We start from the raw sequence: 128,102 nt of genomic DNA, 5'->3' as shown, positions 1-128,102 counted from the left end.
ACAAGCCGAAGTTTTAATACCCTTGCAGGTCGTTCCTACACCCAGAAAAAAAGAACGAAAAAATCAAGAACGTGGTCAAGTCATGAAAACGTATGTGCATTAACACCGTTCTTAAATTATTAACACCGTTCTTGAAAACATGTATGTAGGTCTAGTGTCCCGATTGTCCGTACTTGAAAAATTCGCTCGGTGGTCCAGCTGCTAGAGCGTCCGCCTTTTACACATGGTAGCACAGTTTCGAGTCCGCATGAAGACGGTTGTGAGTTTGTAAGTTTATTAAATTAATATTTCTAATGGGTATATGTAGTTTAATAATAAATTCTTTGTCAGTAGCTAAATACACAAAATTCTAACAATAACAAAACAAAAGTAAGGAAAAAAATCTTTTTGCCAGGCGTCCAGAAAAACTAGCATTTACACTAACTTGGTTTTTATACCCTTGCAGAGGGAATTAATGATTTCAGTCAGAAGTTTGCAACGCAGTGAAGGAGACGTTTCCGACCCCATAAGGTAAATATTTTCTTGATCAGCATAACTAGACGAGTCGATCCAGCCATATCCGTCTGTCCGTCCGTTTCTACGCAAACTAGTCTCTTAGTTTTAAAGCTATCAGGCTGAAACTTTCACAAAAGTTTTTTTTTTTTTTCAGGTAGTATATAAGTTGGAACTAGCCGGATCGGACAACTATATCTTATAGCTCCCATAGGAATAATTGGAAAAAAATATTTATTTTGTGTTTTTTAACATATAATCTCCTACGCTTGGAAATAACATTTTTCAATTAGTTCTGAATTTCGATATAATTTGATCAAAATCGGACGAATATATCATATCAAAAAAAAACACCTCTTAACGAGGTAAAAAGTAGTGGCGAACGCGCCTTTAACAAAAATTTCTGATATCAACAACTGTGACGAAAAATGATATTACATTCGATAAAATAAATAAACTGCATTAAATTTATGATTTCGGCCCGCAACAGTACATATTTATTTACCTACATGTAAATTTTCTGTCGTAGCGTGCCGAATACATAAATTTAATATAGATTATTTATTTTATCGAATGTAATATCATTTTTTGTCACAATTGTTGATATCAGAAATTTTTGTTAAAGGCGCGTTCGCCACTACTTTTTACCTCGTTAAGAGGTATTTTTGTTTGATATCAAAAGTTTTTTTTGCACAAGAGTTTAAGTACCCCAATACCATTTCTAGGAGTCCTCCCCATATGGCTTGGCTATTGAAAAACCAAACACAGATTCTACCCCTAATCTTAGCTGAGCGCCACCTTAAATTAGGCACAACAAGTTTTATCGCTTCAATTACCTATTTTAATAGCACAAGTTTGGAATCTCAACGGCTGTATAGTTTCAGATTCCAAGAGAAATCTGTCGTTTCTTACATTTCCCACCGAACTAGCGGGTTTTTCCAAAGTGGTAGAACAAATAGATCAAGTTTCCTATTTTGATTAGCTTCTTGCAAGTAAAGCACCCTAAAACCATAACAGATTTTCCGTTTGAAAAAATATAGTTAGAATTTTTTTTTCATCAAATTGGTTTTTTTTTTTGTTTACTCGAATAAGTATGAAATATTACGTATACGGAGCAGAAACGAGTTGCACTTTTTATCGCTTAATATCTTCCAAACGGTAATTTTTAGGGCAAAAAGTGTTATACATCAAAAGTTGAGGAATCTCAAGGGCTGTATAATTTAACATTTAAAAAGAAATCGTTCGACTCAATTTTGAGAAAATAGTCAAAAAGTGGTTTTAAAAAATAAATTTTTATCATAACTCTAACTCTATTATATTCAGACAATTTTACTGTATAAATAGTATTTACCAAATTAAATTATCTTTTCAGAGATATATAGCACGTTTCTGTAGCATTAGTTGTTTAGATTTTTCTATTTCAAGCTACTTTATACACCCATAGGGTTTCTAAAACCCTAAAACTAAGATGGGATGTGTTGGGGCGGTGCGGCTTGATCGATGGAAATAGTTGAAGCCCCAAGACTGAATGGTACCCAAAAAACACGGGAGTACTTTTGGGGTTTTTTCGCGACGAGCGTAGGTGTTTATTAGTACACTTTGAAACATGAACTGCCTAAGCCTAACTTAACTTAAGCGCTCCAGAGCAGAGCGGAGACTTAGGGGAGAGATGGAGAGGGAGAGCGGACGGCAGTGCGAGCGCGCGAGATGTAGACATCTGGATAAAACTGCCGCTCGACACTGCCTCCTGAAATTAAAACGCCCTTTTGACGTGAACATTCTCCCCCCCCTTGCGAGGACACCCGTAGCAAGAACCTCAGGATAGTAGGCTCAGGAACACGTTGGAAGTGTAGATCGGTCGTCCGTATGTAGGAGAGTGTGGTGGTCCTTTCCACACTTGTGGCAGTGATGACCACTACGGCAGGAGTCCTTGGTATGATTGTGAGCCAAGCAATTGGAGCAGTACTTCTGGATATGTACTTCCTGGAGCCGATTCTGGGGGCTTAGCCGTAGAAAGTGGTGGCACTTCCGTAGAGGATGGATCTTTTGGCAGACTCGGCATTGGTAGGATTTAATACCTCGAGTACGTCTGCCATCCAAGGATGGGTATGGAACCCAATACTCGGATGGAGTATTCTTAGGAGGGACTTTTTTTACGGAAACTTGCGCTGAATAGGACGAAATGATGTGTGGAACTGAGGCGGTTACTGGCCTTGGAGGGTCGGATGGAATCGTCGGAGTAGTAGGGCCGCTGCTTCGATGCAGCAATGTGTGATGCCGATCTTGGCAAGTGAGACAGTTGTGAGCGCTTGTGCAATCCCGGAATTGATGGCTACTTGCAAAGCAATTGGAGCACAACTGCTTCCTTTGAATATAGGCTAGGCGATCGTCTACCGTCATCTGTAGGAAGCGTGGACATATACGCACGGGGTGGTTCTTCTTGGAACACAGATCGCAGCCCTTGGGTATCGGAACTAACCTTGTGTTGAAGAAATTTTTTTTTGGAAATTCTGCCACTCGATTTGTGTCTTTGGACTGGACGTGGTGGAAATTGGCAGATCGGAAGCTATCGACGGCCTCAAGAGTTCGATGGCGCTCTGTCAAATATGAATCAAGCTCAAGCCACGTAGGAATTTCGGCTTTATTTTGGATGGATTGCTCCCATAATGAGAGAGTGAGCTTTGGTAGTTTTGTCGAGCACATATAAACCAGGATAGGGTCCCAATTCTCAATATTAACACCGGAAAATTTTAAGGAAGTTAAGCAACCTTGAAAAGTGCGTTGAAGTTCCTTTAAGGCTGCTGCCGACTCCTGTGCTATGGATTGCACATTGAAAAGTGTTTTCAGGTGACTGTTCACCTGCAATCGCTTATTTTCGAAACGCTCAGTTAGGTTATTCCAGGCTGAGCGAAAGCCATCATTGGTGAGTGGGGAATTTAAGTGGAATAATTTTTCAACGGGCGTTAGACTCGGATTGTCTATGTATATTGCCGTGAAAAGGTCCCGGAAAGTCGGCCAGCGAAGATAGTCGCCAGAGAAAACCTCTGTGTCGATAGGAGGGAGCCGACAGCCATAAGACGTGGAATTTCGGGACGGAGTTACTGGAGCTTGAGGTATTTGGGAGGAGCCTTTTTGGATTTGTTCCATCAACTGCGCGGCAAATATTTCGTAAGTGGAGTACGTTTGGTAATACGTGGACTTTAGTATGGATTTTGTGTCTGCGGCGCTCTCGCCTGCAGATATAATGCTGTCGGAGCATATGTCGTATGCTGCCTTTACCGTTTGCCACAAGGAATTGAGGTGATCGCGACGGATGTTACAGGCGGATAACGTTGGTGTAGGAGCACCTGGAGCGTTCACAGTGGCCTCAAAGTGGATCAGACAGTCAGCTGTGGCCATAAATCGGGTTAAAGCGGATTTTACTGATGTTGCCATGACGTTAAATAATTTAGAATTTTAATTCAGATGCAAGGAAACGGATTGGAATCAAATTGGAATTTAGGAACCAATTAAGATTGTAAATATATACGGTCACACTGTCGGATAGGCAATAAATATTTATTGTATCGGATGGTCGGACTTATGTAAGGAATTACGGACTTTAATATTGTTTGTTTGAAAGGAACACTTTTTGTGGGCTCTTGACCCACTGTGCACTGGCGATATACGTATGTATGCACACTGTACACATGTACATATGTGGGTTGCGAATAGCGGAAAAACGTTGCGGGAATTGGAAAGACTTCGCTTATGTTTGTATGTCGGTGCGTTTGTTTGTCACCTGCACAACTAAATTGCAAACGATTTGCTGGAGTAAATTTGTGGATATTGTCACTTTGTTTTTAATTTTAGAAATAGTTTAGCCGTATTTGTAGGTCGAGAAAAGTAGTTGGAGTGGACTGTATTAGAAAAAAGTAGTTCGAGTGGACTGTATTAGATTGTTTTTGTAAATATACACATGCAGCTGGAACACAGTAAAAAATAAAGAGTGCAAATCTTAAGGACAATCTTTATGATCGGGAATTTTTTACTGTGGCTGAGTTATATTTTACACACAATTGGAATTGAAAATATATTTGAGAAATATTTTTGTTGAATAGTAGCACTGAAATATCTTCTGGAATTGTTTCAAGTGTACAATTGTGGGCAAAGGAAACTGGAATATTGTCGGGCACAAGTAACGGAATCGAAATACATATATTAAATGCCGTTGCGTCGGATTAATCACTTTTGGATTTAGACAATATATCATACAGAAAGTTAGTCGAAATAGGGTTCGAAAAACTGGCGTATGACCGGCAATTATAGTAAGTGGAACTTATCTGGAGCGGTTCAAGCCTGCTGGGACAAAATCAAAGAAAACTCCAGGAGAGGAAAATCCAAAGATTTTGAAATCCGGCTTCGACTGGACCAAAATGTTGGGGCGGTGCGGCTTGATCGATGGAAATAGTTGAAGCCCCAAGACTGAATGGTACCCAAAAAACACGGGAGTACTTTTGGGGTTTTTTCGCGACGAGCGTAGGTGTTTATTAGTACACTTTGAAACATGAACTGCCTAAGCCTAACTTAACTTAAGCGCTCCAGAGCAGAGCGGAGACTTAGGGGAGAGATGGAGAGGGAGAGCGGACGGCAGTGCGAGCGCGCGAGATGTAGACATCTGGATAAAACTGCCGCTCGACACTGCCTCCTGAAATTAAAACGCCCTTTTGACGTGAACAGGATGCATACAAACCCACAAACAAAGGGACAAACATTTTCATTTTGGGAAGAAGAAGAAAATCTTGTTTTTTGAATTACTTTCAATTACTTTCAATTACATCGGATTTCAACAAATGAGGTGTCATTCGACGCGTATTCTTAGTAAGAATAAAATTAGCTAAACAGCCGGGGGCTTTTATCCCCACCGTATCCAGCAGCTCCAATTTTCTAAATGTTTACTTTTACACTTTCACCGCTTTTTCTCCCAAACAAATCTATAGTTCGAAAGTCTTGGGATGCAATCTTCTTAGTTTTTGCAATACCTTTCGATTGGTGTATCACACGTTGCGATCGGACCATAATTGCAGATTTTCAATTCTGCGGCTATATACAAGGGTGGTCAAAAGTATTTTCACAAAAAAAAAGTTAAATATACTCATAATTTGAACTTACATCTTGTTAACTTAGGCATCAATGTAATTAATTATCAATGAAAATTATAAAAAATATAAGCAAAATGATTTTTGAAAAAAATTGTTTGCAGTTACTATTATTTTTGTTTGAAGAAACTTTTTGCATCAAAAAATTTAAGTTTTGAAGTCGAGGAAAAAAGTTCTAAAAGGACATTTTTACACAAATTCATCCTTTTCAATAAGTACTGAATGGGTTAAGAAATGTATTGTATCATTCAAACGGCATTTAAATTACCTTTCCATTGATGCCTAAGTTAACAAGATGTAAGTTCAAATTATGAGTATATTTAACTTTTTTTTTTGTGAAAATACTTTTGAACACCCTTGTATAGTAGTTGTCGCCACTACGTGTACTGCCGTCCACAGTGATAGCTGTGAAACAAATTATAGCTTCGGTGTTTTTTGACATATTATCTTATACTATTGGAAATATTTTTTTTGTATTTTTAAGAACTTCGAATTAAATTTAATAATTATAACTGCAAAGGTATACAAACTTCAGCTTGCCGAAGTTAACTTCCTTTCTTGTTATATCTTTATTTTCTCAAGTTAGGCATAAAATGTTCTTAAACTGACCCCATTCAAATGGAACCCAACCCTAAAGTTTCATGAATTGTCAACAAACGGGCTTAAGCACTTTTTGACCCCTGTTTAAACGTTTTAAACGGATTTTTTTTGGGAGTATGGAACCAATATACATATACATACAAAGTTTTCCGGTTTTTAGAAAACTACAAAATAATCACAGAAATATCTAGATAATGTTACATTTCAATTTACCAGTGTAATGTTTTACCAAATCGGAAAGTACAATGAATTCGAGCCATATATTTTTTTTCACACTACTTTTTTCTGACATTGTCACATTCAAAAAATCATTACAGGATTTTTAAAAAAATCCTTTTGCAATTTTGTTTAGAGAAACTTTCACCATAAAAAAATTGTAGTTTTCAAGACGTGAAAAAAAGATTAACAAGGAAGAAAGCTATATTCGAGTACCTCGACTATCAGTTGCCCGTTACTCAGCTAAAGGGACCAAAGGAAAATGTAGATATGCAAGCAGCAAAGCGAGATTGAAATGCGCCACCTACCGGCGGTAGATAGATCTAAGCGTTATGGGCGTTAGAGTGGGCGTGGCAAATTTTTTTTTTGGATCAACCGATAGGTATTTATGAAAACAATATATTTCAGTTCAAATTTTTATTCCAGCATCAAAACTGTAAGAGCCAAAGTTTTGGGCGGTTTGTGGGAGTGGCACAAAGCTGAAACAAACTTGCGATGTGTAAGAGGCTCAGGAATCTGCATGCCAAATTTCAATAGCCTAGCTCCTATAGTTTCCGAGATCTCAGCGTTCATCCGGACGGACGGACATGGCTAGATCGACTCGGTTAGTGACCCTATTCAAGAATAGTATACTTTATGGGGTTTGAAACGCATCCCTCTACCTGTTACATACTTCTCGACGAATCTAGTATACCTTTTTACTCTACGAGTAACGGGTATAACAAGATCGCTTAAGCTTGAACTCGAGACTTAAAGTGGAGACCACTTATGACTGGTTTATAAGCAACAATGTATTTACAAAGGAGTGTTCTTAAGCCAAGAGCACTTCTTATGTTGGTAAAACCGCTCTCGTTGGGCACGGGCAATCCATTACAGAGGTATAACTTCATTGAACAATACCAAATTCTTAACCCTCTTATCGTTTGGAAAAGTAGAATAAACTTCTAAAACAAAAGGCAATGAAAAAATCAAAAGTATTTCTCTACTCCCAGTATTTATTTTGCATACCTTACCAGCTCATCTTTCAAGGGTACTTTGATACCCAAATGTTACCCAAAATAAATTTGAATTAAAAATATTTATTTAGCACTTCCGGCACTTCATTAGCAAACACTCAAGGAATATATTACAAAGGAAGCTACCGAAATCGATTGGCCCGCTGGAAACTACTTTCCTCTTTCATCCTCACTCTATGTTTATATACATATGTACGAGTATAAATGAATAGTACTCCTCCAGTCAATTAGCTGTTTAATTGTTTTTACAGTAAACTCCCCTGGAAACTGGCGGTGAAAGAAAGGCGACATAAATCACGTCAATGTAACGCCCAGAATTTACATAAATAATGGCGGGCGAGCGTGGGCAGTCGAGGGACACGGATAGAATCTCGTCGGGCTTATAGTAAGCGTCTCGCCTAAACATCATTAAAAATAAAACCAATTAAAGGTTTCGAGTGGCTGTCGCCTGACAGCAGCAATAGCAAAAACTACAACCCCAGTGCGTTCCGAAAATAGTTTTAACTTGGCGAAAATATGTGAAAAATGAGTCGGGCAAGACAATGTGCGCGACAGAGAGGGCGAAATGTCATTGCCATTACAGTCATACATAGTCATAATAGTGTTGTTGGTGCTATTGTTGCGGTTGCCACAGAAGCGAATGAGAGGGAGCGAGGGGTTCGAGGGGCTTCGAGTTCAGATTTCGGGTTCAACTCCGGGGGTTGAAGCTGCATCTGCCTGACAATTGTTGCCACTTAAATGCGATTTTTCTGTGCGATAATCCCAAGTACAGAATCCCGAGGAGCAGGGAAAATATAAAAAACGAGTAAGTTGGACCGAACTTTAAATACCCGACACTCGCTTTTTAAAAATGTTGTATACATTTCGATAAGTAAGAGAACTACTTTTAAAGTTGATAATAAGAATCTTATTATCATTAAATTTTAGTAGATGATTAAAATAAATTTATTTCTTTAAATACACTAAGTACCCTTCACTAAGGAATCTATTTTACCCCTGTCTCTTCACATACCGTGTATAAAAAAGCTCCCATAACCAGTACAAATTTCCGCAGAAAATGCAATTTTGTTTGCGTTTCGCCTTGACAGTGACTTGCAACGAAAATGCCAAACCCCAATGACTGAGCTAAAATCTTGGATTTGAAATTAAATTTGCCACGCGTTCAGTTCACATTTCTGTTTGTTCAAGAGTTTATGTTTGTCTATCAATGAACTCTGACCCCAGGAGCGCTTCTTAAACGTTCTTAAAAGCGCAACTAATAAGGCTGCGAAAGTAGCAAGTCATGTGGAAATATGGGAACTACTGCAGGCATTCGATTGAACCGCCCTTCTCCCGAATTCGGGGAAACACCTCAGACAACATCTATCAAAGTTTAATTGCAGCCACAGCTGGCAACCCTGAAATCGCCTAAGAGAGCACCTTCTCTTTCGGTTTTTCCGAGTTTTTCCGCTCTCTGCGCAGTGCATTTTCCAGTGTGCCAAGTGCGGCGTGCCACTTCTCTTTGCGTTCTATTGGACAACAACAGAAAATTCATTCAAAAACCAACAGCCTCAAAGTGCTTGTAGTTAAATAATTTTTATTGTTGTTCTACGGCTTTTGAGGAAAAGTAAATTTCGCAAAATAATTTCCCAAGGAGAGGCGAGTGGCAGAGCGAGAGAAAGAGAGGGAATGCTTCAAGGCAACGAACACAAATCAGGGAAAATATAATTTATTATTTCTTGCCTTATCCTTGAGCCGCAGCCAAGGCGCACCGTCGTCTCTCCTTTTCAGTGATGTGTTTGTCTTTGGCCCCGGTCCGTAGTCCGCACTCCGTATTCCGTGTTCCGCAGTCCGTAGTCTGAAGCCCTCCCCTCCCCGGAGCCATTCATTCCCATTCGCCCGGACCCCACCTTGGGTCCCTTCACCTTGTCCCCGGCAAAATTCTATGCTTAACGCCATTTTTGTGTGCGAGACACGATGACGACAAATTTTCAACGTGCAACCTGACACTGAGCTGAGATTTTCCGAATTCCTTGTCTTCACTTGTGCTCCACCACCCACTCCGCCGTTTTCCCTCCCGCTGCATGCATGCAAAACTGGCAGGACTCCGACTCCGACTCCGTCTCCGGCTCTTAACCCCCTCCCTTTCGCTCCGACTCCAACTGTGACTCCGACATTTGAAAGGATTAGACCAGCTCGTGTGTCGCACGGCGATGGCTGAGGGTGGCTGGGACTCCAACGTAAAAAGTATTTGCTCAACTCTCAAGTGGGTCAAATGATTAGGCGGCATGATGAAGTGCCTTGCCACTTGAGCCGCCTCCTGTCCCCCGGCCCCGCCCACTTTGCCAATGCGCCCATCCAAAAATAAACAGTTTAATGTTTTGAATGAGCAATTGAATTTGATTATGCCGGGGTGTGGGTGTGGGGATGTCTCGAATTCCCTCGAAAGTGAAGACATACCGCCGCCCATCAGCCCCCACCATCGCCCCCTCTCCGCCTCTCCGCTCTGCAAATAACTTCGAATGCATTACCTAATGGGGTCTGAGTCAGGGGGCCTGGAGATTCGCCCATATAGATGGGAAACGGTAAGCGGCTTATGTGAAATAAGACAACACCTTACGTTGGCTTATGCTGCGAACTGAGATTGCCCGAAATTTGACTAGTGATGTAATTATGCTGGAGTATGTTATTGCCGGGGATTACATTTTGAACGCTTCATTATGCTGTTTAAGTCAATTTGACCACCTTGGGGGTTCATTAGCGGGCAATCCATATGAATATAACTAACTAAGTAACCTTCGCTCCGATAACATATTAAAGATTGTCTGTGCAGCGGCTAGCCTCCAAAAATGTAATTTTTTGTTCATATATTCACAAAAAGAGGAAGTCAAAAAAATTCTAATACAGTTTTTACGACTTTTCAATAACAATCAGTCCAAATTTGTATACCGGAATTACTCGTGGGGTAAAAGGGTATATTGTTTTCGTCGGAAAGTAAGTAACATTTGGAAAGAACCGTGTCAGAGCCGGTAAAGTTTAAATATTCTTGATCAGTGATCTTGAAGCGAGAAGATCGAGCATATGATTTTTTATACAAATCAGATAATAAAATCAAATGATGTTCTTCAAGAAAAATATTTTAAACCAACTAAATATCAACATACATAAGTGAAAATCGAACTCCAGTGAAATATTTGAAAGTGAAATCTTGAAAAGGCCTGATAGACTGAAAAGTAATAAGCAAACAATGTACCCGCCGCTAGGTGGAGCTCGGGGGCAATCTCAGAAGCAGTCGCTTTCCTAGTAGCATATCTCCATCTCCCTTGCACATCTTTACATGAGTAACGGATTCCTGGTAATCTAGTCGCTCGACTATAGGGCTCGCTCTTTTTATACCCGTTACTTGTAGAGTAAAAGGGTATACTAGACTCGCCGGGAAGTTTTTAACAGGTAGAAGGAAGGCTTTCCGACCCCATAAAGTATATATATTCTTGATCAGGATCTCTAGCCGAGTCGATCTAGCCATGTTCACCCGTCTGTCTGTCCGTATAAGCGATGCGATTTCGGAAACTAAAAGGTATAGAATGTTGGGAGTTGGCGTGTAGATTTTGGGCTTCCTGCGCAGCGCAAGTTTGTCTCAGCGGGGTGCCACGCCCGAAACGCTAAAACCCGTCTAGCGCCCAAACTTTTTAATATTTTGTAAAAGTTTTAATAAGATTTTGTTTTTATTATCAATGTTGGACCATTCATTAAAAACTTTTCATTAATATTTAGCAAACTCAATAGAATGCGATAGGAATGAACGATAGGTGGCGCTTTTTTGTTAGCTGAGTAACGGGTATCTAGTCGAGGCCGTCGACTAAACAGATAAAATAATTATATAGTTTATCCAAAATGTTCTTTTAAGATAAACAAATTGTTAAACAGAAAATAAATTTTACCCCATTATATTTTATTTCAATAAATTTCATTGCCTTAATCATAATCCCAAATTATCGCCGGTAAACCTGTGCAGGATAATGTCCTTTAAAAACCCCCAGCGCAGTTCCGACATATTTTCACATTCATTACATGACATGAACAACAGGGACAGAAACAAAACAGGAAATTGCTACTTAAATTCAAAGCCAATCTCTGTTGGCAAATGTTCCCAAAATAAGCCAAACAGAAAATAAAAGATAAAAGCCGAAGACAATGGCGGCGAAAATATGGCAGGGCCCGAATGGAAATGGAGTTGGGGAAGGAAGGGACAGGGAGGGAAGGGGAAACTGGGAAAACCGCCCAAGTAGCGACGACATTTAACGTTTTAAATCTGATTATTCCACAACAACTGTCAATAATGCAAAGGGCGAGTGGGCAGGGAAATGGGAAAACCCCGGCGAAAGGGACCTCACCCGCACTAAGCCAGGCCAAATGAGCCAGGCGATTTTCCCAGCCTTTTTCCAACCGCAAAACGAGGCGAGAAAATTGTCACCAAAAACCGACGGCCATCGAATTGTGTAAATCAAAAAAATAATTGCGCCTGATAACAACATCAATAACAATAAGCGACGGTACCCCAGGCAAAACGAAATAAAAAGGTGAAGCCACCACGAATTGCACACAATAACCATAAAGGATAAGGGATATCGTTGAAAGGGGTTGAGCCGCAGGGATGGAGATGGGCGTGGCTGGCTGGGCCCTGTCAAAATACTAGTCTCGAAGCCGGGGTTTCCGCATTTCTCGGTTCTCGGCTCTCGGGCTGGAACGCTATTCCCCCCTCGGCTAATTTATGGCTCGCTCTCTTAAAGTTTTGTTCGAATTCCGGGCTCGTAAATCTTTTCAGCACATACAAGCCACACAGGCACTCCGTAATACACTCGACTCGCAGAGCTTACTTCTCGACCCCACTCCAAACACCCCCTACCTCTGCAGAGCTCTCGACTTCAACACTTGGCGGTGCCTTTATTTACTTCATATTAATATTAAGTTCATTGTGTCAAGTTGGCAGCACCGATTCCTTATCATTTTTCCTTCTTTTTAATTTTAGTCGCGCGCAAGGACAATGGCAGAGCGATGAGAAGGACACTTCTCCGGCTTGTTTGCCGCACCCGGGCCAAAGCTTATCTCCTGGCTGCCTGGCATTTACATTCAACGCTTGACAGCTTCTTTGGGGTTTCCCCAACCTCGTCCTCGTCCTCGTTCTCGTCCTCATCCGCGATCCCATCTCCTTCATCGCCCTCATCCTCATCCTCATCCTCATCCCAATTGCGCGGCTTCCCTGCTCATCCATTCAAGACGAGTGTGAGAAGATTTCCCTTTGTGATCCGATATTTGTGGGGCCTTTGGCGGCGCCTGTTTTAAAGCGTCTTAAAGTTGCCGCGAATAATTATCGGCAAATATTTGCCAAGCACCACCACACCCCGGTTTTCATACTTTTCGGTGTACATTGGATAGCGTTATGTCGCAGGAGAACTGCAGCGCAGGACTTTTGGTTAAGTTATCAAAGGCTCGGTGTGTACACTCACTTCCCCCAGCCTTTTATGTTGTACGAATAATTACGTATTCGCTTTTTGAACTTTTTCTTAAGGACTTTTCTTACTTCTTGGTTTCTTCACACCGCTTTTTTAAAATCTGACTGCAGGAACTTTGCTTTAAGTGGTTTACTGAGTATAAATGACGCAAATCTTCACCCCCTGTAAATCTAGTGTGTACTTCACTTCACCAATAACCTAATTTGCCCACTTATTTTAAATAATGATGTACAATGTATCGTTAATTAAGCTACAAATGTCTTACAAATAAAACACAAGCGGTATGCTGCCTTTGAAACTTGATATCAGTGTGTTTAAATAATGAATTCATGCCGGCACCTCATTCAAACTGCGTTTCTAACCCCTTGACACCGGATCACGCAACAAATGGCCACATTACAAAAGGATTCATTACCCGAAAGAACAAGTACCGAGGCGATTCCAGACCCTTAAAGTTAATTGCAAAGAAGACATTGACCAACCCTTGGCACTCGTTTAGCACCCCCAAGAGCACTTCTCGAGCCTGTCATCGAGAGCTCGCCCATCGATTCAGAACTGGGTACCTGCTATCGCGCCAGATGTGCCCAAACACACCCAGAGTCATCAAGCAAATAGCTATATATCATAGCTCGCTGATAATGCGCCCTGATTAAAGGCTCGCCATGAGCGCCCGCCCCCCGCCGACAGGGGCGGAGGCTAAGCCCCTGCGAATCCGGGGGCGGTGGTTGATCTGCTGACTTTCGCTTCCCATTGTGAAAGTCGGGGGATTGCGGCGTATTTGCATGCCGCGTGTATCGTGCGCGTCATCATCATAATCATCAGCGCCGCAGTCACCATCAAAGTAATTGCAGCCACACTCCGCGACAATCCCCAATTGCTCCATTGGAGCGTGCTTGGAAATTATTTCGCAATTTTTAATAGCTTCAGCTGGCGCCGTGACTGGCTAATTTAAGATTTGCTCCTTGAAATTTAGGGTTTGGGACTGCAGACTGGATACTGGAGACCCGAGACAATCGCACATTTGGGAGCCCTTCATTCCAATGGGGTCCCAGACACTTGTGGTTAACCTTTGAATGTCTGTCGGTTGAGGGGCTTTCTTTTGGGTCGTGTGATTGCTAATGAGGCGGTAGTTTATTACAGGGTAATTTGAATGCAGATAGAAAGTTTCCTAGTTTATGTACGCATTATATGGCTCTAAATTAAATTTAAGGGCATCCAACGAAAGGCTCTTGAATATTTAAAAGTATTACTTTCAGTTGGTATGTAAGCACAAATGGTTTCTAAATGTAATAGAATATGGAATATTACGATACGTATTTCATTTTGGTTCATGTGATTGCTAATGAGGTGGGTGGTTTATAGCAGGATAATTTGTATACAGATAAGAAGATTCTTAGTTTATGAACGCAATATTTGGCTCTAAATGAAATCTAAGGCTATCCAATAAAATGTACTTGTATACTGAAAAGAATTATTTTCAGTTAGTATTTCAGTAAGCTCAAACTTTAGGTTGTAAGCTCCGACAAATATGACCAAAAGTATGTCTATCCCATGGAACATTAATTTATGTAAAAATGTAACAAAACACTTCCAGCTAATGAAATCAAACAAAAGCGTTTCCAAATTGACATTGGCCGCGATATCAGTCAAAGGATTTATACGCCATTGCCTTCGGACCAACGGCATTGGGTATTCAGGCTAAACTCAGCAAAAAAAAGGACCCCGTTTCCACCCGACCACATCGAAGAGCAATTTGGAAACTTCAGCTTCTCTCGGCGGTTTTTATGGCATTTTATGGCCCCCTGAACCCAAGCCTCTTTCGGCGGCTTGCCAACTGTTTTGGGCCATGGCCATTGCACATTGGTAGAGATATTCAGGCATTTGGCCGGCCTTTGTTTCCATTGATGCTCTCTAACTTGCTGCTGTCGCATGACAGAAAATTGAGTTAATTATCGTGTCGCATAATTAGAAAAGTTAAGGCGAATGGCCGAAACAGTACCCAAGTGTACCCAAGTTGGCCATTGCGTGTGGGTGGAAAAGCTTAATTTCACGCTCTTATGCGGAAAACGCATTTCAATTTTCCTAATTCCAGTTAATAACTCAACAAATAAGCCAGAAGGCAAGGAACTTCTAAATGCAAATATTGATAGATACTTTGTTGAGTGTGCCAAGCAACTCAGGCGAACTTCCTCTAAATGATTATTATGGCCGAGATGATGATGAGAAAATGCACGAGCGGGGTGGCAGTGGTGGGGAAAATAAGTAGCACGTCTAAATATGAAAAGCACTTGGCGGGTTCGGGTCCGGGGCGGGTCCAAGGGGGTAAAATGATTCAAGTCGCCTTCACTTTGCTGCCAAGCCAAAGACAAACATTCCAAAGGCACCCAGACAGCGCGAAAGAGACGGGCGGTGTAGAAGGAGGGGGCAGCATCGGTGGGCGGCAAGGGTTAGTAAGTAACTGGGCTGGCTGCCCGGGGGCATAATGACAATTACAGTTACCGCGTGCCACGCAGCCAAAGTGAACTTTTTACTTTGGGTTTAAGCAAATAAATCCGTCCGAAAACGGTTTCCATTCCTCCCACGCCTTGTATCACTGTATCTCCGGCTTCCTCTGCGCTTGTAAGACTTGCCCTACACTGTACGAAATTAAAGATACCATTTAAAAATAGTTGTTCAGATTTTAGTTTACTGCCGTATAAGCCATCAAACAAAGTGTCTAGAAGAATGCTGTGAAAATTACGACTCTAGCTTAATTCGTTGCATACTTTTAGGGCAAGAACTGTAGGGGTTGTTTTCTTGTCCACATGTGAAACTGAAAGTAGCTTTTAAACTCTTAATTTCCCAAAGCTTTCTTGGCTTACAATTGGAAGGATACAAATAATTATCTATCTACACTTTTTTAGAGAATCTCAATTTTCAACCGTTGTGAAAATACCAAATACATTCATTATTTCGGAATAAATCAGATACAAACGGAAACTTGGCAGTCAAGCTCATTTTAAACGATTTAAGATTCACCGGAACCGCCAAAATAAGTTTTTGGATCAGTAAATAGGACCCGAAAGTGATTTCTTTCAGTGCAGCCGGCATCCATGCTCAATGAGACACAAACAAACAAGCGGCAACAGCAGCAGCAACACCATAGAGACCGATGCTGCTCAACCCCTCGAGGGTCGGCTGCCAGAGCCAAGGAATTCAAAAGGGGTGAAAAAGCTAAACATGACCCCCAGCGATCCGCAGATACTGGGATGTGCCATAGTGAAGGCGGTGGAGCTGCGAGAGGATTCCGCTTTCATGTCTCCTGTGGCGGCCATCGACCACGAAAATAAAGCGTGGCAAATACAAATAGAAATAAGTCAAAATGTATCCAAGGGAAACACATTCGCAGCGGAAACGGAAGCGAAAACGGGGAACGCGTCGAGCGAGGAATTCACTATGCTGTATGTGTACCATCTGCTGATGTTTGCTTAATGAATTGAATCTTCTATTTATATACTTCATTTTATTTCAACATTATTATTTTTTACCACAAAAGGAAATACGCACAGACAGACAGCGAAAAAACAAACAAATGAAACAATTAAAATTAAATGCACCCTTGGGAGCCAAAAGAAAAAAATCCTTACTGAGGGAGAGGAAAGTTTACACCAGTTGCCTCAACTTGCCAATGCCCTATGAAAGTTATAAAAAGTACTGCCTATGATAGAATACAGAACTATAGGAATTTGATATTAAATTTCATACTTTATGTTCACACCTAAAGTTTATTTTAAACAAAAACAAATTGAGCTGTGAAAATAAAAACGGTTGAGAAAGTGTTAGGCGAGTCTTTGAAATATATCATAAATTATTTGGCAATAAATAAACTTATCTCTTTGGGCCACGAAACCCGTCTTTTAATGGTCGAAAAAATTGAAATTTTCTGTTTTTTATGGTTTTGGGACACCGTAAACGTTTCGTAGCAATTTGTTTACCGCTTCATGCCTTTGATCCGATTTGCCTATCCGGAAACATTTGCGCTCCCCAATCGGGTAATTCATCAGAGATCCTAACACAAAAGAACTTTTGTACGCGCTCCTAAAACCGCAAAACCAAATCATCATCAGTTTTATCAAGCAACCCATCCATCCCCGACTAAAATAGCATTTCATAACCTCAAACAAAAAACGCGGGAATTAAAAAACCAAAAATGGGGAAAAAACGAGACAAGATTGGACAATTGCATTCGCTTTCGATGGAGATCCTGCGGTCGCACGCATAAATCTGTTGCTGTTTTTGATTTCACTCGCCGCGGATAATGAAATTAATCGTCTGTAATGGTTTATTGTGTGCGGCGATTGCGGAGTTTGTTTCTGGCCGGCCAAAGCGGCCCAAAACGGGCCCGACCGATCCAGCCAACCAAAAATGACCGACGGCCAGATACAAATTCAGTCGGTTTTTCTTCGCCCCAAAATATATTGAATTGCCATTGAATGTCGCGTTGCCATAAATAAGTCGGGCTAATGGGGCGCGGTCCATGCAATTTTTGTGATTTAGTGGGGGCTTTTGGTTCAAACGGCGGCATCTAGACCCGCGTCGCCAAGTCGTATATCAACGGATTACTTTAAAATGTCGAATCGACTGTCACGCTTCTAAACTAATAACATCAGAATAATCAACATAAATCCATAAAAGAAAATCCTATTAATCCGCCCCTGGAGACATGAACATTTTTGATGTTTCCCGTCGAAGTGGGTGAAGAAAAGAAGAAAGGAATATCCTCACAGGACACAGGGCACACGTCGAGCCCCTTTGTCTACTGTCTGCGGCTTATGAGCTTCATTCGCTGCCACACACTTCAAATTCAAATTACTACACATTATATAATATCCTGCAGGCTCTCACCACACCACACGTACTCCTGATGAGAGGAGGAGATCCAGAAAATGGGTGGCAGGACATGTTGGCACAATACGACATAACAACGTGGCCGTAGGGCTCGAACTGGAAGTGGGCTTCAACAAGGACGAGGTAGTTCCTCCATATTGGACCTCAGTTTTTCAACTTTCTCTCCTTCCCTGTATCGACACCTTCGCTTCAACTTGGTGGTTGATTAAGAAGACATTATTTGAGTTTAAATACACAAAATGTGTGAGTTGGGAGAGGTACAGTGGGTGATGAAAGCCCATGCCATTTAGAACATATGGTTTTGAATATATTTTTTCTATTTCTTTTATAAAGAAAGTATATTGCTTTTATGCTTATAAGAAAATCCCACTACTCATTGACGGTCATAATTTGCTTTGATTTCGGGTTTCTACCTTTATTAGTTAACTTGTTTTTTTAGGATTCAGTCTTTATAAAACAATAACATTTACTGGGCATGTAACTCTTATCCTATTTTTTCATCCCTATAGCTGCATTGTTTTATGATACTACCACCTTTGTGCTTATGAAAGTTGCAAGAAAGTATTTTTTTGCAGTTTTTGCAGTAAGAGCGCCACGTAGCATAACTTGCACACACAACTGTACTTTCACACACAATTTCAAGTTATAATCAGCGCTCATTATTATACCAGACACGTTTTCAGATTTCGCGTGATTATGCGCCGCGGCTCGGCAACATCTTCGGAGTTTTGGGGCAAACACGCAGGCGGCCAAGGAGCGGAGTCAAGGAATTAAACTTGAAAATAGCTTAAGAGATACATTCTGTGTATCCAGCAGATAGACGAGCATGTTGCCTAGGTCCTGGCCGAGCTGGATCTTCTCGGGGCTCAGGCCATAATGCTTATTGTTGTCATTTGCTCAGCGGGCGGTGGGCGGTGGCAGACGAAAAGTTGGCGAAAAATATGCAAATTATAATGAAAAACTTGACACTTTACATGCAAAGCAACAGCAAGAACACAAGTGGGGGTCGGATTTTCCGAAATGGTTCCCGGTTCCCGGTTCTGGGTGCTCAGTGCTCAGTTCTCGGCCTTCAAGCCGATTCAAATCTGTGGCGGGCGATTAAGCGGGCCAAATGAAGCGCTCGCACTGCCTGCGCATTTTAATTAAGCAAGCAGCCAAATAGTAGTCGTGTCTCCTTGTTTTTACCCCTCGCCGGTTGGTTGTTCGTTGTTCGTTGTTCGTTTCTGGTTGTCGCCTCCGTGGGAAAATGGCACAAAAGCCACCACCCAATTTGCGGCACCCAGCGCCGTACTCAGCGGCACTTGAGTTCCCGAATTCCCGTAGCATTTGCATAAAGTTTTCCTGCAGCTGCAGCATTGTTTCGCTGGGTTTTTGATTTCACCCACAAAAGTCAACGAATGTCTTCAGAAGTTATCAGAACTCGAGGTGTCAGGAAAATTATCTGGCCTTAAATAAAGGATACGGTATGGAGCAGATTGGAGCTTAATTTTAAATATGAATATGCAGATACAAAGGATTTTAACTATGGGAAATGTTGCCGAATATATTTACATAAACTTGTGTGAAGGTAGCAAAATCTGAAGAGGCTTGAATATCTTTAAAGAGGTACCCAAAACTATTCTCTGCAAAATAAGACGTTCCCTCCTCTTGTTAATGTATGGTGAATTACAGAACTGAAGAACTTTTCATGTTATTTAAAACAACTAGCGATTTATTCTGTCCCGAATAACTTCAGTTTGTTTCGTTAAGAAAACTTAAATATTTTCTTTTATTACGTAGTACTTATAAACATATTACAAACTTTAAGTTCCGTGGCGCTGACACAATGAATTTTCAAAAGTAGAAATGACTTCCGAATTACACAAAAGGCAATATCCTCTGGCGTAAGCCAATTTTAACCAAAAGAATTTCATAATGTTACTCCACTCAACTCCGAAAACGCACTAACCCGGTTCAGCCCCACCAACAATCAGCTTTAACAGCTCTTTTAACTCCAAACCTCCAAAACCGAAAAACTTTCTACGATTTCTTTCGCACACACTGAAAGCGCACACAGGGCATAGAAATTATAGCGGAAAATTACCTTAACGAAAGGGCTTCCGCAGCAGTACGACTTTGGAGCCCGGGTGTAACCTTTGCGACCCAACTGTACTTGTAAGCCACTTGTAGTGCGGCATTGCCGGTCTGGCCCGAAAACAAAAGCAATTAGATGTCGCCAACTGGCTGGCTGGGATTGTGGATGAGGATGTGCCGCAGGAAGTTGGAACGAGTGGGCCCAGAGCTGGGGGCTGGGCAAATGTAATTGCGAGTGTGTGTTTCCAGGCAGAGACCCAGTAAAAGTAAAAAGTTTGCAGCGATTTCTTGGTGAAACTATAAATTTACAAGCCACAATCAGGGACGCCTCCGTTATGTGCGTGGGCTTGAGAGTGTATTAAAAAGCGTTCAGGTGAACCATCTACGTGTTACCTGTCCTTTCCCAGGACCTGACAATTTCCAGCGCTTGAGCGTTTATTTCGCCGGCTCTCCGGCTCGGGTTGTTGTTGATTTTTATTGCCATCGTTGCCGTTGTTGAACGTTAGTTTTAAAAACTTTACCGCCGCCCCGGAGGTCCATTGTGGGGTCCTGATTGTCGGGGGTTAGCTCTCGGGTTGTCGGGGCATTTATCTCCGCCGCTTCGTCCCCTCAAATCCTGAATGGATTTTAAGTGGAATAAGTTTAATGATCGAAATTATTCAACGTGTGCTTTGTGTTTTGGCTTTTGTGTCTGGTTTATGGCTGGCTTAAAGTGGGACAGTCGAATGTTTATGACAGACCCGAGTTTTGGGGCGCGGTAAAATAAACATATTTGGCTTAGTGCTTTTAAGTGGGGCCTAAGTTTGCCTAGCTCTAAGCCAAATAAAGCATTTTGATGACGGAAAATGATTTGTGCTAAACAGTTATTTTCGATTGCCTCAAGCTTATAGAATACTTTTAAACTTTATTATATTAAAAGAACGCACATGTTAAAGGTCAAAAAAAGAGAGTACGCTAATTTCAAAGGCCTCCACTATCAGATACCCGTTATTCAGCTAAAAAACTTCAAAATAAATATACTTTTGATTAGAGGCTAACCCATTTTTAAGCAATGACAAGCGAAATAAAAAATGTATTTTAAATTTAATCACAAACGTTTGCGGTTTGTGGACGTTGGAGTTGCGCTGCGCAAGAATTTCTTGGAACTGAATGTTTAATCCAAACTTCTAGCTTTTATTGTTTCCGAGATCTCTGCGTTCATACGGACAGATGGACAGACGGAGGGACGGACATGGCTAGCTTGACTCGGCTAGTGATTGCGATCACTTCCTCCTAGCTGTTACATACATTTAAGAGAAATTCTGAACCTCAGTGCTCCAAGTAAAATCAAACTGTCAGAAACTAAAAACATCTCTTACCCGGTTATAATTCAACTAAATTGTTCCTACTCTGTATAACTATCACCAAAAGTTAATATTCCCAAAATGATTTGTGGCTTAAAAGCCACGCTTTTATCCCGTTCTTTATGGCGTCTGAGGATCACTCGGAATTGCTCAAAGAATAGCAAAGCGGAAAATGCTCTCAAGCGATTGGGCACCAGCCCCCGAAATGTTCGGGATCATCCCCAGGGATGCACACCCCAGCATTTGAATACAACGGCCTTTGATTCCCCGGATTTCATACCCCCATCCACCTATCGAATTGTTAAGGAAGAGGAGAAGCTTGGTCCTAATGCAGGAAAGGAGGAAACCTACAAGAATCCGGAGTACTACAGCTATTATCGATACTCGTACTACGACCTCAAAACAATAGTCGATACCATTAAAAAGAGACAATCATCTAAAAAGTAATAAATAGCACCAAATTGGAAATACATCGAAGAAAATTCACCTTACAAGCTATAATGAAAATCAAATTGGAGTATGTTTAAAGGCAGCTAAGTAACTACATTTAAAAACCTTCTACGTACAGTTAGTTTTGCTTATTGATAAAGCATATAAATCACGGGAAATGGTCAAACGGATGTAGAAGCAAGAACAGCGAATTCATTATGGTCAAAAAGGTATACAAAACTGTATACTGTGAGTTATTGATATTCATGATGTTAATTTAAATAAAGATTTTGCGTTATCGACCACATTTCAATGGTTAACTTTAAAGTCGATAAACATCAGTTTTAAAGACTTATAATTTTTTGATCAAGAAATAAGAGATATTTTTCGATAAATGTCTTACAAAATTACTATATTCTTACCCAATTTCAAATTTAAGACACAGAAAAATAACTGCATACAGCATAATGTTATTTTTAAGATTTGGAACTCCATTGGAGCTCATAATACAGAATTTTCGTGCAGTGTATGACCTCTTCCGCCTGGCGATACTCCGCCTTATGACACTAATCGTATTAGTTGGCTGGTCGTTAGTTAGGCGGTGCTATCTGCCCCAAATGCGATTTCCGCACAATGAGCTCCTCTCCGTGTCCGTCGTGCAGTTTCCGGATTACGTGCGGCATTTTTCGTACAGGTGACATAATGATCCGGACTCGCCAGCGCCTCGGAGGCGTAATTAGAGGGAAGCGCGGGGAGTCGACTTGTGTTCACCGAACAAAAGATGCCACGCTGCGTTGCCAACTGGGGGACCTTGTAATTTAGCAAATCGGTTTATCAAGTCATCAGGAATAGCCGAGGGGAGTGTGGGGGAAATGTAGCTTTCGCGACAACACGCCTTATTAAATTTACAGACATTAGCCTCTTACTTACACTTGTAGGTGATGTTCATTAGTTGTCGCACCCAGGTGGCTGTAAGATGTGCGGATCTCGATAATGTTACCAAACTAGGGTATACCAAATGTATCTGCAAAGACAGAACTTTTAAGCTATTGATATAAAATCATATTTATATCACCAGTAAAACATCGTTGTTAATTGTTGACCATATTTTTGCTACCGATTTAAGATCACAAGAGATCTCGAAAATGGTAGAAGAATTCCATTCAAAAAGTTCTGAGTGTCACCAGTTTTTTGTGACTTGATATTAGCTTAAACACCGGACCCGACTATAAACAATTATATTAACAACGTATAAAATTTACGCCAATTGAAAATCTGAAACTATTGGCATTCCATTTAAAAAGTTCTGAGTGTTACCACTTTTTTGTAATATGATATTAACTTAAACCCCGGACCCAACTATAATCAAATTGTTTAACTATAGCTTATATAGTTATAGTGTATACACTGGACATATAAGATTGACTCCAATTGATATTAAACTCATAGTTTACCTATGATACTTTACTATACCTTGTTTTCTCTGAGTGCGACTTTTAATTGAAACCTATCGTCGGGTGGTGGAGCGTGTTTGTATGGGGCAGTCGAGCAAACCATTCCCATTCACACATCCTCCTTGGCAATTTATCAATTTTAATCGCATGCAAATTTTATGCAGGCCCGCCATAAGACCCAAGTGACATTTGCTTTCGCTAAAGCTGGGCGCACAATTTCCCAAGAAAGGAGAGGAGGAGGATGTGTGGGCCTGGCTGTTCAGTTTTGTTAACAACTTTGGGCCATTCGAAAGGCTGCTCCAAAGGCTTCTGCTAATCACATGGCACTCTTTATGATTGCGACCTTCCCCTTCCCCTTCCCCCTAAGTTAGCCATCTTGCGCAACATTTGCATTTTGGCAACATAATTTTTGCTGTATTGTTGTGCCTAAGCCTGAAACATGACCAAATCAAAACATTTGCATAATTAATGAGTGGGAATGTTCAGTGACTCGTAAGGGATATTAGTAGTTGGAAGAAATTAACTAAAAGTTAAAGCTAAATATGGAAATCATAATAATAAGAAAATATATATACCTATATTTATATACATAAATTCTATAGAAATTTCTTGCAATTACTTCTATTTTATGAATAAATTAATTAACTAATGGAGATTGGGAAGTATGATTAAAGATAAAGTTAATTTTATTAATTGTTAATCGAACAAAATCACCTCTTAACGAGGTAAGGGGTAGTGACGATCGCACCTTCAACATACAAAAGTTCTGATATACAAATTTCTGACGAAAAATGATTGTACATCCGACTAAATAAATACACTTCTAAAACCTAAACGTATTGCACTCTTTATCGCTCAATATCTTCGAAACGGTAATTTGTATGTAATTAAGTGTTATGGATCAAAAGTTAAGGAATCTCAAGCGCTGTATTGTTTAAAATTTAACAAGGAAGAACGCTATAGTCGAGTACCTCGACTATCAGATACCCGTTACTCAGCAAAAGAGACCAAAGGAAAATGGAGATATGCAAGCAGCAAATGCGCCACCTACCGGCGGTAGACAGATTAAAGCGTTGTGGGCGTTAGAGTGGGCGTGGCAAACGTTTTTTTAAAACAATCTATAGGTATTGACGAGACCAATACATTTCAGTTAAAATTTTTTATCTAGCATGAAAATTGTGGGTGCCACAGATTTGGGAGATTTGTGGGCGTTAGAGTGGGCGAGGCATATTCGCGTAACAAACTTGCGCTGCGCTCTAAATCTGAAATCCCATTTTTCTATCTTTGATATTTTCCGAGATATCCGCGTTCATATTTACGATTTTTTGAAGTTTGTGGGCGGCTTGTGGGCGTTAAATTGGGCGTGGCACTCTTCTGAAACAAACTTGCGCTGCGCAGGAATCTCAGGAATCTATTGTATCACGACAATTTAAGTAAATGTAACTTGATTAGAAATTTATATTACCTTTTCAGCGACACATAGCACGTATCTGTATCATTAGTTGTTTAGAAACTATACGCCCTAATAAAATTTAGCCATTTTTTTTAGATTTCCCGCCAAAATAGCGTGTTTTTCCAAAAGTCGTAGAAAAAAGTTTTGTATTTTGAGCTTCTTAATACATATATATGGTCCCAAGAACCATAAAACCAAAAAGGGATTCATACAAACCCACAAACAATGAGACAAACATTTTCATTTTAAAAAGTCCACCAAAATCTTGTTTTTGGGGATTTCAACATGAGGTGTCATTCGACGCGTATTATCAGTAAAAATACAACTAGGTTAATAGCCGGGAGCATTAATCGCCACCGGAGTCAACAGCTCCAATTATCTAAATTTTTTTTTTAACCCTTAACCGCTCTACCTCCCAAACCAATTAAGATTTCTAAAGTCTTGGTATGCAATCTTCATTGTTTTTGCGACACCTTTTGATTGGTCATTCGTTACCATCAGACCAACACAGCAGTATAGTAGTCGTCTTCGCACACTCTCCTGTTGCGCTTCGTCACTACGTGGACTGCCGTCCAGTGACATCGAGCAATAAGATTGCATTAAATACTGTGCACGGACGGATAGACAATCTTAAACGACTAAGACTTATCACAACTGAGCAAAAATAACAGACTTAAAAATAATGATTTTCGATCATCCTTCCAATACCTACCCCGTAATTAGTGGCGAATCTGACGTGACATTTTTTCCGCATGCCCGAAAATGCTTGGTCTGAAAATGTACGACTAACGCTAATTTCCGTCTTGTGATTGATACTAGTCCCCGGGCCAATGACACACCCATCCATCATGGAAGACAATGGTAACTAGAGGGAAAATAGGTGAAAGGAAACGCTGGGAAATGCGCTTATCATGTAACGGTTAACGGTGAATTGACTCGAAAAGTTCAAAGGCTTGGCTTTGATTTGATGGATGCGATGCGAGGCAAGGACCCAAAGTGCAAGTTAAAGCCACCGAATCGGGTGTTATGTGTATATTGCCCCAGGCCCTGTTTTCCAATTTACACTGGGGAGGAAAGTTTGCGGGGCACGTTCTGCGATGGCAGCTGGTTTGCTTAGCTGGAAAAGTTGGCCAAACAAACACAGGCCAACACGTAAAAACAAAATTGCAAATAAATTTTAATTGTTTTGAGCAATTAAAAATTAAATTTAAAAAATAGTGCAAGGGGCGGGCCAAGCGCTTCGGCTATATGCCACACACAAATTTCCGTGCTTATTCAATTTGCGAAAATGTTTGGCAACTACGTGAGTGCGAGCGAGTGTGCGAGTACTTGTGCGACTCAGTGTCCAATGGCTGCTGCCGCTGCTCCTGCTAAACAAATTAAATTAGACAACTTTTATTCATTCGTTTGACATTTTTATTTGTTTTCAAACTCATTTTCCGAGAGCAAAGGCTGTGGGCTGGACTTTTGCAGGATCGGGGCAGGACAGTTGAACAATTAACAACAAATACAATTTCCAGAGTTTAGTTAAAAATTTTAGCAACTGCTCCCATTTAATTGTTCCGTTTTCCCTGGCGACCCGTCTCGATTGTTTGAATTTAATTAAATGCCATTTGCATAAGTTCGTCATCCTGGCTCGTTTCGGATGACAAAGGAATACGGAATTATATACAATTTATGACACTTTCTTTCCTTATCGAGGAAAAAGAAAACAATGAGATAGGGTGGGAAAAGCGAGATAGCAACGCTTATCAAGTGCTGATTGCAATCGAAGCAATAGGAAATACTCAAAAATTGATAATGTAAAGAGAACCCTACACGCTTGGCTTGACTTAATAACAATATCATTCATAACGACAATGAAGTGAATTTAAAAAGGTACTTAGGCAAAAGAATAAGCAAAATTCATTTTTATAAGCTGTTAAATAAAACGAACTTTTTGCATTACCATTTTTTTAAGATAAGTTTAAAAGATTTACTCGTTATAGTTATATTAATTACAATGACAATTAAATTAGGACCTATTTTGTTTTAATGACCCATCAAAAAACTCACGATAAGAAATCCATCAGTGTGGTTATTCAAAAGAGTTACTGGCTTTTGAAGTTGGTAAGAAGTCCTCTTCAAAGTGAATGACTAGTATTTGTAAGCTTATTGATAAGACCCAGTCTTTCCCCATCGATCGATCGTTTTGATTGCCATCGCCGCATTATCAGTTTGTCTACCACAGTGGCATCATCGAACCTCCCTCCTAAAAATTCGAGAGAATATTCCCAGAAAATAACAATCTTATCGGCAATGCCACTGAAATTTAACCGATTGTGCCTGCCATTGCTCCTGTTTGCTTGTCATCTGCTGGCTGAGAGTAAGTTTTATGGTTTTTGCCACATTTCAATTTGATTTTTATAATTTTCAATTTTCTGCGATCGCAGTTCCACAATGCTTTCACTTCACCTGGGTTGGTGCCTACGATAATCACTCGAACATCCAGACCGAAACCTGCGACTCCAGAGTGGGTGATTTTAACGACATACCCTGTGAGGAACCACTGGTTGTTACACGTGAGTTTTTTAAAAATGTATACCTAAAAATGCACACAGTTCGAAGGCAATCCTTACAAAATTAGGCTTATGCCTAACTTCCTAGGAGAATAGTATTGCTTGGACTGGTCACTGAAAATACTCATCTTTATTTTGTATCCGAAAATCCAACAGCCGACGACACAGTGCCGGATGTGAAGGCTCTGTGGCAAAATACCACGGAGAACCGCGAGAACTTTCTGTGCCAAATGTCGCCCGGTCGGTCATGCGTGAAATACTCCTACATATTCAAAGGCGGAAGTGAGTCTGCTCCCGCCTCTAATGCAGTACACATCTATATAATAAACTTAATACTTCAGTACAGAACATCACGTATATGTGCGCCAATGTGAACAGCAGCAACGGGTGCTACCGACAGCTACATCCAACCGGCATGGTTGTGGAGGCCTGTGTCTGCACCTCCCGAGTGGGTCTGATACCCTGTAATGGCTGCTCGAAAACTCGGCTCGGCGGTGCTACGGGCTGGGCTCTTTGTTTGCTCGGCCTTTATCAATGGCTAAATAAATATCGAATAGTTTGAACTGCAAATACGGTGCCTTTATGTAATGTGACATTTCCGGGCTTTTGATTTTGACAAGCCTCTGCGAAATTTATGTGCACTCTTTGTAGGCCATGCATTTTGGTTTTTTGACGGTATTTTTTACGCCGCCCGATGTGGCTAAATAAACTGCCATAATTTATTTGCTCGGTCATTAATCAATTGCAAGTTGATGATGACAATGACGCTGACTGTCCGCTGGGCAATTTGCATTTCAGTGTAGGAATTTTGTTAAATAAATAAACGAAATGCTATACATAAATCAAGGCACAGCGGTTTTTTACCGGGAGTTTATTTCGATGGTACTTCAGTTTTTTGTTTTGGTTCGTTTAAGCTCACCTAATTTGAAAATATGAAGCGCATGAAGTTTGCATTCGTAATCCTCTTAAAAGATAAGGTTTTGCAAATCCTATCAAGTTGTTTAACATTAAATTTCTCACAATAATTACTCAAAATAAATAACAAACGGCCAGACATGGGGAAAGGGGTAGAGGTTGGTAAACAATGCAGGCGATAAACGGAAAACCAGAAACACAACTGCTGATGGGACACACTGCGTATGAGAAATGCACCGAACAACCAGTGGGCAAATGGGAAACGGGCCGGGCTGCAGAGTGGGCGGAAGGCTGTTCCGATTGGGAATGCCCAGTGGCACAACCGGGCTCAAATAAACTAATTTTAATGCCTTCCATTGTGGCCAGAGCACGCAGTGCGGCTCAATTGGGATGCGACTGGCAGCGCCAGATTGGCGAGGTGGAACGGGCTGGGCGGAGCTGGCTTCATCTCCCGATATGCACAAGCAATTCGCATATTTATTTACTTTTTTCCATTTACAGCGGTATTCAAAATAGTAGCAGTTTTTGAATAGGTATGTATTATGATTGCAAACCTCAGATTTAGCACAAAGGCGTAATCCAAGACCTAGCTTTGGTTAGAATCTAACCATTAGATACAATTCTTTTATAAAGTCACAATTGATTTAAGCTTAGGTTATGAATTTATGAAAAAAATATATTTTAGAAAGAGTTAGTACTGATTTTGTTACTTGAAAATAATTTTCTTATTCCATAAATGTTAGAATTATTTTATAGCTTAAAAAGTTTTATTTCGCAACTACTATTTTGACCGCGACTGTATATTTGCAATGCAATATAAAAATGTGAAAAAATGCAAAAACTTCAACAGCTATTTGTAAATTATGCCTTTATGGGAGTGTGTATTAACACTCGAACGCCAAATATATATTTTATTTATTTTTTCCCCAAAGCTTTTTGACAATTTGAATTGAAATCAGTTTGCTTAAACATAATATTCAGCAACAGATTTTATCTTTAAAAATTCTTAACAAGTTCGTTTCATATGAATTTCATGAAATTAAAAGAAAATTAAATTAAATCATAAGAAACAATTTCTGGGAACACCAAAATATCAAAACTCGCACAATAACCAAAATTGACAAAAATGCAATTGAGCTATGGGGAAACATAGCTCAGTCGCTGGGTAAAGGAGTGGCGCTTCAATTTGAACCCTCTCTTTCAATTTAATTTGGCAGTTTTATTTATAACTAGCAGCCAATATAAAGCCATGCTTTAAGCTGCACGACATTTTTGTAAAAGTTTTCAGAAAACAGGACTTGATAACAATTTGGTATACAATTTAATTATAATTAATAAAAAAGACGTGGGAAATCTAGTTATGATTTGCAAATATATATTTAAACAAAAATAAATCAATTTAGCACTGTATGAACTAAAAACGGGAACGAGTACCAGAACTAAAATGTTATTAAAAAAGCATAAATACAAATATTTTTTTAACTTGATATAGGTTTGACCCTTGGAAAAGTTCTAAATTTAAAGCTGTTTTTTGAGCAAAAGCTATTGTAAAATAAATACCTGGCTATATCGATCATTCTAATGATTCTGAAAAGAGTATATACAGGCGAACATCCATAACATGAACTTCGAAACTTAAGCTCGGGGGAATTCATACCAAAGATCATAAATAGCATATCAGTGCCGTTTTTGAAACTTCGTCTTAACTAAAAAAAGCTTAACGAAATATCGGCAAACGTATTTAAGACTATAAAAACATTTCCCACCGATTTTTTCTCTCTCAAGTCGCTGCAGAGAGAGAATTCTGAAGATCTCATCTGAGTTGATAAAGTCTTAAAATGTGATAATATTATCAATGTGGTTAAATCAATTGACTTGACGGTAGTGTATGCATATCAAAAAGTTGTGAAATAAACTAAATTTAGCTTAATTACATACATTTGTATAAAATGATAATGATGAAAAAATTGAATTTTTGTATGGATGGTTAATAACTAAAAAATAATATTCAAATTTATTTAGCTGTGAGGCGCACAGTTGAGAAACGCACTGTTTTATCTATGGAAAATATACTCGAACTATGCATACATGCATTAGGCGAATCAACCGATTGCCAGCCATTCAGGGCTTATCTTCCAGCGGACTGAAGAGGGGCAGTGTTAAAAATAAATAAATAAACATAATTTGTGCTGTTGCCGTTTATTGGGTGGTAGCAGGACGCCTAATATTATGCCATGTTTATGCACTGTCCAAGTTGTTGTTGGCTATTTGTTTAGCATTTTGCCCAGACAGTTTTATGTACCGATAGATACGGAGGCAGTGGCCAACGCGTCGTATGCGCAATGCACAGTTCGATGGAACGTTAGATGGGCTATAATTTATTTGTCTGTTTCGTTGGTTGTTTAACAAGCAATAACAAAATAAAACTTTTGATAGCCGAAATGTGATAAGCTAAAAGGGGCGATGAGTGATCGATAGAGAGAGATAAGGGGATTTGGGAAATTAATTAGTTTATGATTCGATTTGTCTGCAGCAAATCCTTTGATAAATAGTCCTTTGAAAAGTATTGGAATATTTAATTTAAGCAATTTTAAAGACTCAAGTAAAACAGTTTGAATGCGAATTTAAACCTTAACCGCAGTTATGGACAGAAAGATTTAAAATGCATTCAAAGTTTTTGAATAAAGAGCAGGTAAAGGGAAAAGGCTTTAAAATATATTTATACTATGTTAATACCAAGCGCTTTTTTTCCGCTTAAGAGTCTACATTTTAATTATAACCAGTGTTTGAAAGAAGTGGTATATATTTTTCACTTCACTATAGGCTTACATTCAATACTGTTGAGGACATATGTCTGAAATTTGAATTGGTTTAATAAATATTGCCTTTAAAGTCAGGTTAAACACCAAATCTTTAAGCCGCTATAATATCTTTAGATTCAGATTGGGAATACGCGGAATTCAATTACCATTGCACCAAAAAGAGATGGAACATAAAAGCGAAAACAAATTATGCGATTGTTACGCAATAATTTTAAATATCTTAACAAAAATATATGAAGCCGATTTAAATAAAATGTTCTATGCACTTTTTAAGATTGAATCGTAGAATAAAGGTTATTTCTCGTGTGCCCACTCATTCATATTCACCACACACGGTCTATTATTCATTGGCAATTTTTTTGCAGCTGCGATTGCAATTTGCAAATGAACCGGATTCGGGCCGCTGTCGATTCGCTGTGTATTTATTGTGAGTATTTTGAGGGACAAAAACAACTGGGCAAGAACGAGCCAAGGAAGCCGCAAAAACCGCAACGAATTTAGCACGATGCTTGACCAGAAAAAGCGGGTGATTCTGTGGGGGGGAGGGGTCTGAAGATCGACTGCATTTGAATTCAACGCCGGACGGCCAAGTGAAGCGTGACAGGTCGGGGGTCGCGAGAGAAATCGGGCGGAGTGGCCAGAGGAGTGCGCTTAAAGCGAAGGCGCATTCAAATATCAAGTATACGCAGCGAGGCACATGACATTTCTTTGGTTATTTATACTGTGTGGCATCGGATCGAAATGCAAATGAAATCCACCGCAGAGCAGGACCTGCCGTTAATTGGCAATTTATAGCAGATACCCAACCGCTGCCACGCCCCCACCTCCGCTCCTGTTTTCACGTGCTCGCTCAAGTGAAAATTATCATTTCCAGCGAAACTAAACCGCCACCGCCCCGCCAAAGGAAACAAAGCAAAAGGCATGCTACAAAAATGTACAGACACCCACAAAAAAATGGTAAAAGGAACGGAAGCGAAGTGAAGAACTGAGGGAATGAAAAGCCGCACAAAAGTCGACAAAAGTTTAGACGGGGACAAACCGTCCGAGCCGACCGCAAAAGGCAACAGCCATCCCAACCTCTACCCCTTTAATCGAGCAATGCGATATCCAAGGAATATATAGGCGGAACGCGGTCTAATTTATAAGACAGAAGCAACAATGCCCTAACGGTCCAAATATGTTTTCTAAAACTGAGTCGTGTTGCATTGACTTTTGCAGTTTATTATTTATAAATAATTATATACATTTTGAATACATATATTATATTTTTTCTAGGATATATTAATATATTTGAATATTATTCACTGTATTCTTATATCACCTACCACTGATCAGTGCCCCATAATTTATATTCATTTACGTTCCATGAATTATGCTTGTCTTCGCACTTCCAGTGAGATAATCGACTTGTAGTCGCAAAATTTTTAACAATTTTTAAAAATTAATTTTTTAAAACCACAAACTGAATAAAGCTGAAATATGACATTAAGTTCCACTTTGCTTTTCAAGGGTGGTAAAGTTTCAAAGGCCAAAAAACATTCCTACTTTCGCAATTTTTTTTCGAAAAAGTATTTTGTGTTTATCAAGTTGTTTTTGTAATTTTAAAGTTAAGAAACAACAAAAATTATTCGGCGCCCCTTCGAAAATAAATTTGTTTTGCAATGAACATCTTGGCGCATCACAGGGTTAACTGAATAACGCAACCGATTCTGGTTTAAAAGGTAATAGAATTCCGCTGGTATCCTCGAATTCTTTTTTTAATTTTCAATTTTGTTTTTTTTTTGTAACAATTTTTAGTAAAAAAATTAAATTTGGAAAAAATTGGTTTAACCACTTTAAAATAGTCTATGAGAAATTCATATTTATATGATCTAATAATATTTTCAGCAAAACAGTTCCTTAACCTGCAATCTTCTAGTTTATTTAGAATTTAGGAATATATTAAACTAGTACTAGCTTCTACAAATTTTTAATATTTATAAATCGGACAGTAATTTTTAAATGAGAAGTGTAATTTAATTTCAAAATGAAAGTTATTTCATTTGTGATGAAAATATTTCGCCATCATGCGGTTTAATACAGTCCAAGGACTCTTTTCAAAAGGGTACAAACATGAACCCAACCAGCGATTTATCGCATTTTGCTGTGGTCGGCATTAGTTACGCTGAATTTTATCACAATTGCAATTCTTTCTAGTCGAGGACACCCCCGAAACAGCAGCAGCCAAAAAGGATTTCATTTTCATTTATTTTTTGCGTCCTTTCGCCGCTGGGCTGCAGCCAAACCAGGCCGATGGGATTGCGGATGGAGGACCAGGACCGAAGACCGAACCCACCGCTGCCTTGGCAACTGTCCGAATCTCAAAATGCCCAACGCTAATTTCCACGCTATGCCTTTAAATAATCATAATTTGGGCTTTTGTAGCTGGTGTTGCGGCAACTGATGCTGTAAATGATTAACGCTGCTGCCGGGCTTTCGAGGGTTAATGGCTGGGGGAGACTCTTTAAAGTGCCCTCGGTCGACTTGCATATTTTCAAGCCTGATTGCTCATTAGCAAATTCATTTGGCTGCACTCCAACCCGAGGGGAAGTCCCAGAGTTATCAGTTAGAAGGCGTTAGGCGGAGAGGGCAAGTATTTAACGCTCAAAGAAAAGTCGAACGCGCCAATTCTCTTTTTGATGGCTAGGAGTCACTTATTTGTAGGATTTATATGATATAAAAACTTAGATGTAATTAAGAATTTGAGATTTTAAAAGCCACTTAAATGTTTGAAAGCAAAATATAGTTTGCAAACAAAGAAAACTTATGGAGCTCAAGTACAAGTATTGTCAAGCACAAATCAAAACAAAAGACAACGCTATAGTCGATTGTCTCGACTATCAGATACTTATTACTCAGCTACTTCTAAATTTTAATCTTTGAAAATGTGAGTGTTACAGTTTTGGTCGGTTTGTGGACCTTAGAGTGGGCATGGCACCTTGCTAAAATACACTTGTGATGCGCAAAAGTCTCTAGAATCTACAGTCCAAATCTTAATCTTTCTATCATCAATAGTTTTCGTGATAACCGTGTTTATACAGATGTTCTTTGAAGATTGTGGGTGTATATACTTTATGGGATCAGAAACGCGATCTTTTAAATGATAAATTTTTTCAGACTAGAGTATATTCTTTAACTCTAAAAGTAAGTGGTGTAAATATGGCAGGAAAGCATCATTTGAGAGCTGCATGCAAATATATCCAACCCTTCGTAGTGTATTTCCAAAATTGGAAAATGCAAAAATGCTTCAAAAATTATCATTTAGCAGGGCCTAATGACTTGTGCAAAATGTCGCCGTGTTAAGATACTCGCACTCTCTGGCTTTTTAGCTGGCGAGGGTCCTTTAAGAAGCATCCTCTCTTATCTCCTCCCCCTCCGATGGTGGGTGGGTTGAAGATGGGACCGAAATGTTGGCTTAATTGTCAAAAATTCGAGCCGGAGAACTATGCAAAGGACCCAATGAGTGGGGGAGTGAGCCGGATAGTTGAAGAGCTGAGGGATGAGCATTAACCCAGTTAACCCATTAAAGCCGTGTCATAAATTCAAAGCCACCACAGGACAGCAGCAACAACAGAGGCGGCTTTTGCTTTGTGCCCTTTTGTGGGCCAGGCTCGGCACCGTTTTTCGACTCATTAAAGCCAACTTCACGCAATTAGGCTAATAAGCCGTCCTCGTAACTGTGTTGCAACAACAAGAAAAGGCCAAAAGCAAGATTGGAAAGGGAGTGGCGGAGAGTGAGGGGTAAAACCAGGAATTGCGGGGGCAGTCAAGTTTAAATAAAACACTTTCACTGCTCCCATTTCGCAATCTCGCTCAATTAACTGAAGTAAGTGACATTTGATGTGTGAGGGGTCAGATGTAGACATATTTTAAAAGGCCTGAAAATAAATCACTTTGAAAACGAGGCACCGACGCAATAGATTTTTTTAATTACACATTCCCCTAAATCAGTAAGAAAATGCCAGAATTTCCTGTGTACTTAAAAATTTATTTAAAGCTAACTTCAGATTAAAACCTCAGGTCAAACCATAACCAGCAGATTTGGTCCCCAACACGTGTACATTGTATTGAGATAAAAGTAGAGTGTACGAAGGGTTTTTACCTTAGTTTGCACTTTTGGGATTTTTTTAGGAACTTTAATATTTTCTCAATTATTTTGTTGTGTGGCGAAGGAAGGGAATATACATTAGATGTAGTTAATTGTTCAATAAAAACAAGAAAGGAATTACCAAGTGGAAAAGTAGAAAGGATTTCACCAAGTTCTTTACCGATCTATGTCAATTATATTCAATCGCAACTCCCTCAGTTGATAAAAAAATTCGTCGAATTCAGGACGATCTAAAACTGCTGAACCCATAAGACACAAAACGATCTGCATTTGTAAACAATTTAATTGTGCAGCTGGGAGACGCTCCACAGAGGCCAGTCAATGTCAGTAACATTTTGGTAGTTCCGTCGTTCGTAAAACCCCCAGCTGCACACGCAACACTAAACAATAAATTTGGACAAGCCATGGACAGGAGACAGAAAATAACGAAACCAAAACGGGCACAAAACAGAAGGGAAATGAAACGAGAAGCGTGGAAAGTAGCGTCACAGGTGCGGACGATCCAGACCCGGAGATCCCAGCCGGCGGATCACTTGCTGTCGGGACAGGCCATCTGATACAGGAACTGCACGATGGTGCGGGTGGGTCTGCCGGTCATCCGATCCTTGAGCAGATACGGCAGCGGATTGTAGCGCGTCAGCATGCCCACGTTCCGGATGTCTATATGGGCCCAGTCCGCGCAGGGCACCAGTTCGTGCAGCACGGCGGCGGCAATGCAGCTGGAGGCGGGGCCTATCCCCCTGTTGCTGATGTCGAAGGTGAGGTTCGGGGTCACCAGCTGCTTGAAGTAGCGCCACAGGGGCAGACGCCACAGCCGATCTCCAGTGAGGCCTCCTGCCTTCTCAAACTGCTTGGCTATGAAGTTGGAGTTGGTGAACATTCCGGCGGCGGATTCCCCAAGCCCAGCACAGACGCCGTATCCCACGGTGGCCAGGTCAACCACCAGACGCGGCTTATAGGTGGTCTGGGCAAAGAGCAAGGGATCTGCCATCACAACCGTTCCCGCCTTGCTCACATCCACGATTCCCAGGGTCTTGCCGTTCAGCAGGGTGACCACATCGCCCGGTTTCACCGCCATTCCGGAGGGCATGTTCTCGCAGAGCGGCAGGACGGCCGAGATGTTCACGGGCAGGGAGAGGGCTGCTGCAGCTCGAACGGCGGCCACGCAAACCGCTGCTCCGGCCATGCAACCCCGGTACATGTGCAGGCAATCCTTGGGTCGCAGGCACAGTCCTCCACTGTTGTACGTCAAGCCCTTGCCCAAAAGCAGGATGGGTCTGTCCTCGGGCGCAGTGCCGCAGTAGCTGACCTCCAGAACCACCGGGGGCTCGCAGCTCCCCTTGGCCACCATCAAGAACGAGTTCAGGTTATTCGTTTCTATCCAATCCATAGAGCGCACCTCCACGGACACCCCGCAGGGACATAGCGCATCCACCGCGGACTGCGCGAATATGGTTGGGGTCATCTGGTTCGCGGGGGCATCGCTCAATCTCCTGGCCAAGTTCTGCGATTCAGCCTTGAACAGACCCCTCGTCCAGGCATCCACATCCGGTGAGTCGTAGAGATCTAGTTTGGGCACTTGAGTGCGGTCCTGCTTGCGCTTGTTGCTGTTGTACCGCCAGATGGCCAAAGCACTGCCCTCTGCCGCCTGTTCCGGATACTCCATGGAGTCCACAAACACCTCCGTACATCCCTGGAGCTGCAGGGCCCGAGCACCCACGCCAGCGGCAACGCGGGCGTTCTCCATGCCCTCGTCGATATTCTCCAGGTCATTGAAGCCGGCGCCCTCCTGGCCCAAGCCCACCACGGCAACTGCCCGGAACTCGGCATCCACGTTCATAAACACCTTACCCTTGCCCAAGTCCCCCTTGAGGCCGGTTTCGCGCAGCAACTCCGAGATTTTGCCCTGCGTCCGATCGTCGAACTTCTCGCCGCTGGACGTCATCTTGACCTCCTTGCCGTCGCCCTCCTTGGAGTACACGCCCACCACCACGCCCTTGATCACAGTCTTGCTGTCGCACTTGTCCGTTATTCCTGCCAATCCCCTCAGGACTTGAAAATGATTCGGCTGAAGTCTGTAGTTCAGAAGCGGTCCCCCGAGCACATCATACGTTTTCCAGGTGCCCTGGACCCTTCTGTATAGGCTGCGATTGCGGGTAAAAGCGTTCATCATGCGTGTGGATGCCATCTTTGGGTTGCACGGCCTCTGGTTTTCGGATTAGTCCGCCCTTTTTAGTCTGGTCAGCTTTTTAGTGGAGGAGAAGGAAAGTAGGTTAAATTTTTGATCAAGTTGTTCCTAATAATTTTGGAAAGACAGTAGAAAGTGTGTTCCTCCGTTAGGCTAAAGGGTAGACTAACTAAATCCAAAAAGAAGACAATGTAAGGGACGCCCACTCCGTTCGAGATTTTTATACGCTCGCATCCCAAATTCATATCTGATTTTTAAAGATCAGATAAAGAAAAAACTAAATTTATACAAATTTATATCGAAACAGTTGTAAAACTTTCGACACGCATGTTTTTACTCAAAAATAGAGTCCTATAAACATTTATTCCTCATCGGAGTCGGCTTGACTGGAGGGCTTTAGGCTGCCGAAGACCTTGGCCGGGATGGCCTTTTGCTCGAATCGCAATTTCTTCATTACAAGGCCTTCCTCGTCGGTTTTTGTGGCGGCCTCAGTAGCTCCGTTTTCATTTGCAGGCTCGTTTTCCTCCTCGTCGTCCTCGTCTTCATCGCTGTCTCCAATGTCAATCTCATCGGGATTAACCACAGTATCCTTCTTGTCCTTGGCACCTCCCTGAGTTTCGCCGCGCACAAACATAATATTGGAAGCCGCCTTTTCGGGGGCCTTCTGTTTGGCCTCGGCTGCCGCCTGGCGGGCTTTCTCCTCCAGCACACGCATTGCATCCGGCCCAGCTCCTGCTCCGGCATCCGCAGCCGCTCCATTGTTTGTATTGAGGAACTGGGCGGCCATCATGTTCACCTGCGTATTGTAAGTGGCCTGCACGGAGCGCTTGATGCGCAGCATTTCGCGCATTGTGTCCTCGTTGCCGTGACGGACTTCGAACTCCTTCCAAGTTTGCCAAAAGTCAGCGGTAATGCGAGGATCACAAACCTAAAGGATACAAATCATACTCAGTAAATATTACCTTTTTAATATTTAATAACATACCTGTGAGCAATGAGCGTAGATGGCCCTGGCTCGATCCACTTCGCCCAATTTCGTTTCCAGTTCGGCAAACTTGACGCACATGTGTCGCATATTCTGCTCGGGCAGCGATTCGATGGCCTTCTCATAAATTTCCCGGGTACGTGGTAAGCCATAGATCTCGGCCGCCTTTTTCACAAATATGTTGTACATGTCGAACATCTCCTCTTCCTTCACAGCAGAAGTGGCGCGATCATAAACCGACATGGCATGCCGGGCGAGACCGTGCTCCTCCTCCAACTTAGCATACAGTAAATAGAAGTACTTTGCGTGCTCGGGAGGACATTGATCCAGACACTGCTCGAAGAGATCCCTGGCCCGCTCCAGTTTTGTACCGCCATATCGCTCCAAAAACTTGCTCAAGTAGGAATTCCATATGTCGTACACATTAGGCCACTTGAACAGAGATATGCCCTTCTCATATGCTCGATAGGCCTCCTCGAAGTAGTTGTGCTCTTCCAAGAACATCCCGTAGTTTATGATGATCTGCGGCGTGCATATCTTCAGGTCTATAATCCGCTCGTAGACGGCTTTGCAGGTCTTAAAGGTTCCGAATGACTCCTCCAGATCAGCATACATGGACCATACTTTCAAAGAGCGATGAAGGCGCGCCTGAACTGTTTCCGTATCATCGTGATAAGCTATCTTTCGCTTCGGCATGGCCGTGGCCCTTTGCATAAGCTTGAGAGCCCCCTCGAACTGCTGCTGACGAAGCTCCATCTCCGCCCATTCGCACCACACCGCCGCCAGATCCTCTACCTTGACGTACTCAACCTCAGTGCCGCGTTCAAAGACCACACGCGCATCCTCCACCTGGCCGTTGGCCTCGTAAAATTTCGCAAACTCCACCCATAGAGTGTGCAGCTTGCCAACAGCCTGCTTCGGCTGCACTGTTTGCACGGCCTCCGTGTACGTACTTATAATCTCGGCGGGTTTGTCCTCGTACAGGGTCACCCGCTTGTGCCACTCGTGCACATTGTGCGGATTCTGACGCAGAAGCACGCTGTTCAGCAGCAGCAGCCGGCGCTCCATGAGGTATTCGAAGCGCGAGAGGCGTAGTTCTACGTCGATGTCGTCCTCCTCGGTAGCCGCATCGTTACTAGCCACCTGCTCCATTCGCTTGTTCAGCGAGAGTTCCTCAAACTGGGCGTATTCGTCGAAGACTTGGGTAAAGTCCCTTACGGTGGTCACCGTTTGAATAGCCTCCTCGTAGATGTCCCTTGCCCGATCAAATAAGCCGGAGCGCACGTAGTAATCCGCCAGGGAGTTCCACAGGTGGCCCAGCTGATCGGTGTAGCGGCGCAGTCCACCACGAATAATGGCGTCCACATTCAGGGAGTGCACCTTGTGCGGGTTCTTCGAGATGAGGTCACACAGCTCGTTCCACAGCTGATGGTTGGACTTGCCGTGCTTGGAAACAAAGTGCTCGTTGTCCACGATGTGCGCCAGCTGCTGGGCAGCTTCGTCCAGTCGCTCTGCCTCCTGCAGATAGTCAACATACTCCTCGGTGTCTTCGGGAAAGAGTTTCAGGTATCGGCGGTAGACCCGTAAAGCGGTTTCCGGCATCTCAAAGCGTCGCACGAACTGCAGATACAGGGGCCAAATCCGGCCGTGCTGCGTGATGGGCAGAGCCCTCAGAGCCCGGTCGAAAACGTGGCGGGTGCGGGTGATCTTGCATTGGGCGGTCATGAAGGCACCATAATCCATCCAAATTCGGGGCATTTTGTGCATGAAAACGAGGGCTCGTTCGAACGCGCTATTGACCTCCTCGTACATGGGATCCGTGGGTATCTTTCCGCGCACCTGCTTCCTGCGGGTTCGCAGATAATTGTGCCAGATCTTGTAGCTACCGGGGAGCTCCTTCAGGGCGCGCTCATAGACCAGATTAACACCATTATCCGGGGCCTTGGCCTTGTGGTCTATGTAGCGCAGCCAATGTTTCACGGAGTAGGCGTTCCGCAGGATTTCCTCCTCATACGGCACATCCTCCTCTTCCTGTGGGTGTGAGTAAGCTGTGTTAGCCTTATGTTCATGTGTAATCAATGTTACTTACGAAATTAATTTCTATATTCAGCGATTGTACTGTTTTTGTCGCCATTTTCCGTGATTTTCACAACACGAAAAGCCGCAAACACTTTTTCTCTTTTCATGCGCGTCCCACAAAACAGCTGATGTAAACGGAGTTGCCACAGAGTTGCAAAAGTAGTGTTAGTAAAAAAAAAATACCAGAAAATAATTATGTTCGGCAAAGACAACAGCTAGCTGGATATTTAAAAAATAGGATAGTATACAAAAGGCATATAAATTTTAATTCATTTATTAAGCGACGTTGAAGTAATAAGGAACTAATCTATTTTACGGATGGTCGGAAAAGAACCATAAAAACGATTAAAAGAAACTCTAATTTCTGTTTTAAATTAGTATTTATAAAAAAAAAACCAGCTACTTTTACCGAATTACAATATTTTCTTTTTTTTATAACTTTGTTTAGTTTTGTTTGTTGAATTTCAAGTCAAATGTGAACTTTCTAGAATACCTCAGTGGTATTTTTTGCCCCGCGGTAAAAAAGTATTTTGCCCGTCGCGCGCTACCCAACACTGGCCTCAGTTTGTGAATTTTGTGGAAGCCCGTCTGCTGATGTTTTCGTCGCTGCGGCCGATAATTTGATTTTCATACCGTTTGCGTATTCCGCACAGTCCGCTTTACGCGCTCGTAAAATCGCAAAAAACACAAGTAACCGGATCGCTTGAGAAGTTTTCGTAAACACCTTCAGTTGGCCTGCATTTTGCATAATTTACGCAACGAAGGCAACTGCGTGAGTGCACCAACACACACGAACACGTCGGCGCGAAAGAGAGCGAAGAGAGTGAGGAGCGCAGGCGAGTTGGCAGCCAAAGGCGAAAAATCAAAGTCTGTCGAAAATCCACTATATAAATAGCCCAAAATGACGCGCTTGAAACATTTCTCAGCATAGAACGACTATCAACCGACTAAAGATTAAAATAACACCCAACGACCGGGCCAAAGGAGCCAAAGTGGTAAGTAAAATCGCAGGGAAAACGAGAAAAAACACGTCACACGCACTTGGCAGTGGTGTGCGTACGTTTGTGTGTGAGTGGGTGGGTGTCATAAATATTTTCGCACACACTTGTTCCTGCATTGATTTTTTTCGGACAGGTTCAAACTTGTGTGTGCCGCCTTCCAATTGGTCCAGCTAAATCCAATTAGACCGGGTCCAAAGTAAAAACCACCCCCGGAAAATCCATTTCCCTGCTTCAAAACAGCTGTTTGTTGTGGTTTTTCAAAATTTTCCACTCACTGATGTTGTCTGAGGGAAATTTTTCGGCATTTTAGGGCCTCCCGATGGAATGTAAACAGAAGAAGCGGAAGTGCGGAAGAGCGCTTAGATTTCTTGCCGGTCTTGGCCCACTCTCGCTCGCTCTTTCGGCTGTTGCCACCCACCGAACTGACACACTAAGCCACCCACCAGCAACAACAACTCTCTGCAGCTTTGAGCCGCATGCAGCTTTTTTTACGTCCAGCGAGAAAGCTTTCTTTGTCTTTGGCAACAGAGTTCACCGACTACCGCATCCAGTTTGCTAAAATCACAGTAAAAGTACAGGATATCTTTAAATCTAATCCTATAAAACAAGACACAATCGGTGTTCTCAGAGATATTTCTTTAAAAATCGCAAATGAAAAACACTGTTTCAGTAATGTAGAAAGATCTAGTTCACACTACCGTTTTTGGAAATCCACGAATCAGAATTTTAAGACTAATAAATATTTAAAAGGTATAAAATCTTTTCATTTTTCCATAACAATTTAATTTTACCCAAATTTAAGCCTATGAAAAAAATGTTTTTATTGTTTACTTCAAACGTAAAGTCTAAAATAAATTCTATTAACTTATATATATAGAAAAATGTATATAAAAATATTTATAATATTTAGATGGGAATGTTTTAAACTACTTTTAACATGAACATAAACCTAGATATATTTTAAAGACAAGCAAGACCACCATAATATCCCCTTAGCAACCCATCGCAGCTTAACAAACATACTTACTTATACTCCATAAATACCCTGCCAAAGCTTCGCTTGGCCAAAAACAGCTTTCTCGCCTCTTTATCGCCTCATTTATTGATTCCACTCCTCTGTTCTTATTTCTACTTGCAGCCAAAGCAACGCAACGACGCATAAACGATAGTTAGTAAAGGTGCATAAAGTTAACTAAATCCATTCTTTTCTTCCGCCATAAAAAGTGCTTTAATCTGTCACCATGTCGCGTTCAAGTAGTTTGTTTTTCAACTCGACTGCCAAGTTAGAGACTAAAAAACTTAATTGATTCGATCGAGAAGAGTAAGAGCCAGCAGGCAGTAAAGAGTTAAAACACAAATAATCACTACCGAAACCCGTTTGTGAAGAATCGCGAAGAGTGTTCCAGAAAAGTGCAACCACACATTCCCACACAGTATAAACACAAAAAAATAGCTTTAGCAGCCAGGGACTTGGCCCACGTCCACTCCACCCACTTCGGTTAATCTCGCTTGGTACTAAGGGTTAATCGCCTAATGGCAAGTTCGCTCAACAAGACGAGACACAGGCGCAGACTGGCTGCGATCTCGTTCCTATCGAATATCTCGTTAGATGGCACCCATCGGGACACCAAATTCGGCGCAACATTCGGCAGCAGCCTGCTCTGCAACCAGAATAAGAACCCATCCTCGCTGGGACTCGGCTCGGGGGGCTTCCATCCGCACTATCAGCAGCACCACCACCAGCGCAGCCACTCGGCGACGCACCACAACCACCAGAAGCGGCATCACCCGCAGCAGCAGCAACACACCCAGCAGCAGCAGCAGCACCAGCAGCAGCAGAACCATCAGCAACAGCAGCACCAGCAGCAGAATGGCACCCTCGGCTCGCCGCTCCTCTGCAGCGCCGATGTCCACATGGGCATCGACGGCAGCATCGGGATCGGGCTGGAGGACTGCACCTCTGGTGCCAGCGATGGGGACGGGCATTTTAGTGAAACTGAAAATATGGGTCAATACTTGATGAACGTCCCGCCGGCCGCCGAGCACATTCGCAGCAGCATGGTGCCGGCCGAGAGACGCAACATAAAGCGGCCGACCTCGTCGGGTCGTCAGAACCACCAGGTTCCGGGCAGTGGCAATATGGGCATCAAGGCTCAACAGCAGCAGCAGCTGCAGCTGCAGCAGAAGTTGCAACAGCAACAGCGGCAGGCACGGAGTTGCGCCGCCGGCAGCGGAGGGTCGGGTGCCGAGAGCGGCAGCGATTCGGACAGCGTCAAGATACCGCTCAAGGTGTCCAATCTGGGCAGCGGCGGTGGCGTCGCCGGGGGAGCGGGCAGCAAGCTGTTGCCGCTTAGGGAACGGTGAGTAACCCATTTCTTATCACAATGTTAGTACACTGTCCGTTGCTCAGAACTAAGGAGTTAAGTCATCATGTAACTGCATGGACGATGTCTTTCTGTCAGTGCTTAGTAAGCAGTTGCAAAAAATATGGTTTTTAATAACTGCTCTATAAAGAGGTTTAAACCTAAATTTCATAAGTACCATAACCTCCATGTTCAAATTATGGGGCAATCAAGTAATTGACTATTGCTACTCTTATTTTGCAGTCTATTATAAATTATATGTCATAACTTTTTATTAGGCACATAAGGAACTGTTTAAGCCTACTGTTTTTACATTAGATACCAAGGAAAAATTCCTGCTCTTCCAATTTTTCCTATTGCATATGTACTTCTCAAGACTCACAAATAGATTGACAAGTGACGTCAAGTCGGCAGTTCTTCCCCATTCGCTTTTCAATATTTTCTATAAAGGCGTGGGAAATTCTGTTAGTATTTGGTTGCTCTTTGTTGATTTATAAATAATTCCTGGCTATAAAAATGAATCACTTCGCTTGACCACTGAACTTTTGTTCAGTTCAATTAGGCTGTCGTCATAATTGGCATCGATTTCCCGTGGCCCCTCCTCCTCGAGTCGTTAATTGAAATTTCCGCTTAAGTTGCGTTAGCCAATTGACACTTGGTCTCTAATTTGCTTACAAAAGGCTCAGCTTGATCAAAATAGCGCGAAACAAAACAGAGAACACAATGATCCCCGCGGCAGCTGGGCGGTCTGAAATCGAAAATTATTTATAAATTTTAATTTGTGAAATTTGAACATTGCCAGAGCGCCTTCCAATTGTGACGTACTTTCGCAGGGGGATTTGCACGTTTTCAACGCCTGATGCTGCATAATTAGGGGCCTGTTGCCGGTCACCCGGCGCCAAAAATAGCCCCCAAAAACATATATACTTCTGTTGAGCTAAGGGTTGGGGTGGGGGTGAGAATAGGCTTCATTCATCGACGTGTGCCGGCTCAATTAACGTAAATTGGAGAGCGTGCCCAGCGAAAAGCTGTGCAAACAATTGTCTGAATTGAATTGCATGTCGGGAGGCGTCGGCGTACGTTTAATTTGGAGCTTTAGTCCGAGGCGCGGTTTTGTCACGCATTTAAGTGGCCTGTCGACGGTGGAGCATTGCTATTATCTAGTGGGCAACGGGCATAAACACGCAATGATTACGCAAGTCGCAATGCGTGTGCCGCAGTGAGAACGCCAATGAATCGCTCGTAAATCGCTCGCGAATCGCTCGTTTACTTCCTTGAACTTCCGCCCTTCCCAGCTGTCTGGCCATTTCTTTGTCTTTCTCCGAGCGAAGCTAAACTGCATCCCAGAGCTTTCACTCCCAATGCCAGAGACAAGTTTCGTTGAACTCGTCGAATGCGCTTTGACAACCTGACCTTGTTTCTCATGCAGCTTTGCAGTCGCGCTCCGATGGCGTTTCGGTATTTCTGCCTAGCGTTTTCGGTTTCTTTCGCGTGGTGCCGCCACTCAACTGGTGGCTAACCCGTTTTCGGGGCGGGGGACGGAACCCATTGTCATCTATCCGGGGCTTACATACCTAGGCATATGCAGTTGGCGCCTAGCCAATTGGCTTGTCAGCGACCTGTCACTGCCATTTGCTGGGGCAAATCATTTTCCCGGGGATTTGGTGTGAGTTAATTTGGCAATTACCGAAAACTAAGGGACGATATTACTATACTGTAAGATAACACTCAACCCAGTTTTTTAAATTTCTTATGTTATCCACCAACAAAACATTGCCTAAAATTTGCATTTTTATAACTTTAATGATTTGAGCTGTAGGGTGAATATTGGTCAATTGTCAATTGTTGTCAAAGTGAATTGCATTCTGCTTCTCAAATTGAAGAAACAAAATATTTTGAGTTTCACCAATAGTACCCAAAAATATATATTATTTAAACCAAGTCCAAAACTGATTTTCTGTGCACCTTATCGTAACAAAATGACCAGCAGTTAATTATATACATATCGACTGATAAGATTAGTCTGTAAAGATCTTGATAAATAAAGTATAGACCATATATCAAGCCATCTTGTACCCTCAGCAGGCTTATCTGCCGTGTGTGAGAACGATCAAGCACTCGATAAGAAATCCCATTGACGTTAAAGACAGTTTTAGGATTCTCTGATGTCAGGTGACATAAAAGTTTACTATTAGGTATATGACTGCTAGAATTTTCCCTCTCCCTTTGCAATTGCAAAGTGATTTCTGATATATGTAATTGAGTGAGCTATGGAGTTCGGTGGTCGTGACTCAGCCTACGGACAACAAAGGGGTTTTAATGCCACATCATCAGTAGCAAAGATTCTTAGCGCTTGTGAAAAATTCCTAAGCGCCCCAGATTCTCATTTCGCAGTATGAAAACAAAAATATTTTGATCCCAATGGGATCCAAACAAATTCTTATTTTACCCACCAATCTAGAGTTACGTACATTACTATTTCCGCTCCAGAGTGGAACGATAATTCTGATTTTGCAGAACTTGCTGTATCGGCACATTGCAACAGCAAACAAAAATATTTTGTTATGCGAAACGACCGTATTTCTGGTGTGGGAATCTTGCCACAAAAAGCTGCGCAGGCGCAAAAACAAACTGCGTCGCAATTTGAAAACCAAAACAAACTACTTAAGGCCAGTTTTTGTTTTGAAACCTGAGCAGCTTCGTGGAGTTCGCCGATTTATGGAAGTGGAGAGGGGAGATATAAAAAAAAGCTGAAACTTTGCCGAAAACGTAAACAATTTTTTTGCCATGCTATCATTCTTTTCATTCTCAATTTTCACTTCCTTTTCAGAGGTTGCGTCATGGCGTATAACTTGATTTAAGGGAGTGGCCCTTTTGTCCCTGCAACCCGAGGACCTCCAACCTCCAGCCGGCAGAGGCAAAGCTCGGCATTGAACTTGGGCGGCACGAGCTTTTGTGGCCTCATCCTGGCTGCCTCGTCCAGTGTCAATGTCAATGTCGAGGCTGCAAACCTGTCCAACCCAAAACCCTCCCCGAACCCCCTTCTTTCGCTCCATCGAACTGGGTAACCTTGAGGGCAGAGTTTTATGCAATCGACGACGTAATAAGAACCGGTTTCTTGTTTGTTTTCGCTTTTTGTTGCTCGCACTGCTTGTGCGTTTAGGGGTTCTAATCCTTGATGTTAGGGAAATGTTTTCAAGGTCGCCCTTTAAGGGGTGCATTTTTCAGCCGCAGGGTGGGAAAATGTGTGTCAGTGGTGCAGGCGTTTGCATGCACAGCGGATGCAATTTGCAACTGCATTGAAGTTTACGCAATCCACCCCTAGAAATCGTTTCGTTCCAGCTCACAATAAAAACAAAATACAAGTTTTACCTTTTAAAATGGTTTGCCTTTTTTATGTTGGTTAGTTAGTATATGTTTCTTAGAAACAGGTTTTTAAAAATAAATTTTTATAAAATTTGTTCAATCGGTTTCTATATTTTTTCTCTGTGTATCTGGAAGCTCAGGAAAAATAAGCAAAGACGGTCGTAAAGCTCCATTGCCAAGCTTGTCTGCCGAGAAATTAACGATAAGCCAAAAGATGACATAGATACACCTAATCCATTTCGTAAATATAATATATGTGTCTACTGCGATGTCTTTGTTGACTATATTGCACTGGGGGTATGTGTACCCAAAACAAAGGCCCCTCGCGATAAGGCCCCCACTTTTTATCGGCTAAACTCATTGCTAATAACTGCGACTTATTATATTTAAATCGACACATGTTCAACCCAACTTCAGCCAGGCCGTGTCACATTATTATGTTTTATCTGTTCGTTTCAGTGGCTTTCGCTTGGCGCGTTTATGACTCCCACTGTATTTGGCAGTAAAAGCGGTTAAAAGCGGATAAAATGGGTTCTCTCTTGCAAGTTACTCAGTTATTTGTTGATTTCCACTCTTGCCAAAGTTGTTTTCGTACTGCTGACTTTGAAGTTAAGACGAGGGGTCCATAAAGAGCAAAGTTGTGGGATAAATATGAAGCCAAACAAATTAAATAAGTGAGAATATTTTAGCATTCTCAAATTCTTTTGTTCAATTATGGGCCAGAAAACTACTAGTTTTATATCAGCACCCCTTCTATTTTCTTTGTTTGTGCTTTTTATCGACAGCCTTCATTTGGTTTTGGAAATACACGATATTTTTTGTGCTATTTGCGTTTATGTAATTACTTTGGACTTGTGTAAACAGAAAATCGCTCGATCTTTTTGCTCGGCCAAAACGCTAGCGTTTTCGGCATTCCATTTTGTGCAGACTGTTTGTTTACAGCGCGGTTCTTCTTTTGCTACGCCTTCCTTGCCTAACACGATTATTGTTATTGTACCGCACCGCTTTCTACTGCTTCGATTGGGTTTCGTTGGATGTGTTGCACCTTATCTAGAACACCATTTCGTTCCGAAATCAGCTTTTGTTCGAGGTAAGAGGAGCCAAATAGATTGATTGCGGGAAACAATTTGCGTCAGCTCCTCAAAGGTCGCCAGTCGCAAGTTGAAATTTATTGAAAGGAATAACTTGGTTCTAAAGCTATTTCCAATCACTTTTCTAAAATGTTTATTTATGTATTGATTTTTAATTAACTAATATTTTTTACGTTTGAGTGTCCAATTAAAAATTATTAAGGTTCCCTTCTTATATCCTAAAAAGGTCCCATAGCGTTGATACATCGATTTTAGAGCGGTTTTTCAGCGTTTTTTCCAGCGCTTTGTCTGCGTTTTTCTAGCGACTCAAGCTCGTTTTGTTGGCGACTCTCTAGCGGTTTTAGTCGCCTTTTTCCTTTTGGTTATCCAAACATGTTTTAAGCAATTTCCATATTTATTTTATATACTACATTTCGGATTTCCCTTGACTTTTTGGCCAAAGCTCTTATCACAAGACCTGCATTTAAGCTCTTGGGCACGTGATCTGGGCAAACGGAAACTTATATAACAAACTTACTTCCATTAACATCTGTTTGCATACAGCCAGCTGATAACAGGAAAACAACAACCACGGTGACAATAACAAAAGTGATTGCTGATAAAAGTGAAATTGACTCAGTTGATTTGATTGCCCACACTCACAAAAAGTTCTTGAAAAGGGGGAAAACGGGGAAAGGGGAGCGAAGATAGCGCAATTAAAATATTTTATTTTCGATTTAGCACTGGGCATGATTTATTTGCTTGCTTTCGCGTATGCAGACGTGAATAGTATATTTACCCAAGCTTTCAGTAGCAGTTTTCGGTCAATATTTGCAAATCAAAATCAACGAGAAAGACTCTAGACTCTAGCCGAAAGGCAAATGTATCTCAGATACACACAGGTGAAAGAAAAAACTTGATGGCAGGCAAATTTGCAAAGCGATAAGAATTTGAGGATCTTAGATGTATAGTTTACTAATTTCAGATAAGGTTCAATACCGGAAAATTTTGTTTTGTAGCAATATAAATAAACAGTAAATGTAATTTTGTTTTTGGACAATCTATAATTAGAAGTGACTGGGTGGAATGTTATAAAAAATTGTTTGAAATTTCTTATCTGCAAATTCTCCCAACCCCAGAAACCGTTCATTTCGAAGTATTCTGAAGTATATTTTTCAATTCACGAATCTATTATTAGAATTTAAATATTGTTTGTTCGGGTCACAGGCGAACAGCGTCTCATAGACGGAGTTTAAAAAAGTCGGAGCCGAAATGAAAAACTATTCAAAACCAGACTACATAACACGCACACTTGCATGCCTGTTTGAGTTGCAGTGGTGGTCGAAGGCTTCTCTCTCGCTCGCACACGCACTTGGCCCAATCTCTTATCAACGCACACAAAAACACACAAACTCATTAGCGAGTCAATAAGTTAGACGAACCGAAAACACAAAAGCAAACGTACAAAAATAATGTTTGCCGGCCCTTTTCTTCATCCAAACACACACATACACACACACACAGTTTGGAGTCATCCCCCCACCCCCTCCTCGTTCTTTCCACATTTGTAAACATGTAAAATAAAATTCCAGCTTCTACTTCTGGGCGCCTGTTAGAATGCTCCAACTAATTAACGGGTTATGACAGCCTAGGCGCCACCTCCATCATAATAATTCCGGGGGAGGGGGCTTTGAATGCCAGTGAAACCCGAGCTGCCTGCACTTCATCCGACTAATTAACGCAGAATCGTCGCCTCCAAGAGTTTCGGGGAGTTAGCCCGCCCCACCACACATTTTTGACTGTAACCTCGACCTAGACCAATTATCCCAAGGTAACCTACCAGGCGCACAGACGCCGTCCGCACGACGACTTCAGTTGGCTAATTGACTTCAGTTGCGGCTGCCCTTCGGCTCTGCACGTGTGTGTGTGAGTTTTCGAGTGTGTGCCGCCGTGTTTGACTTCCAAAAATACACCAGCGATAAACGTGCCGCGTTCCGATCGCCCTTAAAACGCATAATGGAAAATCTTTGTGCGTGCCCCTCTGCGTTTCTGCGGGCCTGTGAAAATATCGATCATTGCATGAGGGGTGTGACGATGGCCCCTGCGATGATCTTAGAGCCCCATAAAAAGTTGATTTTAGCTATACATAAAACAGAAATAAACCCAAAAATAGCTAGGTATACGCAACATTTTTATAGTAAAGGTTGTGTAAATAATTAAAATTATGTAATAGTTTCACAAAAAAAATAAAAGTATTCTTTTTAAATTTAAACTAAAAGCCAGATGGGTCGGGCAAACCGCCAAACTAAGCTATACATAAAACCAACATAAACCCAAAAATAGCTAGATATACGCAACTTTTTATAGTAAATGTTTTGAAAGTATTACAAATTAAATATTAGTTTTACAAATAAAATAAAAATATTTTTTTAATTGAAACTTAAAGCCTGGTGGTTCGGGCAACCCCCAAAACCTTACTATAGAGACCGGAATAAAACCAAAAATAGCTAGATATACGCAACATTTTTATAGTAAAGGATTTGTTAGTAATAAAAATTTGATAATAGTTTCACAAAATAAATAAAAGTATTTTTTCAACTCAAAAATAAAACAAAAAATAGCTAGATATACACAAAATTTGTATACTTAAGATTTTTTAAATAATACAAATTTGATAATAGTTTCACAAATAAAATAAAAGTATTTTTTAATTTAAACTTAAACTGATGGGTCATAAAACCGAAATAAACCCAAAAATAGCTAGGTATACGCAATATTTGTATAGTAAAAGTTGTGTATATGATTAAAATTATGTAATAGTTTCACAAAAAAAATAAAAGTATTCTTTTAAATTTAAACTAAAAGCCAGATGGGTCGGGCAAACCGCCAACCTAAGCTATTCATAAAACCAACATAAACCCAAAAATAGCTAGATATACGCAACATTTTTATAGTAAAGGTTTTGTAAGTAATAAAAATTAGATAATAGTTTCACAAATAAAATAAAGCCAGATGGGTCGGGCAAACCGCCTAGCCTAGCTATACATAAAACCAAAATAAACCCAAAATATACACAACATTTTTATAGTATAGTTTTGAAAATAATAGAAGTTTGATAATAGTTTCACAAATAAAATACAAGTATTTTTTGAATTTAAACTTAAAGCCTGATGGGTCATCAAACCGAAATAAAACAAAAAAAAATAGCTAGATATACACAAAAAAATGTATACTAAAGGTTTTTTATATAATACATATTTGATAATATTTTCACAAACAAAATACAATTTTTTTTAAATTTAAACTTAAAGCTTGATGGGTCATTAAACCGAAATAAACCCAAAAATAGCTAGATATACGCCACATTTTCATAGTAAAGCTATAATATATAATAAAAAACAAGATAATAGTTTTACAAATAAAATACAAGTCTTTTTTTAATTTAAACCTAAAGTCGGGCAAACCGCCAAACTGCCAGCACTAGCATCTTCGCTGGCATTTGTCATTGAATTTATAAATACCAAAAACCGTATTTTTAAACAGCAACAACTTGGGGCGAACCAAACCGCCTTCAAGGTCCAGCCCAACGCGTTTTTGTATCGTTTTGTGCGCGTTTTTCACGCTACTTATATTGTTGAGCGCCTGTTGCTCCTTAGATCGCTACAGTTCTAACCGATCTCTGTGTCTCTTATCCACTTGCAGCACCTTCAGCAATGGGGCGAGCGATCAGAACCTGCAGCCGGAGAGGAGGGCACGGTTGAACACTGCGCCGGGGATGCGAGCGGGCTCCAATTCGAGCATTGCCATGGGAGGCGGACTGAAACGTACCTATGTCTTGAGCGGATCGAGCGTTAGCCACATCACCGACGACAGCAGCACGGAGAGCCTGACTCCGGCGGGCACCTTTGCGGGCAGTTTCCGGAACAGCCTGAGCAAGTCGGTCCAGATCAGCGATGGCCGGCGCGGAACCTCCGGCCAGCCATTGGGACTTGGACAGGGGCGAGACGAGCGCATGGTGCTGGTGTCGCGGAAGATTCCGTTCTTCATTTTCTCGTCACTGCCCTACTACAAGGGCAAGAATGGAAGGTGGGTAATGAAGAATAATGATATCAAAAAGGAAAAATTAGTTCTTTGAACTGATTTCCCATAATGATCAGCACCGTTTAACATTTAAAAATATAATATTTTATTAATTCCGTGCATTTTCAGAGCTGAGTTTCGCAAGGAGGATCGTCGTCGTCGGAATCCATCCACTTCACGTCCCTTGAGTTCCATTAATGATGCACCCTTCGATCCCTTTGATTTGCTGGGAATACAGAAGGCCGAAAGTGGTCAGGTAAGTCGAAAAATCGTACTTGAGTAAGCCCAAGCTGAATAGTAACTAACACTTAATTCTTTACAGGACATATCATACGGTCACTTGCTGATACCTTCACGTCAGTACGAAAAGGAGCGCAAAAAGCATGGCAACGCCTCGGCAAATCCTTCCATCTTCGAGAACCAAATGGAGATCACTGGCACGGCTGCGCTCAAGAATCACGGCATTGCGAGGTTGGTGCCGGCTTCCAGTGTGCTACCATATTTGGATCTTCTTTCGTATCATTTTTGTTGAACACTTTCAATCAGATCCATTTTTTCATGCCCATGATCCATTCTTAACATCCATTAAGAGCCATAATGCATTATTAGCCATACCGAACGACAACTGTAACCTTTAAGGCCCCTTTGTCTGAGAGAAATGCAATAACCTTTGTACGAATATTCATATTCTTCAGAAAAAAGATTTCACCATAGATTAAAATTCTGCGTCCGACTTCAATAAAATCCAAAGTGTTATGTAAACACTCCTTTGTTACCTTCTCATATTGGTAATATGAGTCTTTCGATCGTAAACAGCTGAAAAGCTGACCTAGCAATACCTATTAAACTGACTCATGAAAAGCGTGATTTATATTACCCAAACAACAATTATAAATTACCTAGGACTCAGCACATTTTCCGAATTTATATAACTTAAAATCGAACGATACTTTTTATTGCTTGATAGGCTAGAATTATCAGCTATGTTCTTTGTTTTGGTTCGGTAATAGTTGACCCAAAAAAAACTTGAAAACATTTTGTGGCATTAACTTTTGCTAATTCATTTAACGCTTTGCACTACTTCGTTTCAGCACAAAAACCATAACCAAACGTCAAGGCAAATGGTAAATTTTGAAAACAGCTAATATGACAAAAAATTTACAGACAACCTAGCTATGGGATTAACTTAGCGTATTCCACAGCCTGGTTGACTGCCAAAAGCTTTTAGTCCACTAACCAACTTCACCTTCCCCACATACACACCTCCACCCACCCACTCTCACACACATCCAACGAACAAGAATGCTTCAACTAACACAATCCCGCCTTCTCTCACGCTTTACCTTTAGAAATCTATGCTGTTTTGGGTATATTAATGTAATATCATTGGATTCGCAGGTGTTTCACGTATGAGAACAACAACCGAAACAGTGCAACAAGTCCGACGCCAGATATGAAGTTGGATATGGACATAGAAAGCGTTATCCTGGGCGGAGATTCTGCGCGGGGACAACTTGTAAGTATTCTTTTCTTTGTGCCAGACGAAATTGCATTATTATTTTGGTATATGACTTATAGAACCAGCAGTACTCGGCCAGCATCTTGGACGATCCGGAGTTAATTGCCGGAAAGCACCGCACTCTGCTGACCTTCACTTCGTACATGACATCGGTCATCGATTACGTGCGTCCGTCGGATCTGAAGAAGGAGTTAAACGACAAGTTCCGCGAGAAGTTCCCCACCATCCAGCTCACGCTGAGCAAGCTGAGGAGGTGAGATAATGTTATTTTAGAACGTGATTTGAGTTCAGCGTTTATGTGTGAATTCCAAAACTAGATTTGTTGTTACAAGAATCATAACTTTTGGCATCCAATTAAAACTGATTAATATTAACTAGAGAAATAAATACAATGTAAAGAACTCTACTAATCAGTTTTCTCTTCCCCCACAGCATAAAGCGGGAGATGCGCAGGATCAACAAACTGGACTCGCGCATCGATCTGGTGACCATTTCGCAGGCGTACGTGTACTTTGAGAAGCTCATCCTGGCCAATCTGATCAACAAGAGCAACCGCAAGCTGTGCGCCGGCGCCTGTCTGCTGCTCAGCGCCAAGATGAACGACGTGAAGGGCGACGCCCTCAAGAGCTTGATCGAGAAGACGGAGAGCGTGTTCCGGCTGAACCGCAAGGAGCTGATCTCGTCCGAGTTCGCCGTGCTGGTGGCGCTGGAGTTCAGCCTGCATGTGAGTCGGCACGAGGTCCTGCCGCACTACCAGCGGCTGCTCTACGAGTCCTAGGAGTGGCCCAAGCGCTGCGCCGAGAAAAGTTTCTTGGCGGCAGCGCAGGCGGTACAGCAGTTGTGTCGCAAGGGCAGTCGCAAGTAGGCGTTCGTACTTATAGCATACTTTCGGGTGTTGGTTTTTCAACGATCATAACAATATTGCCTAGGCTTAAGGAGTAGCTACGTAAGATTTGCTAAAACGGTCACAAAAGAACGGAAAACACAAAAATATTTCACATATACGAGTATCTCCCAACATCCCCTTTCCCTGGTTTTTAGACTCATAAGTGTTTATGTTTACATATATTTTCTTGGGTTTCTGTTATAGACATTTCAAAAATGAATAAACTAAAGTTAACCAAACGAACCTTATGCATTTGATAAGTTAAGCGCTTATCAACATTTTGTGGCGTCGGCTACTGTTGTTGTAATGTTAATTTTATTCAAATTTCCAGCGGCGACGATCTGTGCCTATTGCCGTTTGCTGTTGGCCGCATGACCAAAGCTAACTAATCCGCCCCGACATGCTCGGGGATCCCACGTACTAGCCGCTTATCCCACCCCATAGAACAGGGCGATTGGAATCGAATCGCTTCGCCGGGGTTGGTGGCCCATCAATCAGAAATCAATAAATAACTGACGATCGATTATTTGCCATCGCATCAGGCGCACAGCGCCCGGCAACAGGTAGTCAAAAAAAAGAGTTCTCTATAAACAAACACGACTGGGCGATAACCGAAAAATACGGGCTCACACGTGCCGGCAGTGGGGATCGGATCTGCGGGAGGCCGACCTGCACATGGACTTTTGTTCCATTTGTTTGTTGCTGTAGTGTCTGTTAACTCTTTTGTGATAAGCCATGTTGTTTTTGTGGCTGAGTGCTTTCGGGCGGCCAGAAAATGGGCAGAGGTTGCTGTAATGCGATGCAATCGTACTTAGCTGTTTTCCTTATCAGCAATATTATTTTTAATGCGGGAGTTGGCGTTCAAGACTTTGAAATACTCTCTGCATGGTTTTAATACCTGTATTCCATTATATTCTGGGCACGGAAAAAATATTTATATTTATAAATGATTAGTAAAACAGCAGTCTTTAATGTTCTTTATTTTATTGTGTTAATTAATTATATTATTGTAAATAATAAATTCTTAATTAATGTTTACTAGTTGCTTTAGAAATCAATGAAGTAACAGCTCGTTGTACAATATATATTTTTTTAACCATTTCTTAATTTACGTAATTTGGTTAGTTTTGGTTAGATGTTTTCTAAGTTGGTTTAAAATAATTATTTAAAAATAATAAAATTTCTACCGATGAGACTCCAAATAAAGCAGCCAAATTGATACTCAAAATTAATAGAATTAATGTAACCATTTTTTTTCTGTGTAGCTTTTGCTCGGATTTTCGGAGTTAGTAGCAGCAATCTGTATCATTAAAAATTTCATTAAAAAGTAATCAGGAAATGCTGAAAATGTAATTAAAGCAAATTGGTACAAATTCAGCTAAAAAGCTCATTAGAGGAACTGCGAGTTCACTGCGAAAGATGGAATCTCACACGCACATGGACATGGTGTATCTGTATCCCCCGCCCCGAATGTACTGCCTCGTTCGCTTGCCACATGTAGCTGCATAATGAAAGCGCTCAAAACTAATTAACGCGAAAGCCAAGGCGGAACAGAGGGCAGTAGATACCTCCCCCAGTGACTCCACCCACCATTTCCACATTCTCTCTTTTGGGCCAGCGAATGCTGCTCGATGGGTCTGTTCGCCTGACATTCGAGTCTGCCGTTTGTCTAGGCCACTAAGAAATGGGGTGGGGCGGGTTGAGACGGTGGGTGACTCAACCCCCCCTCCACCAACAACAAAGCCTGTTTATTACTCATTAGCACGCACATCCGTCCGACTGCGGAAGCCAGCAACAACTGCAAACAGGCCGAGCAAGAGCTACAGAAACTTTTGCACCAACTTTGGCTCATTTATTAAGAACAAACATGCACTGAGAACAGAAGCTATGCTAAAAGATTGTATTAAAAATAGATAAATAAATTAATCTATAGTTTTAAATTTAAATATTTTCCAAAACAAATTTTGATTCCTGTCGTCTAAAATATTATTCCATTGTCATTTTCCTAATTACAATTTCGGTTCGCATACTTTTTGATTGAAAGTTTGTTATAAGGCAGTATTTTATTTAACATATTTTAAAGAACTGCTATGTATAACACTTCCCCATTTAAAAGGGAAAATGATCCATTTTAAAATATTCAAGGCAATCTGAGGCATTATGCTTTAATAAAAACTAACTATATTAAACGAACTTTTAGGGAATATGCAGCCAAGCCGAAATTTAGTTGTCCTAAACCTTTTACTGCGATCCTTATACTCATTGCCGAATTTTCTCACAGTGCTGACACACTCACACGCACACTCGCCTAATGAAACGTAACTTTTTCATTAAAGTTTCGCTTTCGTTTATTAGACACGGGCCGGGAACCCCACCCCCGGCGCCCCCTTTCTAGCCACTGGGCCACCCTCGAACATCTGGGCTCTTATCTCTTGCGGCCAGGGTTCGTTAACAGTTGTTAGTTAGTCACGTTAAGTTTGCCGTCCGCATGCAGCGATTGGAAAGTTCTTCCTGCTTTTCCGGCAGCGACTGAACCATCCCGTCCACGTAAGGCTTCCGACGACCCCCAGAATTGAACTGAGGGACTGGCTAAGCGACCAATATTCCATTTGCTGCTGCTGCTGCTGCGCTTCTTTCGCCGCTGCCGCTGCTGCTGCTGCTGCTGCTGCTGGTGTGCTGCTGCTGCTGCTGCTGCTGCCTGTCGACTGTCTGTGGCTTTCTGTGCGCCTGCTACTATCCGCCGAGTTAATTGGTTTGCAAACAAATTAACCAACGTGGGTGTGTACGTTTCCTAATTAGCAGCTTTTGTAATTAAATATGCCCGCAGCCATTCAAACCGAACAGTCGGGGGGTGGGGGGCTGGCCTATAGCCGTGCGTGTGTGTGTGTACAATGGTATAACGGTTCATGAAGCGCCCAGTGGCGCCTCCAAAGGGGCTAATGAACAGAGACAATGTGGCACCCCTCTTCGGACACGCCCCTGTCCAGTTTCAGGAAGGGGAAGCAGCAGGATTGGGTGGTTTCGGGGTGGTGGTTTCGGGGGTTCTCTGGGCTGGCAGCACTCTGACGTCCCGAATGAAAATGCATTTTAATTAGGGGTTTTTGTTGGGTTTTTGTTTCGAGTTGTTGTTGCCGCTGCTCGGCTGCTTGCGGTTTCATTCATTAGTTGAATGGAGCCAGAGCAACTCGATAGGGTTGTCGAGCACGCCAAAAGGGATCAAGTCCGGGTGTCCAATTAAAATGGGCTCTATATACAAATATTTTTTGCCCAATCATACTTTTCAAATTTACTTTATTTCGTTTCAACTAAAAAAAGGAATTAAAATTGTAAACTAAAAGAAAATGTATAGATATTACAAGACAGACCAATTCCTTAAAAAAAAAAAAAGTTTTATTTTTAAGTCTAAGTTCTGGGCAACCCTTTACGACTTGAAGGCGTAAGAAACTCCTTTATAGTTCCCGTCCGACAGACGCTGATCCTGATTAAAATATATGTACTTTATATTGTTTCTTATACCATATACATATTTTTCAAAGAATATATATTTTGTATAAAAGCTCACTGAAACTTTTTTATTACTTCAATATTCAATATTACAAAATGATCTCTTTACTTATCTGCACATTTTATCTCCCCAACAACGAGGTTTCGACAACCCTAACGACCCGAGACGATAAGCAATCCAAATGGGACATTGAAAAAGCGAAAAAACCTGGTCACTGAGCGAGGAGGTGGGCCCGCTTGGCAAGAAGTGGGGCTTTGGGGGCTAGAGGCCGGGGGCCGGGGGTTTTTTGGGGCTTTAATGGATGCATAGCGCCCACAAGTTTTGCGCTATTCATTATAAACGCCGTTGTTGTAGTTGCTTTCGTTGTTGTTCAATTGAATTGGAGCCGGGAAGCAGCGGCAGGAGGAGAAAAAGGGTCCAATTAAAAAGCCACAACAATTAACGAGCCAAGTGAGTTAACTTGGCATAAGTGGAATTTTAATTGGCAACACGAGAGCGAGGTGGCCAACGAGGCAGGAGCCGAGTGACTTGCCGAGTGCCGATAAGTGCCAAGGGAGTGGAACTACTAGTGGGTGGGGGTGGGAGTGGGGGAGCGGAGTGGGCCGGCAGAGCTCGTTATGGGTCTCGGCAGTCCGCAGTCCGCAGTCGACAGTCCCGGAGTAGTTAAGTAAATGAGCATTTTGTTCCACTAATGAACACTAATGAATATGCCAGAGACAGCACTTGGATTAAGCCCGGCCGGCAGAAAGAGCGAGTGAGTGTGTGTGTTCGGGCCTTTTGTTGGTTCGGGGTTTTTGTGTTGTTAATTAATAAACACGAAGCCCGGGGACCATGGAGCGTGTGTGTGTCTGTATGTGTTTATCTGGGTGTGCGCCCAGTTTTCAAGGGGTTAAAATAAGCAATTAGTTGGATTTTCGACTAGGCGCTCAGCAAACGCGCAGACGTCGAGGCCAGAAACAGAGGAGGCCATTCTGCTCTTCCATGCCAGCCGAAATGAGAAAGTTTCAAACTGTTGCCGGCGCTGCCGCCGCTGCTGCTGCTTCTTCTAACGAGGCAGCGGCGCAGGAGGTGGGTTGTGGAAGATAGCGGAGGAACATGGTGGACGCGGAGGAGGAGGTGGACGAGGACGTGCAGACCCGGCGAGGGAGTCCATTCCGCATGTAAGCCAGCCACGCATCCAGCGAGAGCGAGCAGGCGGCAGAGGAGCGTCGGAGGTGCAGCAGGTACACTACGAAAAAAAACACCAGCTGTTTAATATTAATTTTAATACTTACTGATACTATTTTATTATTTATATTTTTCTTTACTGAAATTAATGATCGATGGTACTGATCTCATCCTCACTTTGCTGAAATGGAACCAAAAAACTTTCCCGTGGCCTCCTAAAAAATACGGGTTGATCCTCTGTTGATATCTTCCTTTATGTTTTTGTATTTTAATTTTAACTAGCAAATTATAAAAAAATGTAATTGCCCACAGGTATTATAAATAAAGAACTAATTTACTCTTCGAGTCAAATTGACATCATTTTGCGAAGTTGCGATCTTCTTTATGTACATATATACTTCCCAACCTGTCGATCTTCTGTATTTTAATTAAACCAGCCAATTTTATATTTTGGTTTAAAAATAAAAATTAACAACCATTTTGCTTTTTACACAACTTAATAATTTAAGAAAAATTTTAGTTTTATATGAATTGCTACTTTTTGAGAATTCATTAATTTAAAACATTTTAAATTCAGTATATTGAGTATAATAAACCAATGCGGAAACTTTTAAATCCTTTTTTTTCTGACAGTATATTTTCCTGTGTCGGAACAACCTTTCGTTGTTTGGCTGTGCAGAGCTTAATTGGGAAACACTGATGAGACTAGCAATTAGCATGGACACGAGACCATTGCAAAAATGAATAATGGCTCAAACACACTTCGTTTAGCTCAGTTAGGTAGGCCAGGAACAGGAGTAGACAAAAACTTGGAAATGAATGTGCGCCAATTAAACAGAAACAAAGAATATAAAATAATTAAAAGATAAAACTGGAAAATATACCTAAAAAATATTGAATAATGTGATTGTTTATGTCCTATTTGGAACGAATAGAACCTGCACCATATAAGAATTATTTAAATATTTTTCAGATAATCCTTTTCCAGAATAATCTTATCATTTTCTGTACTTGGGAAACTTAAGTCGCCGTTAAAGGCTTACAAAAACAAGTAAGGAAGTTCACTTCGGCAAGCCGATGTTTGTATACCCTTGCAGTTATAATTATTACAAAATATACAAAAAATGATATTCCCAATAATGTAAGATAATATGTCAAAAAACACCGAAGCTATAATTTGTTTCATATTATTTTCCAATTTTTCGATCGTTTCTATGGCAGCTATTTGATATAGTCGTTCGATTTTGATAAAATTAAATTCAAAATTCAGAACTAATTAAAATATGTTATTTCCAAGCGTCAGAGGTTATATGTTAAATCAAGGAAGAACGCTATAGTCGAGTACCTTGACCAAAGGGAAATGGAGAAATGCAAGCAGCAAAGCGAGATTGAAATGCGCCACCTACCGGCGGTAGACAGATTTAAGCGTTATGGGCGTTAGAGTGGGCGTGGATTTTTGGATCATTCGATAGGTATTGACGAGACCAATTCATTTCAGTTAAAATTTTTTATCTAGCATGAAAATTGTGGGCGCCACAGGCTTGGGCGGCTTGTGGGCGTTAGAGTGGTCGTGGCATATTCGCGTAACAAACTTGCGCTGCGCACAATGCTACGGAATCTAAATCTGAGATCCCAATTCTCTATCCTTGATAGTTTCCGAGATATCCACGTTCATACTTACGATTTTTTGAAGTTCATGGACGTTAAAGTGGGCGTGGCAAACTTTTTTTTGGGTCAATCGATAGGTAAATTTTTATTCTAGCATCAAAACTGTAGGAGCCACAGTTTTGGGCGGTTTGTGGGCGTTCGAGTGGGCGTGGCACTCTGCTGAAACAAACTTGCGCTGCGTAAGAAGCTCAGGAATCTTCACGCCTAATCTCAATAGCCTAGCTCTTATAGTTTCCGAGATCTCAGCGTTCATCCGGACAGACGGACATGGCTAGATCAACTCGGCTAGTGATCCTGATCAAGAATATATATACTTTATGGGGTCGGAAACGCTTCCTTCTGCCTGTTACATACTTTCCGACGAATCTAGTATACCCTTTTACTCTACGAGTAACGGCTATAAAAACCAAAGATAAAAGAACTTTTTTTAAATTTTGTTTCCGATTATTCCTATGGGAGCTATAAGATATAGTTGTCTGATCCGGCTGGTTCCGACTTATATACTATCTGCAAAAGAAAGGGAAAGTTTCAGCCCGATAGCTTTAAAACTGACGGACAGACGGACATGGCTAGATCGACTCGTCTAGTGATGCTGATCAAGAATATATATACGTCTCCTTCATTGCGTTGCAAACTTCTGACTGAAATCATAATACCCTCTGCAAGGGTATAATAAAATGCGAATAAATAGAATGCTAATGAATAAAATGCCATTAAAGGCCACAAACTAATTGTATTACAAACGGGCAATAATGTCTGAATTATTTTGTACTATTTGCAACAACTTATCTACAGAAATAGATCGACAAGACTCCAAAAATAAATAAGAAATCTAAATGCGGTATCGATATACATTCTAATTGTGAGCCGCCTCCAGAGGAAGAATTATTTGCTGCCGGGTAGAATGAATCACTTTAATCTGCTGGCAATCAAGATATACCCCTGAATGTTTACATAAGACCCCCATATGACAGCTAGGCCACAATAACTCTCCACCGGGGCTTGGAGCTGCTCTACGCCATTGAGCTGCCAGACGCGATGACTTTATATGGCCAAGCGCCAAGCGACGTGCCATTGTCTGCCACCGATCGAAAGTGCGAACCTGCGGAGGAGGCGACCTGATGGTACACTGCAAGAAGTGGATTATTCTATAACAATGCCATAATGACATCAGGTTCATGTATTTAGCTATGATCACTAAAGTTTCTTTTTAGCTTTGTAAGAAATAATCTGAAAAATAATTACTTAATATACAAAAAGTAAATAATGGGGATTACTATTACATACTAATTAAGATCGATTGCAAATTCATTCTCCCAAACTTTGAAATACGGTTTTAAAAAATATCATTAGGAGGTAGTGGGGCATTTTAGATGCTGTGGTATTGGGGATATTAGAGTACCACATAGAATAAAGCTCACATAAGTTTTATACTAAAAGCTAACCTCTTAGTAGAGTATTTCTTTAGCAAAACCGCTTAAACTAATATGTACTTTACATTTTCTTCAGTGTCTGAACCCGTTTGAAGCTGTCGGAAGAAACAGCGCTAAGTCTTGCGCCCCTGACGTCAGCGATTTGAGATACGCGCAAACAAATCGCGGGGGTCGACTCTCTGAAGCAAATAACATCATTTACATGACGAGTTTTGCGCTTAAACAAGGTGAAATCATATTTTAGAATACGACCTGCTCGACAGCGACTCAATCGTGTTTGTGATCTCGGCGTGAAAAGATCAGAGCTTGAAAAAGTAAACAAAACTCAGAGATGCCGCTGCGCAAGAAAGAGGACTATATCCCCATCAAGTGTGAGGGCTGGAACGGAAAGTTCGAGTATCCGGACGGAGCCGTTAACAATGTGTCGAAGATCCGTCGCCAGAACCAGAACGTGACCAACACCAACAACTTCTACGGCTTCAGCTCGGAACCCACTGTCCTGCCCACCGAGTGGGACGGGACCTTTGTGAAGAGTGGCGAGACCCGTATCAAACAGGAGCGCAATCGATCCGATGACCAGGACTACTTTGACTACAACACTCAAGCCACTGTACTTCCGCCCACCTGGAGCGGCGAATTCGTCACCGATCCCACCGATGTGCGCATCAAGCCGGAGCGGAACTTCTCCGATGCCAGGGACTACGCGGAGGCAGCCCGCTTCAAGTTGGTCCAGCACTGAGTGAGATCCGATCCTCCCGTTTCAATCAGACTAATCCTGCAAATTCGCGTTTGTTTTGGTTTCTCATTGTACCCTAACCTAAGCGTTCGTTGTATTTTACCGTTTATGATATTTATTCGTATACTTAATAAACAATAGCAAAAAATCACTGAAATACTAGAAAGTTCCGTTGTGCAATCGCCTTGGTCGGTTTGGCGTGGGCGGTGCCGATATTCAGTGACCTTTTATGGGCAATTATTCGTTCGGGTTTGCAAATTAAAGTCATAATTATAATATTTGTTGAGATCAACAACAGAATTGAGATTGCCTTTTATGAGGTGAACGGGAAAACAGGGTTATTATTACAAGTCGCATCAGCAACTGATAATATTTACAATCATTATGTTAATATTGAGCTATGGGATTCCCTTAAGAAATTCCGTTGATAAAAACGGTACTCAGAGTTCAAGCTAGCAATTTTTAGAATTGTGTGCGATTGCTTTGATTTATTAGATTTCCATAATATGAATTTACATTTCTGGTAGAATTTAAAGAATGTTCTTTAACTTTATGAGGTAGTTGTAAACTTTTGGGACTCCCCTTTTTAATACTCGCTTATTTACCAAAGATTGGGTTTCCACTAAATAACCTTGTTTTGGAGCTTCAAGTGTGCGAAATTAATTATTTTCAACCTTGCGCAAATACTAAAGCCATGATAAGAGGATACCCTAAGAAATTCTTGCGAAGTGCTAGCTCGTCAATCCTTATGTAAACAACTTTTTAATTTAAAAAATAACGGAAGACAATAAAATATAGGAGGGGATTTCAATGCCCGCAAAATACAATGCAGCTGATATGGCTTTTGTAGGGGAAGTACAGAGTGATAAGAAAACGAGTGGAGAGTCTATATAAACAGAGCGTCCCCAATTGTTCGATTCACAGTCAAGATGCCGAGCTTTTTAGGTGTAGCAATCAGTTTGGCTCTTTTGAGCTTGGTGGTGGGCCAGGCGTCGAATGTCTCCCAATCCATGGACCTCTATATACTGCAGAACCAGCGACAGTACGATGCGAAGATCAAGCAACTGGAAGATCAATTGGCCAACTTTAGGATTCTTTTCAACAAGCGAATTGAGGCACTAACAGTTCAGGCGGATTCGATGCAGTTAAAACTAGAACAAGCCTCCGCGCAGCTGGATCCCATCACCCTGATCGATTCCTGGAGCAAACAGTGCGTTCAAAACTATAGCGGCACCATCCCAACGGTGAGCGCCGCCAGAACCTCCATTACCAACTGTGCGGAAAACATCAATGGGGTCTTAAACTCCCCTGAGAGTACCTACAACACACTAAACAGTTACTATAAAAATAACTTGAAAAACGGACTGGCGCAATGCGTAAAGCTTCATCCCACTGCTCAGCTAAACTACACGCTCTGTGTGACCAAGGTGGTGAGTACACAGTATACAAATTGGAAAATCCCTGAGTTTTGACCTGAATTTTGCACTTATAGATTGGCGATGCTAATAAGTACACGGTGACCAGCCAGAATAACTTCAATAACTACCTTAAAAGTTCCGAGTGTACAGCCGAGAACCGTGTGCGAAGTTCCTGGCAGTGCTCCTTTGGACAGGTGTACTCCATTACCTCCAGAGTGGAAGTTGCCTTGCAACTCATCGACACCTGCATTGCCAATAGACTGGTGTGCGGCTCTATCACCTGCTCCGTTGACAAGCCCTCGTGCCCGAATGTCGCAAATGTAACTCTGGCTGAGATCAATCCCCAAAATGATACTATTCGAAACCCTTTCACCTTTGTCACAAACAGTACAAACTGTGTTGAGTTCCGATTGAACCGATAAATGTTAACACGATTGAATTTAAATTATACTTCGTATATAGAGTCTATTTCTTTATAAGAATCGTGATTGATTTTTAAAAGAGCTTAAAAGGCTTTGCAACTAGGCTATGCAACAAAAAAATGTTTATTCCGATTATATAAAAAGCAGACTTAATCTAAAAGTGTGTTTTTACAACTATTTGTGTAGCATACTTTTTAATACCAGGATATCCAAATTTGTATCCATCGAGTACTTTTTATGAACTGTGCTAATTTCTAAAAGAGCAAGTTCTATCTTTTAATAAAAATATAAATCTAGTAGCTTAATCAATTTAAATGACGAATAAAAAAATAAATATTTCTTAAGAACAACATTTTTTTATTGATAGATTGAATGCTTTTAAAGAACAAAAATAATTGTCTTCGTTATTTATATACTTAAGAAGCGTGTTGATGTTCGAAACAAAAAAACGACAGCTGAATAAACAGCGCAATTGTTTAGGAGGAGTATATAACGAATTTCGATCTACCACCTGCTGAGTTGAATGGTTGTCAATTAGCTGGAGAGCACCAATAAATATGCCAAGATCTCCGATGTTTTGATTCCTTTCTCTTTTAAGCCCGAAGACAACTAATCCAACAGGAGCCCAGAAACATTCAGAATAGCTACATTAGGCCCACGCAAAGTGAGATGACAAACAGTGTTTCTACCATTCTCAGGTACCCGCACGAACCATCTTTAGAATTTAAGCCATTCAAAGAGACCGCCTTAATCTCCAAATTCATAGAACTATTTCCCCGAATTTGAAATCACATACAACCAGGGATCGCTTTGTGTGTGGGTTTTCTTTAAAACGTTTTCTGTTCTCGCATTTCATTATCTTGATGGCAGATGCGTGAGAACAAAGATCGGCACAGGCTAAAGAAAATCGGGGGTCCTGAACCATCGATCTCTTGACACGGGCTGACCGTGTGAAATATTCCAGATGCTTGGGAAACCTTCGAAAATTTGTAATAGGCCAGCAGAAAAGAAAGTCGATGATTTCGGAAAATGTTTGGAAAATGCTCACAAGCAGGTAGTCATTGCATGTCTCTGGAAAACAGCGTGAGAATTTTTGGTATCCTTTATTCAGTGATCGTGTGAAAATGTAAAAATAGTTTTCCAATTCGTTAAAGTTTTGACTAGGAGGCCATAAATGAAAACTGGATGTGCAGGAAAAATGGAAAATCTTCAAAGAAACGTAGGTAGGACCTGCTACATGAGAAGAAAGGATATGACTCTGATCCTTAATCTTCTGAAGATCGTGGGAACTTTAAAAACTACTAGAAGCCCAGAAGAATCATGGAATAGGCTCTCAGAAAAATCTGTAGCTGAAAAATAAGAGGATCTACAAATTCTACCTGTTTGCGTCTTAAAAAAGTGCAGCTACAATTTTTTCAAAGAAAAGACCTCCCACATAAAAAAAGAATCTTTAAAAACCGTGCACAAAGAATTGGTTTTGACATCTGGTGCAGCTGTGGGAAAATGTAATTCTCGAATCCGTTCTGTTCGTGAGAATTTTCCAAAAATATTTTACAGCGGAAAAATCTAACACCAGGCTCACAGCAAAAACTAACACATTCATTGAATTTTCTTATAACAGCACTACCTGTTGATTTGGTTTGAAATATGCATCGGAAAATGCAGCACGGTACAAAAGCGACACCCAATTCCAGGAAACCTGTTGATTGCAAAAGGGAACCTCCCTTTTGTTGTTTAAAAAACGGTCCTTTTTAAAATCAAGATCTATTGAGATGGTGCCGCAGCAGCTGTGTGAACGTTTTCATCTGCTTTTGGTCCCTTAATCATTTTCCGATCGTGTGAATTTTCCAAACCAGATGTTCACAATGTAAGCATTTTTACCAGGCAAACAGCATAAATCGTAGCTCGTGTCACTGATTTTTTCCTATGAGAGATCATACCTGCTAATGGGTCCTGAGAACAAGCAGCTGGACCGCATCACACGGTGATACGACTCTTCCTGCCACCTGTTCCATGGGAAAGAAAATGATTTTCCAATACACTTTCAATGCAGTTCGAGCAGATGTGGGAAAATTCATCTGCCTATCGTGTGAAAAATACATCTTAACTAAGAAGAATCAATAGTCGCGTACCAGGCAAACATCAAAAGCAGCAGCACGTTCTAAATAGTTTTCCCGAAGGGATGTTGAGTCCTGGGAAAATTCAGCTGGAATGAAGAACACGATAATGCATTTTCTACAACTTGTTGCGTGGGAAAATTAAGCAGATTTATGAAAAGGTTTTTGTGCAGAGAACGTGTGAAAATAAGAACTTATGCGTCACCAATTATTATTCATGTACTAGGCGAACATAAAAGCAGAAGAACGCTTTTAATAGATTTCCAAAAGGGATTCTTACCTGTGTTTGGGTCTTGGGAAAATGCAGATGTCTCGTGGCAGAAACTATAAAGTCATGTGAAAAATCATCTGCCGATCGGGTGAAAATTACGGCTATTCAAGGAAAAATAATTATGTATCAGGCGAACATATGAAGAAGCAGAACACTCCAAAGAGTTTTCACAAGGAATGTTTCTATGTAGAGTCCTGGAAATTTCTTCCTCAAACATGTTGCATGGGTATTACACAAAATAGATTTCTTGAACTTTGACACGCAAATGGTACTCTTGTACCAGGCAAATACAATAAACTGACACGATCCTCAAAATAGTTTTATTTAAAGGAGTCGTACTTACACTCAAGTCCTGGGAACATTTAAAAGGCTCAGTGCACACGAATATCCTTTTCCTGCAAACTAATGCATGGGAAAAAATGTTTTTTTCACGTGGGAATTTAACAAAATACGTGTTTCTATTGTTTCGTTATAGTCTAAGCAAGAAAAAAACAATACTCATGTACCAGGCGAACAAAGTAAATGACAGGATCGTCTTTAAAGGTTTCCTCTACTTATTTCATGGGAAAATAGGGCGACCCAAAGAGTCTTGTTTTACTTTTGAGAGTTGATCAACGCAGAAATGAATATATTTGGTCAATGTAAGCAAACCTGTTGACGTTTATAAAGTGTGAAAATTATTAAATCCTTCGTGGAAAACCGACCAGGATTTCAGAAGCCGTTGGTCTTATTAACTAGGAAAATCATTGAGAAAATCATAAGAACAAAGAAAAATGTATGAACCAAAGGTATCTCAAAGTGACTAAGATTGGTCGTCGTGGAAAGTAACCTCAAGTGGTGGTGGAATGTGACATTTTTATAGCAGGTTAATAGAAAAATCAACAAGTGTCTCGAGGTGCTACCCAATCCCGTGTCTTAAAAAATGAGAACCATTTCGCTTCATGATTGACAAAAGATGAAAATATAACCTGTGGGATTTCGGATTTAGCAGGCATTTCAATGGAAAATATTTATTAGAAGCCGGAAATAACACTTAAAATTACATTTCTTGTTTAGGAAATTAAATCTTTTCATCCTAAGAGTCGGTATTGAAATTTTACCTAAATATGGATACCCAACAAAAAATGAACTGAGAAACATTTTTGTGGTGCAGAGAATTATTTTCCATGAGAAAATTAAGGCAGTTGTCGTGGCAAACAGTCTCAAATGGTAGATAAAACTAGGAATCATCTACCAGGATAACAAAAAAATGGGCACGTTTGCCTACACTCTTCCCAGGCATTATTCCCAATTATTGTCAAAACCCAGGCCACAAAACATGTGCCGTTAATGAAACACCTGCAGGATAACTGAATGATGTTTATTCCTGAGCACATAATTATTACCAACCGGAAATGTTCATTGGTTGCACTTGAGACAACAGTTTTGCTATTAGAGTATTACAACTGAAAAGATCAACAATGAAGGATATACAAATAAGGAACCGGAAATCTTTGAAAAGCACGTTCCACACAGACTACATTTTCGTGGGAAAATTAACAAAGATAAGTTGTCGTGGGAAACAGCCACAAGTAGCGGTTCAAAATAGGAATTATCTAACAGGATAACAGAAAAAATGGATAGTGGCCTGACACGCGTTAAAGTCCTTATCCTTAATTATGGCTAGAAGTTCACAGTATTGCATGTGCCAGCGAGAGATCACCTGCAGGATTACGGAAGCAAGATAAATGCCATCGGAATGGGCTATTAACAACCGGATACGCCTTTTGTTACCACTCGAAATTGTTTTTCCTTAAACGGGAAATCCATTTATAATCTTAACATTTCCGTTTCCGGTCCCTGAAAATGTTTTTTGAGATTGGTTTTTTATTTATTTGTTTTTTTAACTCTACCTGATATATACTGAAATTTTTTGGGCTAGGCGTGAGAACGAACTTGGCTTAATTAGGCAATTTCTACTAGGAACGCAGCATCCTTAAGGCAACGAAAAGATTTCAACGTTCCCAGGAGTCACACGATACGCGAAACCTTAGGATATCTTTGATCTTTTTAAGGATTCATTTAAGTTCATTGCCCTTTATGTTTTCAAGTCCCCGAAGGCGTGAGAATGCATGATATATATGGAATATTAATTAGTTTTTGGTATCAGGGAAACAGCGAGCAACAGATGGGTGGGATACTTCTAGAAGTCACTGTTTGTCCAACTTATTTTATATGCAAATTCGATAAAACAAACTTCGTTTCAATTAAAATTGCTAACAGGCAAACAGTTTGGCCAGAAAGCGGATCTCACCTTTCCAGGGTTTTCTGCCTTCTTACCTGTGAGGAACATAGTAAGGAGGTGCCAACCTACCACCAAACTAATGAGTTCCAAGAAGGTATTTCTTCTCTTTCTCCTTCCATTTCGGAGACGTTAGCAACCCTCGTGATTTCGGCTATCTCAAAACAATGTCTTGGCCTCACCAGGCAAACAGCAACCCCAGAACGAGTGAAGATTACTCAAGTATGCCGTGTATAAATGAGGGTTGATTTCTAGCCATAAGAAAAGAAATCGTCTTGTAACATCTTGCGTTCCATTAGGAGAACAGCAGATTAATAGGACTCTGAAAAGACATCTTAAGGTGGATTTGAAACCCATGAGGGTTAAAAGTGTCACCTCCTATAATCGGCTTTCAGCAAACATTAAGACAACAATTTAAAAAAAAAATTTCCAAAGATTTCATTTTAAGGATTTTTCAAAGATCCTCCAGTTAATGTGGGCGTAATCCTTTCGCGGCAGGTAAAATTCCATGCCCAGAGCGTGAGAATTTCAATCAAATTTTGTTGATCTTGCAACAGGCGATCAGCAAAGAGAGCCAGCATCCCTGCCTTTCCCATCTCTCGAACCTCAGTTTTTTTCACGCACAGAGCGTGTGAACGAAGATCCACAAAAAACAAGAAAGAACGTTTATTTAGAGTGATCGACTATGGGATACCTGGTACTCTATATCCTGTAAGAAAATGGATTTCATAAGTGTTTTTTATAAAAAAGGAATTTAAGCTTTAAGTAAAAATCATTAAAAACTTACTAAGCTCATTTTATTATTATAAAAAAACGTGTTATCCTAAAAATATTTAACGTAGCATTGTACCAGTTTTCACATTTAGCTTTGCCGCTGATCCTGACATAATCAAAAGAATGACCTTATACTCTAAAAAAATAATTTTAGATCCAATTGACTTTATATCATGGATAATTAATGTATATTGTTAAAAAAAAGTATGATGAAAACGTAACAAGAATTTTGAAAAGACTTTTATTTGGTTTTGATTTGGACTTTTATTTCTTTTAAAGACTTTTATCCGCAACATAATCTAAAAAAGTTGATTGATTATTATTTTAAGTTTGAAGAAATAAAACTTTTTATAAAAGTTCTTAGCACTATGATAGTTATAAGATAAGATAAAATACTTTTAAAAAATCGAATATAACTTTTAATAAAATAACAAATTTAATAATAGTTATTTTAAACTTTTATTATTAAAAAACAAATACCCGTTAATAACATTTTATCTGTAAAAGTGACATCCGGTACGGTCCCTGCATTAAATTTACAATTCAACCAATGAAAGAGCTTATCTTATATAACAGTGATCTTTCTATTAAGCTACAGCAAAAACGAAAAAAACGTTACTATTTTTAATAACAGTTTACTTTATTTTATAGTTAAGTTATTTTCCAAATTTCCAAATTATTCGGAAATGATGTGAGTCTTACACAAAACTAACATAGCCATACCCTTCGGAAATACAGAGTACGACATGAAAGCGAAAACCCAAAAACCAACAAAAACGAGAGTTGAGGATCGCGTGGGAATAAATGCCTAACCGCCGGCAGAAAAGGAATGTAACGTATTTTTTCCCACAGCTCCTGCAGATAGGCATCTCCCTCGGGACCTCTCGCTCACTAAAATTATATGCAGAGGCTTAAATTAGTTGTTAATTGTTTTCCCTGCCGCCCTCCCTCGCCCTTTTTCGGTTTGGCATGTGCTTGCGTGAGAACTCCGAGTCGAAACATTGGAAAAGGGACCAGGAGCGCAGAAAACTTGAATGGCTGCATAAACTTTCCAGATACGGCTACTCCTCTCTCCCTTGCTTGTCAGTGGTTGTTGGTCTTAACGAGATCCTCGATCGTTACGTTAAACGGATGTGGACTCTGTGGAATTTCTTTTTTTCGGTGTGTGTTTGCGGAGGGCTTTAACGTCTGTCGGCTGGTCGCGGTTCGCTGTGTCAACATCGTGTGGGAAATTCTTGCCCATTATCCGTTACAAGAATGAATGTTCTCTGTGAAGACCGAATGATCGTGAGAACTTTTTATGCTCAAGCGAAGATGTCGACCAGGAAAACAGAATGCGAGTAAAGGTTGAGTTTAAACTGTGTAAAGATACAAGTAAGGCGAATTAAGACAAGACTTTCCTCGGAAATATTATTGATACGCTTGGACGCAAAAATATTTATGAATTAAAAAAAAATCTTTTATGGCAAAGGTTAAAAAGGATTATAATTTTAAAAAAACCTGACTCCCTAAAGAGTTATTATCTAATATTACAAATTGTTATCTTAGAATTTCTTAAAATAGTGAAAGCACTTGGAACAAAACTGTTCAGAGAAAAATAAGGTGATTTCCCGGAGTCGCTCGGGACGTTTGTACACATTTAAGGGAGTAAAAAATGAAAATAAAAAATGTTTTTAATTCTAACAATAATAAAGTCAAATTTTTCCCATTTTTCGTTTTGACATTTTCGCTGGAGATACAAATAGAAGTGTTTTGTGCAAATATCTAATCAACAGTCGCTTTAAGCGAAGGCTAATGGAATTTTTAAATAAGCTTTATTTATATTGTTTAATTATGTCAACATGAATAAGATTTGGTTTGACCCAGAAATTTTTAACAGTTTTTTTAATGGAATCTTGAAACTTTTCCTCTTTCGTCATTTTTTCTCCCGTTTTGGTAAGTGGTTTTCTTTGCCTGTAGACACGAATTTATTGTTCTTTTTCTTTTAATTAAATAGTTTATCATGTTGATGCGCCACTCAGAATACAAATTTTTCACAAATTAGCGTTCTGTTAGGATAAATAACAACAGAAAACGAAAAAACTAAAATTGATGATTTTCATAGGTCTTGACATTAAAAATAATCAAATTATGTAAGGGAGGGTAGGGTAAGGTGACAAACTATTCAAATCTCACAGGTAATGTCACGTCAAACATTCCAAATAATTGTAGTCAATTTCTCGTATAGTGCCATAATGTATTTACAATAATATTATTAAGAATTTTCCTAATTTCTTCGTAAGATAATTTAAAGGACTAGGACAAATAAGAAACCTATTCAACTGTTTTAGCAGTGCCAGAGGCAAGTTTTGTTGAAAATCAAGTCAGAAAAGTGTATACAAGTATTTATAATAAATTTAGCTACAGTTCTTGGTACATATTTCCAACAGTATCTTGTAGGGTATCGTGACAAAAGTTTTGTAGGGTATAAAGATTTATTTTTGTTTTAAATATTTATATGTAGACTATATTATTTTTCTGTATTATATCGTTTTTTTTCTACAGGAAATAACTAATAAAAACAATTATTTTTTGTTGATTCTTGAACAAGAAATTGAACAACTTAATTTGTTCAATTTAAACCCAGAAATGAGGAAGACAATTTTTTTATACCTGTATATTTGTATTCCTTAATTGTACATGTTCAACTTTTCTTGCTTCTAAACTTGTGAAAAATATAGATTTTAGAAGTGACATTCAAAAAACGAATCGTTTGTCACTATACCCTTCCCTCTCCTACAATTTACTTTGCTAAGTATGGGCGGGATCCATCTACTTAGAAACTAAAATCTCAAAGCAATATGTTTAAAACAATCTTAACTTTTGGTTCGGTTGACTTTCTGGCGGAAATGCCCTCTGAAAAACCACGCGATGTTTCATAGCAGATGTTGTATTTTCATTTTTGTATTTTATTGACACAATTTTGATATTATTTATCAAGAAGCAGTCATTTTTTAAAGTTGTATAATAAAACATATATGTTTTATATATATAAACGCTCCCTAAAGTCTTGGAAAAAATCCCCGAAAAAACCCACCGCGTCATTAGGTAATTCAGTTGCGCACAAACCTCCAATCAGTTTTCCCCTTCCAAGCTCGAAATCAAATACAACTTCAACCACCAACAATAAGGGAACTGACAAAACGCCGAAGAACCATCCGTTCCGAAAACATCTTCTCGCCGTTCTTCAACCTCTGTTTGCCTGTTCAGGCACAAGACATTTACAAGCATCAAGTTTCACACAAAAGGAGTCCAAAGGCCTTAAGAAAGTGCGGCACGCGCCACAGTGTTGCAACCCCGAAGAAATGTCAAGAAACGGTCCTTCACTCCACCAGTTGCTTTCTAGGCTGCGCTGCGTTCCTGTCACTTTGACAGCCAATTAGTGATCATCAGCCAAGATTATCAACTGGAAAATTATAGGGTCTCAAGTGGCCAACGGCAAACCACGCCCCGGACACTCTCTAAATGGATCGACATGAAACGTGATCGCGGCAGCGATCCATGGTGTGTGGTACATATGTTTAGTCGACTTAATGAACCCTGATGTTTGTCACGATAATTTCATGTTTTATAATAGGCTCACAGCGAAACCAGAAAGCATGAATCGAGAGGGTCTAAGAACTGCTGGCTGGCAAAGACCCTCATAATAGTCTTCGACACGCATCGAATTACAATAGCCATTATTGGGCCAAGAACCACTCAAGTGAGAAGAGCGGGGAACTTGCCTTTATTCCCTGCAAGCCTGTTCCAATTTCACGCCGTATTAAAATAAACAGGAAGCTATCGTTTCCAATTATATGAATTTGAGCTAAGGAAAGGGCAAGCAAAGTGTTTCTAAAGGAAGAGGAAACCAGCTTTCAGGGATCTTCAACTGCTTACCCACCCATTCTGCTATCCTGTTCAAAATCAATTAGCAAAACAAACAAAAACCCATCCATCAAACACGGTCTTTTGTTGTGTTGACTTCCACGAACTCAAACATTTGCCTCGGGCCACCGCCTGCGGTTTAAAGTGCAATCAAGCCGAACCTCACGATCAGGGCAACAGCATCCCCAGCTGCTGGAATTGAGGCCAGAAGTAAGGGACTACTCGGGTGCCTGGTCTACCTGGATGAGCAGACAGATAGAAGGCCCCAGCTTTGCCGTTCTGTTCTCCCAATCAAATGATACAGATTTAAGCCTTTGGCTGTTTTGCCTGCCTGGGATTTGCGGTGATCATGGGCCCTGGAGCTCAACCGCAATCAGATCGTGAGGCAGTCAGCAAAGGTCAACCTAACTAAAGCATCTTGGGAACTCGTCCATTGTTTGTCTAATCCCAGGGATCATAAATCATAATTAGAAAACTGCCGAAGCATGCATAAAGTGTAGTAAACGAACAGGTGAACAGAATTGGCCGCCAGGTGATCTTGCTAAAACCTCAGAGAGTGTCTGAGGCACTTTATTAACAACCTCATCAGCAGCATCCCATTATTATGTTGCCGTGATTACCACTGATGCGCATCGATGCATAATTTTCGAACAGGTCCACAGCAACCTAAGGAGGACAGTCAGGAGAAGAAAAGAGTCCGAAGGCAGGGAGCATCGCTCAATGATGGGAAAAATCACTGAAGCGCACTCGTGTGTATCCAGGGAACAGGTTAGCAAGACTGTCAGACCAACGATCGCATCAGGAGATTTGCACCCACCTAACAAAAGAGTCTACTAAGTGCGACCTAATTTTGGTGGAGTTTCCCATGAAAACTGTCTCTTCTGAAAGGAGATCAAAGAAGCGAAACCAAAATATAAAAGACAAGCAGGCTGGCATAAATATAAAGCAGATTTATTTGAATAATCTTTACTGTAGCATCTTTCCTAAAGTAACATCTCTCCTTTCCAATTCATGAGTGACTTTGAACTTACTAACAGCTTGTTACAGTTTTGCCTTCCTGATCAAGTAATACAATTATAATTTCGAAATTAAAAAGCTAGAGTTTAAGGGGTAAGGGGTAGGGTTTTTAAAGGCCAAAAAGCACTTTGTATTCTTTTTGAAAAAGTGGACAATGTTATGTACACTCAGAGAGAAAATCAAGTAAGTATCAAGTATTTTCGGTGTCAAAACTTGGCCAAGCATGGAAAAATAGCACAGAGAACAAAATGCAGCTTTCAAGAACGAATTTTCTAGACCGATAATACTAAGTTTCAGAACCTTTCGGTCTGGGTTTTAATTATATTCTAGTAAGAGACATTAGTATTGGAAACTGAAATTATAAATTTAATTAATATTATAAGTTTACTTGCGACTTGCCGCTCACGGGCATTAACACTGTGTATTTTATGCACCTTAAATACCGAGCACTTCCAGAACAAACAGTTGGGAATTTTTTGAGTTGACAGACATTTAAATCCAAAATGTGCTCTATGTGAGAACTTTTTCAGCACGAACGTTCTTAAACGGTCAGCATGAAATCGTTCTTAAATCAAGGCTATTTGTACTTGATTTTAGCACGACGTTTTTCCCGTTTTTCCCTGTTTCCCTGTTTTTTCTTCACTGTCTGAAATCATTAAACCCTCTGCAAGGATAAAAAAATATTGATATAAATAATAAATAATACAAAAACCGTTATATTTTGTTTTCGGTAAAACATATTCTCTAGTATATTGAAATGGAACATTATCTGAACATTTATATTATAACTTTTTAGTTTTCTAATAGGAACGACCTGCAAGGATATATAAACTTCGGCTTGGCGAAGTTAGCATCCTTTCTTGTTTTCTCAGGAACCAGTTTTGGGCTATTTTCGGCTATTGATCTTAGGACTAATTGTATAGATGCTTCTTATGTTGGAAGCCTGGTATTTTGGACGACATGGTTGCGCTTCAGGGATTTTCATCCTAAAATTGGGATGCTACCTGCTGCCCACATACCCTTAAAATATATAAAATCTAAAAAGGTATTTCTGTTTTTGTACAGTGGTCGGCATAAGTATTTTGACAAAATAAAAGTTAAGTATACTCATAACTTGAATATACTTCTTGTAAACTATAGGCATCAATGGAAAGGTAATTTCAATGCCGTTTGAATGATACAATACATTTCTTTACCCATTCAGTACTTATTGAAAAGGACGAATTTGTGTAAATCAACTTTGAAATTTTAAAAAAAAACTTTTTTCCTCGTCTTGAAAACTTAAATTTTTTGATGCAAAAAGTTTCTTCAAACAAAAATAATAGTAACTGCAAAAAGAATTTTTCAAATATCATTTTGCTTATATTTTTTATGAATTTTTGAAAATGCTTAAAAACAGGCATTTGAGCCATATTTTTGTCTTTTTCATACAAATTTTTTCCGACATTGTCACCTTCAAAAAATCAAAAAAAATATAAGAAAAATGATTTTTGAAAAATTCTTTTTGCAGTTACTATTATTTTTGTTTGAAGAAACTTTTTGCATCAAAAAATTTAAGTTTTCAAGACGAGGAAAAAAGTTTTTTTTTTTAATTTCAAAGTTGATTTACACAAATTCGTCCTTTTCAATAAGTACTGAATGGGTAAAGAAATGTATTGTATCATTCAAACGGCATTGAAATTACCTTTCCATTGATGCCAATAGTTTACAAGAAGTATATTCAAGTTATGAGTATACTTAACTTTTATTTTGTCAAAATACATATGCCGACCAGTGTATGCTGTGAGCCTGTTGAAATGCTATAGTTTTAGGATGATTCCTTTTAATTTCGGAAATTAAATCGTTGAGATAATGATGCTCCATGAGAAAGAAAAAATCAAAGAAATTCTATATTTGGAACACAAAAATCTATTAAGTTTCAAGATCAGGTTTTGAACGTAATAACAATTGATTAACATGCAGGTAGGTTTGCATTTTTCCGGGACATCTACTGCATCTATGTTTATGTTATTCTGTTATATTTGTTGATCAAGGTTACGGTTCATTGGGTTTGACCAAAGAAGAAAAGGTTATAAATTATGTGTTTTTGTGAATTTTACGAGAGTTCACTAACACGCCAAATAGCGTGAAACCTAAGTGGCGTCCAGTAAACAGCCTACTTACTGCATAAATATATATCCTCTCTCGCACTCTTTTGAATTTGCCAATTATTAATTATTGTTTAGTTATAACTTTTTAATGGATGGTCCTACTTCAATAATTAGTGTCATGTAGATAGGTATTGTCAATAAGCACAACATCTCATTTAAATTTTTACAAAATATTTAAAAAAAAAATATGTGATCGCTAGACGGGTTTTAGTGTTGTAGACGTTAGAGTGGGCTTGGCCCCCGCAGAAACATGCTAAAGACGGACATGGCTAAATCGTCTCGGCTAGTGATCCTCATCCAGAACATGTGTACTTTGCATACTTCTACCAGTTACATACTTTCTGACGAATACCCTCTAAAAGTAGCTGGTATAAACATTAGATCGAAACTAAAATCATTTAAAATGATGCTGAAAGAACAGATACACCATCATTTTTGAAAACGCTTCCTTCTACTTTTTATATACTTTGCGACAAGTCTAATATACCCTAACGGGTAACGGGTATAAAAATCCGTTCACCGAAGAAGACCGCTGGTGGGCTAAAATATTTTTCGCAGGTTAAGGATTTTTCCGGGCACTATATGAAAATCATGTTAACCTGATTAATTCTTAAAATGGTTTCGCTTTACTGATTTTTCCAAAAGGCGTGTTTGGACATTTTCCAAGACACATTTCCGTCGTTATGATCCTTGTTTCAAATTCTGGTTGCCTGCTTTATTTAGATTTTGGGCACACGTCATTTTCTCTACAAACACTATTATTTTTTCCTAATATCCCACATTATTGCAACGATGTCCAACTTAGATTCTTATGCAGATGGTTACTACATATATTTCTGAGATCTTGTTAAAATGTTACACTTTTGTGACCTTTACCACATTTTCTAAGCACTTAAGGAATAGATTAAGTGGTAAACAGCAAAAGTTAATCAGTTGAACAAGTTTTGTCTTTTGGGAAAACAAATCTTAGATGTACGCGTTTAAGTAAAAGTAAATTTGTTTTCATCTTAAATTTCATCTTCAACAAAATTCATATTTTAGTATTTTTTTTTTGGTAAAACCCAATGATACGTGACCTTGATCAACAAATATAACAGGATAACATAAACATACAAGCAATAGTTATCCCGAAAACTCCTTATCGATGGAATCTGTGCTAACCCAAAAACGACCCGCAGATTATTCAATTGTTGTTACTTTCAAAACCTGATCCTGAATAATTTAAAACCTCTTTGCCTATAACATTTCTGCAGTTCTACCACCTTTTATCACGAAGCATTAAATCTCAAAGATTTTATTTCCGAAAGTAAAAGGAAGCATCCTAAAACTATAGCATTTCAACAGGCTCACAGCATTCGAAAACAGAAATACCTTTTTATATTTATACCCGTTACTCGTAGAGTAAAAGGGTATACTAGATTCGTCGGAAAGTATGTAACAGGCAGAAGGAAGCGTTTCCGACCCCATAAAGTATATATATTCTTGATCAGGATCACTAGCCGAGTCGATCTAGCCATGTCCGTCTGTCCGTCTGTCCGTCTGTCCATCTGTCCGTCTGTCCGTCTGTCTGTCCGGATGAACGCTGAGATCTTGGAAACTATGAGAGCTAGGCTATTGAGATTTGGCGAGCAGATTCCTGAGCTTCTTACGCAGCGCAAGTTTATTTCAGTAGAGTGCCACGCCCACTCTAACGCCCACAAACCGCCCAAAACTGTGGCTTCTACAGTTTTGATGCTAGAGTAAAAATTTAAACTGAAATGAATTGTTCTCATCAATACCTATCGATTGACCTAAAAAAAAGTTTGCCACGCCCACTTTAACGCCCACAAACCGCCCACAAACTTCAAAAAACCGTAAATATGAACGCGGATATCTCGGAAACTATCAAAGATAGAGTATTGGGATTTCAGATTTAGATTCCGTAGCCTTGTACGCAGCGCAGGTTTGTTATGCGAATATGCCACGCCCACTCTAACGCCCACAAACCGCCCAAGCCTGTGGCGCCCACAATTTTTATGCTAGATAACAAATTTTAACTGAAATGTATTGGTCTCGTCAATACCTATCGATTGATCCAAAAAAAAATTTGCCACGCCTACCCTAACGCCCACAATGCTTAAATCTGTCTTCCGCCGGTAGGTGGCGCACTTAAATCTCGCTTTGCTGCTTGCATATCTCCATTTCCCTTTGGTCCCTTTAGCTGAGTAACGGGTATCTGATAGTCGAGGTACTCGACTATAGCGTTCTTCCTTGTTTATATGTATATTTCAGGGATATATGGGCAGCTGCTACCTGCTGCTGCCCATATTGGGTGAAAATCACTGAAGTGCAACCATGTGTTCCGAAATACCAGGCTTTCAAAATAAGAAGCATATACAGTCAGGCTTCAGATCAATAGGTGAAAAGAGAGAAAACTGGTCCTTAAGAAAAATGTATACTGGCCATGAGCGGATGCATAGGGGATATGGGTATAGATCCCCCACTTGGATTAAGAAGTATATGTAATATGTATTGTATTCCAAATTTTTTATTTCTACAAAACAAATTTTTTTATACCCCCCACCACCAAATTTTGGATCCGCCGCTCATACCGTCTCTCAAGAATCAGTGAAGCTTAGCGAACTGGTTCAAAATATCAGGCCAACAACGATTTTAAAAGGAGTTTATCAAATATTGCATTTCTTGATCTACTAGGGTGTAAACCCCGAAACATAGAAAAGGTTAAAAGTCACGGAACTGTAGCATTCGAACGGGCTTCCATATTTTAAAGAAGGCAACCAGTATACAGTGTGGGTGTCCGAGTCCTACTACTAATCTGTAGGAATTTTTCATGAAATGCATTCAGCTGTGACCAAACGGATTAAGAGATCAGGCCAGCATCAAAAGCAGGTACGAAACTTAAGCAGAACATTTTTTGGATTGGCATTTTAAGGGTCAAAAGGGCACTTTCAGAAGAAATCAGTGAAGCGTGACCAAATAGATCAATAGAACAGGTAAGCAGGAAATCAAACAGCCAGCCAAATACATTCAATCGTTGGGCAAAAGAGAGATAATCTCCCCTAATCCCATTTAGAAGATCACTGAAGCGTGATCAGCCCAAACAGGCTGACAAAATTGATAGTAGGTGGAGATCGTGCTGTGGAAAACTGCATCCAGCATCCGAAACGAAAATGCAGCGAACCCAAAACTCGCATGCATTTGTTAAATATAACCCAAAGCCCTCGGAGGTGGGAGAAAATCTTCACGTTGCACTCGGATGCATCGGATGCAGGCAGCAATGGCTGTTCGCCTGTTCAAAGGTCACACTCGGATGCACAGCGAAAATAGAAGATGGCATGTGTGGGGATTAGCGTGGGAAAACCCGATGGTGCGCAGATAATCATGTAATTTGAAGAAAAAAAAAAACCAGAAGATGCAAATGTGTAGCAATTCAGCAGGCGAACATACTTAGGGAGAATCCCACATTAAAGAACACACCATGTACAGCATCACATGTTCTACGATCATCCCACGCATCCCCGAAAACACATGCGAAACTGTAGCATTTCAATAGGCTAACAGCAAACAAAGGGTCACCATTTTAGGGTCAACATATTTAGAGATTTCATAGCCTTCAACACCCTACCTTAAATGTCTGGTAACCTAGTCTGATTTTTACAACCAAAACAAACAAATCTAACAAACATACATTTACAGGGCTCCACGGCGGTCTCGGTTCTCTCCCTAAATATGTCACTGCAATATTGGGGGAAAAACTGTAGCATTTCAACAGGGAACCATACTTGATGAACGAATAGAAATCCACCAAAACCCCGAAAATCCCCTGGCAGGTGGCTGTAAATCTGGTTGTGTGTGCTCACTTTCACCACGCACTGTGCGCCTAGTGAATTTCAATTAGCTAAAAAAACAGCTAAACATTTTCCATTTCCATTATTTAAACAAATTATAGGAAAGGGCCCGAGTGGCGTGGGCGTGGCCCATTGCGATCGTGTCTTTGCACTACTACAACAATAACCCAAAATAGTGGCGGAACATTTTCCCAGGCAATGCAACGAGGCGTTGGAAATCTCCGACTTTTGAGTGAGCCACCTGCTCAACTTCTGCTCGCCTGGTGAACTGTTACACTTGGCTACACTTGTGGTTATTAGATGGGATGCTGCACAATCTTGGCGTGTCGCAACCCTAGGTCAGCCACTGGAATCGCTTCGGCGCATCTGCTCCCAAAATAATTATAATGGAAGTAGAAATAAAAATGTGAGGAGCGGAACGCGATCATTAATAGCTGCTGAGCCTCGTGGGCGCCTGCTACAGTCGTATACCTTGGCTCCAAAAATTGGGCAAGGCTCAACACGATGAAAACCCCAAACGTCTTGAGACCCAAGACTTCTTCGCTGGAGCTCATCATCTGCTTTCTCATTTTTGCTGTTCACCTATTCGATTCCGAGACATTTGACTTTCGATTTTCTTTAAGAGACCTTCCTCAAGACCTTTTTCAAGACCATCCTCAAGACCTTGGGGTCCCAATGTAAGAATTGTCACTACTTGAACAGAAATAAATCATAATTTTTTTGGAAAATTACAAAATTTCATGTCTATTCACAGGCTCACAGAAATGCACAATAGTAATTTTAAATGGTTTTTACACATATCTTGTCTGCAACACAAGAGTATTTACGTCCCGCTTGCTCTAGCAGAAGGTGGAAAGGGCAAAGTGCTTGCCTATTCACTCTCTCTTCCCTTTTTCTCCATCTCTTGCTTTCCACTAGAGATTTGGGCGTGGTTTTTACCGTGTGTTTCTCTATGTTTTTATGACGTCCGCGGTCGGTTAGTCAGCACGATTATAAGCCTAAACATGTTGGATGTACTGATTCAAATCTTCAGAGAGCACTGGGCCTCCAGAAGGACCTCGGCAGAGGCTTCAAGCTTGCTTTGCTCCACAGCCGTGAGGGGGAGCTCAAACACGTGACTAATGCCACCCGATTGGACCAAACAGGGCAAGGATAGTACAATGTTGTCCTTGATGCCTTGTATACCCTTCATGTCCGTACCGACGGAGGCGATTTTGCCTTTTCCCCCGCACATCGCCTCCACGACATCCGCACAGGTGAGGGCGATGGCCCAGTTGGTGTAGCCTTTGGTCTTGCCCACGGCAATTCCGGACGTGGTGACCTGCTCGATGACCTCCCACCAATTCTCCGGGTCATCGCCGCAGGCCAGATCCTTGACAACGTCGGTGAGCCGGATGCCGCCAACGGAGACGCAGGACCACACTGGCACCGCACTGGTGCCGTGCTCCCCGATCACGTAACCCTGAACCTGAGATGGAGGCACCTGGAGGCGTCCGGCAATGAAGTTGCGGAACCGCACCGAGTCCAGATGACAGCCGGTTGTGAAGCAGCGATGCTTGGGTAGCTTGCCGATCCGTTGGACCGCGTAGGTCATTACATCTGCGGGATTCGAGATGACTATGAAGGTCGCTTTGGGGCTCAGTTGCACCAATTTGGGCACCGCCTCTTTAAGGATCTCGACGGTCTTGTGCATCGCGGCCAGTCGGGAGCGATCCTTGCCGGACGGCCGGGCTCCCGCCGTTATGATCACCAGATCCGAGTCCTTGGAGTGGGAACCATCGCCGGAGGGCACCACTCGAGCGTCGCCCAGGAGGGCGGAGCCGTGCTGGAAGTCCAGGGCCTCCGCTTTGGCCAGCTCGTAGTTGATGTCCAGGATGACCAGATATTTGGTGAGATTGCGGAGCAGAAGCATGGCACAGATCGCCGTGCCCACCTGTCCTGCCCCAACCACACTGATCTTGGGAATCCGATTTTGCTTAAACTCCTTCATAGGCTTCATCACTTTGGAGAAAGAGGATTTGGCGGGTTTCGTGGTGAGGTGCTTCTGGTGCCACCTGTTGGCCGTGGGATTTGACATACTCAGTCGATTTACCAATCTCAACATCTTGGTCAAACTTTTTTAAGATTTAAAATTTTGAGGACGAAAATGTCGGTACTAACCGAATAAAAATAAGCAAAGGGAATACTAAAACCAAGCATACAAGACGGAATATTGTCATATACAAATCCATTATTAAATTGACCAAAAAACAAGAAAGCAAGATAACTTCGGCAAGCCGAAGCTGGTATACCCTTGCAGTTAACACCGAAGCTATGATTTGTATCATATTATTTTCCCACCAATTTTCCGATCGTCCCTATGGCAGCTATAAGATATAGTCGTCCGATTTTGATAAAATAAAATTCAAAACTAATTAAAAAATGTTTTTTCCGAGCGTAGGAGGTTATAACAAGAAAGGAAGTTAAAGCCGAAGTTTGTATACCCTTGCAGCTATAATTATTCAATTTAAAAATACAAAAAATGATATTCCCAATAGTATAAGATAATATGTCAAAATACACCGAAGCTATAATTTGTTTCATATTATTTTTCGACAAACTTTGAAAATGTGGAATTTTGTAACAATTATAGCTGCAAAGCATCTGTTTATATAGTAAAAACTCGAAAATATCTGATCAGTATTCAGTATTGACCAACGTAAGGATGTTTATGTTATTCCCTTAGGCAGTGTTGTGAAACTTTTATATTTATTGGTCAAACTATTTCAACAAATATACCTGTAATTATTACAAATATTCAAAACATATTATTTACTTGAAAAGTTTGTATTGATCATCAAGTACTATCGATTGTCAATTTTATATATTTTGTATGAATACCATTCGGATGATTGAAATTTAGTATATATGACTATAATAGCTTTACATTTTAATGCTTAATTTAAATACCATTGTAAACTGCTTTATGAATTGTTCCAACATTGGAAGATTGATTAAGGATTCCCAAAATATGCCAACTAACGAAAAAATGCAATTAGTTTTCGATTTCTAACGCCCTAAATGAACTTTAAAAATAAATTGCCTTTTTATTTTCTTTTGTCCATACCTACATAAACTTAAAAGTGAAATCGGTGTGAGAGATTTGTCTTCTAACTTTAAGTCGTTATAATAAGACCCACATAATTTTACAGGGATTCTAGTAAGAACAATTATGTCAAAGTTAAGGGTTTAGATCTTAAATGTATTTTTTTAATCACTTGTCTATAGTATAATGCCTGACTCTTTAAATTCTAGCCATTTTTAGCTTTATTCCCGCTAAGCTAGTAGTTGTAAGACAAATGTTTTTCAGCTCAATCGTATAAGACAAAAAAATTTTAGGACCGTAACACAAACAAGGAAGAACGCTATAGTCGAGTACCTCGACTATCACATACCCGTTACTCAGCTAAAGGATCCAAAGGGAAATGAAGATATGCAAGCAGCAAAGCGAGATTGAAATGCGCCACCTATCCGCGATCTCAATATATGGTTATGAGGGCGGTAGACAGGTTTAAACGTTATGGGCGTTAGAGTGGGCGTGGAAAACTTTTTTTGGGTCAATTGATAGGTACTGACGAGACTAATACATTTAAGTTAAAATTATTTTTTTCTGTAATCCCAATTCCCTATACTTGATAGTTTCCGAGATATCTGCGTTCATATTAACGATTTTTTGAAGTTTGTGGGCGGCTTGTGGGCGTTAAAGTGGGCATGCCACCCTCAGACTTGCGCTGAGAAGCAAGCTCAGAAATCTGCATGGCAAATCCCAATAGCCTAGCTCTTATGGTTCCCGAGATCTCTGCGTGCATACGGACAGACGGACATGGCTAGATCGACCCTATCAAGAATTTATATACTTTATGGGGTCGGAAAAGCTTCCTTCTGCCTGTTACATACTTTCCGACGAATCTAGTATACCCTTTTACTCTACGAGTAAAAGGTATATAAATAAGGCAAGCCGACAAACATACAGACATTTTAAGTCTTTTAAATATAACTTTTTCTACTTCACTGCAGATTTTCAATTCTGCGGCTGTATATTGCAAACGCCTTTGCACAGTAGCGGGAAAATCCTAAGCCAATAGATAAGTACACACGCTTTTCGGAGTAAAAAAGATCTGCAAAATCATTCATTCAATATTTATTTTATAGAGGTAGTTGAGGTTTTTGGCCAATCAATAATTGCGGGGTTTGTTTTGCCTATGGTGTACATATGTAAGTAATAGTTAGTGGTGGAAAAACAACAGGTTTTAAGGACTTAGGAAAAATATTAGCCTTTTTTTTCAAAGTATTAAAGACTTTATTTAATTTGTTAATTACTAAGTATTTGATATATTTTAATTACTTCAAATTAAGATTGAGTAATTTAAATTTTGCTTAAACTAAAATAGAATATTTATTGAATTTGTAACTTTGCTAAATTATTAAAGGACTTGAATTGTCTCTTTTTTTTAATATTTTAATATTTAATGGTCTGATAATTATGGTTTTTTCACTAAAAATAAAGTTAAAGTTTTTTTAATCAGTGTAAGCTTTTAAAGGGAAATGAATATCTTGCTGTTTCTGCAAAATCAACGGCCTATATAAAATGAAACCCTCTTACGCACACGTCATTGTGTCATCAATTCAAATCCGAAATGAGTGTCGATTTCTTGAACGATAATTTGTCTTACCGAAAGGATAAAGATGGGAAAACACTTCAGAGAGCCTATCACGTTGTCGATGATTTTCTGAGACTGGCAGTGATTTTCTACAACTCCTTGGGTATAGAGCCTTATGAATCGGACCAAAAACGCGGATTTTGGTTTCGTATTTATTTTGCGGTTAATTGGATCAACACTGTATTTATTCTCGGTTTGGAGATCATTTTTTTTTCGACCATAATGCGGGATGATGAAAAATTTCTCGAGAGCTGCATCACATTGGGCTACTTGTCTTTCGTCCTTGTCGGCTTTCTGAAGTTAATTTCTGTGATGTCTAAAAAAAAAAAGCTTACCAGTTTAGTTCGGCAATTGGAGTCCTGCTTTCCGTCGCAAACCGAAAGTGATCAGGAGCAGTATGCTGTGAAGAGCTATCTTAAACGTAGCAAAATTTTCACAATGGGCTTTGGTGGTCTGCTCACCACCATGTATTTTGCGCACGTCCTAATTTCCCTACACATATACTACTTTCAGAGATGGGTGCTCAATTTGCCAGATGTTAAGCATCCACTACCGTTTTTCGACTTGGCTCCTTGGGATTATAGCGGCTATATGTTTTATCCTACCTACTTTCTTCAATCGATCGCTGCTTACACGTTTACTTGCGGAGCCATATCCAATGACCTTATGATCTTTGCCGTGGTGTTTCAGGTCCTTATGCACTACGACAGACTGGCTAGGGTTCTCAGGGAGTTCAAGGTAAGGAACCAAAACGATACTGAAGGAGCTGAGGAGGATTTAAAAGCATTGCGGTCTTTGATTGTCAACCACATCGATGTACTTCGGTTGGTAAAAAAAATTAAATGCCTAACTTTTCAACTTAAGAATTAAACGATTACCGTTTTGAATATTTTTTTAGACTCACCGACGTGGTGAACGACGTCTTCGGAGTTCCTTTGTTATTGAACTTTATGGCCTCTTCACTGCTTGTCTGCCTAGTGGGGTTTCAATTATCCATCGATTACAGCCCGGAGTATTTTGGCAAACAAGTTCTACTCCTGGCTTCGGCATTGGTGGAGGTATATCTCCTCTGCTCCTTTAGCCAGATGCTGATCGATGCGGTCTGTTAACTATAAACCAGGGGAAAATCTACCTATTTAACCAGCCAATTTCAGAGTAAGAACATCAGCTGGGCGGCTTACGAGATGAATTGGATCGAGGCCGACATGCGATGCCGAAAAATGTTAATTTTCCTGTCTTTACGAGCCCAGAAGCCAGTATGCCTTAAAGCTACCGTAGTCTTGGATTTATCCATTGAGACCATGAGCATCGTAAGTACCACAGATTGATATGGGTTCTTCATTGATTGTATTAGTTTCGTTTTTCAGTTTCTGGGCATGTCATACTGACAGTCAGACTGTCAGACTGACATGGCTAGATCGACTCGTCTAGTGATGCTGATCAAAACTATATATTCTTTATGGGGTCGGAAACGTCCCCTTCACTGAAATAACTGAAATCATAATACCCTCTGCAAGGGTATAAAAAGGACTGAAAAAGTGTATTTTATTTGAAAGCACTAAGTACAACTAATTTATACTAACATTAATGGAATTTTCTTACGGACTCAATTTCAATATCCTTCAGGAACTTTAACAACTGCTCGTTACTTTCACTTTCCATCACTTAAAATATATGCGGCACAAACAAATCGAAACGCAGAAGAAATGTGCCATCCGAATGCTTCAAAAGAAGAAGAGCAAAGAAGAAGGGTCTAACGCGTGCTAACTGTCAACCGAAAGACACTAACGCGTTATAAAAAATCCGCAACAAACCATTTCAAGTCCAAATGCAACTTACTTTTTGTTAAATTTTTAGTCCTTTCCGTTCTTACTTTAAGAACGTTTTGAGATAATTGGGTTTTTTGAGAACAAATTGAATTTGATTTAAGAACCACGTGCTAAACATTTCGTTCTTGTTTTGAGAACAATTTTGATTTAACCAAATTTAAAGAACAAACTCATCTTGATTCAATCACAATTAGAACATTTTGAGCTCAAAAATGTCGATCTTATTTTAAGAACATTTTCAACTCAGATGAGAACTTCAGAATTCTCTCTAGGTATATATATGCGTACCCAAACTCTATTTTAAGGTCCTGGAAACATTATAAGTAACTTTAGTTCTACGGCTTTAGAAAAAACTCGCCAATTTAGCGGGAAAACAGTTAAAATAGCTACATTTTGGACACCCGTAACTCATCAACTAGAAAAATCCCAATTGTGAAAAATCCCAATTTTCTAGCTCTTGTAGTTTCAGAGCTCTCCGCGCAATCTCGTTGCCACTAAAGCCTCCTCTTCCACCTCGGCCGAACGAGTTATGGTTGTTGTACTGTCAAAAAAATTAAATTTTCTGTTAAGTTTTTGTGATAAAAAGGGGGTAGAAAAACTTTAAAAAAAATAAACTTAGACTGCTTGTCTGCCTAGTGGGGTTTCAATTATCCATCGATTACAGCCCGGAGTATTTTGGCAAACAAGTTCTACTCCCGGCTTCGGCATTGGTGGAGGTATATCTCCTCTGCTCCTTTAGCCAGATGCTGATCGATGCGGTCTGTTAACTATAAACCAGGGGAAAATCTACCTATTTAACCAGCCAATTTCAGAGTAAGAACATCAGCTGGGCGGCTTACGAGATGAATTGGATCGAGGCCGACATGCGATGCCGAAAAATGTTAATTTTCCTGTCTTTACGAGCCCAGAAGCCAGTATGCCTTAAAGCTACCGTAGTCTTGGATTTATCCATTGAGACCATGAGCATCGTAAGTACCACAGATTGATATGGGATCTTCATTGATTGTATTAGTTTCGTTTTTCAGTTTCTGGACATGTCATATAAATTCTTCTGCGCTCTTCGAATTACGTATCAGTAAATGTCAAGCGCGGAATAAGGATAGTTTTTAAAAGCCGAAAAAAACTTACTTTTGTATTTTTGTTTGTAAAAAGTGCACAATGATGTAAAGACACATTGATCACCTAAAAAAAAAATTAACTTAGGCCTGGTTCTTACCTTTAAATGCCTACCCGTAGGAAAACTAAAATATGGTATTATAACCTAATCAAAGATACACAGAGAGAAAAAACGAAGAACATTGTGCTTGAACTAAGAACATTCGTTCTTAAAAACCGTGTAAGAACAAATATTCTTATTTTGAGCTGAATGTGAAATGAGTTGATTTCGTTCCATTTTCAAGTTGATTTTTGACTTAATTTAATAAAAAAAAAGAAAGGAAGTTAACTTCGACAAGTCAAAGTTTGTATACCCTTGCAGTTATAATTATTAAATTTAATTCGAAATTCTTAAAAATACAAAAAATTTTATTCCCAATAATATAAGATAATATGTCAAAAAACACCGAAGCTATAATTTGTTTCATATTATTTTCCCACCAATTTTCCGATCGTTCCTATGGCAGCTATATGATATAGTCGTCCGATTTTGATAAAATTAAATTCGAATTTCATAACTTATTAAAAAATGTTATTTCCATGCGTAAGAGGTTATATGTTAAAAAACACCAAAGATTTAATTATTTAAAACATTCTTCTCCGATTATTCCTATGGGAGCTATAAGATATAGTTGTCCGAACCGGACGTTTCCGACCTATATACTACCTGCAAAAGAAAGAAGACTTTTGGGAAAGTTTCACACAGATAGCTTTAAAACTAAGAATCGCGTAGAATCGGACGGACAGACTGACATGGCTAGATCGATTCGTCTAGTGATGCTGATCAAAACTATATATTCTTTATGGGGTCGGAAACGTCCCCTTCACTGAAATAACTGAAATCATAATACCCTCTGCAAGGGTATAAAAAGGACTGAAAAAGTGTATTTTATTTGAAAGCACTAAGTACAACTAATTTATACTAACATTAATGGAATTTTCTTACGGACTCAATTTCAATATCCTTCAGGAACTTTAACAACTGCTCGTCACTTTCACTTTCCATCACTTAAAATATATGCGGCACAAACAAATCGAAACGCAGAAGAAATGTGCCATCCGAATGCTTCAAAAGAAGAAGAGCAAAGAAGAAGGGTCTAACGCGTGCTAACTGTCAACCGAAAGACACTAACGCGTTATAAAAAATCCGCAACAAACCATTTCAAGTCCAAATGCAACTCACTTTTTGTTAAATTTTTAGTCCTTTCCGTTCTTACTTTAAGAACGTTTTGAGATAATTGGGTTTTTTGAGAACAAATTGAATTTGATTTAAGAACCACGTGCTAAACATTTCGTTCTTGTTTTGAGAACAATTTTGATTTAACCAAATTTAAAGAACAAACTCATCTTGATTCAATCACAATTAGAACATTTTGAGCTCAAAAATGTCGATCTTATTTTAAGAACATTTTCAACTCAGATGAAAACTTCAGAATTCTCTCTAGGTATATATATGCGTACACAAACTCTATTTTAAGGTCCTGGAAACATTATAAGTAACTTTAGTTCTACGGCTTTAGAAAAAACTCGCCAATTTAGCGGGAAAACAGTTAAAATAGCTACATTTTGCACACCCGTAACTCATGAACTAGAAAAATCCCAATTGTGAAAAATCCCAATTTTCTAGCTCTTGTAGTTTCAGAGCTCTCCGCGCAATCTCGTTGCCACTAAAGCCTCCTCTTCCACCTCGGCCGAACGAGTTATGGTTGTTGTACTGCTAAAAAAATTAAATTTTCTGTTAAGTTTTTGTGATAAAAAGGGGGTTGAAAAACTTAAAAAAAAATAAACTTACAAAACTTAAAGCCTAGTACTTACATCGACGAAAACCGCGAGCTAACCATAGGAGTAAGCGAGAGGCAGACAGGCGGCTAAAGCTTTTCGTCGGGTCGGTTTTTTAGCGCGGTACTCATATGAGTTAAAGAAATACCAGAAAGAAGACCAGTGGATTTTCGATGAACGCCGTTAGCCGCGGCCCAAAGAATAAAGCCTAGTACTCAGATCGGCTAAGAGTTTCACTAGTCGAAAAAACTTATTCTTTGCAGTGTGACCGAAGTTTTCAAAGTTCACCCGCAATGCATGTAGAATGGTCTTACTGTCAAGCGGCTGGGCTTGTTGCCAAACGGAAAACAAATCAATTGGAGAAATTTAAAAAGGAGGAGTCTGCTGGTTCACAAAGAAAGTAAAATAAAAACAAGGAAGAACGCTATAGTCGAGTCCCTCGACTATCAGACACCCGTTACTCAGCTAAAGGGACCAAAGGAAAATGGAGATATGCAAGCAGCAAAGCGAGATTTAAATGCGCCACCTACCGGCGGTAGACAGATTTAAGCGTTGTGGGCGTTAGAGTGGGCGTGGAATTTTGGATCAGTCGATAGGTATTGACGAGACCAATACATTTCAGTTACAATTTTTTATCTAGCATGAAAATTGTGGGCGCCACAGGCTTGGGCGGTTTGTGGGCGTTAGAGTGGGCGTGGCATATTCGCGTAACAAACTTGCGCTGCGCTCAAGCCTACGGAATCTAAATGTGAAATCCCATTTCTCTATCCTTGAAATTTTCCGAGATATCCGCGTTCATATTTACGATTTTTTGAAGTTTGTGGGCGGTTTGTGGGAGTGGCAAACTTTTTTTTTAGGTCAATCGATAGGTATTGATGAGAACAATACATTTCAGTTAAAATTTTTATTCTAACATCAAAACTGTGGAGCCAAAGTTTTGGGCGGTTTGTGGGCGTTAGAGTGGGCGTGGCACTCTTCTGAAATAAACTTGCACTGCGTAAGAACGTCCGGACGGACAGACAGACGGACATGGCTAGATCGACTCGGCTAGTGATCCTGATCAAGAATATATATAGTTTATGGGGTCGAAAACGCTTCCTTCTGTCTGTTACATACTTTCCGACGAATCTAGTATACCCTTTTACTCTACGAGTAACGGGTATAATAAATGGAATGTTCAACGAATGTTTTTATTTATGTAAATTAGTAGTTTAAAGCTTCCTAACGTCCCACGAATGCTTCGAAGTCCCACTCGGCATGTTCCTTCCCACTGGATTTCTCTAGTGGATCTCCTCCAGCACTTCAACTATTCTGCGCATTTGCCCCTGTTGTGGTATTGCTTCCTGTCGGTCAAGTCCCACAATGATGGACAACAGCTTGGATTAGGCGTTCTTTTTCATCTGCACTGACCTCCTTTAACCGTTTTTGGGGCTTTTCTTCCATTTAAAATATTTAAATTCCCCACCGCTTCTGCACGAACACCGCCAAAGAATAAATTTCTTATTCTTTGGGCCGCGGCTAACGGCGTTCACCGAAAATTCACTCCAGAAATCTGGTATTTTTTCTGGTATTTCCTTAGCTCATCTGATTACCGAGCTGAAAAACAGACCCGACGAAAAGCTTTAGCCGCCTGTTTGCTTCTCGCTCACTCCTGTGGTTAGCTCGCGGTTTTCGTCGATGTGAGTACTAGGCTTAAAAAATTTACAATAGGGGCAAATCCGCAGAATAGTTGAAGTGCTGGAGGAGATCCACTAGAGAAATCCAGTGGGAAGGAACATGCCGAGTGGGACTTCGTTCTCTACATGGACATCCTGCCGGGCGTGTCCTCGCAAAGAAAGTAAGATCTGGCCAAAATAATTTGGTTGCGTTGTACTAATAAAAGGATCTTTTTAGCATAACCACCAGTAATATGATCTCCAAAGTCCTCTCCATTAGGAGTCCGTACACCACCACCACCACCAGCTACTTGGCAGCTTAAGCGGAGCTGGAGGACGCGGTGGCTTCTATAGGGAGGAGGAAAATAGGGCGCCCGCTAAGGAACAGTTGGAGAAGTTATGTCCAGCCACTGCCAGGATGCTGGGCGACTTCCTGCAGCATCAGCGGATCAACCCTGTTCCCAATCCGGCTCCCACTTCCTCAAGGTCCAATATGCCTATTGGGACTCGGAGCTGGACTGCGGTGGCGCGGGAAAGATGGCGAAGCATCCGTGGGACGAAAAGGAAGCTTTAAACAACTAATTTACATAAATAAAAACATTCGTTGAACATTCCGTCTATTTTTAATTGGATTTCTTTGTGTAACAGCAGACTGCTCCTTTTTAAATTTCTCCAATTGTTTTGTTTTTCGTTTGGCAACAAACCCAGCTGCTTGTCAGTAAGACCATGCTACTTGCATTGCGGGTGAACTTTGAAAACTTCGGTCACACTACAAAGAATAAGATTTTTTGACTAGTGAAACTCTTAGCCGATCTGAGTACTAGGCTTAAGGGACGATAGATTGGGACGGTTCACCGGTAAAGACGTTGTTATCGAAAGCAAACCCGATGTAAAGACGTTGTTATCGAAAGCAAACCCGATGTTTAAACGTTTAAGCCTAGTACTCACATCGACGAAAACCTCGAGCTAACCATAGGAGTGAGCGAGAGGCAGATACGCGGCTAACGCTTTTCGTCGGGTCTGTTTTTGAGCGCCGTACTCAGATGAGCTAAGGAAATACCAGACTTAGCGAGTGAATTTCGATGAACGCCGTTAGCCGCGGCCCAAAGAATAAGAAATTTAATCTTTGGCGGTGTTCGTGCAAAGGCGATGTGGAAACTGAATATTAAAAATGGATGAAAAACCCCAAAATCGACTGCAGAAGGTCAGTGCAGATGAAATAGGACGCCTAATCCAAGCTGTTGCCCATTATTGTGGGATTTTACCGACAGGAAGCAATACCACAACAGGGAGGAACATGCCGGTGGGACTTCGCTCCCTATATGGACATCCTGTAGGGCGTGTCCTCGCAAGGAATGTAAGTTCTGGCCAAAACAATTTGGTAACGTTGTACTGATAGAAGTATATTTTTAGCAGAACCACTAGTAATACGATCTCCGACGACCTCCCATTAGGACTCCGCGACGACCGCGTTCCAACCCCGGTCTTTCAGCAGAAGGTTATGCAATCGCCGGATCCGGTGCCGACAGCCACTTGGAGGAACATGTAGTGCCTGCCAGAAGTGACACTCGCGCTTGGAGAATCGACTCCGGGAAGGGGCGTAATCCTTTCCAGAATTGGGAGGAGGACTCGATTGAGCGTATCAGCATTAACAGCATTTTTAATATTGGCCAAAGGTAGCAGGACCGAAATTCCAAATCAGAGTATAAGACCAACGCTCAGCCCTGCGACTTTCGCCAACGACCATACCACGCTGAACACATCGGTTCTCGTCCGATCACCGAAATTAAGCAGCGTCAGGCGCGGTTAGTACTTAGATGAGGGACCGCTTGGGAACACCGCGTGTTGTTGGCCTCGTCAACAACTTTTTGCCGCTTTTATATTTTTTAACGCAATCTGAATAGCATTTTTCGCTGCAAATTCAAAATTCAAATGAAAAATTTATCCAGAATTTCAATTTCGACTATTTCAAAATTATTTCTTGCACTGATTTTTTTCTTAAAGCACACGACTCCAAACCGTTTCAGTCCATTTATTTCGATTAAAAGCATTTTTAATATTGGCCGAAGGTAGCAGGACCGAAATTCCAATTCAGAGTATAAGGCCAACGCTCAGCCCTCCGACTTTCGCCAACGACCATACCACGCTGAACACATCGGTTCTCGTCCGATCACCGAAATTAAGCAGCGTCGGGCGCGGTTAGTACTTAGATGTGGGACCGCTTGGGAACACCGCGTGTTGTTGGCCTCGTCAACAACTTTTTGCCGCTTTTATATTTTTCAACGCAATCTGAATAGCATTTTTCGCTGCAAATTCAAAATTCAAATGAAAAATTTATTCAGAATTTCAATTTCGACTATTTCAAAATTATTTCTTGCACTGATTTTTTTCTTAAAGCACACGACTCCAAACCGTTTCAGTCCATTTATTTCGATTAAAAGCATTTTTAATATTGGCCGAAGGTAGCAGGACCGAAATTCCAATTCAGAGTATAAGGCCAACGCTCAGCCCTCCGACTTTCGCCAACGACCATACCACGCTGAACACATCGGTTCTCGTCCGATCACCGAAATTAAGCAGCGTCGGGCGCGGTTAGTACTTAGATGGGGGACCGCTTGGGAACACCGCGTGTTGTTGGCCTCGTCAACAACTTTTTGCCGCTTTTATATTTTTCAACGCAATCTGAATAGCATTTTTCGCTGCAAATTCAAAATTCAAATGAAAAATTTATCCAGAATTTCAATTTCGACTATTTCAAAATTATTTCTTGCACTGATTTTTTTCTTAAAGCACACGACTCCAAACCGTTTCAGTCCATTTATTTCGATTAAAAGCATTTTTAATATTGGCCGAAGGTAGCAGGACCGAAATTCCAATTCAGAGTATAAGGCCAACGCTCAGCCCTCCGACTTTCGCCAACGACCATACCACGCTGAACACATCGGTTCTCGTCCGATCACCGAAATTAAGCAGCGTCGGGCGCGGTTAGTACTTAGATGAGGGACCGCTTGGGAACACCGCGTGTTGTTGGCCTCGTCAACAACTTTTTGCCGCTTTTATATTTTTCAACGCAATCTGAATAGCATTTTTCGCTGCAAATTCAAAATTCAAATGAAAAATTTATCCAGAATTTCAATTTCGACTATTTCAAAATTATTTCTTGCACTGATTTTTTTCTTAAAGCACACGACTCCAAACCGTTTCAGTCCATTTATTTCGATTAAAAGCATTTTTAATATTGGCCGAAGGTAGCAGGACCGAAATTCCAATTCAGAGTATAAGGCCAACGCTCAGCCCTCCGACTTTCGCCAACGACCATACCACGCTGAACACATCGGTTCTCGTCCGATCACCGAAATTAAGCAGCGTCGGGCGCGGTTAGTACTTAGATGGGGGACCGCTTGGGAACACCGCGTGTTGTTGGCCTCGTCAACAACTTTTTGCCGCTTTTATATTTTTCAACGCAATCTGAATAGCATTTTTCGCTGCAAATTCAAAATTCAAATGAAAAATTTATCCAGAATTTCAATTTCGACTATTTCAAAATTATTTCTTGCACTGATTTTTTTCTTAAAGCACACGACTCCAAACCGTTTCAGTCCATTTATTTCGATTAAAAGCATTTTTAATATTGGCCGAAGGTAGCAGGACCGAAATTCCAATTCAGAGTATAAGGCCAACGCTCAGCCCTCCGACTTTCGCCAACGACCATACCACGCTGAACACATCGGTTCTCGTCCGATCACCGAAATTAAGCAGCGTCGGGCGCGGTTAGTACTTAGATGGGGGACCGCTTGGGAACACCGCGTGTTGTTGGCCTCGTCAACAACTTTTTGCCGCTTTTATATTTTTCAACGCAATCTGAATAGCATTTTTCGCTGCAAATTCAAAATTCAAATGAAAAATTTATCCAGAATTTCAATTTCGACTATTTCAAAATTATTTCTTGCACTGATTTTTTTCTTAAAGCACACGACTCCAAACCGTTTCAGTCCATTTATTTCGATTAAAAGCATTTTTAATATTGGCCGAAGGTAGCAGGACCGAAATTCCAATTCAGAGTATAAGGCCAACGCTCAGCCCTCCGACTTTCGCCAACGACCATACCACGCTGAACACATCGGTTCTCGTCCGATCACCGAAATTAAGCAGCGTCGGGCGCGGTTAGTACTTAGATGGGGGACCGCTTGGGAACACCGCGTGTTGTTGGCCTCGTCAACAACTTTTTGCCGCTTTTATATTTTTCAACGCAATCTGAATAGCATTTTTCGCTGCAAATTCAAAATTCAAATGAAAAATTTATCCAGAATTTCAATTTCGACTATTTCAAAATTATTTCTTGCACTGATTTTTTTCTTAAAGCACACGACTCCAAACCGTTTCAGTCCATTTATTTCGATTAAAAGCATTTTTAATATTGGCCGAAGGTAGCAGGACCGAAATTCCAATTCAGAGTATAAGGCCAACGCTCAGCCCTCCGACTTTCGCCAACGACCATACCACGCTGAACACATCGGTTCTCGTCCGATCACCGAAATTAAGCAGCGTCGGGCGCGGTTAGTACTTAGATGAGGGACCGCTTGGGAACACCGCGTCTTGTTGGCCTCGTCAACAACTTTTTGCCGCTTTTATATTTTTCAACGCAATCTGAATAGCATTTTTCGCTGCAAATTCAAAATTCAAATGAAAAATTTATCCAGAATTTCAATTTCGACTATTTCAAAATTATTTCTTGCACTGATTTTTTTCTTAAAGCACACGACTCCAAACCGTTTCAGTCCATTTATTTCGATTAAAAGCATTTTTAATATTGGCCGAAGGTAGCAGGACCGAAATTCCAATTCAGAGTATAAGGCCAACGCTCAGCCCTCCGACTTTCGCCAACGACCATACCACGCTGAACACATCGGTTCTCGTCCGATCACCGAAATTAAGCAGCGTCGGGCGCGGTTAGTACTTAGATGGGGGACCGCTTGGGAACACCGCGTGTTGTTGGCCTCGTCAACAACTTTTTGCCGCTTTTATATTTTTCAACGCAATCTGAATAGCATTTTTCGCTGCAAATTCAAAATTCAAATGAAAAATTTATCCAGAATTTCAATTTCGACTATTTCAAAATTATTTCTTGCACTGATTTTTTTCTTAAAGCACACGACTCCAAACCGTTTCAGTCCATTTATTTCGATTAAAAGCATTTTTAATATTGGCCGAAGGTAGCAGGACCGAAATTCCAATTCAGAGTATAAGGCCAACGCTCAGCCCTCCGACTTTCGCCAACGACCATACCACGCTGAACACATCGGTTCTCGTCCGATCACCGAAATTAAGCAGCGTCGGGCGCGGTTAGTACTTAGATGGGGGACCGCTTGGGAACACCGCGTGTTGTTGGCCTCGTCAACAACTTTTTGCCGCTTTTATATTTTTCAACGCAATCTGAATAGCATTTTTCGCTGCAAATTCAAAATTCAAATGAAAAATTTATCCAGAATTTCAATTTCGACTATTTCAAAATTATTTCTTGCACTGATTTTTTTCTTAAAGCACACGACTCCAAACCGTTTCAGTCCATTTATTTCGATTAAAAGCATTTTTAATATTGGCCGAAGGTAGCAGGACCGAAATTCCAATTCAGAGTATAAGGCCAACGCTCAGCCCTCCGACTTTCGCCAACGACCATACCACGCTGAACACATCGGTTCTCGTCCGATCACCGAAATTAAGCAGCGTCGGGCGCGGTTAGTACTTAGATGTGGGACCGCTTGGGAACACCGCGTGTTGTTGGCCTCGTCAACAACTTTTTGCCGCTTTTATATTTTTCAACGCAATCTGAATAGCATTTTTCGCTGCAAATTCAAAATTCAAATGAAAAATTTATCCAGAATTTAAATTTCGACTATTTCAAAATTATTTCTTGCACTGATTTTTTTCTTAAAGCACACGACTCCAAACCGTTTCAGTCCATTTATTTCGATTAAAAGCATTTTTAATATTGGCCGAAGGTAGCAGGACCGAAATTCCAATTCAGAGTATAAGGCCAACGCTCAGCCCTCCGACTTTCGCCAACGACCATACCACGCTGAACACATCGGTTCTCGTCCGATCACCGAAATTAAGCAGCGTCGGGCGCGGTTAGTACTTAGATGAGGGACCGCTTGAGAACACCGCGTGTTGTTGGCCTCGTCAACAACTTTTTGCCGCTTTTATATTTTTCAACGCAATCTGAATAGCATTTTTCGCTGCAAATTCAAAATTCAAATGAAAAATTTATCCAGAATTTCAATTTCGACTATTTCAAAATTATTTCTTGCACTGATTTTTTTCTTAAAGCACACGACTCCAAACCGTTTCAGTCCATTTATTTCGATTAAAAGCATTTTTAATATTGGCCGAAGGTAGCAGGACCGAAATTCCAATTCAGAGTATAAGGCCAACGCTCAGCCCTCCGACTTTCGCCAACGACCATACCACGCTGAACACATCGGTTCTCGTCCGATCACCGAAATTAAGCAGCGTCGGGCGCGGTTAGTACTTAGATGGGGGACCGCTTGGGAACACCGCGTGTTGTTGGCCTCGTCAACAACTTTTTGCCGCTTTTATATTTTTCAACGCAATCTGAATAGCATTTTTCGCTGCAAATTCAAAATTCAAATGAAAAATTTATCCAGAATTTCAATTTCGACTATTTCAAAATTATTTCTTGCACTGATTTTTTTCTTAAAGCACACGACTCCAAACCGTTTCAGTCCATTTATTTCGATTAAAAGCATTTTTAATATTGGCCGAAGGTAGCAGGACCGAAATTCCAATTCAGAGTATAAGGCCAACGCTCAGCCCTCCGACTTTCGCCAACGACCATACCACGCTGAACACATCGGTTCTCGTCCGATCACCGAAATTAAGCAGCGTCGGGCGCGGTTAGTACTTAGATGGGGGACCGCTTGGGAACACCGCGTGTTGTTGGCCTCGTCAACAACTTTTTGCCGCTTTTATATTTTTCAACGCAATCTGAATAGCATTTTTCGCTGCAAATTCAAAATTCAAATGAAAAATTTATCCAAAATTTCAATTTCGACTATTTCAAAATTATTTCTTGCACTGATTTTTTTCTTAAAGCACACGACTCCAAACCGTTTCAGTCCATTTATTTCGATTAAAAGCATTTTTAATATTGGCCGAAGGTAGCAGGACCGAAATTCCAATTCAGAGTATAAGGCCAACGCTCAGCCCTCCGACTTTCGCCAACGACCATACCACGCTGAACACATCGGTTCTCGTCCGATCACCGAAATTAAGCAGCGTCGGGCGCGGTTAGTACTTAGATGGGGGACCGCTTGGGAACACCGCGTGTTGTTGGCCTCGTCAACAACTTTTTGCCGCTTTTATATTTTTCAACGCAATCTGAATAGCATTTTTCGCTGCAAATTCAAAATTCAAATGAAAAATTTATCCAGAATTTCAATTTCGACTATTTCAAAATTATTTCTTGCACTGATTTTTTTCTTAAAGCACACGACTCCAAACCGTTTCAGTCCATTTATTTCGATTAAAAGCATTTTTAATATTGGCCGAAGGTAGCAGGACCGAAATTCCAATTCAGAGTATAAGGCCAACGCTCAGCCCTCCGACTTTCGCCAACGACCATACCACGCTGAACACATCGGTTCTCGTCCGATCACCGAAATTAAGCAGCGTCGGGCGCGGTTAGTACTTAGATGAGGGACCGCTTGGGAACACCGCGTGTTGTTGGCCTCGTCAACAACTTTTTGCCGCTTTTATATTTTTCAACGCAATCTGAATAGCATTTTTCGCTGCAAATTCAAAATTCAAATGAAAAATTTATCCAGAATTTCAATTTCGACTATTTCAAAATTATTTCTTGCACTGATTTTTTTCTTAAAGCACACGACTCCAAACCGTTTCAGTCCATTTATTTCGATTAAAAGCATTTTTAATATTGGCCGAAGGTAGCAGGACCGAAATTCCAATTCAGAGTATAAGGCCAACGCTCAGCCCTCCGACTTTCGCCAACGACCATACCACGCTGAACACATCGGTTCTCGTCCGATCACCGAAATTAAGCAGCGTCGGGCGCGGTTAGTACTTAGATGGGGGACCGCTTGGGAACACCGCGTGTTGTTGGCCTCGTCAACAACTTTTTGCCGCTTTTATATTTTTCAACGCAATCTGAATAGCATTTTTCGCTGCAAATTCAAAATTCAAATGAAAAATTTATCCAGAATTTCAATTTCGACTATTTCAAAATTATTTCTTGCACTGATTTTTTTCTTAAAGCACACGACTCCAAACCGTTTCAGTCCATTTATTTCGATTAAAAGCATTTTTAATATTGGCCGAAGGTAGCAGGACCGAAATTCCAATTCAGAGTATAAGGCCAACGCTCAGCCCTCCGACTTTCGCCAACGACCATACCACGCTGAACACATCGGTTCTCGTCCGATCACCGAAATTAAGCAGCGTCGGGCGCGGTTAGTACTTAGATGGGGGACCGCTTGGGAACACCGCGTGTTGTTGGCCGCCTCGTCAACAACTTTTTGCCGCTTTTATATTTTTCAACGCAATCTGAATAGCATTTTTCGCTGCAAATTCAAAATTCAAATGAAAAATTTATCCAGAATTTCAATTTCGACTATTTCAAAATTATTTCTTGCACTGATTTTTTTCTTAAAGCACACGACTCCAAACCGTTTCAGTCCATTTATTTCGATTAAAAGCATTTTTAATATTGGCCGAAGGTAGCAGGACCGAAATTCCAATTCAGAGTATAAGGCCAACGCTCAGCCCTCCGACTTTCGCCAACGACCATACCACGCTGAACACATCGGTTCTCGTCCGATCACCGAAATTAAGCAGCGTCGGGCGCGGTTAGTACTTAGATGAGGGACCGCTTGGGAACACCGCGTGTTGTTGGCCTCGTCAACAACTTTTTGCCGCTTTTATATTTTTCAACGCAATCTGAATAGCATTTTTCGCTGCAAATTCAAAATTCAAATGAAAAATTTATCCAGAATTTCAATTTCGACTATTTCAAAATTATTTCTTGCACTGATTTTTTTCTTAAAGCACACGACTCCAAACCGTTTCAGTCCATTTATTTCGATTAAAAGCATTTTTAATATTGGCCGAAGGTAGCAGGACCGAAATTCCAATTCAGAGTATAAGGCCAACGCTCAGCCCTCCGACTTTCGCCAACGACCATACCACGCTGAACACATCGGTTCTCGTCCGATCACCGAAATTAAGCAGCGTCGGGCGCGGTTAGTACTTAGATGGGGGACCGCTTGGGAACACCGCGTGTTGTTGGCCTCGTCAACAACTTTTTGCCGCTTTTATATTTTTCAACGCAATCTGAATAGCATTTTTCGCTGCAAATTCAAAATTCAAATGAAAAATTTATCCAGAATTTCAATTTCGACTTTCAAAATTATTTCTTGCACTGATTTTTTTCTTAAAGCACACGACTCCAAACCGTTTCAGTCCATTTATTTCGATTAAAAGCATTTTTAATATTGGCCGAAGGTAGCAGGACCGAAATTCCAATTCAGAGTATAAGGCCAACGCTCAGCCCTCCGACTTTCGCCAACGACCATACCACGCTGAACACATCGGTTCCCGTCCGATCACCGAAATTAAGCAGCGTCGGGCGCGGTTAGTACTTAGATGCGGGACCGCTTGGGAACACCGCGTGTTGTTGGCCGCCTCGTCAACAACTTTTTGCCGCTTTTATATTTTTCAACGCAATCTGAATAGCATTTTTCGCTGCAAATTCAAAATTCAAATGAAAAATTTATCCAGAATTTCAATTTCGACTATTTCAAAATTATTTCTTGCACTGATTTTTTTCTTAAAGCACACGACTCCAAACCGTTTCAGTCCATTTATTTCGATTAAAAGCATTTTTAATATTGGCCGAAGGTAGCAGGACCGAAATTCCAATTCAGAGTATAAGGCCAACGCTCAGCCCTCCGACTTTCGCCAACGACCATACCACGCTGAACACATCGGTTCTCGTCCGATCACCGAAATTAAGCAGCGTCGGGCGCGGTTAGTACTTAGATGGGGGACCGCTTGGGAACACCGCGTGTTGTTGGCCTCGTCAACAACTTTTTGCCGCTTTTATATTTTTCAACGCAATCTGAATAGCATTTTTCGCTGCAAATTCAAAATTCAAATGAAAAATTTATCCAGAATTTCAATTTCGACTATTTCAAAATTATTTCTTGCACTGATTTTTTTCTTAAAGCACACGACTCCAAACCGTTTCAGTCCATTTATTTCGATTAAAAGCATTTTTAATATTGGCCGAAGGTAGCAGGACCGAAATTCCAATTCAGAGTATAAAGCCAACGCTCAGCCCTCCGACTTTCGCCAACGACCATACCACGCTGAACACATCGGTTCTCGTCCGATCACCGAAATTAAGCAGCGTCGGGCGCGGTTAGTACTTAGATGGGGGACCGCTTGGGAACACCGCGTGTTGTTGGCCTCGTCAACAACTTTTTGCCGCTTTTATATTTTTCAACGCAATCTGAATAGCATTTTTCGCTGCAAATTCAAAATTCAAATGAAAAATTTATCCAGAATTTCAATTTCGACTATTTCAAAATTATTTCTTGCACTGATTTTTTTCTTAAAGCACACGACTCCAAACCGTTTCCGTCCATTTATTTCGATAAAAAGCATTTTTAATATTGGCCGAAGGTAGCAGGACCGAAATTCCAATTCAGAGTATAAGGCCAACGCTCAGCCCTCCGACTTTCGCCAACGACCATACCACGCTGAACACATCGGTTCTCGTCCGATCACCGAAATTAAGCAGCGTCGGGCGCGGTTAGTACTTAGATGAGGGACCGCTTGGGAACACCGCGTGTTGTTGGCCTCGTCAACAACTTTTTGCCGCTTTTATATTTTTCAACGCAATCTGAATAGCATTTTTCGCTGCAAATTCAAAATTCAAATGAAAAATTTATCCAGAATTTCAATTTCGACTATTTCAAAATTATTTCTTGCACTGATTTTTTTCTTAAAGCACACGACTCCAAACCGTTTCAGTCCATTTATTTCGATTAAAAGCATTTTTAATATTGGCCGAAGGTAGCAGGACCGAAATTCCAATTCAGAGTATAAGGCCAACGCTCAGCCCTCCGACTTTCGCCAACGACCATACCACGCTGAACACATCGGTTCTCGTCCGATCACCGAAATTAAGCAGCGTCGGGCGCGGTTAGTACTTAGATGGGGGACCGCTTGGGAACACCGCGTGTTGTTGGCCTCGTCAACAACTTTTTGCCGCTTTTATATTTTTCAACGCAATCTGAATAGCATTTTTCGCTGCAAATTCAAAATTCAAATGAAAAATTTATCCAGAATTTCAATTTCGACTATTTCAAAATTATTTCTTGCACTGATTTTTTTCTTAAAGCACACGACTCCAAACCGTTTCAGTCCATTTATTTCGATTAAAAGCATTTTTAATATTGGCCGAAGGTAGCAGGACCGAAATTCCAATTCAGAGTATAAAGCCAACGCTCAGCCCTCCGACTTTCGCCAACGACCATACCACGCTGAACACATCGGTTCTCGTCCGATCACCGAAATTAAGCAGCGTCGGGCGCGGTTAGTACTTAGATGGGGGACCGCTTGGGAACACCGCGTGTTGTTGGCCTCGTCAACAACTTTTTGCCGCTTTTATATTTTTCAACGCAATCTGAATAGCATTTTTCGCTGCAAATTCAAAATTCAAATGAAAAATTTATCCAGAATTTCAATTTCGACTATTTCAAAATTATTTCTTGCACTGATTTTTTTCTTAAAGCACACGACTCCAAACCGTTTCAGTCCATTTATTTCGATAAAAAGCATTTTTAATATTGGCCGAAGGTAGCAGGACCGAAATTCCAATTCAGAGTATAAGGCCAACGCTCAGCCCTCCGACTTTCGCCAACGACCATACCACGCTGAACACATCGGTTCTCGTCCGATCACCGAAATTAAGCAGCGTCGGGCGCGGTTAGTACTTAGATGAGGGACCGCTTGGGAACACCGCGTGTTGTTGGCCTCGTCAACAACTTTTTGCCGCTTTTATATTTTTCAACGCAATCTGAATAGCATTTTTCGCTGCAAATTCAAAATTCAAATGAAAAATTTATCCAGAATTTCAATTTCGACTATTTCAAAATTATTTCTTGCACTGATTTTTTTCTTAAAGCACACGACTCCAAACCGTTTCAGTCCATTTATTTCGATTAAAAGCATTTTTAATATTGGCCGAAGGTAGCAGGACCGAAATTCCAATTCAGAGTATAAGGCCAACGCTCAGCCCTCCGACTTTCGCCAACGACCATACCACGCTGAACACATCGGTTCTCGTCCGATCACCGAAATTAAGCAGCGTCGGGCGCGGTTAGTACTTAGATGAGGGACCGCTTGGGAACACCGCGTGTTGTTGGCCTCGTCAACAACTTTTTGCCGCTTTTATATTTTTCAACGCAATCTGAATAGCATTTTTCGCTGCAAATTCAAAATTCAAATGAAAAATTTATCCAGAATTTCAATTTCGACTTTCAAAATTATTTCTTGCACTGATTTTTTTCTTAAAGCACACGACTCCAAACCGTTTCAGTCCATTTATTTCGATTAAAAGCATTTTTAATAATGGCCGAAGGTAGCAGGACCGAAATTCCAATTCAGAGTATAAGGCCAACGCTCAGCCCTCCGACTTTCGCCAACGACCATACCACGCTGAACACATCGGTTCTCGTCCGATCACCGAAATTAAGCAGCGTCGGGCGCGGTTAGTACTTAGATGGGGGACCGCTTGGGAACACCGCGTGTTGTTGGCCGCCTCGTCAACAACTTTTTGCCGCTTTTATATTTTTCAACGCAATCTGAATAGCATTTTTCGCTGCAAATTCAAAATTCAAATGAAAAATTTATCCAGAATTTCAATTTCGACTATTTCAAAATTATTTCTTGCACTGATTTTTTTCTTAAAGCACACGACTCCAAACCGTTTCAGTCCATTTATTTCGATTAAAAGCATTTTTAATATTGGCCGAAGGTAGCAGGACCGAAATTCCAATTCAGAGTATAAGGCCAACGCTCAGCCCTCCGACTTTCGCCAACGACCATACCACGCTGAACACATCGGTTCTCGTCCGATCACCGAAATTAAGCAGCGTCGGGCGCGGTTAGTACTTAGATGGGGGACCGCTTGGGAACACCGCGTGTTGTTGGCCTCGTCAACAACTTTTTGCCGCTTTTATATTTTTCAACGCAATCTGAATAGCATTTTTCGCTGCAAATTCAAAATTCAAATGAAAAATTTATCCAGAATTTCAATTTCGACTATTTCAAAATTATTTCTTGCACTGATTTTTTTCTTAAAGCACACGACTCCAAACCGTTTCAGTCCATTTATTTCGATTAAAAGCATTTTTAATAATGGCCGAAGGTAGCAGGACCGAAATTCCAATTCAGAGTATAAGGCCAACGCTCAGCCCTCCGACTTTCGCCAACGACCATACCACGCTGAACACATCGGTTCTCGTCCGATCACCGAAATTAAGCAGCGTCGGGCGCGGTTAGTACTTAGATGGGGGACCGCTTGGGAACACCGCGTGTTGTTGGCCTCGTCAACAACTTTTTGCCGCTTTTATATTTTTCAACGCAATCTGAATAGCATTTTTCGCTGCAAATTCAAAATTCAAATGAAAAATTTATCCAGAATTTCAATTTCGACTATTTCAAAATTATTTCTTGCACTGATTTTTTTCTTAAAGCACACGACTCCAAACCGTTTCAGTCCATTTATTTCGATTAAAAGCATTTTTAATATTGGCCGAAGGTAGCAGGACCGAAATTCCAATTCAGAGTATAAGGCCAACGCTCAGCCCTCCGACTTTCGCCAACGACCATACCACGCTGAACACATCGGTTCTCGTCCGATCACCGAAATTAAGCAGCGTCGGGCGCGGTTAGTACTTAGATGGGGGACCGCTTGGGAACACCGCGTGTTGTTGGCCTCGTCAACAACTTTTTGCCGCTTTTATATTTTTCAACGCAATCTGAATAGCATTTTTCGCTGCAAATTCAAAATTCAAATGAAAAATTTATCCAGAATTTCAATTTCGACTATTTCAAAATTATTTCTTGCACTGATTTTTTTCTTAAAGCACACGACTCCAAACCGTTTCAGTCCATTTATTTCGATTAAAAGCATTTTTAATATTGGCCGAAGGTAGCAGGACCGAAATTCCAATTCAGAGTATAAGGCCAACGCTCAGCCCTCCGACTTTCGCCAACGACCATACCACGCTGAACACATCGGTTCTCGTCCGATCACCGAAATTAAGCAGCGTCGGGCGCGGTTAGTACTTAGATGAGGGACCGCTTGGGAACACCGCGTGTTGTTGGCCTCGTCAACAACTTTTTGCCGCTTTTATATTTTTCAACGCAATCTGAATAGCATTTTTCGCTGCAAATTCAAAATTCAAATGAAAAATTTATCCAGAATTTCAATTTCGACTATTTCAAAATTATTTCTTGCACTGATTTTTTTCTTAAAGCACACGACTCCAAACCGTTTCAGTCCATTTATTTCGATTAAAAGCATTTTTAATATTGGCCGAAGGTAGCAGGACCGAAATTCCAATTCAGAGTATAAAGCCAACGCTCAGCCCTCCGACTTTCGCCAACGACCATACCACGCTGAACACATCGGTTCTCGTCCGATCACCGAAATTAAGCAGCGTCGGGCGCGGTTAGTACTTAGATGGGGGACCGCTTGGGAACACCGCGTGTTGTTGGCCTCGTCAACAACTTTTTGCCGCTTTTATATTTTTCAACGCAATCTGAATAGCATTTTTCGCTGCAAATTCAAAATTCAAATGAAAAATTTATCCAGAATTTCAATTTCGACTATTTCAAAATTATTTCTTGCACTGATTTTTTTCTTAAAGCACACGACTCCAAACCGTTTCAGTCCATTTATTTCGATAAAAAGCATTTTTAATATTGGCCGAAGGTAGCAGGACCGAAATTCCAATTCAGAGTATATGGCCAACGCTCAGCCCTCCGACTTTCGCCAACGACCATACCACGCTGAACACATCGGTTCTCGTCCGATCACCGAAATTAAGCAGCGTCGGGCGCGGTTAGTACTTAGATGAGGGACCGCTTGGGAACACCGCGTGTTGTTGGCCTCGTCAACAACTTTTTGCCGCTTTTATATTTTTCAACGCAATCTGAATAGCATTTTTCGCTGCAAATTCAAAATTCAAATGAAAAATTTATCCAGAATTTCAATTTCGACTATTTCAAAATTATTTCTTGCACTGATTTTTTTCTTAAAGCACACGACTCCAAACCGTTTCAGTCCATTTATTTCGATTAAAAGCATTTTTAATATTGGCCGAAGGTAGCAGGACCGAAATTCCAATTCAGAGTATAAGGCCAACGCTCAGCCCTCCGACTTTCGCCAACGACCATACCACGCTGAACACATCGGTTCTCGTCCGATCACCGAAATTAAGCAGCGTCGGGCGCGGTTAGTACTTAGATGGGGGACCGCTTGGGAACACCGCGTGTTGTTGGCCTCGTCAACAACTTTTTGCCGCTTTTATATTTTTCAACGCAATCTGAATAGCATTTTTCGCTGCAAATTCAAAATTCAAATGAAAAATTTATCCAGAATTTCAATTTCGACTTTCAAAATTATTTCTTGCACTGATTTTTTTCTTAAAGCACACGACTCCAAACCGTTTCAGTCCATTTATTTCGATTAAAAGCATTTTTAATAATGGCCGAAGGTAGCAGGACCGAAATTCCAATTCAGAGTATAAGGCCAACGCTCAGCCCTCCGACTTTCGCCAACGACCATACCACGCTGAACACATCGGTTCTCGTCCGATCACCGAAATTAAGCAGCGTCGGGCGCGGTTAGTACTTAGATGGGGGACCGCTTGGGAACACCGCGTGTTGTTGGCCGCCTCGTCAACAACTTTTTGCCGCTTTTATATTTTTCAACGCAATCTGAATAGCATTTTTCGCTGCAAATTCAAAATTCAAATGAAAAATTTATCCAGAATTTCAATTTCGACTATTTCAAAATTATTTCTTGCACTGATTTTTTTCTTAAAGCACACGACTCCAAACCGTTTCAGTCCATTTATTTCGATTAAAAGCATTTTTAATATTGGCCGAAGGTAGCAGGACCGAAATTCCAATTCAGAGTATAAGGCCAACGCTCAGCCCTCCGACTTTCGCCAACGACCATACCACGCTGAACACATCGGTTCTCGTCCGATCACCGAAATTAAGCAGCGTCGGGCGCGGTTAGTACTTAGATGGGGGACCGCTTGGGAACACCGCGTGTTGTTGGCCTCGTCAACAACTTTTTGCCGCTTTTATATTTTTCAACGCAATCTGAATAGCATTTTTCGCTGCAAATTCAAAATTCAAATGAAAAATTTATCCAGAATTTCAATTTCGACTATTTCAAAATTATTTCTTGCACTGATTTTTTTCTTAAAGCACACGACTCCAAACCGTTTCAGTCCATTTATTTCGATTAAAAGCATTTTTAATAATGGCCGAAGGTAGCAGGACCGAAATTCCAATTCAGAGTATAAGGCCAACGCTCAGCCCTCCGACTTTCGCCAACGACCATACCACGCTGAACACATCGGTTCTCGTCCGATCACCGAAATTAAGCAGCGTCGGGCGCGGTTAGTACTTAGATGGGGGACCGCTTGGGAACACCGCGTGTTGTTGGCCTCGTCAACAACTTTTTGCCGCTTTTATATTTTTCAACGCAATCTGAATAGCATTTTTCGCTGCAAATTCAAAATTCAAATGAAAAATTTATCCAGAATTTCAATTTCGACTATTTCAAAATTATTTCTTGCACTGATTTTTTTCTTAAAGCACACGACTCCAAACCGTTTCAGTCCATTTATTTCGATTAAAAGCATTTTTAATATTGGCCGAAGGTAGCAGGACCGAAATTCCAATTCAGAGTATAAGGCCAACGCTCAGCCCTCCGACTTTCGCCAACGACCATACCACGCTGAACACATCGGTTCTCGTCCGATCACCGAAATTAAGCAGCGTCGGGCGCGGTTAGTACTTAGATGGGGGACCGCTTGGGAACACCGCGTGTTGTTGGCCTCGTCAACAACTTTTTGCCGCTTTTATATTTTTCAACGCAATCTGAATAGCATTTTTCGCTGCAAATTCAAAATTCAAATGAAAAATTTATCCAGAATTTCAATTTCGACTATTTCAAAATTATTTCTTGCACTGATTTTTTTCTTAAAGCACACGACTCCAAACCGTTTCAGTCCATTTATTTCGATTAAAAGCATTTTTAATATTGGCCGAAGGTAGCAGGACCGAAATTCCAATTCAGAGTATAAGGCCAACGCTCAGCCCTCCGACTTTCGCCAACGACCATACCACGCTGAACACATCGGTTCTCGTCCGATCACCGAAATTAAGCAGCGTCGGGCGCGGTTAGTACTTAGATGAGGGACCGCTTGGGAACACCGCGTGTTGTTGGCCTCGTCAACAACTTTTTGCCGCTTTTATATTTTTCAACGCAATCTGAATAGCATTTTTCGCTGCAAATTCAAAATTCAAATGAAAAATTTATCCAGAATTTCAATTTCGACTATTTCAAAATTATTTCTTGCACTGATTTTTTTCTTAAAGCACACGACTCCAAACCGTTTCAGTCCATTTATTTCGATTAAAAGCATTTTTAATAATGGCCGAAGGTAGCAGGACCGAAATTCCAATTCAGAGTATAAGGCCAACGCTCAGCCCTCCGACTTTCGCCAACGACCATACCACGCTGAACACATCGGTTCTCGTCCGATCACCGAAATTAAGCAGCGTCGGGCGCGGTTAGTACTTAGATGGGGGACCGCTTGGGAACACCGCGTGTTGTTGGCCTCGTCAACAACTTTTTGCCGCTTTTATATTTTTCAACGCAATCTGAATAGCATTTTTCGCTGCAAATTCAAAATTCAAATGAAAAATTTATCCAGAATTTCAATTTCGACTTTCAAAATTATTTCTTGCACTGATTTTTTTCTTAAAGCACACGACTCCAAACCGTTTCAGTCCATTTATTTCGATTAAAAGCATTTTTAATAATGGCCGAAGGTAGCAGGACCGAAATTCCAATTCAGAGTATAAGGCCAACGCTCAGCCCTCCGACTTTCGCCAACGACCATACCACGCTGAACACATCGGTTCTCGTCCGATCACCGAAATTAAGCAGCGTCGGGCGCGGTTAGTACTTAGATGAGGGACCGCTTGGGAACACCGCGTGTTGTTGGCCGCCTCGTCAACAACTTTTTGCCGCTTTTATATTTTTCAACGCAATCTGAATAGCATTTTTCGCTGCAAATTCAAAATTCAAATGAAAAATTTATCCAGAATTTCAATTTCGACTATTTCAAAATTATTTCTTGCACTGATTTTTTTCTTAAAGCACACGACTCCAAACCGTTTCAGTCCATTTATTTCGATTAAAAGCATTTTTAATATTGGCCGAAGGTAGCAGGACCGAAATTCCAATTCAGAGTATAAGGCCAACGCTCAGCCCTCCGACTTTCGCCAACGACCATACCACGCTGAACACATCGGTTCTCGTCCGATCACCGAAATTAAGCAGCGTCGGGCGCGGTTAGTACTTAGATGGGGGACCGCTTGGGAACACCGCGTGTTGTTGGCCTCGTCAACAACTTTTTGCCGCTTTTATATTTTTCAACGCAATCTGAATAGCATTTTTCGCTGCAAATTCAAAATTCAAATGAAAAATTTATCCAGAATTTCAATTTCGACTATTTCAAAATTATTTCTTGCACTGATTTTTTTCTTAAAGCACACGACTCCAAACCGTTTCAGTCCATTTATTTCGATTAAAAGCATTTTTAATATTGGCCGAAGGTAGCAGGACCGAAATTCCAATTCAGAGTATAAGGCCAACGCTCAGCCCTCCGACTTTCGCCAACGACCATACCACGCTGAACACATCGGTTCTCGTCCGATCACCGAAATTAAGCAGCGTCGGGCGCGGTTAGTACTTAGATGGGGGACCGCTTGGGAACACCGCGTGTTGTTGGCCTCGTCAACAACTTTTTGCCGCTTTTATATTTTTCAACGCAATCTGAATAGCATTTTTCGCTGCAAATTCAAAATTCAAATGAAAAATTTATCCAGAATTTCAATTTCGACTATTTCAAAATTATTTCTTGCACTGATTTTTTTCTTAAAGCACACGACTCCAAACCGTTTCAGTCCATTTATTTCGATTAAAAGCATTTTTAATATTGGCCGAAGGTAGCAGGACCGAAATTCCAATTCAGAGTATAAGGCCAACGCTCAGCCCTCCGACTTTCGCCAACGACCATACCACGCTGAACACATCGGTTCTCGTCCGATCACCGAAATTAAGCAGCGTCGGGCGCGGTTAGTACTTAGATGGGGGACCGCTTGGGAACACCGCGTGTTGTTGGCCTCGTCAACAACTTTTTGCCGCTTTTATATTTTTCAACGCAATCTGAATAGCATTTTTCGCTGCAAATTCAAAATTCAAATGAAAAATTTATCCAGAATTTCAATTTCGACTATTTCAAAATTATTTCTTGCACTGATTTTTTTCTTAAAGCACACTACTCCAAACCGTTTCAGTCCATTTATTTCGATTAAAAGCATTTTTAATATTGGCCGAAGGTAGCAGGACCGAAATTCCAATTCAGAGTATAAGGCCAACGCTCAGCCCTCCGACTTTCGCCAACGACCATACCACGCTGAACACATCGGTTCTCGTCCGATCACCGAAATTAAGCAGCGTCGGGCGCGGTTAGTACTTAGATGGGGGACCGCTTGGGAACACCGCGTGTTGTTGGCCTCGTCAACAACTTTTTGCCGCTTTTATATTTTTCAACGCAATCTGAATAGCATTTTTCGCTGCAAATTCAAAATTCAAATGAAAAATTTATCCAGAATTTCAATTTCGACTATTTCAAAATTATTTCTTGCACTGATTTTTTTCTTAAAGCACACGACTCCAAACCGTTTCAGTCCATTTATTTCGATTAAAAGCATTTTTAATAATGGCCGAAGGTAGCAGGACCGAAATTCCAATTCAGAGTATAAGGCCAACGCTCAGCCCTCCGACTTTCGCCAACGACCATACCACGCTGAACACATCGGTTCTCGTCCGATCACCGAAATTAAGCAGCGTCGGGCGCGGTTAGTACTTAGATGAGGGACCGCTTGGGAACACCGCGTGTTGTTGGCCTCGTCAACAACTTTTTGCCGCTTTTATATTTTTCAACGCAATCTGAATAGCATTTTTCGCTGCAAATTCAAAATTCAAATGAAAAATTTATCCAGAATTTCAATTTCGACTATTTCAAAATTATTTCTTGCACTGATTTTTTTCTTAAAGCACACGACTCCAAACCGTTTCAGTCCATTTATTTCGATTAAAAGCATTTTTAATATTGGCCGAAGGTAGCAGGACCGAAATTCCAATTCAGAGTATAAGGCCAACGCTCAGCCCTCCGACTTTCGCCAACGACCATACCACGCTGAACACATCGGTTCTCGTCCGATCACCGAAATTAAGCAGCGTCGGGCGCGGTTAGTACTTAGATGAGGGACCGCTTGGGAACACCGCGTGTTGTTGGCCTCGTCAACAACTTTTTGCCGCTTTTATATTTTTCAACGCAATCTGAATAGCATTTTTCGCTGCAAATTCAAAATTCAAATGAAAAATTTATCCAGAATTTCAATTTCGACTATTTCAAAATTATTTCTTGCACTGATTTTTTTCTTAAAGCACACGACTCCAAACCGTTTCAGTCCATTTATTTCGATTAAAAGCATTTTTAATATTGGCCGAAGGTAGCAGGACCGAAATTCCAATTCAGAGTATAAGGCCAACGCTCAGCCCTCCGACTTTCGCCAACGACCATACCACGCTGAACACATCGGTTCTCGTCCGATCACCGAAATTAAGCAGCGTCGGGCGCGGTTAGTACTTAGATGGGGGACCGCTTGGGAACACCGCGTGTTGTTGGCCTCGTCAACAACTTTTTGCCGCTTTTATATTTTTCAACGCAATCTGAATAGCATTTTTCGCTGCAAATTCAAAATTCAAATGAAAAATTTATCCAGAATTTCAATTTCGACTATTTCAAAATTATTTCTTGCACTGATTTTTTTCTTAAAGCACACGACTCCAAACCGTTTCAGTCCATTTATTTCGATTAAAAGCATTTTTAATATTGGCCGAAGGTAGCAGGACCGAAATTCCAATTCAGAGTATAAGGCCAACGCTCAGCCCTCCGACTTTCGCCAACGACCATACCACGCTGAACACATCGGTTCTCGTCCGATCACCGAAATTAAGCAGCGTCGGGCGCGGTTAGTACTTAGATGGGGGACCGCTTGGGAACACCGCGTGTTGTTGGCCTCGTCAACAACTTTTTGCCGCTTTTATATTTTTCAACGCAATCTGAATAGCATTTTTCGCTGCAAATTCAAAATTCAAATGAAAAATTTATCCAGAATTTCAATTTCGACTATTTCAAAATTATTTCTTGCACTGATTTTTTTCTTAAAGCACACGACTCCAAACCGTTTCAGTCCATTTATTTCGATTAAAAGCATTTTTAATATTGGCCGAAGGTAGCAGGACCGAAATTCCAATTCAGAGTATAAGGCCAACGCTCAGCCCTCCGACTTTCGCCAACGACCATACCACGCTGAACACATCGGTTCTCGTCCGATCACCGAAATTAAGCAGCGTCGGGCGCGGTTAGTACTTAGATGGGGGACCGCTTGGGAACACCGCGTGTTGTTGGCCTCGTCAACAACTTTTTGCCGCTTTTATATTTTTCAACGCAATCTGAATAGCATTTTTCGCTGCAAATTCAAAATTCAAATGAAAAATTTATCCAGAATTTCAATTTCGACTATTTCAAAATTATTTCTTGCACTGATTTTTTTCTTAAAGCACACGACTCCAATCCGTTTCAGTCCATTTATTTCGATTAAAAGCATTTTTAATATTGGCCGAAGGTAGCAGGACCGAAATTCCAATTCAGAGTATAAGGCCAACGCTCAGCCCTCCGACTTTCGCCAACGACCATACCACGCTGAACACATCGGTTCTCGTCCGATCACCGAAATTAAGCAGCGTCGGGCGCGTACTTAGATGGGGGACCGCTTGGGAACACCGCGTGTTGTTGGCCTCGTCAACAACTTTTTGCCGCTTTTATATTTTTCAACGCAATCTGAATAGCATTTTTCGCTGCAAATTCAAAATTCAAATGAAAAATTTATCCAGAATTTCAATTTCGACTATTTCAAAATTATTTCTTGCACTGATTTTTTTCTTAAAGCACACGACTCCAAACCGTTTCAGTCCATTTATTTCGATTAAAAGCATTTTTAATATTGGCCGAAGGTAGCAGGACCGAAATTCCAATTCAGAGTATAAGGCCAACGCTCAGCCCTCCGACTTTCGCCAACGACCATACCACGCTGAACACATCGGTTCTCGTCCGATCACCGAAATTAAGCAGCGTCGGGCGCGGTTAGTACTTAGATGAGGGACCGCTTGGGAACACCGCGTGTTGTTGGCCTCGTCAACAACTTTTTGCCGCTTTTATATTTTTCAACGCAATCTGAATAGCATTTTTCGCTGCAAATTCAAAATTCAAATGAAAAATTTATCCAGAATTTCAATTTCGACTATTTCAAAATTATTTCTTGCACTGATTTTTTTCTTAAAGCACACGACTCCAAACCGTTTCAGTCCATTTATTTCGATTAAAAGCATTTTTAATATTGGCCGAAGGTAGCAGGACCGAAATTCCAATTCAGAGTATAAGGCCAACGCTCAGCCCTCCGACTTTCGCCAACGACCATACCACGCTGAACACATCGGTTCTCGTCCGATCACCGAAATTAAGCAGCGTCGGGCGCGGTTAGTACTTAGATGAGGGACCGCTTGGGAACACCGCGTGTTGTTGGCCTCGTCAACAACTTTTTGCCGCTTTTATATTTTTCAACGCAATCTGAATAGCATTTTTCGCTGCAAATTCAAAATTCAAATGAAAAATTTATCCAGAATTTCAATTTCGACTATTTCAAAATTATTTCTTGCACTGATTTTTTTCTTAAAGCACACGACTCCAAACCGTTTCAGTCCATTTATTTCGATTAAAAGCATTTTTAATATTGGCCGAAGGTAGCAGGACCGAAATTCCAATTCAGAGTATAAGGCCAACGCTCAGCCCTCCGACTTTCGCCAACGACCATACCACGCTGAACACATCGGTTCTCGTCCGATCACCGAAATTAAGCAGCGTCGGGCGCGGTTAGTACTTAGATGGGGGACCGCTTGGGAACACCGCGTGTTGTTGGCCTCGTCAACAACTTTTTGCCGCTTTTATATTTTTCAACGCAATCTGAATAGCATTTTTCGCTGCAAATTCAAAATTCAAATGAAAAATTTATCCAGAATTTCAATTTCGACTATTTCAAAATTATTTCTTGCACTGATTTTTTTCTTAAAGCACACGACTCCAAACCGTTTCAGTCCATTTATTTCGATTAAAAGCATTTTTAATAATGGCCGAAGGTAGCAGGACCGAAATTCCAATTCAGAGTATAAGGCCAACGCTCAGCCCTCCGACTTTCGCCAACGACCATACCACGCTGAACACATCGGTTCTCGTCCGATCACCGAAATTAAGCAGCGTCGGGCGCGGTTAGTACTTAGATGAGGGACCGCTTGGGAACACCGCGTGTTGTTGGCCTCGTCAACAACTTTTTGCCGCTTTTATATTTTTCAACGCAATCTGAATAGCATTTTTCGCTGCAAATTCAAAATTCAAATGAAAAATTTATCCAGAATTTCAATTTCGACTATTTCAAAATTATTTCTTGCACTGATTTTTTTCTTAAAGCACACGACTCCAAACCGTTTCAGTCCATTTATTTCGATTAAAGGCATTTTTAATAATGGCCGAAGGTAGCAGGACCGAAATTCCAATTCAGAGTATAAGGCCAACGCTCAGCCCTCCGACTTTCGCCAACGACCATACCACGCTGAACACATCGGTTCTCGTCCGATCACCGAAATTAAGCAGCGTCGGGCGCGGTTAGTACTTAGATGGGGGACCGCTTGGGAACACCGCGTGTTGTTGGCCTCGTCAACAACTTTTTGCCGCTTTTATATTTTTCAACGCAATCTGAATAGCATTTTTCGCTGCAAATTCAAAATTCAAATGAAAAATTTATCCAGAATTTCAATTTCGACTATTTCAAAATTATTTCTTGCACTGATTTTTTTCTTAAAGCACACGACTCCAAACCGTTTCAGTCCATTTATTTCGATTAAAAGCATTTTTAATAATGGCCGAAGGTAGCAGGACCGAAATTCCAATTCAGAGTATAAGGCCAACGCTCAGCCCTCCGACTTTCGCCAACGACCATACCACGCTGAACACATCGGTTCTCGTCCGATCACCGAAATTAAGCAGCGTCGGGCGCGGTTAGTACTTAGATGAGGGACCGCTTGGGAACACCGCGTGTTGTTGGCCTCGTCAACAACTTTTTGCCGCTTTTATATTTTTAACGCAATCTGAATAGCATTTTTCGCTGCAAATTCAAAATTCAAATGAAAAATTTATCCAGAATTTCAATTTCGACTATTTCAAAATTATTTCTTGCACTGATTATACCCGTTACTCGTAGAGTAAAAGGGTATACTAGATTCGTCGGAAAGTATGTAACAGGCAGGAGGAAGCGTTTCCGACCCCATAAAGTATATATATTCTTGATCAGGATCACTAGCCGAGTCGATCTAGCCATGTCCGTCTGTCCGTCTGTCCGTCTGTCCGTCTGTCTGTCCGTCCGGATGAACGCTGAGATCTCGGAAACTATGAGAGCTAGGCTATTGAGATTTGGCGGGCAGATTCCTGAGCTTCTTACGCAGCGCAAGTTTGTTTCAGTAGAGTGCCACGCCCACTCTAACGCCCACAAACCGCCCAAAACTGTGGCTCCTACAGTTTTGATGTTAGATAGAAAATTTTAACTGAAATGTATTAGTCTTGTCCATACCTATCGATTGACCCAAAAAAAATTTTTCTACGCCCACTCTAACGCCCACAAACCTCCCAAGAAAAAAAGCTATGACGTCAGAGCCAGACAGTGCGAAATGTTTTTACGCGTGTATGTGTGTGTATGTAAATAGTTGCCGGCCGAACTTAGCGGCAAAGAGAAAAGCACTGCCGGCGCTCAGAGAGAGCAAAGTGCGCGGCTAACTTATTCTATTGAACAATGAATTTGTCACGCCTACCCTAACGCACACAACGCTTAAATCTGTCTTCCGCCGGTAGGTGGCGCATTTAAATCTCGCTTTGCTGCTTGCATATCTCCATTTCCCTTTGGTCGCTTAAGCTGAGTAACGGGTATCTGATAGTCGAGGTACTCGACTATAGCGTTCTCCCTTGTTTTTTTCTTAAAGCACACGACTCCAAACCGTTTCAGTCCATTTATTTCGATTAAAAGCATTTTTAATATTGGCCGAAGGTAGCAGGACCGAAATTCCAATTCAGAGTATAAGGCCAACGCTCAGCCCTCTGACTTTCGCCAACGACCATACCACGCTGAACACATCGGTTCTCGTCCGATCACCGAAATTAAGCAGCGTCGGGCGCGGTTAGTACTTAGATGGGGGACCGCTTGGGAACACCGCGTGTTGTTGGCCTCGTCAACAACTTTTTGCCGCTTTTATATTTTTCAACGCAATCTGAATAGCATTTTTCGCTGCAAATTCAAAATTCAAATGAAAAATTTATCCAGAATTTCAATTTCGACTATTTCAAAATTATTTCTTGCACTGATTTTTTTCTTAAAGCACACGACTCCAAACCGTTTCAGTCCATTTATTTCGATTAAAAGCATTTTTAATATTGGCCGAAGGTAGCAGGACCGAAATTCCAATTCAGAGTATAAGGCCAACGCTCAGCCCTCCGACTTTCGCCAACGACCATACCACGCTGAACACATCGGTTCTCGTCCGATCACCGAAATTAAGCAGCGTCTGGCGCGGTTAGTACTTAGATGAGGGACCGCTTGGGAACACCGCGTGTTGTTGGCCTCGTCAACAACTTTTTGCCGCTTTTATATTTTTCAACGCAATCTGAATAGCATTTTTCGCTGCAAATTCAAAATTCAAATGATAAATTTATCCAGAATTTCAATTTCGACTATTTCAAAATTATTTCTTGCACTGATTTTTTTCTTAAAGCACACGACTCCAAACCGTTTCAGTCCATTTATTTCGATTAAAAGCATTTTTAATAATGGCCGAAGGTAGCAGGACCGAAATTCCAATTCAGAGTATAAGGCCAACGCTCAGCCCTCCGACTTTCGCCAACGACCATACCACGCTGAACACATCGGTTCTCGTCCGATCACCGAAATTAAGCAGCGTCGGGCGCGGTTAGTACTTAGATGAGGGACCGCTTGGGAACACCGCGTGTTGTTGGCCTCGTCAACAACTTTTTGCCGCTTTTATATTTTTCAACGCAATCTGAATAGCATTTTTCGCTGCAAATTCAAAATTCAAATGAAAAATTTATCCAGAATTTCAATTTCGACTATTTCAAAATTATTTCTTGCACTGATTTTTTTCTTAAAGCACACGACTCCAAACCGTTTCAGTCCATTTATTTCGATTAAAAGCATTTTTAATAATGGCCGAAGGTAGCAGGACCGAAATTCCAATTCAGAGTATAAGGCCAACGCTCAGCCCTCCGACTTTCGCCAACGACCATACCACGCTGAACACATCGGTTCTCGTCCGATCACCGAAATTAAGCAGCGTCGGGCGCGGTTAGTACTTAGATGGGGGACCGCTTGGGAACACCGCGTGTTGTTGGCCTCGTCAACAACTTTTTGCCGCTTTTATATTTTTAACGCAATCTGAATAGCATTTTTCGCTGCAAATTCAAAATTCAAATGAAAAATTTATCCAGAATTTCAATTTCGACTATTTCAAAATTATTTCTTGCACTGATTATACCCGTTACTCGTAGAGTAAAAGGGTATACTAGATTCGTCGGAAAGTATGTAACAGGCAGGAGGAAGCGTTTCCGACCCCATAAAGTATATATATTCTTGATCAGGATCACTAGCCGAATCGATCTAGCCATGTCCGTCTGTCCGTCTGTCCGTCTGTCCGTCTGTCTGTCCGTCCGGATGAACGCTGAGATCTCGGAAACTATGAGAGCTAGGCTATTGAGATTTGGCGGGCAGATTCCTGAGCTTCTTACGCAGCGCAAGTTTGTTTCAGTAGAGTGCCACGCCCACTCTAACGCCCACAAACCGCCCAAAACTGTGGCTCCTACAGTTTTGATGTTAGATAGAAAATTTTAACTGAAATGTATTAGTCTTGTCCATACCTATCGATTGACCCAAAAAAAATTTTTCTACGCCCACTCTAACGCCCACAAACCTCCCAAGAAAAAAAGCTATGACGTCAGAGCCAGACAGTGCGAAATGTTTTTACGCGTGTATGTGTGTGTATGTAAATAGTTGCCGGCCGAACTTAGCGGCAAAGAGAAAAGCACTGCCGGCGCTCAGAGAGAGCAAAGTGCGCGGCTAACTTATTCTATTGAACAATGAATTTGTCACGCCTACCCTAACGCACACAACGCTTAAATCTGTCTTCCGCCGGTAGGTGGCGCATTTAAATCTCGCTTTGCTGCTTGCATATCTCCATTTCCCTTTGGTCGCTTAAGCTGAGTAACGGGTATCTGATAGTCGAGGTACTCGACTATAGCGTTCTCCCTTGTTTTTTTCTTAAAGCACACGACTCCAAACCGTTTCAGTCCATTTATTTCGATTAAAAGCATTTTTAATATTGGCCGAAGGTAGCAGGACCGAAATTCCAATTCAGAGTATAAGGCCAACGCTCAGCCCTCCGACTTTCGCCAACGACCATACCACGCTGAACACATCGGTTCTCGTCCGATCACCGAAATTAAGCAGCGTCGGGCGCGGTTAGTACTTAGATGGGGGACCGCTTGGGAACACCGCGTGTTGTTGGCCTCGTCAACAACTTTTTGCCGCTTTTATATTTTTCAACGCAATCTGAATAGCATTTTTCGCTGCAAATTCAAAATTCAAATGAAAAATTTATCCAGAATTTCAATTTCGACTATTTCAAAATTATTTCTTGCACTGATTTTTTTCTTAAAGCACACGACTCCAAACCGTTTCAGTCCATTTATTTCGATTAAAAGCATTTTTAATAATGGCCGAAGGTAGCAGGACCGAAATTCCAATTCAGAGTATAAGGCCAACGCTCAGCCCTCCGACTTTCGCCAACGACCATACCACGCTGAACACATCGGTTCTCGTCCGATCACCGAAATTAAGCAGCGTCGGGCGCGGTTAGTACTTAGATGGGGGACCGCTTGGGAACACCGCGTGTTGTTGGCCTCGTCAACAACTTTTTGCCGCTTTTATATTTTTAACGCAATCTGAATAGCATTTTTCGCTGCAAATTCAAAATTCAAATGAAAAATTTATCCAGAATTTCAATTTCGACTATTTCAAAACTATTTCTTGCACTGATTATACCCGTTACTCGTAGAGTAAAAGGGTATACTAGATTCGTCGGAAAGTATGTAACAGGCAGGAGGAAGCGTTTCCGACCCCATAAAGTATATATATTCTTGATCAGGATCACTAGCCGAGTCGATCTAGCCATGTCCGTCTGTCCGTCTGTCCGTCTGTCCGTCTGTCCGTCTGTCTGTCCGTCCGGATGAACGCTGAGATCTCGGAAACTATGAGAGCTAGGCTATTGAGATTTGGCGGGCAGATTCCTGAGCTTCTTACGCAGCGCAAGTTTGTTTCAGTAGAGTGCCACGCCCACTCTAACGCCCACAAACCGCCCAAAACTGTGGCTCCTACAGTTTTGATGTTAGATAGAAAATTTTAACTGAAATGTATTAGTCTTGTCCATACCTATCGATTGACCCAAAAAAAATTTTTCTACGCCCACTCTAACGCCCACAAACCTCCCAAGAAAAAAAGCTATGACGTCAGAGCCAGACAGTGCGAAATGTTTTTACGCGTGTATGTGTGTGTATGTAAATAGTTGCCGGCCGAACTTAGCGGCAAAGAGAAAAGCACTGCCGGCGCTCAGAGAGAGCAAAGTGCGCGGCTAACTTATTCTATTGAACAATGAATTTGTCACGCCTACCCTAACGCACACAACGCTTAAATCTGTCTTCCGCCGGTAGGTGGCGCATTTAAATCTCGCTTTGCTGCTTGCATATCTCCATTTCCCTTTGGTCGCTTAAGCTGAGTAACGGGTATCTGATAGTCGAGGTACTCGACTATAGCGTTCTCCCTTGTTTTTTTCTTAAAGCACACGACTCCAAACCGTTTCAGTCCATTTATTTCGATTAAAAGCATTTTTAATATTGGCCGAAGGTAGCAGGACCGAAATTCCAATTCAGAGTATAAGGCCAACGCTCAGCCCTCCGACTTTCGCCAACGACCATACCACGCTGAACACATCGGTTCTCGTCCGATCACCGAAATTAAGCAGCGTCGGGCGCGGTTAGTACTTAGATGGGGGACCGCTTGGGAACACCGCGTGTTGTTGGCCTCGTCAACAACTTTTTGCCGCTTTTATATTTTTCAACGCAATCTGAATAGCATTTTTCGCTGCAAATTCAAAATTCAAATGAAAAATTTATCCAGAATTTCAATTTCGACTATTTCAAAATTATTTCTTGCACTGATTTTTTTCTTAAAGCACACGACTCCAAACCGTTTCAGTCCATTTATTTCGATTAAAAGCATTTTTAATATTGGCCGAAGGTAGCAGGACCGAAATTCCAATTCAGAGTATAAGGCCAACGCTCAGCCCTTCGACTTTCGCCAACGACCATACCACGCTGAACACATCGGTTCTCGTCCGATCACCGAAATTAAGCAGCGTCGGGCGCGGTTAGTACTTAGATGAGGGACCGCTTGGGAACACCGCGTGTTGTTGGCCTCGTCAACAACTTTTTGCCGCTTTTATATTTTTCAACGCAATCTGAATAGCATTTTTCGCTGCAAATTCAAAATTCAAATGAAAAATTTATCCAGAATTTCAATTTCGACTATTTCAAAATTATTTCTTGCACTGATTTTTTTCTTAAAGCACACGACTCCAAACCGTTTCAGTCCATTTATTTCGATTAAAAGCATTTTTAATAATGGCCGAAGGTAGCAGGACCGAAATTCCAATTCAGAGTATAAGGCCAACGCTCAGCCCTCCGACTTTCGCCAACGACCATACCACGCTGAACACATCGGTTCTCGTCCGATCACCGAAATTAAGCAGCGTCGGGCGCGGTTAGTACTTAGATGGGGGACCGCTTGGGAACACCGCGTGTTGTTGGCCTCGTCAACAACTTTTTGCCGCTTTTATATTTTTAACGCAATCTGAATAGCATTTTTCGCTGCAAATTCAAAATTCAAATGAAAAATTTATCCAGAATTTCAATTTCGACTATTTCAAAACTATTTCTTGCACTGATTATACCCGTTACTCGTAGAGTAAAAGGGTATACTAGATTCGTCGGAAAGTATGTAACAGGCAGGAGGAAGCGTTTCCGACCCCATAAAGTATATATATTCTTGATCAGGATCACTAGCCGAGTCGATCTAGCCATGTCCGTCTGTCCGTCTGTCCGTCTGTCCGTCTGTCTGTCCGTCCGGATGAACGCTGAGATCTCGGAAACTATGAGAGCTAGGCTATTGAGATTTGGCGGGCAGATTCCTGAGCTTCTTACGCAGCGCAAGTTTGTTTCAGTAGAGTGCCACGCCCACTCTAACGCCCACAAACCGCCCAAAACTGTGGCTCCTACAGTTTTGATGTTAGATAGAAAATTTTAACTGAAATGTATTAGTCTTGTCCATACCTATCGATTGACCCAAAAAAAATTTTTCTACGCCCACTCTAACGCCCACAAACCTCCCAAGAAAAAAAGCTATGACGTCAGAGCCAGACAGTGCGAAATGTTTTTACGCGTGTATGTGTGTGTATGTAAATAGTTGCCGGCCGAACTTAGCGGCAAAGAGAAAAGCACTGCCGGCGCTCAGAGAGAGCAAAGTGCGCGGCTAACTTATTCTATTGAACAATGAATTTGTCACGCCTACCCTAACGCACACAACGCTTAAATCTGTCTTCCGCCGGTAGGTGGCGCATTTAAATCTCGCTTTGCTGCTTGCATATCTCCATTTCCCTTTGGTCGCTTAAGCTGAGTAACGGGTATCTGATAGTCGAGGTACTCGACTATAGCGTTCTCCCTTGTTTTTTTCTTAAAGCACACGACTCCAAACCGTTTCAGTCCATTTATTTCGATTAAAAGCATTTTTAATATTGGCCGAAGGTAGCAGGACCGAAATTCCAATTCAGAGTATAAGGCCAACGCTCAGCCCTCCGACTTTCGCCAACGACCATACCACGCTGAACACATCGGTTCTCGTCCGATCACCGAAATTAAGCAGCGTCGGGCGCGGTTAGTACTTAGATGGGGGACCGCTTGGGAACACCGCGTGTTGTTGGCCTCGTCAACAACTTTTTGCCGCTTTTATATTTTTCAACGCAATCTGAATAGCATTTTTCGCTGCAAATTCAAAATTCAAATGAAAAATTTATCCAGAATTTCAATTTCGACTATTTCAAAATTATTTCTTGCACTGATTTTTTTCTTAAAGCACACGACTCCAAACCGTTTCAGTCCATTTATTTCGATTAAAAGCATTTTTAATATTGGCCGAAGGTAGCAGGACCGAAATTCCAATTCAGAGTATAAGGCCAACGCTCAGCCCTTCGACTTTCGCCAACGACCATACCACGCTGAACACATCGGTTCTCGTCCGATCACCGAAATTAAGCAGCGTCGGGCGCGGTTAGTACTTAGATGAGGGACCGCTTGGGAACACCGCGTGTTGTTGGCCTCGTCAACAACTTTTTGCCGCTTTTATATTTTTCAACGCAATCTGAATAGCATTTTTCGCTGCAAATTCAAAATTCAAATGAAAAATTTATCCAGAATTTCAATTTCGACTATTTCAAAATTATTTCTTGCACTGATTTTTTTCTTAAAGCACACGACTCCAAACCGTTTCAGTCCATTTATTTCGATTAAAAGCATTTTTAATAATGGCCGAAGGTAGCAGGACCGAAATTCCAATTCAGAGTATAAGGCCAACGCTCAGCCCTCCGACTTTCGCCAACGACCATACCACGCTGAACACGTCGGTTCTCGTCCGATCACCGAAATTAAGCAGCGTCGGGCGCGGTTAGTACTTAGATGAGGGACCGCTTGGGAACACCGCGTCTTGTTGGCCTCGTCAACAACTTTTTGCCGCTTTTATATTTTTCAACGCAATCTGAATAGCATTTTTCGCTGCAAATTCAAAATTCAAATGAAAAATTTATCCAGAATTTCAATTTCGACTATTTCAAAATTATTTCTTGCACTGATTTTTTTCTTAAAGCACACGACTCCAAACCGTTTCAGTCCATTTATTTCGATTAAAAGCATTTTTAATATTGGCCGAAGGTAGCAGGACCGAAATTCCAATTCAGAGTATAAGGCCAACGCTCAGCCCTCCGACTTTCGCCAACGACCATACCACGCTGAACACATCGGTTCTCGTCCGATCACCGAAATTAAGCAGCGTCGGGCGCGGTTAGTACTTAGATGGGGGACCGCTTGGGAACACCGCGTGTTGTTGGCCTCGTCAACAACTTTTTGCCGCTTTTATATTTTTCAACGCAATCTGAATAGCATTTTTCGCTGCAAATTCAAAATTCAAATGAAAAATTTATCCAGAATTTCAATTTCGACTATTTCAAAATTATTTCTTGCACTGATTTTTTTCTTAAAGCACACGACTCCAAACCGTTTCAGTCCATTTATTTCGATTAAAAGCATTTTTAATATTGGCCGAAGGTAGCAGGACCGAAATTCCAATTCAGAGTATAAGGCCAACGCTCAGCCCTCCGACTTTCGCCAACGACCATACCACGCTGAACACATCGGTTCTCGTCCGATCACCGAAATTAAGCAGCGTCGGGCGCGGTTAGTACTTAGATGAGGGACCGCTTGGGAACACCGCGTGTTGTTGTTGTTGGCCTCGTCAACAACTTTTTGCCGCTTTTATATTTTTCAACGCAATCTGAATAGCATTTTTCGCTGCAAATTCAAAATTCAAATGAAAAATTTATCCAGAATTTCAATTTCGACTATTTCAAAATTATTTCTTGCACTGATTTTTTTCTTAAAGCACACGACTCCAAACCGTTTCAGTCCATTTATTTCGATTAAAAGCATTTTTAATATTGGCCGAAGGTAGCAGGACCGAAATTCCAATTCAGAGTATAAGGCCAACGCTCAGCCCTCCGACTTTCGCCAACGACCATACCACGCTGAACACATCGGTTCTCGTCCGATCACCGAAATTAAGCAGCGTCGGGCGCGGTTAGTACTTAGATGGGGGACCGCTTGGGAACACCGCGTGTTGTTGGCCTCGTCAACAACTTTTTGCCGCTTTTATATTTTTCAACGCAATCTGAATAGCATTTTTCGCTGCAAATTCAGAATTCAAATGAAAAATTTATCCAGAATTTCAATTTCGACTATTTCAAAATTATTTCTTGCACTGATTTTTTTCTTAAAGCACACGACTCCAAACCGTTTCAGTCCATTTATTTCGATTAAAAGCATTTTTAATATTGGCCGAAGGTAGCAGGACCGAAATTCCAATTCAGAGTATAAGGCCAACGCTCAGCCCTCCGACTTTCGCCAACGACCATACCACGCTGAACACATCGGTTCTCGTCCGATCACCGAAATTAAGCAGCGTCGGGCGCGGTTAGTACTTAGATGGGGGACCGCTTGGGAACACCGCGTGTTGTTGGCCTCGTCAACAACTTTTTGCCGCTTTTATATTTTTCAACGCAATCTGAATAGCATTTTTCGCTGCAAATTCAGAATTCAAATGAAAAATTTATCCAGAATTTCAATTTCGACTATTTCAAAATTATTTCTTGCACTGATTTTTTTCTTAAAGCACACGACTCCAAACCGTTTCAGTCCATTTATTTCGATTAAAAGCATTTTTAATATTGGCCGAAGGTAGCAGGACCGAAATTCCAATTCAGAGTATAAGGCCAACGCTCAGCCCTCCGACTTTCGCCAACGACCATACCACGCTGAACACATCGGTTCTCGTCCGATCACCGAAATTAAGCAGCGTCGGGCGCGGTTAGTACTTAGATGGGGGACCGCTTGGGAACACCGCGTGTTGTTGGCCTCGTCAACAACTTTTTGCCGCTTTTATATTTTTCAACGCAATCTGAATAGCATTTTTCGCTGCAAATTCAAAATTCAAATGAAAAATTTATCCAGAATTTCAATTTCGACTATTTCAAAATTATTTCTTGCACTGATTTTTTTCTTAAAGCACACGACTCCAAACCGTTTCAGTCCATTTATTTCGATTAAAAGCATTTTTAATAATGGCCGAAGGTAGCAGGACCGAAATTCCAATTCAGAGTATAAGGCCAACGCTCAGCCCTCCGACTTTCGCCAACGACCATACCACGCTGAACACATCGGTTCTCGTCCGATCACCGAAATTAAGCAGCGTCGGGCGCGGTTAGTACTTAGATGAGGGACCGCTTGGGAACACCGCGTCTTGTTGGCCTCGTCAACAACTTTTTGCCGCTTTTATATTTTTCAACGCAATCTGAATAGCATTTTTCGCTGCAAATTCAAAATTCAAATGAAAAATTTATCCAGAATTTCAATTTCGACTATTTCAAAATTATTTCTTGCACTGATTTTTTTCTTAAAGCACACGACTCCAAACCGTTTCAGTCCATTTATTTCGATTAAAAGCATTTTTAATATTGGCCGAAGGTAGCAGGACCGAAATTCCAATTCAGAGTATAAGGCCAACGCTCAGCCCTCCGACTTTCGCCAACGACCATACCACGCTGAACACATCGGGCGCGGTTAGTACTTAGATGGGGGACCGCTTGGGAACACCGCGTGTTGTTGGCCTCGTCAACAACTTTTTGCCGCTTTTATATTTTTCAACGCAATCTGAATAGCATTTTTCGCTGCAAATTCAAAATTCAAATGAAAAATTTATCCAGAATTTCAATTTCGACTATTTCAAAATTATTTCTTGCACTGATTTTTTTCTTAAAGCACACGACTCCAAACCGTTTCAGTCCATTTATTTCGATTAAAAGCATTTTTAATATTGGCCGAAGGTAGCAGGACCGAAATTCCAATTCAGAGTATAAGGCCAACGCTCAGCCCTCCGACTTTCGCCAACGACCATACCACGCTGAACACATCGGTTCTCGTCCGATCACCGAAATTAAGCAGCGTCGGGCGCGGTTAGTACTTAGATGGGGGACCGCTTGGGAACACCGCGTGTTGTTGGCCTCGTCAACAACTTTTTGCCGCTTTTATATTTTTCAACGCAATCTGAATAGCATTTTTCGCTGCAAATTCAAAATTCAAATGAAAAATTTATCCAGAATTTCAATT

At 40.9% G+C, this 128,102-nt stretch overlaps 9 protein-coding genes, 1 long non-coding RNA gene, 71 other non-coding genes and 7 pseudogenes across 83 annotated transcripts; 85 read left to right on the top strand and 3 right to left on the bottom strand.

Annotated features, from left to right (window-relative positions):
• The first annotated feature begins 21,240 nt into the window (after nt 1–21,240).
• On the top strand, nt 21,241–21,985 carry LOC119559428. Its single transcript, XM_037872526.1, has one exon. It carries the CDS (start codon nt 21,339–21,341, stop codon nt 21,702–21,704), a length of 366 nt encoding a protein of 121 aa, XP_037728454.1. The 5' UTR covers nt 21,241–21,338; the 3' UTR covers nt 21,705–21,985.
• Nucleotides 21,986–26,822: 4,837 nt separating this feature from the next.
• On the top strand, nt 26,823–27,773 carry LOC119559431. Of its 2 annotated transcripts, none has more exons than XM_037872529.1 (4): nt 26,823–26,958; nt 27,026–27,154; nt 27,308–27,433; nt 27,493–27,773. In XM_037872529.1, exons 1-4 carry the CDS (start codon nt 26,892–26,894, stop codon nt 27,711–27,713), a joined length of 543 nt encoding a protein of 180 aa, XP_037728457.1. In that variant the 5' UTR covers nt 26,823–26,891; the 3' UTR covers nt 27,714–27,773. The 2 variants fall into 2 exon arrangements, with proteins under 2 accessions (XP_037728457.1, XP_037728458.1); XM_037872530.1 differs by having other exon boundaries at nt 27,498–27,758.
• Nucleotides 27,774–35,300: 7,527 nt separating this feature from the next.
• LOC119559372 (cytosol aminopeptidase) lies at nt 35,301–37,394 on the bottom strand. Its single transcript, XM_037872412.1, has one exon. The coding sequence runs from the start codon at nt 37,221–37,223 to the stop codon at nt 35,565–35,567; it is 1,659 nt and encodes a 552-aa protein (XP_037728340.1). The 5' UTR covers nt 37,224–37,394; the 3' UTR covers nt 35,301–35,564.
• A 115-nt stretch (nt 37,395–37,509) lies between these two features.
• LOC119559370 (pre-mRNA-splicing factor syf1 homolog) lies at nt 37,510–40,412 on the bottom strand. The gene is made up of 3 exons (XM_037872408.1): nt 40,298–40,412; nt 38,209–40,239; nt 37,510–38,151 (listed from the first exon to the last, which is right to left on the bottom strand). The coding sequence occupies exons 1-3, from the start codon at nt 40,340–40,342 to the stop codon at nt 37,585–37,587; spliced, it is 2,643 nt and encodes an 880-aa protein (XP_037728336.1). The 5' UTR covers nt 40,343–40,412; the 3' UTR covers nt 37,510–37,584.
• Nucleotides 40,413–40,854: 442 nt separating this feature from the next.
• On the top strand, nt 40,855–54,815 carry LOC119559371 (CDK5 and ABL1 enzyme substrate 1). 2 transcript variants are annotated; one of them, XM_037872409.1, is made up of 9 exons: nt 40,855–41,282; nt 42,427–43,648; nt 51,790–52,173; nt 52,297–52,423; nt 52,490–52,638; nt 53,259–53,291; nt 53,566–53,683; nt 53,746–53,939; nt 54,119–54,815. In XM_037872409.1, the coding sequence occupies exons 2-9, from the start codon at nt 42,822–42,824 to the stop codon at nt 54,462–54,464; spliced, it is 2,178 nt and encodes a 725-aa protein (XP_037728337.1). In that variant the 5' UTR covers nt 40,855–41,282; nt 42,427–42,821; the 3' UTR covers nt 54,465–54,815. The 2 variants fall into 2 exon arrangements, with proteins under 2 accessions (XP_037728337.1, XP_037728339.1); XM_037872411.1 differs by lacking the exon at nt 53,259–53,291 and having other exon boundaries at nt 40,856–41,282.
• Nucleotides 54,816–58,783: 3,968 nt separating this feature from the next.
• On the top strand, nt 58,784–59,664 carry LOC119559446. The gene is made up of 3 exons (XR_005220775.1): nt 58,784–58,927; nt 59,000–59,300; nt 59,527–59,664. It is a non-coding gene; the product is annotated as an uncharacterized LOC119559446 (long non-coding RNA).
• A 2,947-nt stretch (nt 59,665–62,611) lies between these two features.
• LOC119559445 lies at nt 62,612–63,238 on the top strand. The gene has a single exon (XM_037872544.1). It carries the CDS (start codon nt 62,677–62,679, stop codon nt 63,082–63,084), a length of 408 nt encoding a protein of 135 aa, XP_037728472.1. The 5' UTR covers nt 62,612–62,676; the 3' UTR covers nt 63,085–63,238.
• Nucleotides 63,239–63,384: 146 nt separating this feature from the next.
• LOC119559444 lies at nt 63,385–65,236 on the top strand. Its single transcript, XM_037872543.1, has 2 exons — nt 63,385–64,511; nt 64,574–65,236. Exons 1-2 carry the CDS (start codon nt 64,011–64,013, stop codon nt 64,919–64,921), a joined length of 849 nt encoding a protein of 282 aa, XP_037728471.1. The 5' UTR covers nt 63,385–64,010; the 3' UTR covers nt 64,922–65,236.
• A 16,797-nt stretch (nt 65,237–82,033) lies between these two features.
• Nucleotides 82,034–83,470, bottom strand: LOC119559414 (L-lactate dehydrogenase B chain). The gene has a single exon (XM_037872508.1). It carries the CDS (start codon nt 83,387–83,389, stop codon nt 82,307–82,309), a length of 1,083 nt encoding a protein of 360 aa, XP_037728436.1. The 5' UTR covers nt 83,390–83,470; the 3' UTR covers nt 82,034–82,306.
• Nucleotides 83,471–85,961: 2,491 nt separating this feature from the next.
• LOC119559423 (odorant receptor 67a) lies at nt 85,962–88,893 on the top strand. Its single transcript, XM_037872517.1, has 4 exons — nt 85,962–86,809; nt 86,884–87,085; nt 87,140–87,295; nt 88,840–88,893. Exons 1-4 carry the CDS (start codon nt 85,962–85,964, stop codon nt 88,891–88,893), a joined length of 1,260 nt encoding a protein of 419 aa, XP_037728445.1.
• Nucleotides 88,894–94,138: 5,245 nt separating this feature from the next.
• LOC119559498 lies at nt 94,139–94,257 on the top strand (annotated as a pseudogene).
• Nucleotides 94,258–94,531: 274 nt separating this feature from the next.
• On the top strand, nt 94,532–94,650 carry LOC119559497. The gene has a single exon (XR_005220802.1). It is a non-coding gene; the product is annotated as a 5S ribosomal RNA (ribosomal RNA).
• Nucleotides 94,651–94,924: 274 nt separating this feature from the next.
• LOC119559551 lies at nt 94,925–95,043 on the top strand. Its single transcript, XR_005220847.1, has one exon. It is a non-coding gene; the product is annotated as a 5S ribosomal RNA (ribosomal RNA).
• Nucleotides 95,044–95,317: 274 nt separating this feature from the next.
• Nucleotides 95,318–95,436, top strand: LOC119559494. The gene has a single exon (XR_005220799.1). It is a non-coding gene; the product is annotated as a 5S ribosomal RNA (ribosomal RNA).
• A 274-nt stretch (nt 95,437–95,710) lies between these two features.
• Nucleotides 95,711–95,829, top strand: LOC119559550. Its single transcript, XR_005220846.1, has one exon. It is a non-coding gene; the product is annotated as a 5S ribosomal RNA (ribosomal RNA).
• A 274-nt stretch (nt 95,830–96,103) lies between these two features.
• LOC119559549 lies at nt 96,104–96,222 on the top strand. Its single transcript, XR_005220845.1, has one exon. It is a non-coding gene; the product is annotated as a 5S ribosomal RNA (ribosomal RNA).
• A 274-nt stretch (nt 96,223–96,496) lies between these two features.
• LOC119559547 lies at nt 96,497–96,615 on the top strand. Its single transcript, XR_005220843.1, has one exon. It is a non-coding gene; the product is annotated as a 5S ribosomal RNA (ribosomal RNA).
• Nucleotides 96,616–96,889: 274 nt separating this feature from the next.
• LOC119559500 lies at nt 96,890–97,008 on the top strand (annotated as a pseudogene).
• Nucleotides 97,009–97,282: 274 nt separating this feature from the next.
• Nucleotides 97,283–97,401, top strand: LOC119559546. Its single transcript, XR_005220842.1, has one exon. It is a non-coding gene; the product is annotated as a 5S ribosomal RNA (ribosomal RNA).
• A 274-nt stretch (nt 97,402–97,675) lies between these two features.
• LOC119559545 lies at nt 97,676–97,794 on the top strand. The gene has a single exon (XR_005220841.1). It is a non-coding gene; the product is annotated as a 5S ribosomal RNA (ribosomal RNA).
• Nucleotides 97,795–98,068: 274 nt separating this feature from the next.
• LOC119559496 lies at nt 98,069–98,187 on the top strand. The gene has a single exon (XR_005220801.1). It is a non-coding gene; the product is annotated as a 5S ribosomal RNA (ribosomal RNA).
• A 274-nt stretch (nt 98,188–98,461) lies between these two features.
• On the top strand, nt 98,462–98,580 carry LOC119559495. The gene has a single exon (XR_005220800.1). It is a non-coding gene; the product is annotated as a 5S ribosomal RNA (ribosomal RNA).
• Nucleotides 98,581–98,854: 274 nt separating this feature from the next.
• Nucleotides 98,855–98,973, top strand: LOC119559544. The gene has a single exon (XR_005220840.1). It is a non-coding gene; the product is annotated as a 5S ribosomal RNA (ribosomal RNA).
• Nucleotides 98,974–99,247: 274 nt separating this feature from the next.
• LOC119559543 lies at nt 99,248–99,366 on the top strand. The gene has a single exon (XR_005220839.1). It is a non-coding gene; the product is annotated as a 5S ribosomal RNA (ribosomal RNA).
• A 274-nt stretch (nt 99,367–99,640) lies between these two features.
• On the top strand, nt 99,641–99,759 carry LOC119559542. The gene has a single exon (XR_005220838.1). It is a non-coding gene; the product is annotated as a 5S ribosomal RNA (ribosomal RNA).
• A 274-nt stretch (nt 99,760–100,033) lies between these two features.
• Nucleotides 100,034–100,152, top strand: LOC119559493. Its single transcript, XR_005220798.1, has one exon. It is a non-coding gene; the product is annotated as a 5S ribosomal RNA (ribosomal RNA).
• A 274-nt stretch (nt 100,153–100,426) lies between these two features.
• Nucleotides 100,427–100,545, top strand: LOC119559541. The gene has a single exon (XR_005220837.1). It is a non-coding gene; the product is annotated as a 5S ribosomal RNA (ribosomal RNA).
• Nucleotides 100,546–100,819: 274 nt separating this feature from the next.
• Nucleotides 100,820–100,938, top strand: LOC119559540. The gene has a single exon (XR_005220836.1). It is a non-coding gene; the product is annotated as a 5S ribosomal RNA (ribosomal RNA).
• A 277-nt stretch (nt 100,939–101,215) lies between these two features.
• On the top strand, nt 101,216–101,334 carry LOC119559492. Its single transcript, XR_005220797.1, has one exon. It is a non-coding gene; the product is annotated as a 5S ribosomal RNA (ribosomal RNA).
• Nucleotides 101,335–101,608: 274 nt separating this feature from the next.
• Nucleotides 101,609–101,727, top strand: LOC119559539. The gene has a single exon (XR_005220835.1). It is a non-coding gene; the product is annotated as a 5S ribosomal RNA (ribosomal RNA).
• A 272-nt stretch (nt 101,728–101,999) lies between these two features.
• On the top strand, nt 102,000–102,118 carry LOC119559552. The gene has a single exon (XR_005220848.1). It is a non-coding gene; the product is annotated as a 5S ribosomal RNA (ribosomal RNA).
• A 277-nt stretch (nt 102,119–102,395) lies between these two features.
• LOC119559537 lies at nt 102,396–102,514 on the top strand. Its single transcript, XR_005220834.1, has one exon. It is a non-coding gene; the product is annotated as a 5S ribosomal RNA (ribosomal RNA).
• Nucleotides 102,515–102,788: 274 nt separating this feature from the next.
• On the top strand, nt 102,789–102,907 carry LOC119559535. The gene has a single exon (XR_005220832.1). It is a non-coding gene; the product is annotated as a 5S ribosomal RNA (ribosomal RNA).
• A 274-nt stretch (nt 102,908–103,181) lies between these two features.
• On the top strand, nt 103,182–103,300 carry LOC119559490. Its single transcript, XR_005220795.1, has one exon. It is a non-coding gene; the product is annotated as a 5S ribosomal RNA (ribosomal RNA).
• Nucleotides 103,301–103,574: 274 nt separating this feature from the next.
• On the top strand, nt 103,575–103,693 carry LOC119559534. The gene has a single exon (XR_005220831.1). It is a non-coding gene; the product is annotated as a 5S ribosomal RNA (ribosomal RNA).
• Nucleotides 103,694–103,967: 274 nt separating this feature from the next.
• Nucleotides 103,968–104,086, top strand: LOC119559533. Its single transcript, XR_005220830.1, has one exon. It is a non-coding gene; the product is annotated as a 5S ribosomal RNA (ribosomal RNA).
• A 274-nt stretch (nt 104,087–104,360) lies between these two features.
• Nucleotides 104,361–104,479, top strand: LOC119559489. The gene has a single exon (XR_005220794.1). It is a non-coding gene; the product is annotated as a 5S ribosomal RNA (ribosomal RNA).
• Nucleotides 104,480–104,753: 274 nt separating this feature from the next.
• LOC119559488 lies at nt 104,754–104,872 on the top strand. Its single transcript, XR_005220793.1, has one exon. It is a non-coding gene; the product is annotated as a 5S ribosomal RNA (ribosomal RNA).
• A 272-nt stretch (nt 104,873–105,144) lies between these two features.
• LOC119559532 lies at nt 105,145–105,263 on the top strand. The gene has a single exon (XR_005220829.1). It is a non-coding gene; the product is annotated as a 5S ribosomal RNA (ribosomal RNA).
• A 277-nt stretch (nt 105,264–105,540) lies between these two features.
• Nucleotides 105,541–105,659, top strand: LOC119559531. Its single transcript, XR_005220828.1, has one exon. It is a non-coding gene; the product is annotated as a 5S ribosomal RNA (ribosomal RNA).
• A 274-nt stretch (nt 105,660–105,933) lies between these two features.
• Nucleotides 105,934–106,052, top strand: LOC119559530. The gene has a single exon (XR_005220827.1). It is a non-coding gene; the product is annotated as a 5S ribosomal RNA (ribosomal RNA).
• Nucleotides 106,053–106,326: 274 nt separating this feature from the next.
• On the top strand, nt 106,327–106,445 carry LOC119559529. Its single transcript, XR_005220826.1, has one exon. It is a non-coding gene; the product is annotated as a 5S ribosomal RNA (ribosomal RNA).
• A 274-nt stretch (nt 106,446–106,719) lies between these two features.
• LOC119559487 lies at nt 106,720–106,838 on the top strand. Its single transcript, XR_005220792.1, has one exon. It is a non-coding gene; the product is annotated as a 5S ribosomal RNA (ribosomal RNA).
• A 274-nt stretch (nt 106,839–107,112) lies between these two features.
• On the top strand, nt 107,113–107,231 carry LOC119559528. Its single transcript, XR_005220825.1, has one exon. It is a non-coding gene; the product is annotated as a 5S ribosomal RNA (ribosomal RNA).
• Nucleotides 107,232–107,505: 274 nt separating this feature from the next.
• On the top strand, nt 107,506–107,624 carry LOC119559485. The gene has a single exon (XR_005220791.1). It is a non-coding gene; the product is annotated as a 5S ribosomal RNA (ribosomal RNA).
• Nucleotides 107,625–107,898: 274 nt separating this feature from the next.
• LOC119559527 lies at nt 107,899–108,017 on the top strand. Its single transcript, XR_005220824.1, has one exon. It is a non-coding gene; the product is annotated as a 5S ribosomal RNA (ribosomal RNA).
• Nucleotides 108,018–108,289: 272 nt separating this feature from the next.
• Nucleotides 108,290–108,408, top strand: LOC119559526. The gene has a single exon (XR_005220823.1). It is a non-coding gene; the product is annotated as a 5S ribosomal RNA (ribosomal RNA).
• A 277-nt stretch (nt 108,409–108,685) lies between these two features.
• LOC119559524 lies at nt 108,686–108,804 on the top strand. Its single transcript, XR_005220821.1, has one exon. It is a non-coding gene; the product is annotated as a 5S ribosomal RNA (ribosomal RNA).
• A 274-nt stretch (nt 108,805–109,078) lies between these two features.
• Nucleotides 109,079–109,197, top strand: LOC119559523. The gene has a single exon (XR_005220820.1). It is a non-coding gene; the product is annotated as a 5S ribosomal RNA (ribosomal RNA).
• A 274-nt stretch (nt 109,198–109,471) lies between these two features.
• Nucleotides 109,472–109,590, top strand: LOC119559521. The gene has a single exon (XR_005220819.1). It is a non-coding gene; the product is annotated as a 5S ribosomal RNA (ribosomal RNA).
• Nucleotides 109,591–109,864: 274 nt separating this feature from the next.
• Nucleotides 109,865–109,983, top strand: LOC119559484. The gene has a single exon (XR_005220790.1). It is a non-coding gene; the product is annotated as a 5S ribosomal RNA (ribosomal RNA).
• A 274-nt stretch (nt 109,984–110,257) lies between these two features.
• On the top strand, nt 110,258–110,376 carry LOC119559520. The gene has a single exon (XR_005220818.1). It is a non-coding gene; the product is annotated as a 5S ribosomal RNA (ribosomal RNA).
• Nucleotides 110,377–110,648: 272 nt separating this feature from the next.
• LOC119559483 lies at nt 110,649–110,767 on the top strand. Its single transcript, XR_005220789.1, has one exon. It is a non-coding gene; the product is annotated as a 5S ribosomal RNA (ribosomal RNA).
• A 277-nt stretch (nt 110,768–111,044) lies between these two features.
• Nucleotides 111,045–111,163, top strand: LOC119559519. The gene has a single exon (XR_005220817.1). It is a non-coding gene; the product is annotated as a 5S ribosomal RNA (ribosomal RNA).
• A 274-nt stretch (nt 111,164–111,437) lies between these two features.
• LOC119559518 lies at nt 111,438–111,556 on the top strand. Its single transcript, XR_005220816.1, has one exon. It is a non-coding gene; the product is annotated as a 5S ribosomal RNA (ribosomal RNA).
• A 274-nt stretch (nt 111,557–111,830) lies between these two features.
• LOC119559517 lies at nt 111,831–111,949 on the top strand. The gene has a single exon (XR_005220815.1). It is a non-coding gene; the product is annotated as a 5S ribosomal RNA (ribosomal RNA).
• A 274-nt stretch (nt 111,950–112,223) lies between these two features.
• LOC119559516 lies at nt 112,224–112,342 on the top strand. The gene has a single exon (XR_005220814.1). It is a non-coding gene; the product is annotated as a 5S ribosomal RNA (ribosomal RNA).
• A 274-nt stretch (nt 112,343–112,616) lies between these two features.
• Nucleotides 112,617–112,735, top strand: LOC119559482. The gene has a single exon (XR_005220788.1). It is a non-coding gene; the product is annotated as a 5S ribosomal RNA (ribosomal RNA).
• Nucleotides 112,736–113,009: 274 nt separating this feature from the next.
• Nucleotides 113,010–113,128, top strand: LOC119559481. Its single transcript, XR_005220787.1, has one exon. It is a non-coding gene; the product is annotated as a 5S ribosomal RNA (ribosomal RNA).
• Nucleotides 113,129–113,402: 274 nt separating this feature from the next.
• LOC119559515 lies at nt 113,403–113,521 on the top strand. Its single transcript, XR_005220813.1, has one exon. It is a non-coding gene; the product is annotated as a 5S ribosomal RNA (ribosomal RNA).
• A 274-nt stretch (nt 113,522–113,795) lies between these two features.
• Nucleotides 113,796–113,914, top strand: LOC119559514. Its single transcript, XR_005220812.1, has one exon. It is a non-coding gene; the product is annotated as a 5S ribosomal RNA (ribosomal RNA).
• A 274-nt stretch (nt 113,915–114,188) lies between these two features.
• LOC119559512 lies at nt 114,189–114,307 on the top strand. Its single transcript, XR_005220810.1, has one exon. It is a non-coding gene; the product is annotated as a 5S ribosomal RNA (ribosomal RNA).
• A 274-nt stretch (nt 114,308–114,581) lies between these two features.
• On the top strand, nt 114,582–114,695 carry LOC119559505 (annotated as a pseudogene).
• Nucleotides 114,696–114,969: 274 nt separating this feature from the next.
• LOC119559480 lies at nt 114,970–115,088 on the top strand. Its single transcript, XR_005220786.1, has one exon. It is a non-coding gene; the product is annotated as a 5S ribosomal RNA (ribosomal RNA).
• A 274-nt stretch (nt 115,089–115,362) lies between these two features.
• On the top strand, nt 115,363–115,481 carry LOC119559478. Its single transcript, XR_005220784.1, has one exon. It is a non-coding gene; the product is annotated as a 5S ribosomal RNA (ribosomal RNA).
• A 274-nt stretch (nt 115,482–115,755) lies between these two features.
• On the top strand, nt 115,756–115,874 carry LOC119559511. The gene has a single exon (XR_005220809.1). It is a non-coding gene; the product is annotated as a 5S ribosomal RNA (ribosomal RNA).
• A 274-nt stretch (nt 115,875–116,148) lies between these two features.
• Nucleotides 116,149–116,267, top strand: LOC119559477. The gene has a single exon (XR_005220783.1). It is a non-coding gene; the product is annotated as a 5S ribosomal RNA (ribosomal RNA).
• A 274-nt stretch (nt 116,268–116,541) lies between these two features.
• Nucleotides 116,542–116,660, top strand: LOC119559510. The gene has a single exon (XR_005220808.1). It is a non-coding gene; the product is annotated as a 5S ribosomal RNA (ribosomal RNA).
• Nucleotides 116,661–116,934: 274 nt separating this feature from the next.
• Nucleotides 116,935–117,053, top strand: LOC119559476. Its single transcript, XR_005220782.1, has one exon. It is a non-coding gene; the product is annotated as a 5S ribosomal RNA (ribosomal RNA).
• Nucleotides 117,054–118,103: 1,050 nt separating this feature from the next.
• On the top strand, nt 118,104–118,222 carry LOC119559509. Its single transcript, XR_005220807.1, has one exon. It is a non-coding gene; the product is annotated as a 5S ribosomal RNA (ribosomal RNA).
• Nucleotides 118,223–118,496: 274 nt separating this feature from the next.
• On the top strand, nt 118,497–118,615 carry LOC119559501 (annotated as a pseudogene).
• A 274-nt stretch (nt 118,616–118,889) lies between these two features.
• On the top strand, nt 118,890–119,008 carry LOC119559475. The gene has a single exon (XR_005220781.1). It is a non-coding gene; the product is annotated as a 5S ribosomal RNA (ribosomal RNA).
• A 274-nt stretch (nt 119,009–119,282) lies between these two features.
• On the top strand, nt 119,283–119,401 carry LOC119559508. Its single transcript, XR_005220806.1, has one exon. It is a non-coding gene; the product is annotated as a 5S ribosomal RNA (ribosomal RNA).
• A 1,050-nt stretch (nt 119,402–120,451) lies between these two features.
• On the top strand, nt 120,452–120,570 carry LOC119559507. Its single transcript, XR_005220805.1, has one exon. It is a non-coding gene; the product is annotated as a 5S ribosomal RNA (ribosomal RNA).
• A 274-nt stretch (nt 120,571–120,844) lies between these two features.
• Nucleotides 120,845–120,963, top strand: LOC119559506. The gene has a single exon (XR_005220804.1). It is a non-coding gene; the product is annotated as a 5S ribosomal RNA (ribosomal RNA).
• A 1,058-nt stretch (nt 120,964–122,021) lies between these two features.
• Nucleotides 122,022–122,140, top strand: LOC119559502. The gene has a single exon (XR_005220803.1). It is a non-coding gene; the product is annotated as a 5S ribosomal RNA (ribosomal RNA).
• A 274-nt stretch (nt 122,141–122,414) lies between these two features.
• Nucleotides 122,415–122,533, top strand: LOC119559474. Its single transcript, XR_005220780.1, has one exon. It is a non-coding gene; the product is annotated as a 5S ribosomal RNA (ribosomal RNA).
• Nucleotides 122,534–122,807: 274 nt separating this feature from the next.
• On the top strand, nt 122,808–122,926 carry LOC119559491. Its single transcript, XR_005220796.1, has one exon. It is a non-coding gene; the product is annotated as a 5S ribosomal RNA (ribosomal RNA).
• A 1,050-nt stretch (nt 122,927–123,976) lies between these two features.
• Nucleotides 123,977–124,095, top strand: LOC119559479. Its single transcript, XR_005220785.1, has one exon. It is a non-coding gene; the product is annotated as a 5S ribosomal RNA (ribosomal RNA).
• A 274-nt stretch (nt 124,096–124,369) lies between these two features.
• On the top strand, nt 124,370–124,488 carry LOC119559553. Its single transcript, XR_005220849.1, has one exon. It is a non-coding gene; the product is annotated as a 5S ribosomal RNA (ribosomal RNA).
• Nucleotides 124,489–124,762: 274 nt separating this feature from the next.
• Nucleotides 124,763–124,881, top strand: LOC119559504 (annotated as a pseudogene).
• Nucleotides 124,882–125,155: 274 nt separating this feature from the next.
• LOC119559548 lies at nt 125,156–125,274 on the top strand. The gene has a single exon (XR_005220844.1). It is a non-coding gene; the product is annotated as a 5S ribosomal RNA (ribosomal RNA).
• A 274-nt stretch (nt 125,275–125,548) lies between these two features.
• On the top strand, nt 125,549–125,667 carry LOC119559503 (annotated as a pseudogene).
• Nucleotides 125,668–125,947: 280 nt separating this feature from the next.
• Nucleotides 125,948–126,066, top strand: LOC119559536. The gene has a single exon (XR_005220833.1). It is a non-coding gene; the product is annotated as a 5S ribosomal RNA (ribosomal RNA).
• Nucleotides 126,067–126,340: 274 nt separating this feature from the next.
• On the top strand, nt 126,341–126,459 carry LOC119559525. Its single transcript, XR_005220822.1, has one exon. It is a non-coding gene; the product is annotated as a 5S ribosomal RNA (ribosomal RNA).
• A 274-nt stretch (nt 126,460–126,733) lies between these two features.
• Nucleotides 126,734–126,852, top strand: LOC119559513. Its single transcript, XR_005220811.1, has one exon. It is a non-coding gene; the product is annotated as a 5S ribosomal RNA (ribosomal RNA).
• A 274-nt stretch (nt 126,853–127,126) lies between these two features.
• LOC119559499 lies at nt 127,127–127,245 on the top strand (annotated as a pseudogene).
• A 633-nt stretch (nt 127,246–127,878) lies between these two features.
• LOC119559473 lies at nt 127,879–127,997 on the top strand. The gene has a single exon (XR_005220779.1). It is a non-coding gene; the product is annotated as a 5S ribosomal RNA (ribosomal RNA).
• The last annotated feature ends 105 nt before the right edge of the window (nt 127,998–128,102 follow it).

The sequence above is a fragment of the Drosophila subpulchrella genome, unplaced genomic scaffold, assembly GCF_014743375.2.
Source record: "Drosophila subpulchrella strain 33 F10 #4 breed RU33 unplaced genomic scaffold, RU_Dsub_v1.1 Primary Assembly Seq24, whole genome shotgun sequence".
Classification (NCBI taxonomy): Eukaryota; Metazoa; Arthropoda; class Insecta; order Diptera; family Drosophilidae; genus Drosophila; species Drosophila subpulchrella.
Note: the sequence above shows the minus strand (reverse complement) of the source record. Positions and strands in the feature narration are given on the sequence as shown.

Coding starts and splice junctions, on each gene's coding strand:
- LOC119559428 (XM_037872526.1), top strand. CDS start 21,339: ATGATTTGTGGCTTAAAAGCCACGCTTTTATCCCGTTCTTTATGGCGT.
- LOC119559431 (XM_037872529.1), top strand. CDS start 26,892: ATGCCACTGAAATTTAACCGATTGTGCCTGCCATTGCTCCTGTTTGCT. Junction 26,959..27,025: donor TTGTCATCTGCTGGCTGAGA/GTAAGTTTTATG, acceptor CTGCGATCGCAG/TTCCACAATGCTTTCACTTC. Junction 27,155..27,307: donor GGAACCACTGGTTGTTACAC/GTGAGTTTTTTA, acceptor AAAATCCAACAG/CCGACGACACAGTGCCGGAT.
- LOC119559372 (XM_037872412.1), bottom strand. CDS start 37,223: ATGGCATCCACACGCATGATGAACGCTTTTACCCGCAATCGCAGCCTA.
- LOC119559370 (XM_037872408.1), bottom strand. CDS start 40,342: ATGGCGACAAAAACAGTACAATCGCTGAATATAGAAATTAATTTC. Junction 40,240..40,297: donor TGAATATAGAAATTAATTTC/GTAAGTAACATT, acceptor TCACACCCACAG/GAAGAGGAGGATGTGCCGTA. Junction 38,152..38,208: donor TCTACGCTCATTGCTCACAG/GTATGTTATTAA, acceptor TGTATCCTTTAG/GTTTGTGATCCTCGCATTAC.
- LOC119559371 (XM_037872409.1), top strand. CDS start 42,822: ATGGCAAGTTCGCTCAACAAGACGAGACACAGGCGCAGACTGGCTGCG. Junction 53,292..53,565: donor ACCAAACGTCAAGGCAAATG/GTAAATTTTGAA, acceptor TTGGATTCGCAG/GTGTTTCACGTATGAGAACA. Junction 53,684..53,745: donor ATTCTGCGCGGGGACAACTT/GTAAGTATTCTT, acceptor TATGACTTATAG/AACCAGCAGTACTCGGCCAG.
- LOC119559445 (XM_037872544.1), top strand. CDS start 62,677: ATGCCGCTGCGCAAGAAAGAGGACTATATCCCCATCAAGTGTGAGGGC.
- LOC119559444 (XM_037872543.1), top strand. CDS start 64,011: ATGCCGAGCTTTTTAGGTGTAGCAATCAGTTTGGCTCTTTTGAGCTTG. Junction 64,512..64,573: donor CGCTCTGTGTGACCAAGGTG/GTGAGTACACAG, acceptor TTGCACTTATAG/ATTGGCGATGCTAATAAGTA.
- LOC119559414 (XM_037872508.1), bottom strand. CDS start 83,389: ATGTTGAGATTGGTAAATCGACTGAGTATGTCAAATCCCACGGCCAAC.
- LOC119559423 (XM_037872517.1), top strand. CDS start 85,962: ATGAGTGTCGATTTCTTGAACGATAATTTGTCTTACCGAAAGGATAAA. Junction 86,810..86,883: donor AACCACATCGATGTACTTCG/GTTGGTAAAAAA, acceptor ATATTTTTTTAG/ACTCACCGACGTGGTGAACG. Junction 87,296..88,839: donor CCATTGAGACCATGAGCATC/GTAAGTACCACA, acceptor TTCGTTTTTCAG/TTTCTGGACATGTCATATAA.